The 144,179-nt window shown below is 40.7% G+C and overlaps 2 protein-coding genes across 3 annotated transcripts; both read right to left on the bottom strand.

Annotated features, from left to right (window-relative positions):
- Positions 1-28,343: 28,343 nt before the first annotated feature.
- On the bottom strand, positions 28,344-106,939 carry znf335 (zinc finger protein 335). Of its 2 annotated transcripts, XM_060836287.1 has the most exons (29): positions 103,616-103,684; positions 103,380-103,481; positions 99,758-99,979; positions 97,812-98,085; positions 97,333-97,410; positions 96,680-96,931; positions 94,553-94,699; positions 89,892-90,044; positions 87,305-87,569; positions 86,261-86,441; positions 83,232-83,344; positions 81,074-81,092; positions 75,367-75,483; positions 74,772-74,848; positions 70,847-71,007; positions 69,339-69,568; positions 60,958-61,039; positions 59,699-59,793; positions 58,307-58,584; positions 55,219-55,342; positions 53,030-53,227; positions 52,383-52,525; positions 48,576-48,691; positions 44,665-44,762; positions 44,423-44,497; positions 42,649-42,732; positions 35,523-35,597; positions 31,815-31,917; positions 28,344-30,080 (listed from the first exon to the last, which is right to left on the bottom strand). In XM_060836287.1, exons 3-29 carry the CDS (start codon positions 99,968-99,970, stop codon positions 29,941-29,943), a joined length of 3,891 nt encoding a protein of 1,296 aa, XP_060692270.1. In that variant the 5' UTR covers positions 99,971-99,979; positions 103,380-103,481; positions 103,616-103,684; the 3' UTR covers positions 28,344-29,940. The 2 variants fall into 2 exon arrangements, with proteins under 2 accessions (XP_060692270.1, XP_060692269.1); XM_060836286.1 differs by lacking the exons at positions 103,380-103,481; positions 103,616-103,684 and adding an exon at positions 106,758-106,939.
- Positions 106,940-128,957: 22,018 nt separating this feature from the next.
- On the bottom strand, positions 128,958-142,898 carry mmp9 (matrix metallopeptidase 9). The gene is made up of 13 exons (XM_060836288.1): positions 142,707-142,898; positions 140,105-140,334; positions 139,724-139,872; positions 138,737-138,877; positions 138,289-138,462; positions 136,762-136,935; positions 135,605-135,778; positions 134,648-134,803; positions 134,370-134,538; positions 133,663-133,799; positions 132,576-132,732; positions 131,981-132,078; positions 128,958-130,451 (listed from the first exon to the last, which is right to left on the bottom strand). Exons 1-13 carry the CDS (start codon positions 142,830-142,832, stop codon positions 130,345-130,347), a joined length of 1,992 nt encoding a protein of 663 aa, XP_060692271.1. The 5' UTR covers positions 142,833-142,898; the 3' UTR covers positions 128,958-130,344.
- Positions 142,899-144,179: the final 1,281 nt, after the last annotated feature.

Raw genomic sequence — 144,179 nt, 5'->3', positions numbered from 1 at the left:
AAGCTGCGGAAAGTCTAGAATAAGACATTTTAAATTTGCAACTGGGTCAAGTCAAGGTACTTTGTCAAATGAAGGATAATAGAATTCTGAACTGACCTCTCTAAAAGATAATCTCACTGAATCTTGACATTTACAACATGCCATAGATAGAGCCTTATTTGATAAGGATAGAAATATGGAATGCAGGTAAAAATCGGGCATTAACAGCCATATTCCAATTGAGTGGTGAAACAGACTTGAAATATTCTGAATTATCTGTCCCAATGTGAATGACTTTACACTTCCCTACAATGCTATCCATCTGCCTTGATTTTGTTAATTCACTGAGTCTACCTATATCCATTCATCCATCCTGACTTTACATAATCAGGAAACTTGAGAATGTAACACTCTGGGTGGAATCTTCCCAGCCCTGAATAATATGGGTCAGGGCAAGAAAGTTGGGAAAAATCGGGTGAGATATCCAGCAAGGAACCCTGTAACATTGAGAGCAATAAGTCCAATTTTCCAATATCCCTCCAAACTCTTCCTATTCATATACCCATCCAAATGCTTCTTAAATGGTACAATTGTACCAGCCTCCACCACTTCCTCTGGCAGCTCATTCCATACATGTATACTCTCTGTGTGAAAAAGGTGCCCTGTAGGTCACTTTTATATCTTTCCCCTCTCACCCTAAACCTATGCCCTCTAGTTCTGGACTCCCCCACCCCAGGGAAAAGACTTTGCCTAGTTACCCTATCCATGCCCCTCATCCTTTTGTAAACCTTTCAGCCTCTGATGCTCCAGAGAGCCTGTTCAGCCTCTCCCTATAATTCAAATCCTCCAACCATGGCAACATCCTTCTAAATCTTTTCTGAACCCTTTCAAGTTTCACAACATCTTTCCGATAGGAAGGAGACCAGAATTGCATGCAATATTCCAACAGTGGCCTAACCAATGTCCTGTACAGCCGCAACCCCTGTACTCAATACTCTGACCAATAAAGGAAAGCATACCAAACACCTTCTTCACATCACCGGATACTGGCAGGTAGGACTAGATTAGGATGGGATATCTGGTCGGCATGGACTGGTTGGACCGAAGGGTCTGTTTCCATGTTGTACAGCTCTATGACTCTATAACTGTAAATGTTGAACTGTAAGATGAGATTCTCACGAGTGAGCAGTGCATTAATATCTCATTATTACTTAATCTCATTTTATTAACATTCTCCCAACATGTGCATTAACATGAAGGCTTCAACTCACTGCTTTCTTCTCCAGACTTCCATCCTGAATATCTGGCACTGACATCTCAGGGCACATTCCATGGACAGAGATGTGCACACCCCACATTAATGGGCATTGGCATCCGTCATGTTCCACCCTCACCACACCCTCCAATCAATTTACAGTATGGATCTGCAATCCAATGTTGCACTTTGGGGCACATTGGCATCTTTTATTGCTATGTTGCTGCAAGGGTATGTTGTGCACAGAGATGGGCACCCATCTTATGGAACAGACTATATGTCAGGAAAGCTTGCTTTCTTAACACTGAGTCATTTTATGAATACTTCAGTGCTCACAATGCCTTGTCTTTTTGTGCTTTGCTTATTCAGACAGAACTTAAAGGATCACAGTACTTCAGCAGCCAGCTAGTTATGGTGGCCAGCAGTTTTTAGTTGAAGAGAGTAGACATGTTGCTGGACAGCACTATGCCTCACGAATATTACATTGGCACAATGTGCCAAACATTCTGAATGTTTTTCATCCAATTTTTTAAGACAAAGTGAAAATGGAAAAAGTCCATTTCAGATCACAGGGATCACCAGATGCCATATCTTGGCAATCTGATGAAGATCCAAAGTTTTGTGGGCAAGGGTGAGTTTTGAGTTGGGGAACAGGCTCTCTCTATTAAAAGCTCCTGCCAGTTAATATGTTCTCGGGTGTCAGGGTCTGAAGACAGGCTCAAAGTGGCAACAAAGCTGGGTAAATGGCCACCTGCTGCCATTTACTAGGAACTAGTCTATTTTCAATTATGAATATCAGGCTATGAATTATCCCCCAAGCTCACCACCAATCCTCATTTGCCCATGTTCCACATATTTCCTTGCCATTTTCATGTCCCCTCACATTACTCATGCCACCCCCATGCTCCCCTCTATTGTCCATATCCCCTCATATCTGTATTTTTTCATGTCTCTTATGTCTCCTCCATAGTCAGTATCTAGCATCCGCTATGGCTAAACAAACACTAGGACGTTTTTGAAATGGTTTAAAAAAAATTCCAACAAACGAGTCTCATTCAAATACACCACACTGAGAAAATCTCTCCCTTAGAAAGTCACTTAAAAATCCACTTACAAGTGTTCATTCTTGTCATAAAACAAGCATTTTACTCATGAAAAAGAGTTAATCCTTTAATAACCTATTAAAGCTGTTAATCATTAAATGTCTGCAGAACTCCCAGCTGAGGTAAGTATTCAGGACCTTTTGAAAGTTAACCACAATGGGCTCAGCTGTCATAGCAACCAGTCCCAGCTTATTGAATTTGCAATAACAGTGGGGTTTATTTTACTGAGCTACACCAGATGGCCTTTCCAAAAATGTAATGTATTCATCAGGCCCCTCTTGTTGAAGGGCTTTTGCCCAAAACATCGAGTTTCCTGCTCCTCAGATGATACCTGACCTGCTGTGCTTTTCCAGGACTGTTTGAGCTGCTGAATAGTTATAGTCAACAATTAAAAGAAGCAGTATGAATCAATACAAGAGACTAATTTGGAATGTTTACATGTTATTGAGCCTATACATTCATCAATATAATCTCTTATCTATACATTTAGATTAAAAGTTAGTCTGATATCCAATATTGAATAAGTAGGAATTTCTTCTCAATGATATGTTAGAAAGAGTAATGTCACTGCATTTGGTCCCTCATTTATTTCCTATTCACTGATTCCATACCTCTCCCTGGATAACTGTATGCTGCTGAACAAGACTGTTCTTTAACTGAGTGTCATATGGGATCATGAGATGAATCTCGAATATCATTGACACTCCATTCCAATATCACCTAATTCCATCTCTAAAAATTCCACATCTGCCTTTGATCAGCTGCTGCTGCTGAAACCCTCATCCACAACTTTCTGACATCTCGATTTGAGTCGAGAGTGTGGTGCTGGAAAAGCACAGCAGGTCAGGCAGCATCTGAGGAGCAGGGATATCGATGTTTCAGATATTTGACTATCCATTGCACTTCTTTCTATCTTTTGTCATCCTCCTATGTAAACTTTTGAACTCACTCAAACCATGGTTGCACATATCCTGTCTTCAACAATGTGTCTTTCACTCAGCATGATCTGCACACTGACCTCTTATGGCACCCATGTAGCAATACCTCCAATTTAAAATTCTCATCCTTAACTTTGGATCCCTCCATGGCCTGAGCCCTCTGTAACTTCCCCCAGTCCTATATGCCTTAGCAACCTCTGTACTCCTCAAATCTAGCATGTTGCACATCATTTCAGCTACCCAGTCCCAAATTCTCTCCTTAAGCCTCTTAACTTTCTGAAAGACACTCCTTAAAACCTACCTTTCTGACCAAATTTATTGGTCAACTATCCTAAAACCTTCTCACTGTCAAATTTTGTTGATTAAAACTCCTGTGAAATATAGAGGACATCTAATTGAAAGGCAGAGTTGTTCAGCCTGGAAACAGACCCTTTGATCCAATTTGTTCATTCCGATCAGATTTTCTAAATTAATCTAGTCCCATCGGCCAGCATTTGCCATATCCCTCCGAACTCTTCCTATTCATGTGCCCATCCAGATGTCTTTTAAATGTTGTACCGTCGTCTACCATTTCCTTTAGCAGCTCATTCCATACGCGCAGTACCTCTGCATGAAAAGGTTGCCCAATACACGCCTTTTATTTCTTCCCCCTCTCACCTTAAATCTCTAGCTCTGGACTCACCCACTCTGGCTATTCACCCTATCTTTGCTCCTCATGATTTCATAAACCTTTTTAAGGTCATTCCTGAGCCTCCAATGCTCCAGAGAAAGTAGCCTCAGCCTGTTTGGCTTTTCCCTATAGCTAAAAAACTATAAGTTGTTTTATAAACAGAAAAGGGCAGAAATACACAGCAGGCCAGTCTGCATCACTAAAATGAAAAACAGAGTGGGTTGTTCAGGAGGGTATATTGTCATTGGAACTAGAAAAGTGAGAAATGCAACATGTTTAACACAAAGACAGAGGCAGGGAAAGTTGACAGGGTGGAAAAGAACAAAGGGGGAATCTATGATGCTGGAAGGCAGGAGAGAGAAGATGAAATCAGAAATGATGGTGCACAGCAACAGAATAATGCTATGGAAAAAATAAGAAACTTTATCTGGAGTAAACTTGCAGTACCAGTCACACCTACTCAGGTAATTCATATTATGTAAAAATATCAATTTTAGTTCACCTGCCTTGCCAGAAGTAAGCACTGGGTAAGTTTTGGAAGGATGGTTGTTGGAGCAGGGATGGGAGAGGAGGTTGTGACGACTGTGGAGGCAGCGGGTGGCTCCACTTAAGGCTTTTTTTAAAAAAAACAACTAAGGTTGGTGCCTGGAGGGACTAGTGAGTAATCTCAAGGAAAGGATGATGCATGACTCACTCATCAACAATGAGTCTTAATTACACAGGAAAAATAAAAGCCCTCCTTTAGCCTAGTTGTCTGCATGCAGTCACATCGAAGTTATTCAGTCAATCATGCAATCCAGGCTTCACTCTGTCTATGGAGGTCTGGCCAGAAGCATACATCCATGCCCATTATTACAAATGGAGATGTATTCAGCAGTACGATTTAGATTTACAAAGTAGACTGGAGGATCAAATTCTTAAATACTCAAACTTTAGAATGTTCATATCTAAATTCCAAATTATAATGTAATTGAACAGTTTGCTGGTGCTTGTTTTGTTAAACTGTTTTGTTGCAATTTGGTGACATTGGGGTTTTAGAATTCATGTCTCCATCTTAAATGGGGTGCAATGTTGCATCATACCTTAACAGTATTCCTTTGTTACAAGCGTTGATTATTAGTTTTTAGTGAGTTCAATTATTGCCAGTTGAATGTGTGACTTTGCCATTGTTGACTATGTTGCTATACATCAGTAAACTTAAGCACATAGCAGAAGTTAAGCAATTTCTCAATTGCTTTCTATTCTGCATCAGTTTATTTTTTGAAGTAAATTAGATTTGTATTTTTAGCCCAAGCAATGAAGGCAAACAGTATGAGCAAAACCACAAGAGATCAACAGGCAGTCACTAATAGATACAATGTTATCGGGTTGGAGATTTTTTTGGAAGGTGTTAAAATCTTTCTGACTGAATTGCAATGATGGAGGTCTGGAGCTCAGTTGCAAGAGAACCATTTTTTTTGCAAGATATCCTGCAGTGTCTTCACATAGTAAAGACAGCTGAGTTGGAGGTGTTTAACTGCATCAGCTATTTAAACTTCGAAGGTCTCTTGCCAGCAATAAAAATTAATTATATTTACATGTTAAGTGCCATTGTTTTCAATCTTTCATAAAAACAAAAATTAAAGAGTATTTAATTGATTGCTGTACAAGGAACTAAGAAAGTTCAGATAAAACAAATTGAACTCTCTGCAAACTCGGGCCTAACAAGGAAATATGGCTCTGTTCTCTGCAATAGAATTAGAAATAGAATTTATGGAATAAATTCATGGAATGTGTGGAATAAATTCACCACAAAGCAGATCATTTCCGCTGGTTAAGTCCAAATAATTTAGTTTTACCTATCAAACACTTTGAATATTTACTTGAAACATATCACCTGCAGAAATGAACCGCACCTCTTGGGTACTGCAAAGCTTAGTGTCTGTCAGCATGTGCAACACATGCTTAAACTGACTCAATACTGATTCTTACATAATGGGACTGAAAATTAAACTTGAGAATCAAAGCATCTCTCCATTCTCAGCTGTGGATAAAACAGACTTGTGATCATTCAGTTTCTGACACAATTGGCTATACATCCTTTAAATCCTTTCAGGCAAGCACTTGCTGTTACTTCAAGTCAGCTTGAAACTTGTGAAGAAACTGGTTATACTACTCCCAGCATAGTGCTTAAGTTGGTCTTATTGCAGCAGTTACCTTATACTACGCAAGGATATTATTGAAAGAACTTGAGATAAAATTTGGAGTCCCTAATTTTGGAATTCCCACATCCCAAGCTTTCTTACAATCAGTATCGGTACTTTGTAACAGTAAACCCAAATGACAGCATTGGGTCGCACTAAGCGTTCAGCATAGAAACCTGACCAAGGCCCCATCAAAGACTTTCTTGGTATGTTTTATCCCTTAAACTTTTGAAATGACCCCTTTTATAAAGGGACGAGGGCTACGTCAGTTTTCTACGAGGCAGCCGTTTGTTTTCCCAGATTTTCTCGAATGGGGAGGTTATATGTAGTGAAGGATGGCAACGGCCCAGCTGTATCCCAGCCCAATACCGCCAAATAAATTGCGAGACATTGCCTGCTCCCCTTAGGTTTGTCACTGATTTGCGCATTTGAATCTTTAGGATTAAGTGGAGTAAACATTCATTCTCAGGGGATTTATTTGTTTCCTTTCTGTGTTTTGTGAAGGCTATGTATGTTGGGTTTAACTCCATGAATGCTGGAAGCAATAGGGTACCTCGAATGCACACTTTATTGCAAAGATTTTCCTGAGAAGTACATATACTCTCTGGCCTCATTAGTGTGTGTGTGTGTGTGTGTGTGTGTGTGTGTGGGGGGGGGGGCGTGGGGGGGGTGGGGGGTGGGGCAAGCTCCTGCATAAACACCAATGTTCCACAGGGGAAAACATGCTTTGATCCTCTCTGCAGCATTGTTTATGGACTGGCTAACTCACAGATACTTTTGATACAATGACGAGAATTGCAATAATACCCATATCTGACAGCTTTAGAAAATAATCTGAAATTTATTACTGCAGATTTGGATTATTGAATAAAGAGTACACTGGATGAGAGAATACAAATTTTCACATTGCTATAGTAAAAATTGATTCTAATCCACATTCATGCTGCTCCTTACATTATATTTGTTTTAATTTTCTAACACCTCAATACTCACAGAGCAACTCAGGAACAAGTTGCCATTAACTTAAAAAAAATGCCAATCCAAATGAGTTCTGAGAGTACCGTTGGGTTGTCTGGGGCTCTGCATCTCACTTAGCAGTCCTCCTGAGTGGAATATTTTTATGATGGGGCACAAGGAGAGAGCCAGGTGTAGGTTGAGTGGAAGAGAAAGTACAATCAATTAGTTTGAATACAGCAGAAGATTCAAAATGAAAATGGGAGTTCTTAATTCTTAGGCTTTACCTGAAGATAAGTTTACCTGACAAAGCTGGTAATGCGTCGCCTGCATGTGTTAACTACAGTGTTGGGACAGAGCCTCTGTGGGTTAATAAAGTAATGGCACTTGCAGGCCAGTGTGTTGCTAACATAGCATAAATGAGATATCTGCTTCAATTCTTCAAACCTCAACAAACATCTTATAAAAATTCATTGACCTGTGAAAATGGGGTATTTGAACGGATTAATGAAATCCCACAGTTGATATATGCAAACAAGGTCGGTAAAGAAGAGAAAACGTGGCTTTGACCATGCTCCATTCCCAGGGTCCAGGGCTGTGGGTTTTGCGCCTTTTTTTGTCAAAGCTAGAGAAAGCTAAACCACAGTCCTTTTCTCCTTGCCTCTAATCACTTTAATAAAAAGCCTGTATGCTCTTTTATTGGAGTGATATCTTATGAATTCAATACTATGCAACAGCTTTGTTTCCAACCTGTCTCATATGCACATTAAAACACAGCCTCTCTTTATCCTGCCCATCAGTGTTGACATTTCTGCTACAGTTTCCATGGACAAGGCCAAAGTTCATAAAAACACTGAGGAAATGCCAAAAAGGAGACATAAAGACTCTTTTTTTTGTCGATAAATCTGTGTAAAGGTTATTTATTGCAGAGTAAATGTTGTTTAGACTTTAGTTTCTGGCATAGGGAGGATTAAAAATGAAAGAAGCTAGTTTAAGCTGATTTTTGAAAGTCTTTGCATGGGAACGCTATCCAGCCCATCTGCACATTAGTAATGCCCTTGTCTGTCATGTTTTTTTCTCACCAGTACATGCTAAATACATTGTCACACAATCTGTACTCAGTCACAGCTAGCATGAGTGATTACTGGAGTTTCTGACAGTTTATAATGGCTGTTTACCACAATAATGCCTGCTGCTTAATGAGCCTACATCATTTTTATGTCCTGTAACTAGTCCCTTCAGCTTTGCAAACAGCAAGTTTGGAAATAGTCTGTTTGGCAAGTTTCGATTGCTGAATGCTCCAAACTTAAATTCTCCTCAGCTAACCTCTGCCTGACTCCACCTCCACCACTTCCCCCCCAAGTCAAATCCAGATTTTTTTCTAACCCAGCACAAGTCAGGCTGTTTGGGAGGATTGTTTGAAAAATATTGATTCACCTCCTGTTATTCACTTGTATAATCATTCAAGTATGTGAACATTGAATGTTGACAGGTTACTCCACTGTGGAGCCAATCTATTGTCTAATATCCTCAATCATCATTATGCCAGTCATTAAAAATGTGCAGTCATAAAGTCCTTGAAATGTTGAATGCTTCACAACTTAGGTGGTTGTTTTTGACTGGCATGAAACTTTTTCCAGTATAGATCTCTCTGGCAACTAATTAATTACTTTTTGAAATGTAATTGCTGATTTAAATCAATAAAGGAAAGGCTGGGATGTATTCTAGGATACTGAGCCAAGAGAAAGTGAGGACTGGCACTGCTCCTAATTGTGCAGTCTTTCTTAGACTCAGATTGCTGGGTCAAAATCCTGGAATTGCCTCTGACAGACTTATGGTATGCAGTAGTCCAGAAGCCAGTCAACCACCACCTTATTGAGGGTAACAATAAATGCTGGCCAAGCCAGCAATGCCCACATCCTATGAATAAATAAATAAATAAAGTTACAATGACGGAGGACTGGAGGATATCAAATGCTATGACATTGTCCAAAAAAAGACTAAGATAAGCCCAGTGACTACATACCAGTCAGTTTAATCTGTGATGGGAGGCTTCCAGAATTGACAATTTGAGATGGAATTAATGTCTGGCAAATGCAGGTTAAGAAAGGAAAGTGAGCACAGATCTGTTGAATCAAGATTAGTGGTGCTGGAAAAGCACAGCAGGTCAGGCAGCATCAGAGGAGCAGGACAATCGACATTTCCAGCAAGAGCCATTCATCAGGAATCCTGATGAAGAGTTTTGCATGAAACGTCAATTTTCCTGCTCCTTGGATGCTGCGTGACCTGCTGTGCTTTTCCAGCACCACTCTAATCTTGATTCCGATCTCCAGCATCTGCAGTCCTCACTTTTGCCTACAGATTTGTTGAGGACAGCTCATGTTTAGCTAATTTGCTGGAGGTTTTTTGATGAGGTAATGGAGAAGCTTGAGGAGGGTAATGCTGTTGATGTGGTGTAGATGGACTTCCAGAAAGCATTTGACAAAGTGCCATGCAACAGGCTTGCAGGTAATATTAAAGCTCATGGAATAAAAGGGTTGGTAGCAATATTAAAACAAAATTGGCTGAGAGGCAGAAAGCAGAGTGAGTAGACGCTTTCTCGGATTGGAGGGAGATTTACCATGGAATTTTCCAAAGGGCTGGTGTTGGGACCCTTAGTATTCTTATGATAGAATTACAGAATGATTACAGCACAGAATGGCTATTCAGATCACAGTATCTGTCTCTACCAGAAGAGCTCACAGCACTTCACGCCCCACATTTTTGCCATAGCTCAGCATATTTTGGATAACTATCCAATTTCTTTTGTTGAAATCTTCAACTGGTTCTGCTTACACCACAAAGCCTCAGGCAGCACATTCTAGATCCTAACCACGAGCTGCATAATGCCCATTTTCCTCCTGTTACCTTTGGTCATTTTGCTAATCACCTTGGGTTGGTGTCTTCTCGCTCTCAATCCTACTGCAGCATCTCGATGTAGATCCCTTATTGGTTAATTGTTCACACCCTTTTCCTTACATTAAACAACAATGCAGATTCAACAGGGATAGTTTAAGCAATGGAGACTTCAAATTAAATTGAAGATGCAAACTAACCTTTGGCCAGTAGGTGGCACAGACCACACTGCTTCTTGCTGAAGAAAGCACACTTAACAACTCCCACGGCAGCACGGTGGTTAGCACTACTGCCTCACACTGCCAGAGACCCGGATTCAATTCCCACCTCAGGCAACTGTCTGTGTGGAGTATTCACATTCTCCCAGTGTCTGCATGGGGTTCCTCCCACAGTCCAAACAAAATGCGTAGGCTAGGTGAATTGGCTATGCTAAATTGTCCATAGTGTTAAGTGTAGGAGAATGGGTCTGGGTGGGTTGCTCTTTGGATGGTCAGTGTGGATTTGTTGGGCTGAAGGGCCTGTTTCCACACTAAGTAATCTATAAGTTAAAACATTTAAAAAAATTATTGTTCATGACCCACCCCCTGCTGTACAAGGCACAATTTGAACTTAAAGCATTGTGCATTTTGAAGAGGATGGTATCGAAGTTCGACAGCAGACCTCTCGGCTTGGTGGAATGGGTGAACAATTGGCAAATAAAAGATACAATCCTAAAGGCTGTGCTGTAGCAAAAGCATCTGGGCGTATATGTGCATAAATCATCGACTAGGACAGATTGAGATAGTAGTTAATAAAGCATATAGCATCCTTTGCTTTATTATTGGAGCTCTGAGTAGAGAAGTAAGGCTATTATGTTGTGGATGAAAATAAAACTGGCTGAATTGGAGTAATGCAAACAGCTCCTCTTTGAACTCTATCACCACGTCTTTAACAGCAAATGAACAAGCAGGTGGATCTTATACCCCATTGCAAGATGGCATCTCTAACAATGCATGGTTTCACCAGCACTCATTCCATCTACTTGGCACGTGGCTGGTTATCATTGCAAATGCTTCATCCTGAGTTTTATATTCGTGGTACTAGCCTTTGCTATCATTGTAAATGGGAATGTTTTTGGAGCCTTCTCTTTGCATTTATGTCCATTGCAATTCATGACTGAATAGAGCAGGACTGTAGAGCTTCTGCTATTAGTGTGCATGTGGTCACATGGTTTAGCTTTGCTAGGTTGGCATTGCATTTTCAACTATATGTGGTGCTAGCTCCTGGCATGTTCTTTAACACTCCTTGGAGAATTAGGACTGGTCTCCAATTTGAAGATAGCAGACTTAGGAATATACCAATTGCAGCTTATGGTGAAGTACAATTCTGATGCAAGCAGACAATATGAGATCAATGCTGAGTTTTAAGCTGCTGGATCTATTTACAATCCATCCCAATTACCATGGCAGTAAGGTGAAGATGAAACTGTGTGTCCTACATATTCTTTTATTGTAACTTGGAAGACAAAACTATAGATGGTTTGCAAGTACTTGAGGTTGACACTGGACATGAAATAGGAAAGGTTTCTCAGCACCAATAGCTCTCGATTTGAGTTCAGAACTATTTGAGTGTACGGTAAAGGAAGACTTAAGACAGTCAAATGATAATTGAAGAGAGAAAATAGGACAGAAATAGGATGAGCCAGAACTCAGAAGTTGCACTTTTAGAGAACTAGTTTAGATTTGATAAGTGAACAGCCTCCTGTGCCATGAGCATTCTGTAATTCTATCGCTGAGTTTTGTAATTCAATAGATTCAGAGTAAGATTTGTATTCTACTTATTCTGTGAAATTTAACATTCTGCAGCTCCTAAAGGTTAAAATAAAGATAGGCTGAAAGGGCTCAGAATAAACAGAGATGGTTGCAATTAATATCATAATTATTATGAAAGAAAAGGGAAAGATTCATTAGCAATATAGTGGTGGATTAGAAATAGTTCAATACATTTCCCCATTCATAAAATTAGGAATAGGACAATCTCAAAAAAGTGTTTTGAACATGAAATTCCCTAGCTTAAACCAATATCAAATCAAAAGCTATTCTTAAATTTTGAGAAAAAGTGTTTAAAGTGAATAAAACAAGAGGATAGGGACTGATTCAATATCTTATGTGGAGAAAAACATAAGTAAAGACTGTACAGATTGCCCAGAATTGATTAGATAACTGAATGTTTGGCAGGGTAGGTTTTAGGGGTCTTTTTGGAGTCATTGCTCAACATACACAGTTATTGAAACCAACACCAACGACAAACAATGTGAATTAAATCCCAAACAATACAGGCAAAAATAATTAAACAAATCATAGGAAGGTATATTGTAACAGTACAGCATGCTAGTCACATTCCATTTTGTGGCATGCGGTTGTGTTCATCAAAGGAAGACAAATATACTTACTGTCGTGAAAGTTGTATAATCCATAAATGTTTTTTTTGGTAAGGTGGAGTTCAAAAAAATAGAGGCAGATGAATGTTGGTACGCTGTGAAGGGATTCTCTTAAAAAAAGTCAGAGTTTTTTCCAGAACAATGACCCAAATTCAATATTTGTCAAAAACTAGGTGACTATAGACCCCTCTGACATTAAAGAAAATGTTTCTATTGTTAGGTTTACAAAAGGTAGAATAAATATTCAAGGTCATCAACTTTGTTTTCCATACAGAAGAATCTAGGATTGAACAAGTTTATAATTCAGAGAATTTCGAGATTGTGTTCTGAAGTAAGTTTAGTCTCTCTCCTCGGAAGTTTAGGACAGGTAAAGGAACCAGCCACCCCAGTACAAGAGTTTAAGTTTGTGAAGCTTTAAAACCAGGAAAGAATTGTTAGAAATCTAGTGTTGTTAGATCTGGGAAGGTTGAGGCTCGCAGATTTATGGAAATTTCATGTCAGCAGATTTTGAAGTGACTCAAATTATATTCACGTAGCATGGCAAAGTAACAGTAAGGTGTCAGTTAAATAGAAAGTTAAGACTGGGGTGTAACTTCGCTGCACCTGAGTGTTTAACAAACAGTGTCAGAACACAGGTTGAACCTTTGCATTGCTTTGTTTTTAAGATAATTATATCTTTTATATTTAGAGACCTTGGTTTGTTTTTTTTGTGTAATAAACTTCTGTTCAAAAAATAATCTGCAGCATCATGTGAAAATATTTTTGTGAATATGATTTTAGTGACTAACCACCACATGAAATAAAATTAAACTAAAAAATAAAGCCAGGTTCTATTCTGGGATTTGACTTGTCCAGTCTAACCATCAGCTAGAATCATAACATTACATAATGACAGTCTCTAAATTTAAAGGTAATTGTTATTGTTTGTAAAGCACTAGTCAAACAAGATCAATTTTCCTTTGTGAATTTTCATTTCTGGGGATTGACTGGCTGATGTAGGAGTTGGACAATGACTATGCAGGAAACCTAGTTGAAGTTTTTAAACAACTCTTGTTTAAAAGAGTTGGTTGGCAAGAGCTGTTTAAGTTGGTGGAGGTACATCAATGGGAGAGAGATACTTTCCAAATCAGGGCTGCAAGACAATGGCTACAAAGATCAAAGATTTGATTTGACTGCAGCCAGCAAACATGGTACCATAGTTTTCTCCCACTTCTAGACATTATTCGAGGTTGGTTTAAGGATGTGTTACAAACTGGTGCAAGCATTTGGAGGTGGCGGAAATAAGCTAAATGCCAAAGACTCACCATTTAAATTGCTGTCAATGTTGTGAAAACCAACCATGTATTGAAAAAGGCAGAGAGACTCCCCTCTCTCATATACACACATTGCTAGTGATTAAATTCAATTCTTTGTTGATTGAATATGAGCAGCCAGGCTAAAGTCTTTTGAAAAAAATGAAATCTGCCACGATAGCAATGTAATGGGTCCGTTGAGAGTGAACAGACTCTTAATCAATCATTTTTGTTATTCTTGTTAGTATAATTTACTTGGGCATGGGGACTTATAACACTTCTATTCTCCACTCAGTTAACAGAACAACGTCTGCAAATGCTCTACAAGTAGATATTTAATTGACATCTATTGATCTACATATTCTCTAACTTCTGTAACATAAGAAATAGGTACAGGAATAGATCCCTCAGCCCCTTATACCTGACCACTGTTCGAAAAGATATAGCTGACTTTCTATCTCACCTTCATCTTCCTAAACTATTCCCACATCCCTCAATACCTTCAGCATCCAAACGTCAATTAAATTTCTGTCTTGAATATACTCTATGATTGAGCGTCCATGGCTGGCTGTGGAATCAGGAATTCCCAGGCTTCACATCTGCTTTGGTGAAGAAACTTCTCTCAAATTGACCAATCCTTTATTCTGAGAATGTGATCCTTAGTCATAGATTCCCCAGCCAAGGGGTAACATCCTCCCAGCTTCTACCCTGTTGAATTAAGAATTGCATGTTTCAATTAAATCACCATTCATTCTTCCAAACTTTAGGGAATGTTCTGGGGGAGAGACTGAGTCGAGTTTTCTCACTCCAGGAATCAGAGTAATGAACCTTTCTTGCACTCCACCTCTGGCCATAAGTAAGTAAAGGGCAAAACTCGACACAAGAATCCAGATTTGCTCTCAGCAACACCCTTTTCAGTAACAGTAAGATTTCCTGAACATTCTAAGAATTAAACAGGGTAAAAACAATGACTGCAGATGGTGGAAACCAGGTTCTGGATCAGTGGTGCTGGAAGAGCACAGCAGTTCAGGCAGCATCCAAAGTGCAGCAAAATCGACGTTTCGGGCAAAAGCCCTTCATCAGGAATAAAGGCAGTGAGCCTGAAGCGTGGAGAGATAAGCTAGAGGAAGGGTGGTGTGGGGAGAAAGTAGCATAGAGTACAATGGGTGAGGGGGGGGGGGGGGGGGGGGGGGAGGGGGGGGATGAAGGTGATAGGTCAGGGAGGAGAGGGTGGAGTGAATAGGTGGAAAAGGAGCTAGGCAGGTAGGACAAGTCTGGACAAGTCATGGGACTAGTGCTGAGCTGGAAGTTTGGAAAGAGGGGGAGGTGGGGGAAGGGGAAATGAGGAAACTGTTGATGTCCACATTGATGCCCTGGGCTTAAAGTGTTCCGAGGCGAAAGATGAGGCATTCTTCCTCCAGGCATCTGGTGGTGAAGGAGCGGCGGTAAAGGAGGCCCAGGACCTCCATGTCCTCGGCAGAGTGGGAGGGGGAGTCGAAACATTGGGCTACGGGGCGGTATGGTTGATTGGTGCGGGTGTCCCAGAGATGTTCCCTAAACCGCTCTGCTAGGAGGCGTCCAGTCTCCCCAATGTAGAGGAGACTGCCTCGGGAGCAACGGATACAATAAATGATATTGGTGGATGTGCAGGTAAAACTTTGAAAGATGTGGAAGGCTCCTTTAGGGCCTTGGATAGAGGCGAGGTAGGTGGGGTTGCCACAGGTTTTACAGTTCCTGTGGTGGCAGGGGAAGGTGCCAGGATGGGAGGGTGGGTTGTAGGGAGGTGTGGACCTGACCAGGTAGTCACAGAGGGAACGGTCTTTACGGAAGACGGAAAGGAGTGGGGAGGGAAATATATCCCTGGTGGTGGGGTCTTTTTGGAGGTGGTGGAAATGTCGGCAGATGATTTGGTTTATGCGAAGGTTTGTAGGGTGGAAGGTGAGCACCAGGAGTGATCTGTCCTTGTTACGGTTAGAGGGGTGGGGTCTGAGGGTGGAGGTGCAGGATGTGGACGAGATGCGTTGGAGGGTATCTTTAACCACGTGGGAAAGGAAATTGTGGTCTCTAAAGAAGGAGGCCATCTGGTGTGTTCTATGGTGGAACTAGTCCTCCTGGGAGCAGATATGGCGGAGGTGGAGGAATTGGGAATATGGGATGGCATTTTTGCAAGAGGTAGGGTGGGAAGAGGTGTAATCCAGGTACCTGTGGGAGTCGGTGGGTTTGTAAAAAATGTCAGTGTCAAGTCGGTCATCATTAATGGAGATGGAGAGGTCCAGGAAGTGGAGGCAGGTGTCAGAGATGGTTCAGGTAAATTTAAGGTCAGGGTGGAATGTGTTGGTGAAGTTGATGAATTACTCAACTTCCTCGCGGGAGCACGAGGTGGCGCCAATGCAGTTATCAATGTAGCGGAGGAAGAGGTGGGGAGTGGTGCCGGTGTAATTACGGAAGATCAACTGTTCTACGTAGCCAACAAAGAAACAGGCATAGCTGGGGCCCATACGTGTGCCCATGGCTACCCCTTTGGTCTGGAGGAAGTGGGAGGATTCAAAGGAGAAATTGTTAAGGGTGAGGACCAGTTCGGCCAAACGAATGAGAGTATCTGTGAAGGGTACTGTTGGGGACGTCTGGAGAGGAAAAAATGGAGGGCTTGGAGGCCCTGATCATGGCGGATGGAAGTGTAGAGGGATTGGATATCCATGGTGAAGATGAAGCGTTGGGGGCCAGGGAAACGGAAGTCTTGGAGGAGGTGGAGGGCGTGTGTGGTGTCTCGAATGTATGTGGGGAGTTCCTGGACTAGGGGGGATTGGACAGTGTTGAGGTAGGTAGAGGTGAGTTCAGTGGGGCAGGAGCATGCTGAGACAATGGGTCGGCCATAGTGGTCAGGCTTGTGGATCTTGGGAAGGAGGTAGAACCGGGCAGTGCAGGGTTCCCGGACTATGAGGTTGGAAGCTGTGCTTCGCATAAAGCAAATCATCCTCCGACATTTCCGCCACCTCCAAAAAGACCCCACCATCAGGGATATATTTCCCTCCCCACCCCTTTCAGCCTTCCGCAAAGACCATTCCCTCCGACTTGACTAATGAGAATCAATTTGCCCTTTCCCACACAGCATAAATCGCTGCTGGATTTGAAATGTGGTATTCTTGTATCTGTCCTGATGAGTCCAAGAGCTCCAGATTTGTTTCCCTCCCCCACCCCACCACCAGCAGCAGTACATCTTCACTGTTCTACCCCAAACCCTTTGGAGAAAAGCTACCATGTCATTCATTTTTCAAAAGGCTCGGTGTACATGCACGCTAATTTTCTGTGCTTCATGTACATTAAAACAACTTTTTGTTTGTTAGAAATAGGAACTAATTTCATGCAGTTTTGTTTCAATCTACAATGTTCAAATTGTAACTATCTATAAGTAACGTTTTGCATACAGTGTACTTTTCCTCGAAGGGTTGTGTTAGAGAAATGGAGGTCAGTATATTAGAGCATAAGCAAATGTTGTTCAGAGAACTGAGTGGAGAATGATGTTTAAGTTCCTGGGCCCATGTGAATTATACCAAGGTAACTTTGAATGACAGCAATGACTAATTAAAAGTCTGTTCACATAAGTAAGTGGTTTCTTTTGGCTTCTGCAACAGGCACTTGAAGTGTTACATTGCTGTCAGGAGTCTTGAGAGTTCCTGAAGCCAAAACATTCAAGATCATATTTTAACCATTACTCAGACTTGCCCTGAACAAAGGCATAGAGGTTGGTTAGTACTAAAATGTATTAAAAATCTTATGTATACCCTGTACTATCACATTCTCCTGGAAACCTTCTCATTATGCTATTTCCACCATGCTTTAAAATTTAGCTGTTCAGTATGCTGCTCCTCCAGTGAGTCCAAATCATGTAGTACTTGTCTTAACCTTACCAATATCTGATGAACCATTTGATGTTTAGAACTCCAGTATCTCCACCTCTTCCTCTACCATCAAGTCCTGGTCTCTCCTGATCCAGCATTATAACTAAGTCATTAAAAGGTGGCTTTCAAACCACCATTGGCCCCAACCAAACCCCAAAGGCATCACGCTGCAGGACAAATAGTAAATTTCTCACAACTACCAGGAACTAATTTATTGCTTTTTGAGTTTCAACTATCTCACAATCAAATAACAGAAAATACTTAAATAACTTAAACACAATTCCCAGATCCTGACGTGAATGGTGCTTTTGAATGCTAATGGTGGGGAATTTCTAAAGAACATGAATGGAGCCCTACTCTCACCAACGTAGAAAGACCCTGGCTCCCATTCCAAAACGCCCCCATTGCATAATCCTCAACATACCTCCGATTTATTAAAGCATATGACAAGACACTTACTGCTTCCGCACATCTCCTGGAATTACAATCTTTCTTGGTAATCTTATGATCATCTCCTGTACCATGGGCTTTGAAAAATGCATAAAACCAATTACAGAGCTTAACAATCATACAAATAAACATTAAAGTCATGAAAAAGGTGGGTACAGATAGAACATAAAAATACTGGTAACTCCAAGATACTCTGTACACTGTACACCAGTATGGCCTATACTGTCCATATTGGTAAACACCAGGGGGGGGCGGGGGGGGGGGGGGGGGGAGAAGAGGGGGAATACCACAGGAAATCCACTGGTGACTTCTAATGGCTTTCACTTTAGGAAAGGATACCACTGAAGTATCAAGATAGCTCAAGTTAAAATAAATCTAATAAAATGTTGCATTGTCATAGGCCAGACAGCCCCTTACCTTTAAGGTCATTACATCAATACTTGACATCCCAGTAAAAATGATACCTCAACTTCAGTCACTCGCTGTAATGATATCACTAATGTGTTCAGTCAGCTATGTTAGTTTCAGTAACGTCAGTAAATAACCCAGTCTGTGTTTACAAGTCTATTTGCATGACTTGTAACATAATGTTGTAAATACAGTTCAAGATATCTTTCTCAAACTAACTCAGTCACATATGCTACCTAGACAAACATACAAAAAAAAACATAGAATTTGCAATGTAGTAAACATGATCAATTGAGTGGATTTTCTTTCAATATGCAGTTTAAATGGAAAACATTTTAACCTGGAGTAGATCACAGCATGACACACTTATCGGCAACAACCTGGGCACCAATGTTCATTTCAATATTATAAACTTAAAATAGTCAGCGATCCATCAAATGTGAAATTGATCAAGTAAATACAAATCAGAATTCACAGCAGGAATGGACCATTGTGTTTGATAATGATTGAGTTCATGATGCAAGGTTTAAGTGTTCACTCTACCCAATCTCACCAAGTTGGATACAATAGGAAGCTAAAATAACATTTCTGTATTTATTAATAAAAGGATCATCAAAGCCACTGGTTTTTAGTTCTCATGTAAAATCATACAGAATCCAAAGGGATAATCCAGGAAGAACTCTGGAATTCCATGTTTCAACAACAGTGGCTTATTCACTTGCTACAAGTCAGTGTTCCCGATCATACAGTATCTCTGATAAGCAATGTCACAAAGTGTTCTAAAGTAGTTTATTTTCTTAAAAAGACGTGGTCACTGGTGTAATTAGGAAATGCAGCAGACAATTTATGCACAGCAAGCTCTACAATCAGCAATGTGATAATGACCGGCTCATCTGTTTTATTATGAAGACTGATAAATTCAAAGTTGATCAGGACACCAGGCATAACTGCTCTGTTCTGCTTCCAAACTGTACCATGGGATCATTTGCTTTCGCCTGAAGAGGCAGATGTGTCTGTTTAAGACATCATGGAAAATATAGCTTCTGTCCAGTACTGAACGAGCCAACCTTGAATTTTATGCTCACGTCTGAAGTGAGCCTGCAACCATCTGTCTGAGGTTAAAATACTACCAACTGAGCCACAATTAGTGATCATTACAAAGAAAGAAACATTTGGGAAAAGTCTAAATTTATTTTTCTTCTAAGTTATTTCATGTGACAAATGAAGGCAAGTTTCTTTTTTCAGCAAGTGAACTATGTAGAAGTACCGATGGGTGGGGGAGCATCTGAATCTGCAGAAAATAATCCGTGAAATGCAAACGCCATTCAGATTAGAGTGTTAAAACTGATTAAAACATCTTCTATGCAGATGTGCTGATCCGATGGGCTGGCTAAACATGGATTTTCTCAGAAGCAGTAATACTTCCTCTCAGAGTACACACATGCGGATGTGCTGTAATACACTGATTATGTTACAATTATATGTAAACATGGCATCGAAGCTCTCCAATGAGGATAGATTTAATTTTAGTTCAGCACTGAAAACAGAAGCTTACATCAGTGTTTGTGACTGAGACACACATCATTAAGCCTACTTAATGGTTCTACAGACTAAACGCATGGCTTAACAAAATCAGTGTGTATGATAAGAAGAATAATCTCCAAACGACAGAAACAGTGAAGGATATAACAGATTGCATTCTTTATCCCCACATCATAGATTGCATCGAAATAAATTGCACTCCCAAAAAAAGGCTTAATTTTTCTTCATAACACTATCTACTAAGACAATCTCAAGCAATGGCTGGTCTTCAGTGAATGGGTCTGACGATAAACAGGAGTCTGGGACATCAAGTGAGAGTTTTCCTCCACTCAACACCTTGATCTGATAATAGATATTTTCTAATCAGTGATGTTATTACACACCTCAGGCTAAATCTTAACCAGGGCCTCCTGGCTCAAAGGTAGGGATACTACTGTGACACAAGAACATTTTTTTATATATTTGTACAGGGACCTTATTACACAAATTTGGAAAATGTGGGAATTGAACCCAGGCCTCCTGGGCTCAGAGTGGGGACACTACCATCACAATACAACTCCCCTTTTGTTTTGAAAACAAAGATCACTTGGTTTGGAATCAAGGCTTTAACTTTGCCTAATCGTCTTGATTTTTTAAATTGAATGGTAGTGGAATTAATTGTCATTACTTCAGCTGAGCAAGCATCTGCTTACTGACTAGGTATCAAGGTAGGCTGACCACACTGGCCTTTGTTAATTACAAAATGGAGTGTATTGTTAGACACTTCACCCCAAACTATACAATTTCTTATTACCATGGACAATTGAACGCCATCAAAATTTTCAACTTTGTTTTTCTTTCCACTTCCTCCAATTCTCATTTCTCTAAGAGAAAAATAGTGTGAACTTTCTGCAGTGCAATTCCACAAGAATTAGCCTCTGAGTTTAAGGCGGCTACTCAACTTTGGGGATATCGCAAATGCCCAGTAGAGTGTTTCTGGATACTAATTAGAAATGCAAAGCATGGTTGATTTTCTTCCTCCACACCATCCCCACCCCTCCCAACTCAATCTAGAGGCACTGAGGCTACCTTGTGGCATCATTGTTGTTGACCCGAACTCAACAGGGACAGAACTCGACATCGAACTTGAGGCTTGATTGTACAAATCAAATCCCTGTCATAACCATTTGATCTACTAAAGGAAACAAGTTTTCTATTTCTGGTGCCCAGTCCTATGCATCATGAATAGATTTGGTGAATCACTCTGATGCCCCAATAATGAATTTCAGTACATTGCACATTCAGCCACTTTGTTGCCTACAGCAACCTTATGATTTCAGAGTGAAATTAAATCAATTTAGCATGAAATGTTTTTACAAGTTTGTGTAGATTATGCTTTATACAGGTTGAGTCAGCCCAATGTCCTCTTAAAAAAAGAGATCCTTATCGTCAGAGACATTTCAGTAAGAATTTCACCATTTTAATGTTGAGGGGTATGGAAGGGCTGGGGTCGGGGGATGCTTTGCTGTTACAACAGCCGGGAGCCATGTGCATACAATTCCTTCTGAGCAGTCTGCCCCAAGGGAAGTTTCCCAGTTGCACGCTGCATCATAGCGTGGCCACCAAGTTGAAGCCAGATATGTACAGCATGGAAACAGACCCTTTGGTCCTACTTGTCCTTGCCAGCCAGATACCCTAAATCAATCTAGTCCTATTTGCCAGCATTTGGCCCATATTTCTCTAAACACTTCCCATTCACCCATCTGGATGTTGTGATTCTACCAGCTCATTCTATACACGCACCACCTCGGAGTGAAAAAGCTGCCCGTGAGGTCCCTTTCAAATCTTTCCCCTTTCATCTGAAACCTATTCCCTCTAGCTTTAGACTCCCCTATCCCATGGAAAAGGCTTTGTCTATTTACCCTATTCATGCCCCTCATGATTTTATAAACATCTATAAGGTCATTCCTCAGCCTCCAATGCTCCAGGAAAAACAGTCCCAATCTATTCAGCCTGTCCCTGTAGCTCAAATCCTCCAACCCTGGCAACATCCTTGTGTTTCTTGCGAATTGATACATTTAGAAGGCCATTTTACAGGTTTGCTGGCCTTTTACTAAGATGACCTGCTCCCTCTCCCCATTGAATAGAAAGATCATGAATGCTGTGCTGCGGGGTGAGGGGAGGGCAATTAGTACCAGAGACTTTATAACCCAAAAATAGCCATGGCAGATTGGCAGCAAAGACAGGCCTGTAACCCCAAGGATCACCCTGATGGGAGGTTCCCCTCCTACTCTGGAAGCACTGGCATTAAGACATGGAGGTGCCCAGGAGCTCAAACCTGCATGGGCTATGTCCACCTGTGCCAGTAGCATCCCTGACCTCCGATTGAGCCAATAGCATCAGGAGCCTATTTACCATATGCAATGGGGCACTGGGTCCATTAGTGACCAGTTAGGAGGCAGCATATCATAAAAGTAACTGAGTGAGTTCTGCTGCCAATAATTGTGGGCTCAGCACTGGTTTCTCATCCCAAAGACCACAGTAAAAATTCAACCTTAGACTTGGATGAACAGATGGCCTGAATCTTCTGATCTAAGTCCCAATCCCTATTTCCAACAGCGGTCAGACCGAACATTGTCCCCACCTACTTTCTGGAGGATATTTCCAAATGGTGCAGGACCCATCACAACAGACCCTTGGTCTACCAAAACGTGCTGGAACTGAAAAGGATTGCTGGGAAAACCATTCGCTCCTTTTGCAGAGATAGTTGCCACATCACAATAATTGAACACACTTTAAAAAGGCCCCAAAGCCTCTCACGGCCACAGAAAGAAGGTAAGTGGATGGGAGTAGGGTGCCAGGTGGATGATGGGAACGGGTTGCAGGCAAGTACAAGATAGGGTAGGGGGAAGTTATGTGTCAGGGGTATGTGTGGTGTGCTTTGGGGATAGGGGTAGGTGATAGGTTGAATATTAGGAGGAGTTAGGATGTTGGGCATTCATTGGTCCAGAGGGTTTGTCAGAGTGAGTGACTGGGGTGCCAGCTTACTAATTAGCCATGAAATAATAGGTTTTAATATCTCAAATCTTTCCTGGCTAAAGATTAAAATAATCCCGAACTGAAGTCTCAGGCTCTTAACTCAGAGTTGGGGTCTTTTTTTTGGAGGGTTTCAAACCAGGTAGTTGCCAATTGCATGGGATGTAAAACCTGCAATCATATATAGTCAGAGTGTTGGGATTTCAGAGGCCTAGGTGGGGGTCTCCAGTCTTGTATAATCTTGAAATTGGAAGATTGGACTGTAATGTGATCTATTGCGCCACCCAGTGGTGTCAGAAACAGTACATTAACAGCACGATAACACCATAACCAAACCCTTCTCAAATACCTTGATAGCACCTTCTATTACCTCAGTATATCCCAAGGCACTACAAAGTTAATGAAACGTAAGAAATGTAGTCACTGTTGAAAAAATGAAGAATTTTGAGCGCTATCATGTCAAGGAAGCTGAAACTATAAAAAACGGTGAAAGTCACAGCTGAATAAACGACTTTGTATAAGCAAAATATTTAACTGAAGTCATAGAATAAAGCCATTATAAATACAATTTAACATGATATTCTCTAAAATAATCTACAAGCTTCAGAGCTTATAGTTTATATCTTCTTCAAAGTCCTTGAATTTTGAAGATCAGGAAGAGAGGTACAGAAGGGAGATTTTGTACTTGAGACACCTGGGACTTGTTAAGCATGTATAGAATTTAATGGTAGGGTCACATGCATCCAGTATCCTCTTCAAAATGTTTTAACCTAAGTGTCCTCCCATAATAAGTTTAAGCATACATGAAACAAAAATCGTATTTAACAATTTACCTTGGCTGATTGCATTTCCAAACCTCCTGCAGATGGTCTCAAGACTTGGATCTTATTTAAGACCGAAATAACAATACACTTTTGTATAAATACACAAAATGTAGATTAAGAATGTAAGTGGCAATAGAATTGCACTTCGATCAGCTAAATTGCTGGAAGAGACATGTCTAGGCTCTGAGCATGTACATGATGGAAAGTACTTCAGATATGCATATTAGATGGAACAGTGGCACAACAATTACACTGGTCAAATGCAAGAGGTTTAATTTCTACTATGAAAGGGCAGATAAAATATCAAAGGTCCAGGAAATTGCTCACAAAAGAGAGTTCATCTGTTTGAAGAGGTTTAAATGGTAGGTACAATTGACTGTATTCAATTGTGGTCCTAATTGAAGGTCAATAAAAGCATTGAATGTTTCCAGTGAACAAAGCATCTTCTGCTATTAAACAAATCATTATTGGTCACTAAAGACCAAAACAGTTGCCTCATGAACCTGTAGAACGCTGTGTTTAATGAATTCTAAATGAATAGAGATGCATTTTCAGCATTATAGGTTGCAATAATAGCTCAATATTTTCTATTTTGTATGATGAATACCCATTGGTAGGTGCCCTGCAGAGCAGCCTTCCTAGTTATTCCACTCTTTACTGGACATTGGAAAATGTAGCTCTCCCAGCAGGCATAATTGGTGAAAGAGAGAGAAATGGGCATCCTGGTTAATATTCTTGACTGTTGCTGACTCCAGTCCTGCCTGTCATCCCAAATTAACTTCGCAGTACAGACTGTTTGTCAAAATCTTTGATCAACTTTAACCAGCTTACTCACCTCCAAAGTGCCCAGTCTAAAAATGATACAAAAAGAGCAAAAAAACTCAACCAATATACCCAATAATTAATGATGTTTTCTGGTCACTTTGCTTGAGGAGGAAAGGAATCAAGGGCAGGGTTGTTGAGGTGAGGGACAACGATAAAGTACAACCTCTACAACATCAGCTCCACTTTGGGAAAGATGACCAACAAACAATATTGTGGGAGTAGGGTTGAGAGAATAGGGAGTGGGTTTTATGACTAGATAAACTCCAAGGATATGAGGAAGATAGGAGGAGAAGAAGAAGAAGAATTAGGCAGTGAGGAGATTCAGAAACAATATGGCTTGGAGGACTGGGAAAAGGAGTGAAGCAGCAGACAAGGTTAACACAAGAGAGTCTTAATCATAGAGAGATACTGAATATGGAGTTATACAGCACAGAAACAGGCCCTTCAGTCCAGAATGATCATAATCTGAAACTAAACCCGTCCCACCTGTCTGCACTTCGCCAATATTCCTTTCTTTTCATGCGCTTATCTAAATGTTTTATAAACATTGTAACTGTATCCACATCCACTAATTCCTCTGGAAGTTCCACACATGAACCACACTGTAAAAAAAAAATGCCCCTCATGTCTTTAAATCCTTTCTCCTCTCACCTTAAAAATGTGCATCCTAGTCTCGAAATCACCCATCTTAGGGAAAAGGTACCTGCCATTCACCTTATCTATACCTTCATAAAGATCTAGAAGATCACCTCTCAAACCTAAGAGAGATTAGATATCCTACAAAATGGAAACAGGCCCTTCTGCCCAACAAGTCTACACCAACCCTCCAAAGAGCAACCCACCCAGACCCATGCCCCCACCTTATATTTACCCGACTAATACACCTAATACCATATCACCTGGCCTGCACATCTTTTGATTATGGGAAGAGACCGGAGCACCCGGAGGAAACCCATGTAGATGCAGGGAGAATGCTCAAAATTCACACAGACAGTTGCCCAAGGCAGGAATCGAACCAGAGTGCCTGGCACTGTGAGGCAACAGTGCTAACAACGGAACCACCACGCCACCCACTTCCTGCTACGTCTCTGTGAGCTCCAGTGAAAAAAAAACAGCCTATCAAGCCTCTCCTTATCAACTCAAACCCTCCATTCCTGCCAACATCCTTGTAAATCTCTTCTGAACCCTCTCCAGCTTAATAATATCCTTCCCCTAACAGGGAGACCAGAGTTGGACACAGTATTCTAGAAGAGGCTTCATCAACATCCAGTACAACCTCAACATAATGCAAATTGCACAAATTGAAGGCAAGGGTGAAAGGAGGCAGGGAAAGAAGTTTGAAATATTAATTTTGAAAAGGACAAGGAAATTATTTGCATTCCAGATGAACTTGGGATAGGGAATAGTTGGGCAGACAAGAGCAGAACAGGATACTACTTTAGGTCATCCCACCAGATCTGACAGTGAATGGTGCAACTTTCAGGTCCAAGTCTTGGACTTAAAATGAGGTCAATACATCATGAGGCAACTCCATCCTGAAGTCAGCATGTCAAACATCTTTGAACCGCTTGCAAAACAAACATATTCCTCAAGTAAGGAGACCAAATAATGGGCATAACTACTCCAAGTGCAGGCTCATCCTGTAAAGTTACAGCAAGACGTGCTTACTGTTATATTCTATTCCTCTTTCAATAAAAGGCAGGATTGTTTTCTTAATTACTTGCTGTATCTACATTACATTTTTTGAGAGTCAGATCCAAGGACACAGATTCTTCTGTATTTATGTTTTTCTATTCTTCCTGCCTCTTACTTTTGCACATTAGAAACCAGTTGCCCCGTTCACTTAACCTGTCTATATTCTTTTGCAAACTGTGTCTTTGTCACAATTTGTACTCCTGTATATTTTTGTATCGTCAGTAAATGTGTCTACAATACACAGTCAATCCTTGTGTCCAAATCACTAATATAGATTATGAGAAAGTGCTGGACTGTCAGAGTCAAAATATGTGGCAGAATCAGAGTCAAGAAAGCTCAGGAGGTCAGGCAGCATCCAAAGAGCAGGAGAGTTGACATTCCTGACGAAGGGCTTATGCCTGAAACGTCGACACTCCTGCTCCTTGGATGCTGCCTGACCTGCTTTCATTTCCAGCACCACACTTTTTGACTCATTAATACAGATTATAAATAGTTGAAGACCCAGCGCTGATTCCTGCGGCGCTTCATTAGTGTAATGATCCACTGATCTTGACTATGTCCTATTATTTAGCGAATTTTCTATCCATGCTAATAGATTGCCCCATTACAGACTTCACAAATTTTTCAGTGACCTAGAATTTTCTGTACTGATGTCTTTTGGAAATACATTGGCTCAATTTACGTCATTACATCTTTGCAAGAACTCCAATATGTCCATGACAATTTCATTTTCACAAACCATGCCTACTCTGCTGAGTTGTATTATGATTTCCTAAATTTTTTTTAGCACTTTGCAATGATGAAAGGTAGACTGACTCACTGGCATTGTTTTCTGACTTCTGTTCACCGTCCTGACTATTTAGCTTAAAGCCCTGTCTACAATCTCAGTTATACTATTTGTCAGTACACTCTCTCTAGTACAAAGGATGGTAATCGCTCACGCTTTTCCTAGTGCTTGTACTAGTGCCCCATGAACCAAAACCTATTTCTTCACCACCAATCTTTGGGCCACACGTCTCAACTCTGACCTCATTTAGTCCATGCCAATTTGTTCATGAGTCAGATGATGATCTTGAGGTTACCATCTTTTGCGATTCTGTATTATATTTGTTACTAGCTGCTCTAACTCCCTCAGCACATTTTTTCCTTAGCTCTGTTTATTTCAGTGGTACCCACATGGACCAATTATCAAAGTAATTCTAATTGTTTTAAAGTCATGTCTCAAATAGTAGACTTCATTTATTGCTATGTTTAGTTAGTTAGCACAAAATGTATTTAGTCATTGTAAGGGATAATGGCAGATGTAGACAGTGAATTTCACAATAAACCAAGTGAAATGAATTTAGTTTGCTCACCCAACCATTTTGTCTAGTGATTAAATAATTAGATTTGTCATCTAGAAGCAACATAGAAACTCAAGAATGAGGGTAGGAAGAATAGCAAATTCTACAGATATTGAATGGAGCTTGGATTTAGACCATTTCTAGCTGAGTTCATCTTTGACACAGCCCCAGTAGTGCTACCACAAAATAGCAGTACTCTGCTGTACAATCAGTCAATTCTCAAGCTTTGGAAGATGGGCCGATCACAACAATATATAATTGGGAAGTCCTCAGTAGGTCCAACAGAACGGAGCACGTTTTTTTAAAGTGAGAGTTTGTCCTAGACTGGAGATGCACTACCTCAAATGGGAAGCCCATATGGTGTTCAGGCTATCAGGAATGGTATTACATCTCCTCACTTCACCATGCTTACAACGAGATTTGTAACCATTACTGTTGTATGCTTTCATAGCAATACTTTTAAAAGTGCTTCACAACCATGCATAAGCATTAGTATGATGACAGTGAAAATGTACAAGTAGAAACACATCCTAGAAAAATAAAGTGAGAATGTATGATTACAAAATGAATGCAATGTATTGAAGAGAATAAAGGTCTCAGTAAACAAACAGTAACCACAATTGACATAGACAGTAAAAGTAGAATCCATTGTAGTCGAGGTAATAAGAGTCAACTGTAATCATTTTATGCCATTTGGTAAGCAAAATATCTCATCCTATGTAATAAATTATTCTATGTACAATACTGTATGTACAGCTTAATTTTGCAAGATTAGCAGGATGCATTCATGGGAAAATGCAAAAACTGACCAGTGGCAGGTTGTAGTGATGGATTTTTGATTCCAGCATTATGAAAGAAACCATATGGATAATCGAACAAAGAAAGTTGCATGCGGTAAGCATTACTGAACTTGACTGGCTCTTTATGTAACCCAGGAACTATTAAATAGATAAACCTGGAGACATCAGCTTCCAATTCAGCTTTGATTCCCTGATATGGTACAAACTAGGCCTTTGTTTCAACAAATGAAAAGTCTTTAAAAGTCAGTCCAGGAGAAAATAAACAGTACTGTTATGAAGATGTAACCCTATTACAGATAAGCTTCCTGGTCTTTTTCTCAATAGGGCTATATCTAGATATTTATAATGGGTGAAAAGGCTCCCAATAAACTGTTTTCCTGTCAAAAGTTTCGAAGTAAGTTTCATTACTGGTGCTAAGTTAATCACTACAATAGGGACCAGAATTAATGACTCAATTGATGGAGAGCTGAAATCAGCCAGCTTAACGGTGAGTTGGGTTTAAGCCGAACATTTCCTGGTTCTTACAGTTGAATTTCCTCCTAGTCAGTACCATTACACACCTATTTATTAGGGGATAAGGTGGAAGAGGGAGAATTCCTTCAAACATTTTAAACTTGATTTCAATACGCACCAAACATAAAATTTTTCAAAAAGGGTGTTTTGCTCCCCAGAAAAGTTATTACACATCCTATCACGTGATCCAATACAATTTCAGATTTCTGACATATAAAAACAGAAGGAAAGACAAAATAACAAGAACATTTTGTCCTTTCACCTGGAAAACAAAATTCTACATCACAGGCTAGATTACTGTAATGTTATTTTTTTTTTGAAATTCAATATCTGCTATATATTAAAATGGAAAACAAGAGGCAATGATCTAGCAACTAAATTCCTCAACTTAGGTCACTGCCTTATAATTCACCTGTAGGAATTTAATAATCTATACATAATATTTTTGTATATATTCTATATACATAAACATAAATATAAGTCATGTATAGATCTGTTTACATAACATTTGTCAAAATCAGGAACCTTACATTTTTTTTCTACACATTGGCTCCTCAGCTGTTAAACATTGTGCTGAACCTTTTAATAACTATCAAAAGAAGGGGATTTGAAAATGGGGGCCATTTCTGAGGATTCATTAGCAAGTGATTTTCAAAGTAGTTAATAGTTGGACTGAAGTCCTGTTTACAAGTTGGGGATATGGGTGGATAGACAAAGTGAAAGAGGGGGAATTAAAAAGTACAAATGTGCTATTTTTCATTTCAGTTCATTTCATGCAAGTATTCAGGATAATCTAAGAAGCAAACCAAAAGTATTACAAGGCAGGAAAAGGAGATCAGTCATTTTGCCTGTCTCTCATCCTCAATGCATCCCTCTCTTACTAAAATGTTTTTTTAAAAGTGCTCAAGTCATCTTCTGCTGCTGCCACTTGCATTGTTTTAGTCTTCAGAGTATGCAATGACCTCAGCTTGAGCCATCTCATATTGGATTGCTTGTTGCTGAAGTTGCTGTATTTGTTCTTCTGTAGCCTCAGTTGCGTAGATCCCTTGGACCTGAGCAATGGCAGCATCTGCTACAGCTATGGAGAAAGACAAATTATTAGCTGACAATTCAAAAAAAAAAATCAATCTTTAGTACGGTTGATAAACCTTCAAAAAGATAGAATTCAGAGCTGATCTTAAAGTGGCACACAAAGCTGTCATTTTCTTTCAACTAAATATACAGGCTGCAAGTCTGCCCTTCCTTTTATTGTTTTAAAAGCAAGTGAAGAGAAGCCAACTCCTTTCTATTACAAAGGGGAAGAAAAACTTAATATAATTTGAACTGGAGTTCTGTCTCTTTTTAATAAAAGTGATCCATTAGTAATTAGTTAGAACTTTTTTGTAAAAGAGTACATGTTCAGTTTCAGAAATTATGTTAGTTTATACATCCTTGGCTTAGAGGTGGTGTCGATCAATTGATGGATTTCAATAATTGAAGCCTAGATGTAATTCATCAAATTTTACATTTACCTGAGGAGACACCGGACACCTCTATTTAACAACAATTCTGAAATATAATATCTTCAACAATGCAGCACCTTCATAGGAATTCAAAGACGGAACTGCCTAGTTAGGTGGATTAAGCACTTAATATATTGGGCCCAGCAATGAAAAATATAGACTGTCCCAGACTTTGATTTTATACACATAGTACATCTATTCCACAGTCAGACTCAATGCGGTCTCAGTCATCGGCTGGAGGACCCACAAGACATCTGTGTTGCCTCTACCTGGAAACGTTCATTTGTGTTATGTGCCAATCAAGCAGTTGCAAGAGACTATTGCCAGGTTTTCCACAGGATCAGAACATTGAACGTGGAACACCCAACCTGCCAGAGGCCAAGTCATTTGCTGAGCAATGCCACTGGGTGGCAGTGGTTATTGTAGGAAACACAGCCACCCAAAGCCCAGATAAGTGATCCCTGGAGATATGCGAGAATAATAACACAAGGGGATTTGGATGACCTTTGTAGGGGAGGAGAGATGAGATGAGATGTTTCAGTTTCTATTGGCACTTGCACCTGCCCTTCTGAAGCCAGTCACAGTGCCTTTGAATGAGGGGCACTTCAACGAGCAGTAGCGACACCTACCTACCTGCAACCACTTTGCCACAATCCTTCTGCCCCTCTGGACCCCTATCAATTGATTTGCCTAATTGCTGCACCAAAATAAAAAGATGTGGCAATTAATTATGCACTAATTGCCCAATAAAGGGCCTGAATTATTGGAGGGCTGAGCAAGCCATGTACAGATCTTCCCATCACTTAATCAGAGTGGAGAGGCAAACTGGCAACACTCCTGGACTAAATACGTTCCCCACCTCCAAACTAAGTAACTAAATAATTAAAAGAACTAGTAAGAATAGAACATTTCTCAGGTTTTAAAAATAAACAACTTATTAATCAAATAAATTATCCTCTGAATCTATTTTGCTGAGAAGGTTTGAGGCATGTCAAAGAGCTTTTTGAAGGAAAAGGGAATTGAGAAATATCCAGAAGCTACCTATCAAGATGAAGACACTAGTTTTAAAAATGCTCTTAAGAAATATAGATTATCAATAATACTCAGGCATCAATTGTTAAAAAGCAGAAATATATTGATAACACAAGAGCGTGCATTGTATTAAGCAACTGATCTTGTTACTGAAATTGCAACACCATCATCTGAGTGAATCTATTCTTGTGTGAACCTACACGATGACCAGGTCCACAGTTTTGAATAGCACCAAATATTATTGCCTCTCACCAGGACCAATTATGGTAGCTGTTTACCTGTCACAGCAGAGTGTGCAGCAGCTTCGAGCTCAGCTTGTGTCACTATTTGCTGGTCAGTGATTGGCACGTATTGGATCTGTCCATCATGACTTACTGCGATCTTAGTAAAATAAAACAATATCAATAGATTGACAGCAATAAGCGTGTGCTAAAGCACACTGCAGAGGTCATATCTGAAAAGCAGGATTATTACCATATTGCAACATAATAAAAATACACCATGGAGATGGAAATATCAGCAACTTTACATAAACTGATGAAGAGTCATTGAACCATAAAAAAAAACTTTCTTCTCGTGATACCTGACCTGAGTCTTTCCAGCATAATTTTCCAAACCTACAAAATGTAAAACTCCAAATTTTAAAAATAAAATTGTTAACCATAAAATATAGCCCAGATGATAAAATGTGTACTCTATATTTTCACCAAATTTTAAAGCAGCTTTTTTTTTTAAAAGAGGTGGTTTATCAAGGTTTCTGGGCTTGGTTAAGCAAGAATAGACAAGAATTATTTTTAAAATGAATCAAAGCACAGTATTAATCAAACAATCGAGCCACCTTCCTCCACAAACGGAGAACTGTTTATATAATATAATGAAATCAGTTTACTTTAATGTCGTGAATGACGACAAATAACTCACTTAACTAATATCTATAGGCTGCCAAGATTCTGTTTGCAAGTATTTTGTCCCATCAGCAAGATTTACAAGTATCAGCTCCTACCTATACTCATGGTTGGTTATTTAGTGACAGACTGCACACATTGCACCATGCTCACTGTCAGTCTTCATGCATTTGGGGAGTTCAAACATGTGAACTTGAAGTCCATTACATAATTCAAAGTCTAGGTTAGCAGTACAGTCAATTCTGCTTTACTGTGGTAGTTCCATTCTCGTGTAATCCCGTGTTCTAAGAAAATCATGTAATAGCAGCATCACTTAAACTAATGGGGCTGGAGTCGCGTAACAACCATTACACGCTTTAAAACTTGGTGCTTCAGAAAGTGTCCCGAATTCACTAATCGCATTATAGCAAATTTATGTTAACGAAATATGCATTATATATCAGAACAACCTGTAGTTGATCTGTTATGATTGGGAGATGCTGGTGTTGGACTGGGGTGTACAAAGTTAAAAATCACAACACCAGGTTATAGTCCAACAGGTTTAATTGGAAGCACACTAGCTTTCGGAGCGACGCTCCTTCATCAGGTGATTGTGGAGGGCTCGATCGTAACACAGAATTTATAACAAAAATTTGCAGTGTGATGTTAACTAAAATTATACATTGAAAAACTGATTGTCTGTTAAGCCTTTCATCTGTTAGAATACAGTGATAGTTTCACTTCTTTGATGTGTAAATCACAAACCCTTTTTAAAAAAAAGTTGCATTCTCGGGTTAGCTAGACAATATGTTGACTGAGTTAGCCCCCTGTGTTCGCTGTCTATGACCTGATGTTTAGATTGATTCTAATCTAAAAAGTGAGATAACAGAGTTTTACATAAATTCATGCAGTTTTTGAGCTCAGAGGTCTACATGAATGTATGCAGTTTTTCAGCAAAGTGCAATATAACTCTGCAAGTACAAATTCACCACACAAAATATATGTGTGCGTGTGGGTCTTTGTCTGTCTGTCTGGGGTGGGGGTTGTTGTGTGCGTGTGTGCGTGTGCATGTGCATGTGTGCGCACGTGCATGCAGAGTGTCTGAAGTCTGTGAGGGGGTGTATGTGTGTGTGTACGAGTGTGTGTACGAGTGTGTGTACATAGGAATGAGTGAGAGAGAGTGAGAGAGAGTGAGAGAGAGTGAGAGAGAGTGAGAGAGAGTGAGAGAGAGTGAGAGAGAGTGAGAGAGAGTGAGAGAGAGTGAGAGAGAGTGAGAGAGAGTGAGAAGTGCAATGGTGATCACCTGTAATGTGACATGAACCCAAGGTCCTGGTTGAGGCCCTCCCTATGGGTACCGAACTTAGCTATCAGCTTCTGCTTGGCCACTTTTCTCTGCTGCCTGTCCCGAAGCCCAACTTGGAGGATGGTCACCCGAAGGTCAGAGGCCGAGTGTCCTGGACCACTGAGGTGTTCCCCAACTGGGAGGGAACCCTCCTATCTGTTGATTGTTGTGCAGTGCTACGACAACAGATGAATGGGCACCGCACAACAATCAACAGACAAGAGGGTTTCCTCCCAGTTGGGGAATACTTCAGTACTAAACACATACACACGGACACAGATACACACAGACATGCACATAGACACCCCCACACACCCTTATAGACACACATTCCCACATGCACCCCCTAACAGACTTAAGACACTCTGCGCGCACACACACACACAACCCCCACCCCAGACAGACAGAGACCCACAAACACACATTTTGTGGGGTGAATTTGTACTTGCAGAGTTACATTGCACTTTGCTGAAAAACTGCATACATTCATGTAGACCTCTGAGCTCAAAAACTGCATGAATTTATGTAAAACTCTGTTATCTCACTTTTTAGATTAGAATCAATCTAAACATCAGGTCATAGACAGAGACACAGGGGGCTAACACAGTCAACATATTGTCTAGCTATCACCATTGTTAGCAGCTAACCAGAGAATGCCACTTTAAAAAAAAAGGGGTTTTATGATTTACTCATGAAAGAAATGAAACTATCACTGTATTCTAACAGATGAAAGGCTTAACAATCACTTTTTCAATGTATAATTTCAGTTACATCACACTGCAAATTTTTGCGATAAATTCTGTGTTATGATCGAGCCCTCCACAATCACCTGATGAAGGAGCATCGCTCCGAAAGCTAGTGTGCTTCCAATTAAACCTGTTGGACTATAACCTGGTGTTGTGTGATTTTTAACTTTGAACTGTTATAACCTTGGCTAGGAAGGGAGAATTACAGGATTCTCATTCCTGAACACTCGACAACAGGGGTGTCAATTAATCTCTGTCATTTTCTGATATGAAACTTGGGATCATACTATGGCTTCAAGAGGTGTATTTTTTTTTCTTAAAACAGAAGGACAAGAGAGGTTGAGACAGAAGAGACAAGCAATTTGCTGCAAAGCCCATAAAGTAAAACAGCTTGTGAGGCCTTTGGTTTTCCTCCTGAAATTGGAACAATAGAAGCAGCCTGAATGGGTGGGGTCAAGCTCCCACAGAAACAGGACTTTTAGTTTTTTTTAGTAGCAGTTGCTGGAGTCTTGAAACTGGGTTTGGAAGCTGCAGAACATCTCTCCCTGCTCCCCTCTCTTTCTGTTTTTTCTTGATTTTCCTCGTGGACTGGAAAACTGCATCTGAGATATATATTTCACTGAATTTGCCTAAGGTGTGTTTATGGGATGTTACCATATTGGAACGTTATTGTTTAGTAGCCAAATAATGGGTTATTTAACTAAGTTTTCCAATAGTTCCTACTGTTATTCCAATTTCAGCTTTCTTTTATTTCATTTTAACAGTGCATGAATAAAGTGTTTTCCTTCAATATATAAAAAAAGACAAAATACATCTCAAAGCCATAATTGCTTGAAGCATTATTTAAAGAACCAGAATATTCTGTTCTGTAATAACAGCAAAAAAAAAGCATTTTCCTGTTGCCATTATTGACTAGTTGAGACAAATTCATGAGTTAATTCCATATATTGATCTATTCGGTTTTAGAAACTCTATTTCTAAATGCAAATACATTTCACTAGGAAAAATCTATACCTGTTGTCCCTCTAAGACCTGGTGTAGTTGTGGATCTGATTCATATTGTATGTGGTGGATTTGACCATCTTGTACCTGTGGAGCGCATCAGCAAATTAACAAGGTACAAGATCAGTTGAAACAATAAAGCAACACTAACTCAGCACAGAATTCCAAGGCACGTCACGTCAAAGTTAGTTTAATAATGCTGTGGAGACACTACGTCAAGCGTTCAAAATATTGGTTAAACAAAGGTTTTCAGAAACATCATAAAGGAGACAGAAGTATAGGCAGGCTGAGGGGTTTATGAATGGAATTTTGACTTGGCTGGGTAGGTAGGTGAAGGCATAGTTGCCGATGGTGATATAGTTAAAATCAGGGATGTGTATAAAAACAGAATTTAAAGACTGCACAATCTCAGTGAGGTACAGACACAAGGTAGGATTCTGGGTGAATTCAAAAATACAAGCAGGATTTCGTTCAGTTACAAGTAGAGTTGTTTAATTTTTAAAAAGCTGCATTTTAAATGGTTGAGTTATTTGTGCTCACACCGATAGCACAATCTCCTCTGCCTTCATGTTATAAAGGATTATACATGAAATGAGTTCAGACAGACTCAAGTTAATTCTTAGCAGATGTAGGGGCACAGTACAAAAACGGCTGCAATTTACAGCAACATTCAGACAGCCAAAAGGAGAAGGGTGCCCTGTTCATGATGTAGTGACATCCCTCTGGGGTTAGAATGGAGGATCATTGTTAGGACTGAACAAAAGCAGGGCTATTCTGCATTCTGGAGTAAAATTCTAATACTTAAGGGCTCAACATTGAAAATTATACTCACCAGCACCTGTATCCCTCAGACTCACAGAGCAAAATACAAATATAGTTATTCTGAAAAATATTTCTGGAGTGTCACTACCCAGTTTTACAGAATATCTGTACACAATTCTCCATCTGACAAGTTACCAATCTTGATTGAGTGATCAGGCAAGGATGGCAAGCAGATTTGACATGGAAAGTGGAAAATCGGAAACTTGAGCAAGCCCACATCACACTCAGGCCACTCCTGCATTTCCAGACAACTGGCTCAAGATACCAGAGACAATACCTTCTCCCAAAACCAACAGTCTGCAATCCTGGAGCATGTCTTGGCCATTGAAAGAGGTGTCATCAAGTCTTATAGGAGGTTGGTAGGAAAGAGGAATACAGGGAGCTTTACAAAGGAGGGAGAATTTGGTGTAGGTGTATATGGCTAAATGAACAACTGTGGTGGTGCAATGGGTGCATCAAGGAGCAGGCTGGTGACACACACAGAATTTATGTTTTATCTCCTGCCCATGATCAGCATTTTATGAAAGATATGCTTTTTTTCTCTTATCCTCACAGCCACTGTCACAATTAAATTATTCGAGCAGTAAGCTTTGAGCTTTTTAAACCAAAAGAAAGGTATTTACGATCACACTTAACCAAGATTTAAAAACACAATGTCTTACCCATGCAACTCAGACAAAGATTAGATACAGATGGGAGATTTTAAAAATGGATACACCTGATAACTATCAGTCTCTTTCTTGGCAGACCAATACTTTCTTAGATGGAACTGACACGTTAAAGTTGAAGTGAAAGTCTTGTAATGCGAAGTTTTCTCAGTAAGCCATGAGAATTCATTTTGTTGAATTTCCAGAAGATTGTTTCAACTTCCAAATTCACCTGAGAACCATTCTCTTGATTAGGGTCACCTATCTTCACAGTATTGCTGTGTATAAGTTCAGTTGCTTGCAGCCAGTTTGATGGCTTTCCAGTGAATTCACTGCTGTGTGGAAGGAGCTTTTGCTGATTTAAAGGCAGACAGCAAAATGGCTCACCATGCAACTTTCACATGCTCAGAATCATTTTGTCCAAAGTAATGGTGACTGATTGGATTTCCATTTACATCTATCCTGAGAGTGTCCAGGGAAAAGTGAATCAGTTTGAAGGAGGGAGTGATGACAATTTGGGAGATAAGAAAAGCCAAAGCTGTAGTGTTACATTACAATTATGGTAAGTGGAACGAGGAAGGAGAGTGAAAAGAGCAGGCAGAACACTCCTATGATACTTGAACACCAACAGCTATTAGTCACCAGCACACAATACCCCCACCTCCCATCCCAAACATGGTAACCAGGGCTATTCTGGTGTATGTAGCTGCATATTCCCTACAGGGGGTAAAAAGGAAGTACAGATTGATAAGATTTAGGAGAGACAATAGCAGAGTTGCAATATCACTGGACTAGTAATCTAGAGCTTCAGACTACTGTCTTGGAGACATGGGTTTGAATGCTACCATGGTAGATCATGAAATTTGAATTCAGCAACAATAACCTTGAATAAAAAGCTGGTCTAATGGTGACCATAAAGCCACTGTTGATTATCATTAAAATCCGCCTGGCTTACAAATGTACATTGGTGAAGGAAATCCTTACCTCGTTTGGACTACATTTGATTCCAGGCTCTTAATGTGGTCGACTCTGAACTGGCCTCTGGGCAATAAATGCTGGTCTAGTCAGTGACCCCCACGTGATTGAATAAAAACAGAAGTCTAAAATTTCAAAGTAGTATACAAGACCATACCTGATTAATGAAACTTTGAGTAATACTTTTAAACATCTACCACTTTTTCCTTAACCGTTTTTGTTGCTAAACTCCTTTCCCAGTTCGCCCACCTAGCTCTGCCCTGATACTGTGGTAATTACTCTTATTTGTAGCTGTACAGGAACACCTTGGTAGCATGCAGCTGCTTCTGGAACACAAGTCTTCAGCCATTCCTTGCTCTTAAGTAGAGTGTATCAAATTTGTTGAAGACTGACATCTATGACGCTGGGCATGTCAGGAGGAGGCTAAGATAGGTCAACAACCAGAAGTGCCAAGTGGAAGATAGATAAAATACTTTGGCTTTGTCTTTTCTGTCTATGTGCTGGGCTTTTTTGTCCCTGATGAGAACATTTGTGGAATGCCTTCTTCCTGTTAGTTGTCTAACTCTTCACAACCATTCATAATGGTAGAGCTCTGGGTAGTATTATAGAACAGAGACCGAGACTTCAATTTGCATCACTGATAGACAGGGTGGTTAAGAAGGTATTTAGTATCCTTGCCTTTATTGTTGGGATGTCACGTTGTGTTCTACAGGACATTGGTCAGGCCTCTTCTGGAGTTTCATACGCAGTTCTTGTTGCCCTGTTATAGGAAGGGTATTACTAAATTGGAGAGGATTCAGAAAAGATTTACCAGGATGTTGCCAGGAATGCAGGGTTTGCATTAGAAGGAGATTCTCGGACATTTTCACTGGAACATAGGAGGTTGAGCAGTGACCTTATAGAGGTTTATAAAATCATGACGGGTATAGGTAAAGCGAATAGCAAAGGTCTTTTCCCCAGTGTCGGTTCAAAACTATGTGGCATAATTTTACATTGAGAGGACAAAGATTTGAATAGGACACGAGGGACAATTTTTTTTTCATATACACAGAGTGTTAGTGTGTGGGATGAACTACCAGAGGGAGTGGTAGATGCAAGAACAGTTACAACATTGAAAAGACATTTGGATAAGTATACAAACAGGAAATGGAGGGTAATGGGCCAGGAGCAGGGACTATTTTAGTTTGGGAACAGTCAGCATGGACTAGCTGGATCGATGGATCGGTTTCCATGCTGCATTATTCTATGACAGGCTGTGGGAGGACTGCAGAACTTGGTTCTGATCCAGTTGTTGTAGGACTGCTTAGTATGCTGCTTTCACTGTTTGGCACAAAAATAACCTCAAGTTATAGACCAGATTGATAACAATATTAACAACAATGATTATGAGCTGAAAATGTGTTGCTGGAAAAGCGCAGCAGGTCAGGCAGCATCCAAGGAACAGGAAATTCGACGTTTCGGGCATAAGCCCTTCATCAGGAATGAGGAGAGTGTGTCCAGCAGGCTAAGATAAAAGGTAGGGAGGAGGGACTTGGGGGAGGGGCAATGGAGATGTGATAGGTGGAAGGAGGTCAAGGTGAGGGTGATAGGCCGGAGTGGGGAGGGGGCGGAGAGGTCAGGAAGAAAAGATTACAGGTTAGGAGGGCGGTGCTGAGTTCGAGGGAATCGACAGACATGGTGGGGGGAGGGGAAATGAGGAAACTGGAGAAATCTGAGTTCATCCCTTGTGGTTGGAGGGTTCCTAGGCAGAAGATGAGGCGCCATTCCTCCAACCGTCGTGTTGTTATGGTCTGGCGATGGAGGAGTCCAAGGACCTGCATGTCCTTGGTAGAGTGGGAGGGGGAGGTGAAGTGTTGAGCCACGGGGTGGTTGGGTTGGTTGGTCCAGGCGTCCCAGAGGTGTTCTCTGAAGCGTTCCGCAAGTAAGCGGCCCGTCTCCCCAATATAGAGGAGGCCACATCGGGTGCAGCAGATGCAATAGATGATGTGTGTGGAGGTGCAGGTGAATTTGTGGCGGATATGGAAGGATCCCTTGGGGCCTTGGAGAGAAGGGAGGGAGGTGGTGTGGGCACAAGTTTTGCATTTATTGCGGTTGCAGGGGAAGGTGCCGGGAGTGGAGGTTGGGTTGGTGGGGGGTGTGGACCTGACGAGGGAGTCACGGAGGGAGTGGTCTTTTCGGAACGCTGATAGAGGAGGGGAGGGAAATATATCCCTGGTGGTGGGGTCCGTTTGGAGGTGGAGGAAATGACGGTGGATGATACGCTGTATACGGAGGTTGGTGGGGTGGTAAGTGAGAACCAGTGGGGTTCTGTCCTGGTGGCGGTTGGAGGGGCGGGGCTCAAGGGCGGAGAAGCGGGAAGTGGAGGAGATGTGGTGGAGGGCATCGTCGATCACGTCTGGGGGAATCTGCAGTCCTTGAAGAAGGAGGCCATCTGGGCTGTACGGTATTGGAACTGGTCCTCCTGGGAGCAGATGCGGCAGAAACGAAGGAATTGGGAATATGGGATGGCGTTTTTACAGGGGGCAGGATGGGATGTGTAGTCTAGGTAGCTCCTAACCTGCAATCTTCTTCCTGATCTCTCCGCCCCCACCCCACTCCAGCCTATCACCCTCACCTTGACCCCCTTCCACCTATCACATCTCCATCGCCCCTCCCCAAGTCCCTCCTCCCTACCTTTTATCTGAGCCTGCTGGACACACTTTCCTCATTCCTGATAAAGGACTTATGCCCGAAACGTCGAATTTCCTGTTCCTTGGATGCTGCCTGACCTGCTGCGCTTTTCCAGCAACACATTTTCACCTCTGATCTCCAGCAGCTGCAGACCTCACTTTCTCCTCTTCAGCGTGAAGGCCCAAGCACTGCCAAATCCAACATGGGACGGTCAGTTGCTGATAGTGAAAGATGTCATGTGGGCACTGGGAGCTCACTTCGAAGTTGGGTCTGCCTGATGTGCTTACAGTCTTGGATATTTCCCCCTATTACTAATCAGCATGGAAGAGAGGCCCAATGGCCTCTCATTGTCCCTTGCCTGTCATCAATCATCCATCTATTCCAGTCCCATTTTTCAGCACTTATCATAGATTTTTTTCTACATGAACCAATTCGGAGATGTTATCATCTGGAGCAGATCGGCCTTAGAGAGATTTTTACATCAGTCAGGGAATGAAGGGCAATACAGAAAAGACAGGGAAGTGAAATGGAGGATTATCAGGTCAGCCATGATCTCAATGAATGGTGAAGCAGACTCAATGGGCTGAATGGCCTACTTCTGCTTCTACAGCTTATGTTCTTATGGACACCTCATATTTTAAGTATGCCTGGCTTTGCTCCTGGCATGCCCTTCTGCACTCTTCATTGAATCAGGGATGGATGGATGGCCTTCCAGCTTGGTGGTAATAGTAGAAAGGAGGAGATGTGAGGTATTGAGGTTACAGGTCATAGACAGATGTATTTCTGCTGTTGTGGCCCACAGTGCCTCATGTATGTCCAGCTCTGGATCTGTATGAAATATGTCCCATTTAATACAGCAGTAATGTTTTACAATATGATGGAGTGTATCCCTAATGTGAATGTGGGGACCTCATCACGATTACTCATACTGATATTGACATGGATGATGCAGCTACAACAGATAGGTTGGCAAGAACAATATAAAATTTGTTTCTCCTACTTGTTGGTTCCTTAACTACCTGCTGCAGATCCATTCTAACAGGTATGTCCACCAGCACCTGACTAACTTTGGTAATAGTGCTGTTGCCAAACACACATTTGTTATGGATACTAAGGTTCCCCCCCAACCTTGGATACTTTCTGTGCCAATGTCACCCTCATTGCTTTCTCCAAGTGGTGTTTAACATGAGTGATTCATCAGCAGCAGTGGCATGGTAAATGATAACCAGCAAGTAGTTTCGGTGCCCATGCTTGCCCTGACGCCATGAGACTTCACAGGGTCCGAGGTGAATGTTGAAGGCTATGCAATAATTTTCTCCCAACAAGATTATTACACCACCACTGGTTTCTGCCAATGGAATGGGACATACCCATGATGGTAGCGTCAAGGACTTAGACTTATTTACAGAATCATACCAACGAACAATGTCAGGCTGTTGTCGGAGTTTGTGGGATATCTTGCCCAATTTTGGCACAAACCCCTAGATACTGGTCAGGAGAACTTTGCAGGCTTACTGGACTGTCTTTGCTATTGTTGTTTCCACACCATAGTGGATCTGCACAGTTTCAGTTCTTTGTTTAACTTCATAGTGGTTTGATAAAACAGAGTAGCTTGCGAGATCATTTGAGGGCAGTTGACCACATTGCTGAAGTCTGGAGTCACATAATCCAGATCAGGTGAAAACAGCTGATTTCCTTCTGTAAAGCAGATTAATGACCTAGGTGGGTTTTTACATCAAACAATGGTTATGTAACCACACTAGGTGAGCTTTTAATTCTATTGAATTTAAATTTCACCATCTGCCATGGTAGGATTTGAACACATTTACCCAGAATAGTAGCCTGGGGCTCTGGATTACTAGCCCAGTGACATTATCACTAATGTAATAGCCTCCCAGACTGGAGCATGTTTAGGATGAGTAAAGTATATTCTTGTCCCAATGATTCATGGCATTGAGCAATTTATTTAAGCCTGCCTGTTGTTAAAGAGCTTCTAGTATGTATCACAGAGAACTGGCACTTACCTGAATGTGGTGACCTTCAGGGACAACTACATACTCCTGTGGAACAAGATGTTGTACACCTTCCTGTGAAATTATGTATTGTACCTTTAGAGAAGAGAAGAGGAGATTGTTGTAAGGTTTATGGAAGAACAGTGATCAGTTGGAATTGAAGAACACAATACTGCCAGTTATTTCTGGGAAATGCAACATCGTCCTGATTCATTACTTAATAACACTCTACATTAAAGTCAATTTTTAAACTGAATTTATACACAATATGAAAACATCTACTGTATGAGGTTACATACAGTATGGTTCCAGGTAGAATAGAAAATTCGAATTCAGAGAATGCCAAGCAGCAAGGCAAATTTCTAGGTAATTTAGTCAGGTGGGATTCCAGTGCATGGGAGTACAAAGAAAGGAAACGTCAATCTGTTGTAAAAGCTTGGGCCAGAAAGCCCTCTGACTTTCAGCTGACTGGGAGCTTGGATAAGCATTGTCCTCTACTGAACTGCGTACTAAAGCAATAGCAAAGATAAAAAAAAAGAAAGGTGTTGCATTAATTATGTTAGCTAAATGGCTGCCTGTTTAATAAACAAAAACATTATACGTGAGGAACATACAATAACATAATACAATAATAGACAATAGTGAAGTAATGGTAAACCAATCAGGTTGGCCAAGATGAAGTTTTATCCTATTTGAAGTAAGTTACATAATATGGCACAAAGCTAATTCTGGTCAAGGTAAGAATCTTGTGGCCCTCAATACAACAACCAAGAGAGAGAATATAGTCTGTGGTGAACAAGGACAAAACACCCCAACCAACTTGAGAGTCAGGAACTGGTGATCTTGTAAAGATTGTGACTACAGCCCGAGTACCATTTTGTTGTGTTACTTGTGGTTCTACTTCAGAATCTTGTTACTGCTTATACCAAATGCGTGTACGGAGGGTGTTCAGTAACTAGCTTGAGGTCCCAAACATGGACCTAAACCTACATGTTGCTGAATGGAAGCAATTCCCCATACCTTCATGGAGAATCTCAAAGTAGTGAAAATCCATTGTAAATGAGCAATACTTCAAAACTAACATTGAATGGCAACAGGGCATGATTGGCACAAAACATAACAACACTCAAAGGAACAGTCAAGGTCACAAAGCAATTAAAAGACATGACAATATGCAGTTGACATTCGCAACCACTGATTAAAGCCGAAGATAAGGCGCTCTTCCTCCAGGCATTAGGTGGCTAGAGTTTAGCCATGGAGGCGGCCCAGGACTTGCATGTCCTTGGTCAAATGGGAGAGGGAGTTAAAATGTTCAGCCACAGGGCGGTGGGGTTGTTTAGTGGACGTGTCCCAGAGATGTTTTCTGAAACGTTTTGCAAGTCGGTATCTTGTCTCCCCAATATAGAGGAGACCACTTCTAGAGCAATGGACATAGTAGACGGTGTGTGTGGAAGTGCAGGCAAATCTGTTGGATGTGGAAGAATTCTTTGGGGCCTTGCAGAGAGGTGACGGAGTGGTGCGGGCCCAGGTTTTGCACTTCTTGCGGTGGCAGGGGAAGGTGCCGGGAGTAGAGGGTAGGTTGGTAGGGGGCATGGACCTAAAGAGGGAGCCATGGAGGGAACGGTCTCTACGAAATGCGGATAGGGTTGGGGAAGAGAAAAATATCCCTGGTGGTGGAATCTGTTTGTAGGTGGCAAAAATGCTACCTACAATTGAATTGAACAACCTGCTACACTAAGGAGGTGAAAAAAATATAAGGCAAGAAATAGCGATATTCAGATGTTACCTGGTTATCTGCTGTAACTAGGTGTTGAACAGTCTGTCCATCAGACGTTATGTGTTGAATGTACGTTGTCTCATCCTGGTGGGGAGAGAGTGGAGAAGATTGGGTACAAAGGAGAAGCAAATTATGTCAAACTTGTTTGAAAAAAAAAAGCAGAGCAATTGAAAAGCAGTTTAAAAGAGATGAGAATTTATTTCCACCAACTCAGTTAAGTTTCAGGATAGTAAACTGAACATGCTACCGACCTGGTCGGAAATAGACTGCTCCTGGGCTACAATGATGTGGTCCGGGGCCAACGTCTGAAATCTATCTGGTGAAATAACTGTTTCATCTGTTTGCAGAGCTGCACAGTGGATACAAAACGTTTTCTTCAGTCAGCACAGAACTCAGAATCAGCTTTAATCCTTTTAAAAATCTCAGCTTCCAAAATTTAAAGAAATTTGAGACAAACATCCAGAAAGCAGCATGCAAGATTCAGGACATTTACGCAATAAATAGCTGTGTCAAATAATACAACAAAATAGCGCATTCGGTTTTGATCTCAGTCACAATTCAACCAGTAATTTTAAAAGATGGTCTCAATATCCCTAGATTAGGAATACCTCCAGGTTACCAAAAAATAAAGTCTTCGCAGTGTCTTGAAAAATGATTCTGTAAGGTAATTGGGCAGCACAGTGGTTAGCACTGCTGCCTCACAGCGCCAGAGACCTGGGTTTAATTCCCGCCTCAGGCAACTGTCTGCGTGGAGTTTGCACATTCTCCCAGTGTCTGCGTGGGTTTCCTCCGGGTGCTCCGGTTTTCTCCCACAGTCGAAAAATGTGCAAGTTAGGTGAATTGGCCATGGCAAATTGCCTGTAGTGTTAGGTGGATTAGCCATGAGTAAATGTAGGGGAATGGGTCTGGGTTGCTCTTCGGAGGGTCAGTGTGAACTTGTTGGGCCGAAGGGCCTGTTTCTACACTAAGTAATCTAATCTAATTACAGAACTGTGTTCTGTTGTGAAACCAACCAATCAAACAGAGGTTCGCTTGTATGGGATGATTACACCTATGGAAACAAATCCCAAACAATGACATTCTGGGAACAGGATATGACTGGAAACTGGTTACCTCAGACTACAAAAGGATTTTGATCAGACTGGCCATTGAGCTGAAGAGTGGCAGATGGAGTTTAATTTGGATAAATGCAAAGTGCTGCATTTTGGGAAAGCAAATCTTACCATTAAGTGTATGCATCCTGCTAAGGTCTTAGGGAGTGTTGCTGAATAAAGAGACCTTGGAGTGCAGGTTCATAGCTCCATGAAAGTAGAGTTTCAAGTAGACAGGATAGTGAAGGTGGTGTTTGGTATGCTTTTCTTTATTGGTCAGAGCATTGAGTATAGGAGTTGGGAGGTCATGTTGTGGATGTGCAGGACATTGCAAAAGTGGCCTAATCAATATTGCATGTAATTCTGGTGTCCTTTCTATTGGAAATTTAAAAAGGGCTCAGAAAAGATTTACAAGGATGCTGCAAGGGTTGGAGGATTTGAGCTATGGGGGAAGCTGAATAGGCTGGGGCTGTTTTCCCCGGAGCGCGAAGGCTGAGGGGTGACGTTAGAGGTTTATAAAATCATGGAGTAGTATATATAGGATAAATAGACAGTCTTTTCCCTGGGGTGGGGAAGTCCAGAACTAGAGGGCATAGGTTTAGGGTGAGAGGGGAAAAATATAAAAGGGACCTAAGGGGCAACCTTTTCATGCAGAGGGTGGTGCATGTATGGAATGAGCTGCCAGTGGAAGTGGCGGAGGCTGGTACAGTTGCAACATTTAAAAGGCATCAGGATGGGTATACGAATAGGAAGGGTTTAAGAGAGGGATATGGGCCAGGTGCTGGCAAACGGGACTCGATTGGGTTGGGATATTTGGTCGGCATGGACGAGTTGGACCGAAGGGTTTGTTTCCGTGCTGTACATCTATGACTCTATGGTATCTGCTGTTGTGACATTATAGTATCCAGTCTGAACCAGACATTTCTTTTCAACTCAACCCTCCAGATTTTCTCCAGTAGAAAACCAAGGAGGAGGTTAGCATCAAACTATACTGTTTCAGATTTACTGAAGATGCAGAGAAGAACTATTTTACAATGTTGTACAGAATGCTCACTGAAAGTTTAAATGTTGATGTACCAAACTTACTTACATTTGCAAGAATAGGGCATGAAAAAGACATAAAAGTTCTATTTTCAGGCACAATCTCTCATTGAAAATGTAGCTTCGCACATAAATAATTATTTGAAAATATTACGATTGCTTTATTGCAAACAACTCTCCTAGTAGCATTGACATGACTGACTGGAAGAAGCTTGTTAGCCTTCAGAATGATGCTGACGTGTCCATCATGCTTCAAGTTAAAAGCCTAAATGATGAGACACAGCAGCAGCAGGGAAAGTAAGCAAAAAGTAAATTTCTAATCTGGCTACCTCATGGGACATTTTGTTCCGACTGCATGAAGATACATTGGTTCAGAATCAGCCCATTCAGCTACAGAGTCCCGCGGTAAAAATCCATGATCCAAGTACATCAACCCATGAAACAATAGGCAGCTGTCACCCACCCATTTTCAGGTGTGCACTTGTTTTTATTGTTAAAAGTCACACAACACCAGCTTATAGTCCAACAGGTTTATTTGGAAGTACGAGCCTTTGGAGCACAGCTCCTTCGTTGGGTAGCTATTGGACTATAACCTGGTGCTGTGTCTGCCCTAGTCCACATCATGACTTTGTTCTTATTGGTCCATCACCCGACCCAGAATGGGTTTCAACTTCTTAAAAGAATTTCAGCATAAAGTGTATTACTACTGTATATCTTTCACCTTGCAATGGTGAAGTGTAATTTTTTTTTAAAAATGTTGTCTTAAATCAAACAATATTCATCATGAAAATAGAGAAAGAAAAAAAAAGTGCCGAAATATCGATGCAAAATCCATTGATTTCATTTTAAAATATTAGGCAAAATGAAGGAATAAAATGCATACTTCTCATGTTAATTCATGACTTGAGTCGGTGACTCTTGAAAAATAGCCCAAAGGGGCTAGGAGCAAAAATTGCCAAAATTAGATTTTGGCTGAAAAGTAAAATAAATTTTATTTTGCAGTCAGTAACAGGCAGCTTTTTCATTTCAATCAGGCAGTATAACTTAGGAAAATGTGAACATGTCAGGAACAATAGAACAACAGCATTTTATTTAATTGAAGAGAGATTGAAGAACTGAGGTGCAGAGGGATCTAGGCATCCTGACAATATAAATCACAAAAATAAACACAAGTTACTTGGAAGACAAATGGAATGTTATTTATTACATGGAGTGTGTCATGTAAAAGCAGATAGGGTTTGCTGCATGTGTACGTGACACTGGCAAGAACACATCTAGATTACTGCATATAGCTTTGGTCTCTTTAGCACAATCTTACTGGAAGATATGAAGATCCTGAGGGAACCTGACAGAATGGAGGCCAAAAGGATGTTTCCTCTTGTGGAAGAGACTAGAACTATGGGACTGTTTAAAAAGTGATGGCGAGAATGTTTTTCTTTCAGAAGGTTTAGATCTGTGGAATTCTCTTCCCTAGAAAGCAGTGAGGTAGGGTCACTGAATATTTTTAAGGCTAAATTAGATATATTCTTACAATTAAGGGAATCAAAGGATATCAGTAAAGAGGAAAGTGGAAGCAACGATCAGGGTTAGCCATTACCATATTAAATGGAATAGCAGGCCCAAAAGGCTGAATGGCCTACTCTTGCTCCAATTTGTATGTTTGAGAGTGTGACAGCACCACCACTAGTATCAAGATGGTGAAGACTCACTGTTGAGCTTAACAGCTAGTCACAAAGGATAAGATGACTTGGACTTAAATACCAGGCTCAATAACTTCAGGGCATGCCAAATCATTTTGTAGCCAAACAAGAACATTTGTAGTACAGCTGCTTTTGTAATCTAAGGAGCACAGTAGCCAATTTGCACAAAACAAGGTTCCACAAATGATAATGTGACAATGATGAAATGTTTCTTTTATGTCGATGCTTCAGGCACATCTTTGGACATTTAATATGCAAGCAAAAATATTCAACCGTTCTGTGTGCTCATCTCTGGGAAAGAGAAAGTTTGCACTGAACTGGTGAACTTACCAATCGCTTCATCATCACTATTCAGAATGACGTGCTGCTGTCGAGGCTGCTTCTGCTGAGAGTCAGAGCTGTGCAGTCGTTCGATGTGAAACTTCAGGTGGCCATTTCGATTAAACCTTTATTGTTTTTAAAAGAATGGAAATTTTTGAAAGATTGTTTCACTGGATATTGCTAAATTGAAAACATATTTTTGACAGTTATACAGTATCAATTTAACCAGATGTTTCCTATTGTACAAGCTAGATTTGATTACTTTAGTCAGCTTTGCCTTGTAAAAGGACAGATTCCAATTTAAGGAGATTGGCAAATCATTGCTTTTCCAAAAATAAAGAAAATCCTTGTGGTTTAATAATCAACTCCTACTGTTTTGATTTAGAAGACACAGATCAAATAGATTGTTATTTTGGTGCAGTATCACAAGTTACATTCCTAACCAGTAACTGTAGGTGTTATCGGTCAAATGGGGGAAAGTGCTTGGTGATATAGACGAGCAGAGGGATTTCAAGTTTAGTATCTTTTTGCCTTTGTGCTATGAAGAAGGATATCGCTAGACAAGAGTGGGGAAATCTCCAGGAAACATAGGAAGAACAGCCAAGAGTCAAGTTCATAGAGATATCAGTTTCAGGTCTTGCAGAATGAATTTAAAACATTGGATCACCGTCAATAAAACAAGAACATCAGATTGGTAATTGTCAGATTTCTTCCAATGTCACACACAGGGGAAGGTAAGGAGAGGACAACCAGGAAGGCTGATGCAGAACTGAACAGGTGGTATTCTTGGGACAAAGAAAACTTCCCTCACCACCGCAGCCCACCCCCCGCCCCCCCCCCACCCCATTTATTCTTCAAAAGGATATAGATGCTGCTAGCAAAGTAAGCATTCCTAATTCTTTCCTAAGTACACTTCAAAAGAGTGATTTGTTGGGCTATTTCAGAGGGTATTTATTGTCAACCATATTGCCTTGGGTCTGGAATCACATGTCAGCCACACAAGATATGGATAGAAGTTTTCCTTCCCTAAAAAGGAAGTGATTGAACAATATGGTATTTTAATGAATATTAATGATATTTTGAAACAAGGATATACCTGGAGTTGTCTCACTGCAACATACTTTCGGAAGACAAGACCATAGGATAAAGGAGCACAATTTGGCTTTTAGCCTACAGAGGCTGCTCCACCATTCGATCATAGCTGACATGTTTGTTATCTACATTCATCTGTCTGCTCTCCATAACCCTCGATACCTTTACTAATCAAAAACCTATCTCGGTCTTAAATACACTCTATGACTTGGTTTCCACAACCTGCTGTATCCTCCCAACTCATAAAGTGTCATCCCTTCTCTCGGAGGCTGTGCCTCAAGTTCTAGTGTCTCCTGCTAGCGGAAACATCTTCTCCACGTGCACTCTATCCAGGTCTCTCAGTATTCTGTAAGTTTCAATGAGATACACCCCCCTTATCCTTCCAAGGACAGAACCCCCCTGTTCCTCACCTTCTACCCCACCAAGCACCGGATACATTGCATCATCCTCCACACCTGCAAACAGACCCCATCATCCCTACCAGTGTTTTGGAGAGACCATTCCCTCCACAACTCTCTTGTCAAAACTCCTCCACCACCACCACCAGCCCACCCCGCACTCCCTGCCACTGCAAGAAGTGCAAAACCTGCACCCACAACTCTCCCCTCACCTCCGTCCAAAGCCCCAAAGGATCCTTCCATACCCAACAAAAATTTACCTGTACTTCCACAAGTCATCTACTGTATCCGTTGCACCCTACATGGTCTCCTCTACATCGGGGAGACAAGACGCCAACTTGCAGAACGTTTCAGACAACATCTCTGGGACATCTGCACCAACCAACCCCACCGCCCCGTGGCTGAACACTTCAACTCCCCCTCCCACTCCACCAAGGACACGCAAGTCCTGGGCCTCCTCCATCACCAAACCCTAACCACCCGATGCCTGGAGGAAGAATGCCTCATCTTCCACGTTGAGACGCTGCAATCACATGAAATCAATGCAGATTTCACCAGTTTCCTCATTTCCCCATCTTTATCCCAGTCCCAAGCTTCCAACTTGGCACGGTCCATCTTCCCTCCCAACTCCACCCTCCTCTCCGACTTATCACTTTCACATGCACCTTCATCTACCTATTACATTCCCAGCCATCTCCCCCCACTTTCCCCAGCCTCATCCCTTCCCATTTATCTCTCAGCCCCCGGCCCACAAGCCTCATTCCAGATGAGCAGCTTATGCCCAAAATGTTGATTCTCCTGCTCCTTGAATGCTGCCTGATCTGCTGTGTTCTCTCGACTCTGATCTCCAGCATCTGCAGTCATCACTTTCTCCTTCTAAACTCTAGTGAATACATTGCAGGTACAGAACTTGGAGGATTTCAAGTAATATTGTAAGAAGATGTAGTGAAAAAGGTCTAAATTGGAGTAGAGAGACAGCAGGATACATGAAGTTGTTGCAACAGAAATGCAAGTAATACCGTAAATAATGAGATAGTTGATGTTATGGAAGGAGACTCAAGGAGGTAAATGTTACAGTGAATTTGTAGAAAACACGAGCAAGATCACAATCTGAGTACTGTGCAGCTTGGGCTCCACATGATAGGAAAGATGTTAAAACAATAAAAGTAGACATCACATTCATGAGCATGCTACTCTGTACGAAGGAATGACAAAAAGAAAAAAAAAATCTTATCCAGGTACATTAGAACACATGGAAATTAAATAATAATGTTATATTTTAATCGTTTAAAATTATGAAGCGGTGAGGACAGAAGTTTCAAGTCAAACAGAAGTGACAGAAGATCTAGAAATCTGGGAGAAAAAGATTACAGAACTTACAGCATAGAAACAGGCCATTTAGTCCATTCAAGTGTTCATTCTCTTAAAGAGCATGAAAAATGTCTTAAAAACAGTAACACTGTACAATGGACTGCAATAGGCATTGACTGAAGTTAGAATGAGTCAACAGGGATTGGCAGTTAAAGGAAAGGCAAATAAAGCATTTTGGAAACAAAACAATCTTAGATTAGATTACTAAGATACCCCCACAGCGTGAAAACAGGCTCTTTGGCCCAACAGGTCCACACCGACCCTTCGAACAGAACCCACCCAGACCCATTCCCCTACATTTACCCCTTCACCTAACACTACGGACAATTTAGCATGGCCAATTCACCTCATCTGCACACTTTTCAACTGTGGGAGGAAACCGGAGCACCTGGAGGAAACCCACGCAGACACAGGGAGAATGTGCAAACTCCACACAGAGTTGCCTGAGAGGCAGCAGTGCTAACCACTGTGCCACCGTGCCACCCGTAATCTTGGACTAGAACAACTGCAGATGTGGAGAATGATCACAAATACAGCCAGGTTCCAAACTGTAATGCCTATGTAGTTTGAATGTATGTGGTACAATATGTTAAATATGCCTTAGTCTTGTAAACCAATAAGTCAACCTCTGTTCTCAATACAACCTAGCCACACTGCTTAACATAACACCCAATATTTAGGCTTTTTGAATTTTGGACAACAAATGATAGCAATGCAACAGCTTTTCAAAAAAGCCCACCATTTTTCCAAAAAGCTGAGCAAAGTGCATGTTGATATAAAAGTTGCTTACCTTCACTAGAGTCTCAACTAAAAATTATAAATCTGGTACAAGTTTGAGGCAGCTACACACATTCTTTGATCCCTGGTCACTATAGAATGGGAAAGCAGGAGAGGGAAGGAAGGGAGAAAGGTTTCAGCATAAGCAAATTGAAAGCCCAATGGATGAAAGATTTACCTCTGTCCACAAATATCACAAGAAAAAGGCTTCTCATTTGTGTGTGTCAGTAGGTGCCGCCGAAGATCTTTCTTGTTCTTAGATGCAAAACTACACTGGTTACACTTGTGAGGTCGCAAGTTAGAATGTTGAAGCATATGACTCTGAAGGCAAGACAGATTTCCACATTAGCAAAGAACATGATCAGAGTAAAATCAGTTAATGCTATTATAGAAGCACATCCCAAATTTATCCAAGAAGATACAGTAGTTTCGTTAAGTCACAAAACGTGTAGAATGGGTGTTAACTGGAGGGAGCAAAAGATAATAAGTGTGTATGAAAAACACAGGGTCTGCCTTACATCTTGTTGCATGCATTGGTGCACCAGTACACAGTATTATCATTTTACGTCATGAAGCCCAACGAATTCAAAGAGAAGACATTTACAGTGAGGGATATGCTGAACATGCTAAGGCACAATTCTAAGTTCACATGACATTGAAAGGGGTCAAAATTTGAATGTGAAAATCTGAGGAACTTGCAAATCAAAAAGAAAGCGAAAGTAGCTAAATGCTGATCAGTTTTCAGCTGACTGTTGAATGGATTCAACCTTGATACATGGCTACTGAAAATGATCTGGAAAGAATGAATCGGAAAATAATACTTACTCTGACTTCTGGCCAGGTACTGGCTGCAAAATTACAATCAAGACACTTGAAGCCCTGCTCCCCTGCATGTGCTCTCTTATGACTCTCCATCTCTGCTCGGCCATGGAACGAGGCAGTACATATTTTACAGGAAAACTTCTTCATTGACGATGATTGCAGGTTTGAATCGACTTGTGGAGCTGTGATGTCACCATTAAACTGGGAATTTGAAAAACAAAGTGCAAGTCTTTAACTTTTCTCTCAAAGGGGGAACAGACTTCAGGTTGGGTGGTTCTGGATTACCTCCCAGGCTAGTCTGAAGCCTTGATATAACAAACTCGCCCCCAAGATACAAGCAGCATGTCTGCAAGGGTGAATCACCAGAACAACAATGCCACAGATCTCTGCTGTCGCAAAATAAAACTGATGTTTTTATGAACATGTCCAGAATTATTTTTCTAAATAAGATACAAATAAAATACTCCCTTCAAGTTCAGTCGCATTTAATAGGTTATCTTCATGTTTTCCAGAAACAACAGGTTCGAGTTGGTTATTTGCTCAGGATCATCACACTAGAGCTACTCATTAGCCAAGTAACCTTAGCTTCATGATAATATTGGAGATTTGAACTTGAACTACAAAAAAAACGATATCTCAACAGATAATTCACAGGCCTTTTTGTGATTGCAGGCAGGTGTAGAGCAAAAAGGATCAAAGATGGTTTAACCCGATCCAGATTTGCAAAGTTGTATGGAGTTCTCTTTCAAACTTCAAAGTAAAAGTTTTTGCAATTACATAGCACATAAGAAGTAACACTGCACTCTGCCAGAGTCTATTGATGACAACGCATGGCATGATACTGACAGCTAGACTGTAACAGGGATAAAATATAGAATTCTGTTAATTATTGTCCCTCTGAACAATGTTATGCATCCTTCAAACCAACATTTTATCATGATGGAATAACTTGTCCTTTGGTGACACAATATTTGTATGGAAAGGATAGTAACGGATATCTCTGATGGAGCCGCTCATGCTAAGTTAAAAGATACGTTGTTTTTTTACTGACAATATGTTATAACATTAGCTCAAAATGGAGGAAACTCCCATGAGCCCCTTTCCAATGGTGAAAGTGCCTTTCTCAAAAGAAAACCTGCCCTTTGAGAACACAGAACCATTTTCATTCTGTTCTATCTTTCAGTGCACAAAGTGCAGCCCATTGGGATTAAGGAGGAACCTTTGAGGTAAGTGAATAGTTAATTTCTGTTGGTGAAGGAAGTTTCCTTAAACTGGCAGTTACTTATAAATGTTAGCTCTTCTTGGAGAAACCAGTGAGAAACGACTAATTTCTTGCTCTACACTATTTGCTTTTACATTGCTCAGTTGTATCTTGTGACTTCCGTGTACAGATGTTTTGAGTTTCAGTTGTGAGCAAGTTGAGTTTTTTGTACAATATTTCTAAGACCGGAATACAAGGAATATGGTGGATGCATGATTTTTGTTCATTCTGTCAAATACAAGTCATACAGAGAAAAGATGATTTTACCTTAATACGAAGTACTTCAGTGTTCTGCACCTAACTTAAAAGATGATTTTAGCAACTGTGGGCTCAAATGTGCACTCATTGACAGGGTAAATTAGAGACAACCATAATTGGCATGTCAATATTGGGGAACTGATTGTGATCCTTTGCTATCTGATACCTTCATCTCCTTTGCTATCTGATAACGGCACTCTTGTAGATGAAGGTATCTAAAGGTTGAAAGGGAGGTTGGATAACAGTCAGTGTAACATGCCTTTCGTGGCATTTTCAAAGCATCATACTGGGGATGTGGCACTGCTAAAATGGTGGGAATTTTTCCTGAACCACTAATTCAGGTGATATTCTTTGTTCAGATTTAACATAATTAAATGCTCGTTACACTTCAAAAGTTCAAGTGCATTTGTGGCCTGAGAGAGTCAGCAGCATTCTTTCCCTTAAAGGACATGAATAAAATAGCTAACTTTTTGAATGAAATTCAATAGCTTCAAGGTAAATTTTACTGATATCAATTTATTTCTAGCTTATTTTTAATTTAACTAAATTCATATTCTCAAAACATTTTCTGGGTTTGTAGTGTAGTAACATTTCCCTGCTACAATTACCTGGTAACAAACTTTAAGACAGTGTTGAGAAAACTAAATGGAATAGAGAATGCTAGATCACATACCTCAATCTGTTGAAATTGATTCCCCTGCACGTTGGTTGTCATTATGAAGTGACCATGGTGCTGTTTTAACTCATCGCCACTGACTACCACAGTGTGAGCAACATCCCCACTGCCATCAGAGCCACTGGGGAAGCAAAACAGAGGTAAACATAGGCAGAGAAACAGGTTTACACTGTTGTGTGCAGCAAATGCCACCACTATCATATTGTTGAGATTTGATATTTTACACTAACCGACTTTTAATGCAGTATTTACTGTGATGAGAAGAAAATAATTGGCAGATTCGAGCAATTGCTTATTATTTGATCTATAACATTTAAAATATATGAGAAGATGTGTGGGTCAGGTTGAGGTTTTGGATGTAGGCTTGCTCGCTGAGCTGGAAGATTCATTTCTAGATGTTTCGTTACCCTACTAGGTAACATCTTCAGTGGGCCTCAAGCAAAGCAATGCTGAAAATTCCTGCTTTCTACTTATATGTTTGGGTTTTTTTGGTTGGTGATGTCATTTCCTGTGGTGAAAAAAATACCGTGCAAGGACTGTAACAAACACTGCATTGGACAAACAGGCAGAAAACTAGCCACCAGGATACATGAACACCAACTAGCCACAAAAAGACATTACTCTCTCTCACTAGTACCCGCACATACAGATGAGGAAGGACATCACGTCGACAAGGACAACACATCCATCCTAGGACGAGCCAAACAAAGACATGCGTGAGAATTCCTAGAAGCATAGAGTTCCGGTTGGAATGCCATCAGCAAACACATCAAGTTAGACACCATCTACCACCCCCTGAGAAAAGGAACAGGAAGTGACTTCACCACAGGAAATGTCATCACCAACCCAAAGAAACCAAAACATAAATAGAAAGCAGGAATTTTCAGCATTTCTTTGCCTGAGGCCCACTGAAGATGTTACCTAGTAGGGTAACAAAACTTCTGGAAATGAACCTTCTAGCTCAGTGAGCAAACCTACATCCAAAATTTAAAATATGTACAGAACCTTGATTATCTGAATGACATGGGTGAGGGATATTTTCTTCTGATAACTGATTGTACAGTTAAATGACTGTTTAAATAATGGATAACGTTTTTACAGGACTTTGAGATCTTGTTCGGGTAATCCAAAATTCGTAATTGTTGTTCGGACAATTGAGATTGTTCTGTGTACAGATGGGCAGGGACTATATCATTCAGATAACAGAGTTTGGATAACGGCTGTTCGGAAAAGTGGATAATGTTTTTAATGGGATCTTGAGGTCTTGTTCGGATAATCGAAGTTGTTCTGTGTAATATATATACAAAAAATGACAAATTTTGCCACAGGATCCCCATGTAGCCATGCACTCAGTGCAAGTAATGAAAAATAAAAGGCACACTTGTCATTCAAGCAATGTTTCTGAGCTCCTGGTTGGATTTGGAAGCTCAGTTATTTAGTTAACAATTGAAAATGCAACAACAATAAATGATATGGTTTCTCAATGAAACCCTCAATAATTAAAGTGAAATGGCAACATTCAAAGAAAGAAAACTCTGAGTAGACTTGAAGAGTCCATTTACCAACTAGTCCCCAGGATACTTGAACATCAACTAGCTACAAAAGGACATGACCCACTCTCACTAGTATCATTACATACAGATAAGGAAGGACACCACTTTGACTGGGACAACACATTCACCCTAGGACAAGCCAAACAGAGACACACACAAGAATTTCTAGAAGCATGGCATTCCAAGTGGAACTCTATCTATACGCACTGACATGGATCCCATTTATCACCACCTCAGAAAAAGAACAGGAAATGGCATCACAGGAAATGACACCATCAATCCAAGGAAACCAAAACACATGAATAGGAAACGGGCCATACCACCAGTGCTTCATCTGGAGGCTCACTGATGAGGTTACCTAGGATGGTGAGGAAATGCCTGAAAACGAATCTTCCAGCTCAGCGAGCAAACCTACATCCAGAAGCTCAACCTGAGCTACAAATCTTCTCAACTCAGTAACACAAAACATGTTGGCTCTGGAAGTTTTGACCATAAAACCATTAGAAATTGGAGCAGAAGCAGGTCAGTCAGTTCATTGAGTCTGTTACACCATTCAATGAGATCATGGCTGATCTGATAATTTTTAACTTCCCTACCCTTTTCCATTACCTTTGATTACCTCATTAATTAAAAGTTTGTTCATCTCAGCATTGAATATACTTAACGATTCAGCCCTAGCAGCCTTCTGTAGTAAAGAATTCCACAAATTCACTACCCTCAGAAAATAAATCCTCTCATCCTTGTCCAAACTCAGCAACCCCTGACTCAGATTAAAGACTGGAAATAAATAATTATAAAATGAACTAATCAAGATGGTTTAGTCCAGTATCTTGTACTGGTGACTACCTATTTCAGCTAAATTGGTTCAACTTTTTAAATAAGGTAATGAAGTGGAGTAGGCAAGTACTGAAGATGTGGTACATATGGACTTCCGTAAGGCATTTGGTAAAGTACTACTGAATGGACTTGAAGCAAAGTTGAAGTCCACAGAATGAGACACACATCGGCAGCGTGGACACAAAATTGGTTGAGTATTAAGGAACAGAGTGAAGAACTGTATTTCAGAGTTGGGGATGTTTTATAGCAGGGGACCCAAGAGTCTCTATTAAGACCATCATCTCACTTGATCCATATCAAGGATTTGGGTGTGCAGGGCATCATTTTAAAATCTGCAGATGACAAAACGGGGAGGCACTAGGAACCTTGAGGAAAATCATGACAGATTACAGAAGGACATAAACAGGTTGGCGTAGTTGACAGATTTGTAGCAGATCAAATTTATTGGAGAACAGTGAAATGTGGTATGTTTGGTCAAAAGAAAATGGAGAGGCAAGACAAACTAAAGGAAATTATACATGGGGTGCAAATGTCGAGAGACTTGCAAAGATACCCAAAGAATGCTAAACATGACACGGCAAGCTGAGAAAGTGATTTTAAAAAGTATCCAGAGCACTGAAAGCTCTAGCTCCACAAAACAATAGTTACTGTTAGAAAAAAGGTCAGGAGATTAGCACTATTTACTCTTATGTTACCTGTAAACTGTGGTAGCATGTTGCATTTCCTCACTTCCTGGTGTGACAATATTGTATTCTGTCCCACTGGTGTAGGGGTTGATGGTAACCTGTGGAATTCCAGAGTTCTCTAGGGTTGCAGTTTCGTACATTTCCTGGACCACGGTCTCACCATGTTCGCCCACGTGCAATGTGACAATTTTGTGTTGGGGTGACATGGTCAATTGCTCTTCCTCACGGTTTTGAGATTCCTGAGAGATCTGATCTTGGGCTGTACTGTCTGATTTCAGTACAGCCACCTGAATAGGGCACAAACATGTGACAACCAAAAATTACCACAATCTCTACTCAAATTTTGCCTCATCTTTTATCCTTTCGCAAGTGCTTCAGTTCAGCAGTCCAATACTTTGGATCCAATATTAATCATGTTTCTTTTCTATTTAAATGCAAACAGCAAGTGATAACATACTATAACATAAGGGTGGTCTCTGGACATTCATTATAAAGATACTCCCCATACTCTGCTGAAATTATTTTGCAGAACGTTGTATAGATCTCATTGTGGAAAAAAATATTTACACCAGGAACACATTCTTTACAAAAAGGGCTCAAATCTGACCGTTCCTGATATACCTGGTATTTGTCGAGAGACTCATCATCGACAGAACATAGGAAGTGTCAGTATTCCAGAATTAGATTTTCCACGAATAACAGGATGGTGATGAAGTAGATAAAGGTTAATTTCAAATTAAGAAATTACACTGTAAATTAGACACCATGCAGCCAAGGAACACATCTACAAGTAGTCAGAATAGGCCTTCAATTTCTAACCAAGCTGATTCCTTGAAGCTTTGAGCATGTGCTGCTCTGTCCTTCTATTGTGACAATTGTCTGTAGCCTCATAGCCATTTCTAGAATCTTCACACTTGTACATAAAATTCTAACTTCTCGGATAAGGTTAACAACTCTAAGTTGTCAGGATAGGATCGTATTATCCAGAGACCACACAACTGGAAGTGTAGATCAGTTCAAGTTGTAAAGAATATGCAAGAACAAAAACAAAACACCGTAAAAGAAAAAAAGTGCATAGACTGAAGTAAAAGCAGCTGGAAAGTGCCAAGGAAGAACATCCATAACATGTCACGTCACGTTATATACCCTATATAACAAACCTCTGCAGAATGTTACACTGTTCGCGATGGGCAAATTTTCAGCTGGGAGGCATGCCAATAAAATCCTTTAGGTGCTTTTCCTACAGGCCACCCAGTCATTATTTAATGTGAATGACTGCATAATCACTCAGTAACTCAACTGGGGAAAATATGCACTTAAAGAGTCATAGAGATGAACAGCACAGCTTCTCCAAGATACAGGTTTTGTTGTAAGTTTGAAGCTTATTTCAAAGTGCCGTACCTGTAATGAGTTTGTTACCAGTTCTCTTGGCGTACTCATATTCAGCAGAAGATCTAGAGCACTTTGTGCAGTGATCTCAGAAGATTCGCTTGTACCTGTGAGCAGAAGATTGCATGTTTACTCATCATACTGAAAACAGTCTCAATACATCTTATTTCCCCCAAATGGAAAGAAAGAGAGAGATTTGACGTTTATCAGATATTGGATTAGAGGCTGAAACCTACAGTCTGTTCTGATATAATGCAATAGTTTCCTTTCTGTGTGGTCCCATGTTGTTAAAAAAAAAATGTAATAGCAGCACAATTTAAACCAATGGGACCAGAATCACATTACAGCCAATGCAGGTAAGAAAAGTTCATGTTCCAAAAATAATCATCTAAATTCTTCAATCACTTTATAGCCAATTCATGTTGAAGAATGTTAGTCATTGCAGAACCGAGTTTTTGTGCCACGTGATATGACAATGGATTTTCATGTAGATTCAGAAGGATCAAGAATTACAACTGCTAACTGTGGTTAATTCCTAGTTTTTTAACTGGTTGAGATTTCCAACATCACATCAGAGGTAGACAGCAATTTGCAAAAGTGAAGGCTTAACAAATGTATTTACACGTCAAGTTGCTGTCTGCTTGTGGAATTTTGTTTTTATTTTTGAGAAAATGCTCTCCTGGTCAGCCTACCATTTATACCCTCCATTAACTGGACCTCATGCAAAACACATGATATTATTTTTCTAACTTGCATTGAACATCCTCAGACTTATCTCAGTGATGCAGTCTCGGCATTAGATCGCCAACATCTGCAGATTAAAATTCTCATCTTTGGATCTGACTGCATCAATGACCTCACCCCTTCCCATCTCGATATACTTTTAAGAATTCAATATTCGTCCAGCTTTAGTCTTCTATACCCCAACCCTATGAAAAACCCAAATCCTCATCAGCACCATCCTTCATTCTATTATTCATAGATATGTCTTTAGTCATCACGGCCTGAAGTTCTGAGATTCACTCCCTACTTCAGTCTCTTCTCTTTGAGGCCTTCCTTAAAACCCATTTTCTTCTTTGGCCTGGTGACAATTTTTGTCAGGTTGCATGGCAGAGAGACTTGTTGTCACATTTTGCTATGCAGGAAGTTACATAAATCCAAATTCTATGTATATTTTAGGGACAGTTGGTCATATTGGAAGGATCACAGTAAGAAAATAAAAATCGATTAGTTTCTACAGTTTAAAAAAAGTGCAACATGAAGTCACATACCCTGCTCATAAATGATTGTAGCAGTTCCCAAAGAATCTTGGTTGACCATCGATGTTGGAACAGTCTGGTAGGTCAGGGGTATCTAACAATATAAAAATGCAGATTTTTAGACAGATTACAGAAAGTTCATTGGAGAAAAAATCATTTCTAGCAAGGGAACTGAATCTAATCATCAACTGCTTAGGTTTTTTGGAATGAGAGAGTCTCGAGATTTGGAAGAGGTAAAGATGATTGGCTCATGTGATATTCAAACACTAGCAATTTTGCATACAATTTAACCGTAACATTGATTTACTTTGACCCCAAAGCTCACAGTAAATTGCCAGATGAATATTTCACTATTTGTGGAAACTAAACAGATGCTATTTGTGAAAACAGACCAATTTCTTCATAAAACCACTTATTTTAGAATGGATTCTACCACTAACATACAGAGGAAGAGTAGAAGAAAAAAAAATTCGTATAACGATAGGCTATTGGGACATTCCCAAATTCCCACGTTACTGAAGGCAATGGAAGCAAGACATTTAATATTATGAAGGCTAAGGCAGACAGATTCCTTTGCCAAGCAAGAACTTAAAGATTGTCAGTGGCAAATGGGAATGTGCTATTCAAAACATAGAGCTTGATCTATTTATTGGTTGAGTAGGCTAGAGGGACCAAATGGTGTACGTCTGCTCTTAGTTTGCATGGTTTTTTGAGAGCAGTAGATTTGTTTCCATGTATCGTTGTTGTTTATGGGTTTGCAACTGAAAAGAAAAACAGTGAATAGTAAACATCATTACGAAGTATCACTGCAAACCAATCAAAACATGACATGTCATGACAAGACAGTACTCTTTGGAGATGGGGTGCAAAAAAAAAGGGAGAGGGGAGGTGAAGAGGAAAAGGAAATATTTAGTTGCAAAAACGAAGACCAAGAATAATCAGTTTAGTTATCCAGTGAAATCCTCGATATTAAAACAAAACAAATTAAATCAGAGAAGTACCATTTCGGAATGCACTGGCTTCATAAAGTAGATGCAAGCTTGCAAGGTCAATCCACAAAGCAACAATTTGAATTTGAAAGGCATCTTTTCTAGAGATTGCTAGGCAAGTTCGACATTACAATGTAAATACATGCTGAGGGTTATACTTTTCTCTCTGACAGGCTGTTGACAAGAGATAACATTCAGTCTTAAGAATAATGCTGTGTGTGCCATATCACATTTTTTTTCCAGTCATCTGCTGGGTCATGCTGCCTTTCATACAATTATTGTATTGTGTTCACAATGTATCAAGTCAAAAAAAATGAAGGTTAGATTCTAAACTATTCGCAATGAATTTGATGCAGAAATTCAATCGCATTTTCTGTCTTCCTTTCATAAACTACAATTGACTGAGTTACTGCATTAGAACGGTGATAGCTTTCCTTGTCATTCAAACATAGATGCAATTCATGGGATTAAAATCATGTTGTTGTGTGAAAAAAAAACAAGTGGAATTAGGAATCAAGTGGAGAATTTAAGAATTATTCAGCAATGTACTATTATATATCAGACTGGCAAAAAAAAACATCAAAAATAAACTTATAGGAGTAACAAGTTAGCTGAAAAGATGAAGAATTTGCAACAGCATTCACATGTAAATTTATAGATAGCTCAGAAGACATTAAATTGGTGAAAGGAAACAACAAGCTAGTTAGAAGCCGAAATAGAAAAGTAAACGAAATGGAGAGGAATCTAAGACAATGGAGAAACTTAAAGCATTAACAATAATGAAAACAACAGGCATCTGACAACACCCAGCAAAGTTAAGGAACACTAGCAACAGTAGACAATTCAGCCCTTTCAGCCTGTTCCTCAACTAAAATAATCATGGCTAATCAAACACCTCAATGTCTTCTACCCTACATATCTTAATGTCATTGTTATGTATAAATCTGTTAATTTCTACTTTGAACACACTCAAAGGCTGAGCTTCCACAGTTCTCTGCTGAAGGGAATTTCAAAGATCACAGAGTTAGAAAAAGTAATTTACATCGGGGAGCTAAGTGGCTTCTCCATGGTTTTGAATGTGTCCTCTGGTCCCAGACTTCCTAGTCATGGGAAATATCTTACCTGCAAACTAACCTGACTATTCCTTTGTGTTTTGTAGGTATCATCTCTCTTTATTCAAAACTCTAGAGAATGCAAGTCCAGTTTGCCCAATCTTTCTTTACAGGATGTTCCTAGGTTTGTAGGAATAAGTCTGGTGAACCTTTGCTCCTCTATGCCAACAGTTTCATTTCAAAGGTAAGATGACCAAAACTGCAACGTACTCTAGATGCTGTCTAACCAAGGTCCTGTGCAATAGAAGACTTCACTGCTCTTGTATTCAAGTTCTCTTGCAACAAAGGCCAGCATACCATTAACCTTCCCAATTGCTTGCGGTAGCTACAAGCCAGTCTTCCAAGGTTGATGACACCCAGGACTCTTTGCACATCTACATTTTCTAATCTCTTACCATTCATTCAAGAAATACTTTACACATCTAACCCTCCCACCAAGACAGATAAACTGAGATTATAAATACATTGCATTCAAGTTTTTACTTTAAGCTTGTCCAAATCATCATCTTCATAAAGCTAGGTGGGAATATCCATCATGTCATAAATGGACAAGCAATGGTCACAGTAGATGAAGTGGGTGGATGTGTGCAAGAAAATCTCTGCTAGGTATGAAAAGATCCTTTAGGACTTGGGACAGAGGTGAGACTTTCCTCATTCCTGATGAAGGGCTTATGCCCAAAACGTCGAATTTCCTGTTCCTTGGATGCTGCTTGACCTGCTGCGCTTTTCCAGCAACACATTTTCAGCTCTGATCTCCAGCATCTGCAGACCTCACTTTCTCCTCCACAGAGGTGAGGGGGGAGGTGTAGGAGCAGGTTTTACACAGCCTGCAGTGGCAAGGGAAAGTGCCGGGTGTGGAGGGTGGATTGGTAGGGGGTATAGATCCAAAAGGGAATAGTCTCTGCGGAACGCCTCATCTACTGCGAGAGATTTTCCTGTATGTTCATCCACCTCAACTACTGCGATTGTTGCTCTTTATGTGGTGTCCTCTACATCAGGGAGACAAGATGCCAACTCATGAAACGTTTCAGGAAACATCTCTGGGACACACACACACTAAACAACCCCACTGCCCCATGGCTAACCATTTCAACCCCTTCCCACTCTCCCAAGGACATGCAAGCCCTAGGCCTCCTTCACCACCAAATCAAATCTCCTCACCACCTGGAATAAGAATACTTTATCTTCTGCCTTGAGACCCTTCAACCACAAGGCGTCAACATTGACTTCACTAATTTCAAAATCTCCCCTCTCCAACTTCATCCTAGAACCAACCTTCCAACTTGGCACTGCTCTCTTGACCTGGTCCATCTTCCTTCCCACCTATCTGCTCCACCCTCCCCACTGACCTAACACAATTATCCTTCACCTGCATCCACCTATCACCTTCCCACATTTCTTCACTCCCAAACCTCTATTTCTTTCTCAGCCCCCTTCCCCCACCATATTCCTGAAGGGCTTATGCCCGAAACGTCGACTCTCCTGCTCCTTAGATGTTAGGCAGATGTGGATACTGCAGATGCTGGAGATCAGAGTCAAGATTAGCGTGATGCTGGAAAAGCACAGGTCAGGCAGCATCCAAAGAGCAGGAAAATTGATGTTATGGGCAAAAGCCCTTAGATGAGGCCCAACCTCCTGTGCTTTTCCAGCACCAACTTTTCAACTCTGACTCTTCAGCCTCTGCAGTCCTCACTTTCTCCTATTCACGTATCTATCAAAATGTCTTTTAAATGTTATAATTGTACCCATATCCACCACCTCCTCAGGAAGTGCATTTCACATGCAAACCACTCCCTAAAAACTTTGCCCCTCATGTCTTCTTTACATCTAACTCCTCTTATCTTCAAAATGTGCTCATTCATCTTGAAATACCCCATTCTAAGGAAAAGACAACTATCTATACCTCTCATTATTTTATAAACTTCTACTAGGTTGCCTCTCAGCATCCTACGCTCCAGTGAAAAAAATCTCAGCCTTTCTTTATAACTCAAACTATCCATATCTGGCAACATCCTGGTAAACCTCACCTGAATATCTCTCCTATAACTGGGTGACCAGAACTGACATAGTATTCCAGGAGAGGCCTTATCAATGTCATTTACAACCTCAATATGACTTCCCAATCATACTTAAAGGCAAGTGTGCCAAATGCCTTTTTAATCATCCTGTCTATACATGATGCAAACTTCAAATAATTACCCACCTGAACCTGGAGATCCCTCTTTTCTACAGGACTATCCAAGACCCTTCCATTAATTGTATAAGCCCTGCCCTTGTTTGTTGTACCTAAATGCAATACATTTATCAATATTAAACTCCATCTACTATTTCTCAGCCCATTGACCTAATTGATCAAGATGCCTTTGTGATCTTACAAAACATTCTACTTGGCCACCAATTTTGTTGTTCTGCAAACTTATTAGCCATGCCTCCTATATTCACATCCACATCATTCATATAAATGAGAACCCAGAACAGATCTTTGTAGAATACCGCTGGTGACAAGCCTCCAGACTGAAAAGCAACCCTCCACCATCGTCACTGCCTTTAAGCCAATTATGTATCCAATTGGCAAACTTACTATGAATCCCATGTGACCCAACTTTATGAATTAGTCTACTATCCCAAATCTCAAAGGCTTTACTAAAGTCCAAGTAAACAACGTCTACTACTCTGCTCTAATCTTTTTGGTAACTTCCTCAAAAAAACTCAATCAAGTTTGAGAGAAGTGATTTTCTTTGTGCAAAACCATGCTATCCCTCATCAATTATTGCCTCTCCAAACATCAGTCAATGCCATCTTATATAATCACCTCCAATAAATTACTGAGTAAAAAGTGAGGTCTGCAGATGCTGAAGATCACAGCTGAAAATGTGTTGCTGGTTAAAGCACAGCAGGTCAGGCAGCATCCAAGGAACAGGAAATTCGACATTTCAGGCCAGAGCCCTTCATCAGGAATGAGAAGAGGGTGCCAGGCAGGCTAAGATAAAAGGTAGGGAGGAGGGACTTGGGGGAGGGGCGATGGAGATGTGATAGGTGGAAGGAGGTCAAGCATCCAGTCCCTGTACACCTCCATCCCCCATCACGAAGGACTCAAAGCCCTCCGCTTCTTCCTGTCCCGCCGCACCAACCAGTACCCTTCCACTGACACCCTCCTTTGACTGACTGAACTGGACCTCACCCTGAATAACTTCTCTTTCCAATCCTCCCACTTCCTCCAAACTAAAGGAGTTGCCATGGGCACCCGCATGGGCCCCAGCTATGCCTGTCTCTTTGTAGGTTATGTGGAACAGTCCATCTTCCGCAACTACACTGGCGCCACCCTCCACCTTTTCCTCCGCTACATCGATGGCTGTATCGGCGCTGCCTCGTGCTCCCACGAGGAGATCGAACAGTTCATCAACTTTACCAACACCTTCCATCCCGACCTCAAATTCACCTGGACTGTCTCAGACTCCTCCCTCCCCTTCCTAGACATTTCCATTTCTATCTCGGGCGACCGACTCAACACAGACATCTACTATAAACCGACCGACTCCCACAGCTACCTGGACTACACCTCCTCCCACCCTGCCCCCTGTAAAAACTCCATCCCATATTCCCAATTCCTTCGTCTCCGCCGCATCTGCTCCCAGGAGGACCAGTTCCAATACCATACAGCCCAGATGGCCTCCTTCTGCAAGGACCGCAGACTCCCCCCAGACGTGATCGACGATGCCCTCCACCGCATCTCCTCCACTTCTCCGCCCTTGAGCCACGCCCCTCCAACCGCCACCAAGACAGAACCCCACTGGTTCTCACCTACCACCCCACCAACCTCCGTATACAGTGTATCATCCGCCGTCATTTCCGCCAACTCCAAACGGACCCCACCACCAGGGATATATTTCCCTCCCCTCCCCTATCAGCGTTCTGCAAAGACCACTCCCTTCGTGACTCCCTCGGCAGGTCCACACACACACCCCCCCCCCCCCCCCCCCCCAACCTCCACTCCCGGCACCTTCCCCTGCAACCGCTGGCAATGGAAAACTTGCGCCCACACCTCCTCCCTTACCTCTCTCCAAGGCCCCAAGGGATCCTTCCATATCCACCACAAATTCACCTGCACCTCCACACACACCATCTATTGCATCCGCTGCACGTGATGTGGCCTCCTCTATATTGGGGAGACAGGCCGCCTACTTGCGGAACGCTTCAGGGAACACCTCTGGGACGCCCGGACCAACCAACCCAACTACCCCGTGGCTCAACACTTCAACTCCCCCTCCCACTCCACCGAAGACATGCAGGTCCTTGCACTCCTCCATCGCCAGAACATAACAACACGACGGTTGGAGGAAGAGCGCCTCATCTTCCGCCTGGGAACCCTCCAACCACAAGGGATGAACTCAGATTTCTCCAATTTCCTCATTTCCCCTCCCCCCACCTTGTCTCAGTTGATTCCCTTGAACTCAGCACCACCCTCCTAACCTGCAATCTTCTTCTTGACCTCTCCGCCCCCACCCCACTCCGGTCTATCACCCTCACCTTGACCTCCTTCCACCTATCACATCTCCATCGCCCCTCCCCCAAGTCCCTCCTCCCTACCTTTTATCTTATCCTGCCTGGCACCCTCTCCTCATTCCTGATGAAGGGCTCTGGCCCGAAACGTCGAATTTTCTGTTCCTTGGATGCTGTCTGACCTGCTGTGCTTTAACCAGCAACCCATTTTCAGCTCCAATAAATTACCCACAACTTAGGTCAGACTCACAGGTCTATAGTTCCTTGGTTTTTCATTACAGCCTTTCTCAAAGAAGGGTACAACATGAGGCAGCCTCCAATCATCAGACACCTCACCCGTAGTCATAGATGACGCAAGGGTTTCTGCAAGGCGTCTTGCAATTTCTTCCCTTATACATGGGTGGATTGTAGATTGTCAGATGTCTGTAACGCTTTTGACTATAAAGTATAAATGGAGAACTGGAAATGAGATGTGTGACCTCCAGGACAATTTTTTTTTACAATTGAGTAATGGAGGAATATCTTATTGAACAAAATTCTAACTGATATAAACTAAACTCAAACTATGCACAACATTTTGTTAAAGTCTAACTGGCACCGCTAACACAAAGTATTACAGTAAGTAGGAAGTTTAAATTTGATTACTTCAGAGACTAGTGAACATATAGTAAAAAGAAGCAAATATTGCCACTAAATTCAAGATGGAAGTGTACACATCTTTGCAATATTATTCCCTAAAGAAAGGGGCACTCTTTTGTAAACTGCATTCACAGAAACACTGATGGAGATATTTTATCTACTTTGTTGCCTATGGGGTTGGGGAGGGTGAACATAACCAAACAAATATTAAGGATTTCAGAGGTGCCCATTATGAAGGAAGAGTTATTGCAACCATGTTGAAACATAAGTTTGAGATGGGAGGGGAGGATATAATTTCTTTCATCTTTATTATATGGTAAAGATTATTTTTCAGCAAAGTGAATCTACTCAAGTTTTTAAGTAGATGGGGACTTCTGGAAAAATTTGCATGGGTCATATAGTTTTGAACTAGGAGACTAGAAGTAATGTTACACTTGTATTATAGAACATAACAGCTCAGTACAGGCCCTTCGGCCCTCGATGTTACGCCATTCTGTCATACTAATCTGAAGCCCATCCCACCTACACTATTCCATGTACGTCCTTATGCCTGTCCAATGATGACTTAAATGCACTTAAACTTGGCGAATCTACTACCAATGCAGGCAAAGCATTCCATACCCTTACTACTTTGAGTAAAGAAACTACCTCTGACATCTGTCTTATACCTATCTCCCCTCACTTTAAAAGTTGCGTCCCCTCGTGTTTGCTGCTCCCACCCTATCTAACCTCCTGATTATTTTGTATGTCTCTATTAAGTCACCTCTCGACCACCTCCTCTCTAATGAGGACAGCCTCAAGGCCCTCAGCCTTTCCTCGTAAAACATTCCTTCCATCCCAGGCAACATCCTAGTAAATCTCCTCTGCACCCTTTCCAAAGCTTCCACATCCTTCTTATAATGCGGTGACCAGAACTGTGCACAATACTCCAAGTGTGGCTGTACCAGAACTTTGTGCAGCTGCAGAATAACCTCCTGGTTCCGGAACTCAATCCCTCTATTAATAAAGGCCAAAACGCTGTCTGCCTTCTTAACAAACCTTTCAATCTGGGTTCAGGGTTAAAGCAGAGAAAATATAGGCAAAGAAGAGAAGCACAAATCTAGAAAATTCCACAAAGACATTATTAGAAACAATCCCAAACCAATGCACTCACAATGGTATCTCTCACGCTTTCCTGTGTAGACTGCATCTGCTCATGCTGTTGTTTTAACTCTTCGATCTGCTGCAGAGTGAAGAATGGCCGGCGTCTGCGTGGTGGCTCTTCGGGATGGATCTTTGCCCAGTCTTCATAATACTCCTGATGGCGGCACTGAACATGCAGTCGCAAGTTCTTCTTGTGTTTGGTATTGAAATGGCAGAGGTCACAGGAGAACGGCTTCTCACCTATGAGATCATGTAATTAATACTTGTAATTCTTTCCCAAAGACAAAATTATTCACGCTGTTAAACCAACTCTTATTTCAAATGGTAGAAATATACTGGTCAAAATACTATTCAGGAATGTGGCTCATTGATAAGACTATAATTCCATTAATATTAAACTGCAAATCCCATTAAGCTACTACAGGGCTCAAAGGATTATTATGGCATGGTCTTTTCATCTTAGAAACTTGGGTTCAAGTGCACAATTTATAGTTTATTGTTAATCTTATACCAATCAACCATTTTGGCCAATCTGTATATAAAACAGAAAAACTTCACATCACCTTCTCTGACGCCATCTGGCCTCCATTACTGCTATACCATATCAAAATGGTCCTTCAAATTTTCAAATATTTGCTCGATAACGAGTGTTATTTTTAATCATTTGTCATTACGGTCACCAACTTTCCCATTTTCATATCAGGTAAATCTTTTACAATTAAATCATGTGGAACTACTTTTCATAACTGTTATTGTTAATTATAAAATCAGTGCCCACATAGTAATTCCCTTAATTTTCCCAAAATGGTTGATCAGCAACCAGTTAAGGTGCAACACTGTATATTTAAATTTTCATATCACAGTGTGCACTATTCAACATTGACCAGTTAAACTACTTAGCAAATACATACATCTGTCAGCTGCAATAATCTTATAGACTTAATCATTTCTAAGTGGAAAATAATTTATCAAAACACAGACTTGCCATAAAATATGAAAGTTTATTTTTTAAAACTGCAGTGGCAATTTGTCTTATTTATTGCTTATGCAAAGAATGTCTAATTTGATAAATTGTCCAAAGCAAAAACACACAAAGCAGTTGGGGACTGTATTATAATATTAACACATTTCAGATATCACTAAATAGAATATTGTTCAGACAGGTAGCTCTTGCCTGTGTGATTTAAATAAAATACTAGCAACATCTTATCAGGTAAGCACACTCTGTCTCACACACAGCATTTAGACCATGCAGTTCCCTTCAAACCACACTACAGTTTATATTTCCCAATATTTTGCAATGGAAGATGTTATATTTTATTCTGCCAAAGCCTTCGAGGATGATGGAATAAAATGTACACAACTCCAGTAGAGCTGTGTACTACCCCTGCATGATTAAAAAAAGTGCATTTTATGCGACCTATGGCAATGAAACATTTAAAGCTCTTCAATGGAATTCTGTGATTGAAGGTGACAAATATCTAAAAGCCAACCGACGAACCATCCTTCACACCTCACCTGTATGTTTAATGGCAACATGAGAAACCAGGAAATCTTCTTTGATGGTGGAATATTTGCAAAAATCACATTTAAATGGTTTATCTGTAGTATGCGATAGCTGGTGGTTAAGAAGGAGCTTCTTGTTTTCACAGACATAGTCACAGAATTCACATTTAAATCTAGAAAGCAAAATAAAAAGTTAAATACAGGACAGCACAGATCATGGTCTCATCAGACTACTAGTACTGAGCTGAACATTTTAAAAAATGTACGTTCAAGGCATTGCTAGCTGGGTCAACATTTATTACCCATCCCTGATTGCCTGGAGAAGGCAGTGGTGAGCTGCCTTATTAAATTGCAGTATTTGAAGTGTAAGGATACCCACAATGCTGTCCTGGAAAAAACTCCAGGACTCGGACCCAGTGATATCGAAGGAAAGGCAATATAGTTCCAAGGCAGGATGGGGAGTAGCTTGGAGAGAAATGCAGGTGTTGGTATTCCCATGCATCTGCTGCCCTTGCCATTCTAGGCAGTAGGAGGTCTGAGCTGGCCATTTTGGCCAGTTAATGCACTTAATTAGGATGGAATACAGTACTGTCAATATGCTCAGATGGTGAAGACAATGCAGTTGGAATACCAAATGCCAATCAAGTGGGCTACTTTGTCCTGGATAATATCAAGATTCTTAAGTGTTGTATGAGCTGCATCCTTTCTGATAGCTGAAACAAAAAAACTTCTGAAAGACAAACTCACTGATGAATAGATTTCTATCATTCAGACTTGACATGTTGGAGTCATTATTCAGGTGCCTGTGAAGGATAGTGCAAATGTTTATGTGGTTGACAAGGAGGGAGACCTCCAGCCCTAGTCTGGAGTGCAAGAAGACATCCATTTACTGATCAGGTAGCCAGAAAAATGGTAAATGGAATTCAGATTAGAGAAGTACAAGATAATGGATTTGAGAAGCTCAAACTAGGCTAGAAAACAGACAATAAATGGTACAAACAGAGGGACATTGTTGTTGGCAAATCCAGAAAAATTAGTTCAATGTAAAAGGTACTTCAGGCAGCATGTAGGTTACTGTGCTTAAATTAGCTGAGGCACTGAACACTAGAATAATGACATTATTCAAGAACTACCTAAAGTACTAGTAACCTACAGCTGGAGTAGCTTGTACAGATTTGGTCAGCATAATTAAAGGAAGGATATGATCACTAGGAGGAGGAGATTTAGGAAGGCATTTCCATGAATTGAGAATCTCAGTTACAAAAATCAAAAATGAAATGGCTAGGAAAGACCTATTTCCCATGGAGAAAGGTGTAAAATCAAGGGATACAGATCTAAAATAAATGATTGATGGATTATAGCAAAGTAGAGTGTTTTTTAAATCTGGAAGTTGTAAGAGTCTACAGCTCACTACCTGAAAAGAGGTGGCAGAGGTAGAAACTATCATTGTATTTAAAATGTATTTGAACATATACTTTGAAGTATTGTTACCTACAGGGCTATGGACCAAGAGCTGACAGTAAGAATAGGTGAAATAGTTCATTTTAAAATTGGAAAGGATACAATGTACTAAAGAGCCTCCTTCTGTGCCATAAACTTCTATTTTTTCAATGTGCAGTTTCTCACTCTCATAAATTTAATCCTTTTGCAAAGTAACAATTGTTAACATTATTTGGTACTTAAATTAAACATTGCAATGCTTTCCAGCAAATGAATTTAAACAAAAGTCTCAGACAATGGTGTCAAGCAATGAGATCAACTTCAATCTATAAGGAACCAACAGGGGGAGACAACTCAGATTTTAGCAGGTGAGTTCAGAGCAAAGCTGTCTCCAATTCAGCAGTAAATTGGCAAAGCGACTCAGTTCATTGATAATCGTGAAGCGAGGCCCCTTACAATCATGGCTAATCAAGGGTTGCATCCTCGTTGTTCTAGTTTTCTGCTTCCCTGCTGGAGGGTCTAGAGGATGTCTTGTGGTTGGAGTGAGATACAATATTAGGACAGATGATAAAAGCATTAATCCACATCTTTCCCAGCTTTTCACTCAGGTCTAGTTGCCATCTCTACTATTTCTGCACCAGTTCAGGAAGCGAAAAAGGGAAGATGGAGCTGGTGGATCCACAAGAGAAGCATCTTTTCCACCATTTCTTGCAGATCACAAACAAGTCTGCCCACCACTCCCTCCGGCTCTTCAAGCAAGCTTTGAACCTCCTTCTTCCCGCCACATCACTTTCCCTGGAACCTCATTATCTGCTCTTTCCACATTCCATGGTTATTTCCACCTACTGGGACAATTTGCAAGGTTACTCAGGTGTGACTTCCAACAGCAGGTAAGACAGGCTAAATAGCCTCCTTCTGTATATGTAACATTTTTCTGATTCATTCCATGGCATCCTTTCCTTCTCATTGGCCAGGCAGCCAACTTGACCAGATAGTCAGAAAACATACTTAAATAAAAATATGATCCTGTTGTTATGTTTTGCAGGATCTCCAGACCCAGACCCTGCTAGGTTCTACAGCTGGTTCCCACTTCACAACATCTCTTGCTCAACAAGAAAGGAATGAGCAAGGAAGGATAAGATGTCAATCCAGTCAGTTCAGCAATCCAAAGAGTTTTAAAGCAAAGAGTTACATTTGCTTAGGTAACCATTTTGTAAACAGTAGACCACAGTGAATTCCAATAAATGAAGTACATATTTCAATGAGCAAGAACAATGATACAGAAGCATGGGGAACAAAATTTAAGAAGTGCAGTCACTCCATCTACTGGCAGAAATATTAGCTTACACTGGCATTATTACCTTAGCAGAAGATGTTCAAAATTTCCTTCATTCTCATTTCTTCTGCCACGTCTTGTTTCCTGTTTATCTTTTTAATTCACTCAAACCTTTCTTTACAATTCTGACTTTAATGTTTAGCACCTAATGCTTCTTACATTCGCACTCACCCTCTCATGCTTCTAGACTTTAGAGGCAAAGTCAAAGTGCGCTCTAAAGCTTCAATAGCTCCCTACATGCTATATACTGCGGTAATAATCCCTAATGCTCTTCTCTACTTTTGCTATTCCCCCTTTGCTCATTTAGTTTGCTTTTGCTTATTTATTTTTGGCTGTCTTTTGCTCACACAGCACTTTCCCCTCTATTTCTTGAAGTTGAGAGGAAACCGCAAGAAGTGGCTGTTCGGGACAGCAGGAGGAATTGACCAAAGTTAAGACCACCCACTGCGTAGGGAAGGAGCAGGCTAGGGCCACTGATCGAGATCAGAGAACATGCTCCAATAGCTTTACTACCTATGTCTAGATGGAGAAAACAAAAAGCAATGTAGTGTTCCCACCCCTAACCCAATGAACATGGAAATCTCATTTTTGGATATTGGGCAAGTCCTGGATGATTCTTTGCTGTACTACACACCAGTGGCTTAGCATCACGTGAAAACTCTCAACTTAGACAAGCAAATTTCACTGGGAACTACATAAAATATAGTAGGTTACAACATTACATCTCAACAGCTCAAGCCATGTCAGACTCTGCTCCTGAATTGAAGCCATTTCCTCAAATGTACCATAAAGTACCTTTTAAATGCAACTATAGAAGTTGAACTCAGATTTCTCCAGTTTCCTCATTTCCCCTCCCCCCACCTTGTCTCAGTCCCAACCCTCGAACCCAGCACCATCTTCCTAACCTGCAATCTTCTTCCTGACCTCCCCACCCCCACCCCTGCCTATCACCCTCACCTTGACCTCCTTCCACCTATCGCATTTCCAACGCCCCTCCCCAAGTCCCTCCTCCCTACCTTTTATCTTAGCCTGCTTGAAACACTTTCCTCATTCCGGAAGAAGGGCTCATGCCCGAAATGTCGATTCTCTTGCTCCTTGAATGCTGCCTGACCTGCTGCACTTTTCCAGCAACACATTTTCAACTACAGAAGTCAGACCTACCTGCTGTTTCCGAGAGCCTGAATGTGGGTTAGTAGATGCATTTTGAATGTGTACCTCTTCTTAAAAGATTTCCCACACTGAAAAAAAAACAAATTAAATTATGAGAACTGGTGGCAGAAAATATGTTTGCACATCCTTGGTACTGGTGGGTAGGGAGTGCAGAACAAGGATGTACTTTTCTCAAATCAACCTGAACACAAGTGATGTTAGATAGCTGTACTTTCTGTATCCACAGTGGACAGATAATTAAAACTAGATTGATTGGTTTTTTTAGACAAAAATATTCAGGGTTAGAGACCAGACCAGAAAACAAAATGCAGATCAATCACAATCTCACAGAATGATGGAACAGGGCCAATAGGTTGAATGGCTTACTTCTATCCCGATAATAAAATGCAAAGCTTTAATGAAAAGTCAACTACCAATCAAGTTACCATGTCAAAGAAATGAAATATCAGAACTGCCTTTTGTCCATTGGATGGTATAGCGACTCTTTGTATTGTACTTGGGAGAAAGTTGAGAATAAAGTTTTATCTTTTAATATGTTAAAAATCTGCATGTACAGTGATCCACAAGAGTAAGAAAATGTCCTAACCTTATCACACATGTGAGGCTTTTCAGCACTGTGTGTCTTTAAGTGCTGTGTGAGCCTTTTCTGCATGGGATAGACTCGATAGCACACAGGACAGGGATAGGAGTTCACTTTGGGCACCTGTGGGGCAATAATCAAGACAAGCATTCAAGTTAATAAAATCAGAAAGAAAGAAAGTTTGTTAACAATTGATTTTACCATCTTCATCATAAAACAATTAAGAAGTCTGCAACTCATCGTAAAAGTACTGGAAGAATGTATTGGATCATTCTGTACCTGTAAATTATTAAAAAGATTAGTTTTTTTTAAAAAGGCATGATCTGTGGTATACAAAGACCAAATCTTTTCTCTTTAGAAACGCTAATGGACCCACTGCTTACTGCCAACAATGTTTGGATTTTGTTAATTCCTTAAAAGGCAGACAAAACTGCTTTTGGTAACTCAAACAGATGTACAGGTACAACATGGGTGGTTGATTAGTTATTCTACAGGAGATCACATTGTAGTCTCCAGATTTGATCTGCAAACAGCAGGAACAACAACTCTTTTTGAAATAAAAACAGGAAGTGTGAAATAAACAGCTGTGTTGTATGGATGAGAAAGGCATTCATCCATTTTAGTTTAGCTGCCCGAAGAGATTTAATAGCCTCCAACCTACCAACCCTACTGCAGCTTCCAATTAAAAACAGTGTTCACAGGGTTTTCACTTTACTCAGTAACCCATTCCACGTTACAATCATTGTGTAAAAAACTGGATTTGTTTATTATCAGTTTGACTGTTTTCCTCTTAGCCAATGCAAGAACTATCTTCTGTTATTGTGTGCTATCTTGTGTATATCTGTGCAATCATCCCCTCAGAGACTTACTGCTATTATTTTAATCAACCATATCAGACAGGTTTTGACACACCCCTGGGACAGGTGGAACTTGAACCCAAACCTTCTAGCTCAAAAAAGGTGGGACACTACCCTTGCACCACACAATCCTTATCATATTTAAATTCTAACAGCTGCCATAGTGGCATCTGATCTTATGTCCTCAGGATATTAGTCTGGGCCTCTAAAGATCTAGCCCAATGACATTACCACTATGCCACCATCACCCTAGCTTAGTTAAAAGGAGGATGAAAGAATGAATACAGTAGACTTTCAGCCAGTGTATTGGCAGCACAATCTTGAAACAGTCACTTCAATTGCTTTCAACTCTATAGAATGGTTTGAGCCTCAAATCTTAACCTTTAATAGGAAAAGGTCCATCATCCAATGAAAGTGTTCTTATCTTTCCAATAAGGTTATAAATTAGAATGGTCAAAAATATTTCACTTAGCCATCCCAATATAACATTTGCCCATGCAAACAGAATCACAACAACTGACTGGGAATTATCTTGCCATATTACTGACTAAAAGAGGGTTACAGCCAATAAATTGAGGGCTTGTTCTTTCACACAGTGAATACATAAACAGTTACAGAATTAGAGGCATTTTCACCTTGGTACTTTGCAAATTTCCATAACAAGATAAGGGTTTGAGTTTATTTGGGACAAAATCCTTTATTGAAAATTAGATATGCCGAGTTCTGGGAATTTGTATATTTCTTCCATTTGCAGCCAATACCTGGACATTCTAATACCAAACAAACTGCACCGTGTAATTGATCTCTATTTCCAAATCCAGTTATTAGGATTACAGTGTTTGCTTGTACAGAATCAAGAGGTTGTGTCGTGTACTCGCATTCACTTGAAGAGATCAAGATTGTCTAAACATAGCCCAACTGGATTGGATCCACTGCCAAAGCTAAAAGGACTAAAGTTATAAACCCTCAATGACATCCAACCCATCCTTTTTTTATTCTTGGATTTCCTACACTAAATACCCACAGTCAGTAAGTGGATAACAAACATTCCAGCCTTTACTCATGTCTGCGAATCAGCTAGCAGTATGCACAAGTGCAACCCAGGAGACAAATTTAGCGATAGCTCTAAATTGAGAGCATAACAAATCGTGACACGTGCCATGGACCAGACCCGACTTCCTCAAAATATTTTAAGAAGGTAGCAAAGACCATAACTTTTTCTTATTTTAAAGTTAGATGTGAAGTGCCATGTTCCAGATGTGATGACACTGGTCAAACTACTCAATATTAAGCAAAACACTAACATTAAAATATAGACAAAAGGAAGGGGAATTTAGAGTAACCTAACTATTGGAAAACTTAACAGAGTAATAGATATAGTGTGAATTACTAACTAACTGTTCCAATATAGTAATGTCCCATAAACAGCCAGTGGCGAAAAAGCCAAATTCAGACACACATTCTTACATGTAGTTCTCCAATCCAGAAGGAAAAAAAAAATCAAGAGAAGGCTCAGAAAAAAACAGCAGCTAGGAATCATTCACAAATTTCCATTTCTTTTGAGACCCCAATGGCTACTGAATAAAGAAACCAAAAGCCAGAAATCTGGATCTGAGAGAACTGGCCACACACACTCAAGCTGCTTCGATTGTTCCAACTTTAAAAAAAAAGCCCAAGACCTCACAAGTTGTTTACTTAAGTCACCTTCAGTAGCCAGTTTGTCATCTCTGCCTTACAACTTCCTTCAAAAAGCAACCAGGACAAAATAATCTTTGAAAGTGACCGCATCACCACACAAGGACAATGGAAGACTTCAAAATGTTGAGTGGAATGGGCAGAAAATAGAACTTGAAGGGAAATGTGACAATACATTTTGGAAGGATAGCACAGTAAAGTACATTTTAGATCGTAAAAGTCTAATTCACAGGTTAAAGTGAGTAATAGGTCAGAAGGAAGAATGTTGAATGCAAGTTTTGAATCTGGAAAGTTGGAATATAAAAGAGTAGCATTAGATCACTGTTGGAAGCCTCATTTTAGGAAGAATATAGAACAATACAGATTTATTTGGTTGTTGAAGGGCTTTGTGGGGGGGGGGGGGGGGGGGGGGCAGTTACACTGGTGCAAAAGACTAGAGTTATCTTGCCTCCGACTCCAGCTGTAATTGAGACATCTGAGGGGAGATGCAAAGGCATTTAAAGCTTGTAATAACATGAATTCACTGACTGGCAACGTGCGAATAAGAACACAACTTTGAGATGTTCACAAGAAAGCAAGGTAATTAAATATTTAAAGAATGTAGAACTTTCCCCCGAAGTATACTTAAAGAAAAACTTAAAATAGTATAGAAAACAAGATCAGATAAAAAGGTGATGCAGTTGGAGGGAAAAGCCAATATAGACTTATGGTTCAAATGGCCTGCTTCTACACTGCAGCACTTCACTTTTCTGCTGGAGGGGTGAGGAGAACTGGTTTCCTCATGCATTCTTTCAGAAGGATCTCTTAGTGGTAAAATCAAGGTTATGGTCCAACAGGTTTATTTGAAATCACAAGCTTTCGAGCATTGCTCCTTCATCAGGTGCTCCAAATCCCTGAAGGAAGAGCAGTGCTCTGAAAGCTTGTGATTTCAAATAAACCTGTTGGACTATAACCTGGCGTTGTGTGACTTCTGACTTCCTAAAAACTTGACAGACCTAGTAATCAATGTTGAGAGGATTTGGATATCCTTGTACAGGAGATGTGAAGTTAACTTACAGGCAATAATTAGAAAGGCAAATGGTAAGTTCGCCTTTATTACAAAAGAAAATGGAAAATAAGGATAAAGGAAGTTACACAGATAAGATATGGAGCTTTGATGAGACCAGACCTACAAACAGACTTGGCGAGTTAACATGGAGAAAGATATGCCATACTTTGAAAGGAATGCGAAATAGACTAGGTTGATTTCTGAGATTCAGAATGGTGCCTATATGCTATTGAGTTTAGAATAAAGGAGGACTCTCATATCAAAACACAGAACACTTTACAGGCTTGACATTTAACTACCGAAAGGTCTTTTACCTAACTGAGGAGTCTAGAACTCGGGACTACATCAGCCTTTTTGAATAAGGCTAGAGACAAAAAAGAAAACTATAGATGCTGGAACTCAAAGTAGACAGGCAGGAGGCTGGAAGAACACAACAAGCCAGGCAGCACCAGGAGGTAGAGAAGTCAACATTTCGTATGTAATGCTGGCATTTGGGCATCATGAATGGGCATGATGAGAAAAATGGCTTCCATGTACGCTAAATCATTCTATGATAATCTACAATTACCCAGGTATCAGGGCAATTGTTTTGCTTTTGGAAGGGACCCCACAACTCAAAAATGTAGGAAGTCAAAAGTTAGTAACTTTTTAATATGCAATAACCATTAAAAAATTAAAATCCCTTTTTTTAAAAACATCTAGCTTTGAGCTGTCCTATTTAAGTATGAACAAGTCAAGGAAATCAGTTGCATGTCACAATTTGCTTATCACAGTGGTTAAAAGAAATCTGAAACATCAACTATAATATTTAAAATTGTAAACTTATGATGAACAGAACTTGGGCCAGAATTTATGATTGACAACCGCATTTTGCCAAACCTTGGTATCAGTCATAATAAAACGTTTCTTCTTTATCTTCCTTAGCTTATGGAAGTATGCTGGAAATATTACAACTACTCCCATATTAGATTTTAAAAAGCAGAGATATTGGAGTGCAAGCCTGTACAATATTTTTAAATCATCATCTGAAACTGCTTCGTGTGAACAACACCTACACATTAGGTAAAACTGCATGGTTTCACCCTAGTGTAATACAGTGCATTCCCTAAAGTTACATGTTTTTAGGACAAAAATAAATTGCTGTTTGATTATTCATTTTTGCAGTGTTTAAGTGGGCATTTGTAGTGGTTTGATCATCTTTGTGAACTACTGCAATCTGTGTGGCATTCTTTATAATGATTTATACAGCTGGTTAGACCACACCAGGGTACAGTTAAGAGTTAACCATTTTGGTGTAGGTATAGGTCCGGAGACAGATTAGACTGGGTAAGGAAATAGCAATTTTATTTCTTTCAATGGAATGTCAACTGAAGGCTTCAGAATTCAAATTCTTAATTTTCCATTTCAGGATCTTAACATTCAGTCTCCCTCCGGGCCTTTGGATTACTAGTCAGGCAATCGACCTATATTACTCCTATACAAATCAACAATCTAAAATTTCACATTCTCATTACATTTTCTTGGGGATTTCCTTCTAAATTTTGAGCAAGACCAGCCAATTGTTAAGTGACTTGTTCATTAAAGTGGGACAGGAGTTTGTCAGAGAAGTCATGGTAAGCCACGAGAAACCACTTTATTCAGAGGATATGAGTAGTTAAAACAAACAGTATTGAAACATTTCAAAGACAACTAGATAAATATAAATGAGGTAAAAGAATAGATATGCTGACAGGGTCAAAGAGTGAGAGGAGACTTGTGTGCAGCATAAACACTGGCATGAATTCTTTAGGGCTGAAAGAATGTACAGCAGAGTTACAGGCCAACGTTTTGAGATGTGAACCCAAGATCCATTTTGTTTAAGCTATTTAAGTCTCAATAGCCACATTTATAATTCAATGCATTGCTAACAAAGCAAACATCAAAACTAAAGCCACAACCAAATACTCTGCTTCACCCAGTCGGATTTGATAAGTGGTAACACTGTAGTAACTGGTAATAATAAGAAAGGCAAAAACTCCAAAGTAATAAATTCATTCACTTGTTTCTTTTTAAGCACCTAATTAGTGAACTTAATGTTCTATGAAAGTCTGGTCAATATTTCATGAAGACTCACCAGATCCGCTTTCTTCTTCCTGGAAAAAAGAAGAATGGTCACACAAATAAAATATTCTAAAAGGGCAAGTTTAAACACATTTTTACATTCAAAATGTTCTAATAGATTCAAAATGCTTGATACTGAGCATACCAGTAGACGAAATTGAATAGATGACACAAATTTGTCTCCTCTACACAACATTTTGTACAGTTGATATTTGATCATTACTGCACTCAAATACAAGCCGTCCATAATCTTAAAAGTAGCCAGTGGCAGCTGTTTAAAGGTAAGCTTATTGAAAAGCCTATTCTGAATTTTATTAGAATAGTGTGCAACACTGTTTTCCCTCATGTTTCTCTGACCATCAAGACTGTAGGTGAGGAGCAAAAAAAAAACCCAAAAGCTTATCCATCAAGGGAATAGTTCCTTAAACGAACTTCAAGTGAAAGTCAATCATCTCAAATTCCCAGACCCACTTATGGCACCAGCTGCTTCATCAATGATTTTCTATTCACCAGGAGAAATGACTGCATAATGTGCAGCACTATTCAGAACTCTTCAGATACTGGAGTAGTTCATGTTCATCTGTAATAAGATGTAAACAATATACAGGCTTGGACTGAGAAGTGGCACATGATATTCATGCCCAGACAAGGGCAAGAGAGAATCTACCCATCACCCCATGACATTCAATGGTATTATCATTGCTGAATCCCCACTATCAAATCCTGGGGGTTAACTGACCAGAAACTAAACTGAAGTACCATGCAAATACCATGGCTACAAGGGCAGGTGTGTGACTAGAAATCCTGTCTCCCCAGAACCTGCCCATCATATACAAGGCACAATTCAAGATTATATTGGAAGACTCCACTTCCCTGGAAAAGCACAGTTCTAACAATATTTAAGCAGCTTGATCCCACCCAGAACAAAAAAAACTTGCTTGACTGGCACCCAATCCACTACCTTCAAACTTCACTCCCTTCATCGCTTACATAGTGGTGGCAGCATGCATTGTCTACAAGATGCATTGCAATAACTCACCAAGATTACTTCGTGATTGTGTGACTTCTACCATCAAGAAGGACAAGAGCAACAAATGAATGGGAAAACGTCGACCTGCAAGTTTCCCTCCAAGCCACACATACCTGGCTGTAACAATATCACTTTTTAAACTATCACAAGGTCAAAATCCTGGAATTTCCTCTCTAATAGCACGGTGCGTGTAAATCTAAGGGTTACAAGTTCAAAGCGGCATTGCAACATCACCTTCTCCAGGGTATTAGGGATTGGGGTATAGATACTGGCCCACACAGTGATGTCCACATCCTGTCAACGAATTAAAATCAGGCAAGGGACGAGTAAAGCCACCAAACACACAGTCTTACCCTAGGAATTAACATGCTGTGGCAAGAACTGCCAGCCACATCAGAAGCCTACAATGCCTCAACTCAGCAGTCTTGGAAGAGTTCTGGTTGTTGCAGGAATGATTGACACATCAACCACCCTTGTTTGGTGTCTTGGACTGGTGTGTGTGTGGGGCGGGGGGGGGTAACAGGGAGAGAAAAGAAAGGAACTGGTTCCAAATGGGCATCCCTTTGTGTAAAATTCAGTTCCTTGACCACCTACAGGTCACTCTAATTGAGGGATTAATTGGTGGAAATACAGGAGATCGATCAAGGATTAACACTGGAGGTGGAAAAGCAAGAGGTTTGGATATGATTCCTATCCTGTCCAAGTCTCTTCCCATTTCAGTCAGCAGAAAATTCTGCTTAGAAAGAAAGACCAGTTAATAAAAAAAAGAGATAGAAACAATAAAACCTACAGTGGTTTGTTTCACTTCCAAATCCTTTCCAGCATCACTCTTTTGCATATCATTTATTATATTACAATGATTTTTTTCACTGATGATTTGTATTAATTAGTTTTAGTCAGTGTTATTTATGACCTGCAACTAATTTCAACTTCTTTTCCATACCAAACTGAACTCTATTCAAACTGAGTTGATGAACAGTCAGAATTAAAATAATTTAATTTGTATTTCATGGTAACACCTTTAAATATTTACTCATTCTTTTGCTGAAATTTAAAGTTTGAAGATTACAATAGGAAAACAAATTCTCAAAACACACTGCTACCGGATCGAGGTGAGGCACAGATTTCTGGTTTTGCTTACCTCTCCTTAGTGTGAATAGAGGAGTGCCTGAGGACATCTTTCTTGTACACACTTGTATAATCACATTCCTCACATTTGTATGGTTTTGTTCCCACATGATTAAACATGTGCTCCTGTTTGACAAGGAGTGAGGTCATTATAATTAATGAATGCACCAGAAAAATAAATTGCATCTTATACTCCCTCCCAATTGACTTACTAACATGCCTGATAAAGGGCTTTTGCCCAAAATGTTGATTCTCCTGCTCCTCTAATGCTGCCTGACCAACTCTGCTTTTCCAGCAACACACTCTTGACTCTAATCTCCAGCATTTGCAGTCCTCACCTTCGTCTCATTATGATGCAGTCCAGCTGTGAATTCATGTTTATTAATGGTGTCCTTTATCCCAAAAAAAATACTCAGGATAAAAATGTATGTTGATCTTTCAAGCTAAAGATACCGATTATCCGTTGTCTGGGGTGTGCAACCACATTTCAGTGGGTATGTAGTTGAGTGCCAAGGCTGAGCTGCACCCAGGTCTACGACAAACATGAAGTTGGATACTGCAGATGATGGCATCATGGATGTGTTGCTGGAAAAGGATTTGTTCTCCTTGCATTTACTACTAGCTTGGAGATGCATTTACTTTTGAAGGAAGCTGCATCCTTTAGTATTTTGTTGCACCAGGTAAAGTGATCCTGGGCAAAATGCCTCCCAGGATTCAGGGTGGATATCAATGTGTCTAAGCAAAGCCTTTTGAGTATTCTGACATCCATGACAGCACATCCTAGACTTGAATTTTCCACTGAAGAATTACTTTGATAAGCAACTGTCAGCCATTTTGGCTACCAGACTAGTTCAACTCAGTTCCAACTGTCATCACAGTGTGGATGCTGGGAATATTAGTCTTTCATCCTGTCAGCTCACTTGGGCTTATGCCCAAAACATCGATTCTCCTGCTCCTCGGATGCTGCCTGACTTGTGCTTTTTCCAACACCATACTTTTCAAATCAGACCTTCAGAAGCCAAGATAAAGTCCTCAGTTGCAGCAAGCAACTCTTGAGTCTTGGTTAAGGGCCGATTTCCTCTATATAAAGGCAGACTTGATTTCTGTGCTACAAATGGCTGTCAGAAATTACGTGGTAAGGTGGCCCCATCAGTCAAGGGCTATCAAGGACAGTCAAGGGACTTGGCCATGGTCAGTCATCCACAGGAGGTCATCACTGACAGAGGATAAGTCAGACTGCAATCTGGGAGTGAATCAAGGTCCAGCCTACAGGACATTTGCAATCAATCAGCCAGGCAACTGCAAGGAAAGTGGTCAGGAGTCTGGTCAGCACCAGTCAATCAAGTTGGTCTATATGCTGGTGGGGAGGGTTAGTAGGAGGCTCGGGTGGATATACTGGTGTGGTGGGAGGTGGGGGTGGTAGAGGGAATGGAGTGAAGCCAGAAGAACAGTTTGAGTTGTGAAAAGGTTGGTACTGGGGGTGGGGAGGTGGTAGTGGATGTATAAGGTGGGGTTTGGGGTGTAAAGCAGTACAGAATGACAGGGCATGGAAGGTGATGGGCAGGGGATTATTTGCAGTGAAGACCACCTTGGCCTTGGGAGAAGAGGAATGTACAGGGCTACAGTAGGCATTCAGGTGGCAAGGAGCGAAGTATGAGGCAGAATTCTATATGGTGGGACAAAATAGCTGAAAGTTGTTGTCCAGTTGGATCAAATTAAAAGTGTAATGTAGACCAAAAAATGTCAACTTAAAATGCATGCAATCTACAGATATTAAACCAAAATAAATCTGAGACCATAGGAAGAATGTATGAACTATGTCAGTTAATCATGTCACATCAGGGGCAACATTAGAAGGTATGCAAATATTTTCCGCAATGTTTACTGACCAAATGTTGTCCAATACCTCTTCAAGGTAGAACTGAAGAGATAATGCAATAATAGAACAGCTAGCAAATGACATATTTTGGTGGTCACATTTTAATATTTTGTTTGACAGTCTTAATGACTCAGATGGGAGAAAGCTAGGACTGCAGATCCTGGAGAGTCAGAGTTGAAAAGTATGGCACTTGAAAAGCACAGCAGGTCAGGCAACATCTGAGGAGGACAGTGGACATTTTGGGCAGAAGCCCTTCATCAGCAGTTACAGGGAGAGGGCGCTGAAAGATTAAAAAAAAAGGTGGGGGGGGGGTTACTGGGAAGGTGATAGGTGAATGCAGGTAGGAGGTGATTGTGGGATGGTGGAGCAGATAGTAGGGATGGACAGGTGGGATAGGTCAGGAAAGCGGTGCTGAGTTGGAGGGTTAGATCTGGGATGAAGTTGAGACGGGGAGGTAGAGATTTGGAAACTCGGTGAAGCCGACATTGATGCCATGTGGTTGAAGGGTCCCAAGGTTGAAGAAGGCATTCTTCCTCCAGTCGTCAGGTTGCTTGGATTTGGCAGTGGAGGTGGCCCAGGGCAACTGGAGGAAGAATGCCTCATCTTCCACCTTGGATCCTTCGAGCACAAGACATCAATGTCGACTTCACTAGTTTTCAGATCTCCCCTCCTCCCACCTAATCCCAGATTCAACCCTCCAACTTGGCACCGCGTTCTTGAACTGCCCACGTATATGCTCCATTCCCCACCGCCCCCCCCCCCCCCCCCCCCCCCCCCAACCTATCGCTTTGCAGCTACCTTCTCCCTAGCCCTAGACCCACACCCTTATTTCTTTCTCAAGCCCCAACCTCCCATGCAACCACATTCCTGAAGAAGGGCTTATGCCCAAAACGTCAACTCTCCTGCTCCTCGGATACTACCTGACCGGCTGTGCTTTTCCAGTGCCACACTTTTCAACTTAAAGACTTGGCTGCCAAATGGATAGAAGAGGAAAAACAAGTCACAGAAAAACATTCAGAAATAAAGCACCAAAGGATTTAAATGGAAAAACTCTGGGGAGAAAGGGAGATACAGAAGCACCAAATTTTGGTTCTCAAGTTCTGACTTTCTGTTTTAAACCTTAACAGAAGTTGCGATGTTTAAGTTAAAGGGGTATCACTGACCTTCAGAGATGACCATCGCTTGCAGCGATAGCTGCACTGCATGCACTTGAAGCGTTCTGGATCATTCCCCTCATGCGAATCAATATGAAATCTTAAGTCTTCTTGTGTCAGGAAACGGGAGCCACAGATCCGACAGTGATGAGGCCTCATTAGGGGCTTACTGGATCTATAATAATTGTACCTTTGGATGCACATACCAACTGAGTCAGATTTAAAGAATTTTCTAAAATTTAGATCATAAGCATAAGTGTTCATTTAGTATCAATCGGGAAAAATAAAGTAAGAAAACTTTACAAAATGTTGAATTTTCTATTTTTCAACGTGATCATAGAAGTTAGAATATTGAAATGAGAACTGGAAACAATATATTGAAAGAAACGGTGGTTGAGAGAAGGGAAGCAAACAATGGAATTCTGTCACTCAAAAATACCAGCCTTTGTCAACAATATCATCAGATGGCAGCAGTGTTGAGGAATCTTTTGATAGTGGTCAGAACAGAGTAGCTTCACCCACACTAGTTTCTAAAAGTTTGCTTACGTTGAATGTCAACAAGGGGTAGCTGCCATAAAACATCATAAAGGAGTCGCTAGATGGAAGAAATCTCCAGTTGTGGCTTTTTCAAAGTTCTTCTCTAGTCAGAAGAAAAGGAAATTGGACAATTGCTTGGTAGCACTTCCTTCCCCCAAACGAAAGACATGTCATGCATCTAAGGTGTAACAAGGTGTGACACCAAATTATTACAAGTTTCCGATTTCAACTTCTTTGATTTAACAGTTTTCAGAACATGGGGAGTTGGGCAGGGACTATTGTCATTGAACTCAGACATGCCAGATACAGTACTTGCAGAAATGTGACAATCACTTATCTAGTATTACTGAGCTGCATTCATGTTAGTAGCATGACAGATACTGAAATAGAAGTGCAGGTACTGATATCAAACAGCATCAACAAATTCCACTTCTATGAGTAAGATGCTGTTCAGCAGGCGTATTTTTAAAAAACTTTAAATACTAAGGCAACAATTCGAGCCATCAACTAGTTTACCTGCGCCCCAAATAGCCTCGGTACTTCCTCCTGCCAAACCTCTTGGGTGGGCGACCACGTCGTCTCGAATGCTTGTAAGGTAGCTCATTGGTGTTTGATGATGGGTCTTTGTTCTCAGAATCAGACTGACTGATCCCTGACTCAGCTACCATCTCACTGCCTGCTGATACATCCCCATTCTCTTGTGCAGTTGAACTAGCTGCTTCAGAACTCTGGAGGTCCATCGTGTTCGACTGGGAGGTGACGAGTGCTTCAACCTCTGCTCCTGTTTTGTAATAAGACAATGGGTGGAGACATTAACGATCAAGGCTTAAACAGAAAACAATTAAAATGGTGGATTTTAGGGAGAAAAGCTCGAAATTCTCAGCATCTATATAAAAAAAAGAGGGAAAACCAAAATTAATGTTTCAGATCTACAGCCAAAGTTATAGACCTTGACATGTTAACACTTGCACTCTATCCTCGAATACTTCCAGTGCTTTATTTTTATTTTACCACCTCATTTCTAGCAGCAGTATTTTGATTTTGGTCATTTTGACGAGGGCCTTTAGAATTGGGAAGAGATTCGACAAAAAGGGAAGGTTTAGGAAAAATTGGCATGGTGCAGGGTACAATAGCTGAAGGCTGTGTCACTGACAAAGCAGCTAAGGAAAGGAAATTGAAGCATGGACCAGAGTTGGAAAGTCTGGGACATAACACCAGAGGAGTTTACACAAGGCTGATTAAAAGGACAAACATTTTATCATCATTGTACTTCCAGCCATTGGAGGTTTGTAAAACACAACCATGGGTGGAATAGGCAAGTATAATTGGGCTTATGCCCGAAACATCGAATTTCCTATTCCTTGGATGCTGCCTAACCTGCTGTGCTTTAACCAGCAACACATTTTCAAGTATAATTTACCACAGCATTAAATGCTGGCAACAGTCTTGGATGAGCAAGAGTTTGTATAAGGAATTCATAAGTCTACATAAAGTGCAGTGAATGGATATGCGAGCCAAGGCTCAATAGTAGCACCTCAGTCAGAGGCAAGATGATGGATTCAAACCTCACTTCAAACACTTGAGCTGACACTCCTCGTTTCAGTTCAATCAATCAAGTATCATATAAATTTAGCTGTGGAGAATACTGTAGGCAGACTTGTTATACTATGCAATATAGACCTCATTATTCAGTGATCAGGCATTTTGATTCTTCCCTCTTACAGATGTACCAGATCCTGTGCAAAGAGATAGCGCACATATGCTAATGTGACCTGTCTAATACTTAGCATTGAATCAACATGACTATAACAGTGCAACTGGTCAGGAATATTTCACTGGTTGTGAAGCACTTGGAATGTCATAGAGGTATTATTATAAATGCATATTCAATCTGGCTTTACTAAAGCCAAGCAAAGCTGTAAATGTAGGTTTCAAAGGCAAAAATAAAATCTACTGTAATGGGATCAAATATAGATAGCCTCTGTTACGGATTAGGTGCAGAGCTCGAATCAAAGTAAGAGTCAAACAGAACATTAAGACTGTGCACTACTGAGTTACCAATGAGAACCTACAATGTTGAATGGTAGAAGGTATGGAGTATGAGATGAAGATGTGAAGCCTTTAATAGGAGAAGCTGATCAGGATGGCTCTGCTCTTGCTGCTGCAAGTTGGTTAAATGCCTGGATTCTGCATGATTTGCAACTGCAGCATCCTATTTTAGCCTTACTTTCCTCTCCAAAGAAACTGAACATGTTTGCTCTTCCCAAATTCAGGTTAGTCTTTTCCAACTTCATGTTTGAACCCTCCAACAGGTTTCCAATCCTGAAAGCTTCAATTTGGGCCATTTCAGTGATCTAATAATTACCCTATAATCTTCGAGATGTTAACAACAGTGAACTGACACCCTTCACCTTTTACCGGTCACCAGCCTTTGACATAGTGGTCCATCACCACCAACTTCACTGCACCGTTGTCCAGTTAATTGAGATTCTGTTCATCTCATTCATACTTATTCAGTCCACTTTGAAAGAATTTTTCCTTCCCATTTCTAAAATCTATGCCATCTTTGAGATCTATCTTTAGCTACATGGTTATTTCTCATTTATGTACTGCCCTTTAAAAATCACACCAAAGTTCCAATTGTTTGCTGAAGATACAAAATTCTATTCCTTCACCACTTCTCTCAACATCACAATTGTTTATGCTGACAATCAGTAATGAAACCCCGAAAAATAATTTGAGCAACATATCGGACTCTGAGTTGAACATCCAGCAATATAGACTCTCTAGTCTGTAACAGTCAGTCAGTCACTTACCCTTGCTACTTCCTCAATCTGTTTGCTTCCATGTTTCCAAGTTTTCACGATCCACCTTATACCCTGCATTAATTTGAACTTATTCAAGTTCTGCCATTTGTATCTTCATATCATATATGCACATCACCCCAATCTTCTGTTGCCCTTACTTGGTCTGGCTTACACAACTCCAGATGCACAACAATGTGGCTGACTCTTAACTGTCCTCTGAACAACTGGAGATGAGCAATGAATGCTGGACTAGTGAGTGATGCCAATAATTTTTTTTAAAAAAAGTAAAAATTTACCATCAATCCCAGACATTGCCTCTGTCCGCAAAACTTTGCGAGGTCTCCCAGGACGCCTCCGAGGCCGGTCACTGGTCGAAGTTGTGACGTTGCGATTGTAATTTGGTTGCCTTCCACGTGTCTCATCTTCTGCTGGGTTATAATCACTATCAGCTAAAAGGAACACACAAACATACCAATTAGGAGTAGCAGCAGGTCACCCAGCCTTTTGGACTTGTTCAACAAGGTTATGGCTGACCAGATTACTTAAAATTCCAGCACATCCCTGATGATTTTTCATCCACTTGCTCATTAAGAATCCACTTACCATTGCCTTTCAAATTATTCAATAATTCTGCATCTATCACCTCTTAAGGAAGAAGAGATTTCCAAGTACCCATTATACTCAGTTTCTCATCTGACTTAAGTGGGTAATCTCCCATTTTCAATGAGTGACCTTAGCTCCAGATTCTCCCACAACAGGTAACACACTTTATATATACTCCCTGTCCACTCTGCACGCAATTCACGGGAGATCCTGAATATTACAAACAAGTTATCTTTTACTTTTCTAAACTCCAGCAGATACAAGACGAGCACATACAACCTTTCCTCATTAGACAAACCAACCCATTCCCAGTATTAGTCCAATAAATGTTCTCTGAAGGGATTTTATATTCTTCCTTAAATAAAGACAACTATTAGACACTGTACTGTATGCATGATCTCACCAACAGCCTGTATAACTCGAGCATAACCTTACCTTTGCATTAAATTTCCCTTCAATAATAACATTTCAGTAACTTCCCCACTAACTTTGTGTGGATGCGTACCAGATTTTTGAGATTCATGCTCTAGGACACTCATGCCCCTGCATTACTGAGCTCTGCAATTTCTTATCATTTAACGAATAGCTTTATGGGTGTTCCTGACAAAATTGAAAATTTCATAGTTTTCACGTCATATTCCATTTGCCAGATTTTTGCCAACTCGCTGAACCTTCCCATATTCTTTGCAGCTTCCTTATGTGTTCTTCATGATTGAATTTCTTACCTATCTTTGTGTCATCAGCAAATTTTAACAACCATACATTTGGTCACTTCATTCATGTAATTTGTATAGTCTCCATCATTAAGGATGAGGTTTCTCTAGAATCCATCATTAAGGATGAGGTTTCTAAATTCTTGGAAGAGACGAGAGAGATTAGAACAAGTCAACATGGATTTAGTAAGGGGAGGTCGTGCCTGACAAACCTGTTGGAATTCTTTGAAGAGGTGACAAGTAGGTTAGACCAGGGACACCCAGTGGATGTGGTCTATCTAGACTTCCAAAACCCTTTGATAAGGTGCCACACAGGAGGCTGCTGAGCAAAGTGAGAGCCAATGGTATTCGAGGTGAGCTACTGGTATGGATTGACGATTGGCTGTCTGACAGAAGGCAGAGAGTTGGGATAAAAGGTTGTTTTTCGGAATGGCATCCGGTGACAAGCGGTGTCCCGCAGGTTCAGCGTTGGGGCTGCAGCAGTTCACGTTATATATTAATGATCTGGATGAAGGGACTGGGGGCATTCTAGCGAAGTTTGCAGATGATACAAAGTTAGGTGGACAGGCAGGTAGTACTGAGGAAGTGGGGAGGCTGTAGAAGGATCTAGACAGTTTGGGAGAGTGGTCCAGGAAATGGCTGATGGAATTCAATGTGAGCAAATGCGAGGTCTTGCACTTTGGAAAAAAAGAATACAAGCATAGATTACTTTCTAAACTGTGAGAAAATTTGTAAAACCGAAGTCCAAAGGGATCTGGGAGTGCTAGTTGAGAATTCTCTAAAGGTAAACATGCCGGTTGAGTCAGTGATTAAGAAAGCGAATGCAATGTTGTCTTTTATCTCAAGAGGGTTGGAATATAAAAGCACCGTTGTACTACTGAGACTTTATAAAGCTCTGGTTAGGCCCCATTTGGAGTACTGTGTCCAGTTTTGGTCCCCACACCTCAGGAAGGACATACTGACACTGGAGAGTGTCCAGCGGAGATTCACACGGATGATCCCTGGAATGGTAGGACTAACATACGAGGAATGGCTGAGGATCCTGGGATTGTATTCATTGGGGTTTAGAAAATTAATGGGAGATCTAATAGAAACTTACAAAATAATACATGGTTTGGAAAGGGTGGACGCCAAGAAATTGTTTCCGTTCGGCAAGGAGACTAGGACCCGTGGACACAGTCTGAGAATTAGAGGGGTAAATTCAGAACAGAAATGCGGAGACATTTCTTCAGCCAGAGAGTGGTGGGCCTGTGGAATTCATTGCTGCAGAGTGCAGTGGAGGCCGGGACGCTAAATGTCTTCCAGGCAGAGATTGATAATTCCTTGTGACATCAAGAATTTAAGGGCTACGGGGAGAATGCGGGCAAGTGGAATTGAAATGCCCATCAGCCACGATTGAATGGCGGAGTGGACTCGATGGGCCGAATGGCCTTACTTCCACTCCTATGTTTAATGGTCTGTAAAAGGTGGAGGCACTGGCACTGACCTTGATGGCATAACACTTGTTACAGCCTGCCAATCTAATGAGGCCCTTTGTTAACTCATAACATTCAATTTTCTATTTATGCCATTATGTTACAGCCTACACCATGAGCTTTCAGTGACTTTGATATGGCTCCTTATCAAGTGCCTTCTGGAAATCCCAATACAGTATATTCATTGGTTTTCTTTTACCTATGACACATTACTTCTTCAAAAGTTTAAGATACTGGTTAAGCACGATTTTCCTTTCACAAAACCATGTAGACTGTGCCTGATGGCTTTGAATGTTTCCCCCACATTCTGTACTAAATTTTTTTTTTAATAATAGTTAAGATTTTTTGTATAGAAAATATTCAGCTAACTGGTCTGTAGTTTCTGTAGCCAGAAGGCCTTAACCTCAGGCATGTGACTACATCCTGGAATCAAATCTCCAGACAACTTTTACACTCCACCACCTAGCAGTGTCTGCAGTTAGGTCTCCAGTTCAAAGTTTGAGTTGAAGCTGATCAAACATTATTTGCTCTGGATCACACTTGCATCCAGGAGATCCCACAAGCTGCAGCTGTGACACATCAACATTCGGTCATCCTTGAGGAGTTCTAATTATTTTATTCTGTCAATTGTTTATTTTCCTTTTCTACATATTTTTGTAAATTTTTAACATCAGCTCCTGTCCTATTTTGAACTTTAGCTGTTCATTAAGAATCCAATCACCAGCTAACTTCTCAGTAGATCACCAGTTAACTTCTCTGTAGCAGAGAACTAACTAATTACTAGGAGGTGAAAATTTAGAAAAAACAAATTAAACGAGCATCTCCTTCCCTTCCTCGCCTAACTCTTTTGCTTTTTGAGTGGGCCTTCAAACAGAGTGCGAAGTCACACTCAGAATCTTCTCCTTATTTGCTTGGAAACAGAACAGATAGCTCAGTCCTGGGAATAAAAAGAGTTTGAGCTGGGATTACTTATATAACTACCTTTCCCTGCTTTCAAGCTGAGAGCACTTATGCGTTCCTGATTAAATTCTACATTTCATCCACATTTAATCAGGAAATCATTGACCATTAAAGTGTAAAGTACAAACAAAATTAAACTTTTAGGAAGAGATTAAAAACACACATCCAGTGAACTCTCAGCACTCTGTTCAAAGAAATCATGGTCTAGAATGGAGCAGTCAATCTATCAGCCTGAAGGTGCAAAGCAGCAAAACGTTCTTAAAACTGATCAACTGATGCTTTTGCTTTTCAGACAGTGGATCACAAAAATATAAAATTTTGACATATATTGAAATTTTGATGTACATTTGACATACATTTCTGAATAGGAAATGCTAAGCAGGTCCAGCAGTATCAATAGAAAGACAGTTAACATTAGGGCAGCACGGTGGCGCAGTGGTTAGCACTGCTGCCTCACAGCATCAGAGACCAGGGTTCAATTCCAACCTTGGATGACTTTGTGTGTGGAGTTTGCACATTCTCTCCATGTCTGTATGAGTTGCCCCCGGGTGCTCTGGTTTCCTCCCACAATCCAAAGACATCACTGTGGGACTTCTCTAAATACAACATCAAATATAACTGCAACAATTCACAATCTTGAATAGCTCATCTACATTGATTGCACTGAGATGAGCAGCAGTAAATGAGGTCCATATCAATGGAGATGGATATGTTCTAAAAAAAATAGCTGTTTTGCATCTAAAATAATTGGCAAGAGTTGAAAAAAGCGCTTTAGCCTCAACTCAAAAGGGATTATTACTGTGCAATTAAGTGGAGCTATTTCTGACCTGCAATCATTTGAATAGTGAAACAGTATGAAGAGAGGACACATTACTTTCCAAATTACCTGAATGAGCATGGAATTAGACCCAAACTCAATAAACTAAGAACTTATTTCAGAAAGAAAGGAATCCATACGGACTTTTTAAACTAGTGGGATTAAAATCATCAGCTTGTAATATGGCAATGGGATCACATTCAAACCTGCAAACAGATCAGCATTTTTCTTGCTTCAATTATGCAGGAATTCAGCACATTGACACATAACCAGGTGTCAACTCTTTTTCCTTCTTTCAACTGCTGACTGTTGCACCATCTTCTATTCTTCTTTCTTTCTGAAACAAGCACACTTAAATGTCTGTTCCCAAATTTCTCAGGATACATTACCTTCTCGGTCATCAATGGCTCCAGCGTCCACAATGTCATCATCCTCTTCATCTTGTTCTTGTTCCTGAGCCTTAGTTTCCTCTGGTCTTGGTGATGCACTCTGTTTCCTTGGCCGGCCCCTTCCTCTCTTCTTAGACAGAAAACCACCTAGGAATTTGCAAGGATGTTCAAATAAAAGTTTAGTTTTACCTCCCCATACACCTAGTTCCAATCAACTATATCGGTAACAAATGACAGAAGTATATTAGTTTCGACAACAAAAACACATGCATTCAGAGATTTTAAAATACACGTTTGCATTCAACTAAATAAAGTTAGATTCCTGTATCCTACAAAAGGTACAAAAAGGACTGTTGAGGTAAATTTAAATAATCCAAATCTAAAACAAAAGGAATGCACATTTTTATTTTAAAAAAAAATCTGTACTTCTCTCACATCTTTGATTTACTTGTTGAGACAATACCAGATGACAGAGGATTTGCTTACTGCAGAGTTTGTAGGCTCTTGTTAATCAAGCTTTTTATCTACCAGACTCCAACAAATCACCTGTGTGTGGCAATGAAACCAAGGTTCATGCTTGCAAGTTGAGTGCTCAATTCCAATTGTATCATACACAGAAACTACTGACTGGGAGGATAGGGAATGCAACATAGAAAGGAGATGCAAGATGCAATGAACTAATTATAGCTTTGGTAAACATTTTTTAGGGAGCCTGTTTTTGCCACTCTGTTCAAATGATATCCAGAATGGATGAGCAGAAATTTCCTTTAATTAGCAGGAAGACCAAAGACAATCAAACGTCTCTCCCTAGCCTCTCAGTCTAGACCATCTTCAGCCCAAGGCTAAGCTGTATTACTCACTTTAAGATTTTTCCATCTACCCTAAAGGTGAGCTTTACCACACACTCCCTACAAATCACCACTCTCAATCTTGCTTCAATTTATCGGATGTTGAAATCCTCACCCCTACCATTGATGGAGCCAGTACTCTCCAGATCTCCCATAGAAAAATTAGCTTCTCCAAAACTCCCCCTGCTCATATCCACATTCTCATGAAATGCCATTCACCCAGCATCCATATGCTCTGACTTGCATTGCCTTCAAATCTGCTATTTTACAATTCTCATCTCTGAATTACAAAAAAATTGCTCCACAATCTTTGCCCATTCAATCCAAGATCTCACTACTTCAACTTTTTTTTGCATTCTAGTTTTATTACTCCACCATTGGCTTCAGTACTCCCTCCCTTGATGTTTCTGCCCGTTTTATGTCATTCCTTTAAAAAAAAACTCTCTAACAAAGCTTTACATCATAATATTTATCAGAGTCTTCATTGCCAATTGTCATCTGATATTGCTCCTTTGGGTGTTCTTACTATGCTAAAGACACTATATAAAATCAATGGTGCTCTTCTGGAGATGATGGTATTGTTCCATCACTCACTGGGTTCAGAAGAGTATGGTTTCTCAACTCCGGTGACATTCCACAATCTGGTAGACACTTGGCATAGCAGGATCATGCAGAGGCCAAAGATGAAGAATAGGTGGGCAAACAAAAACTCACGGGAGAGTTTCAGATGCTAATCAGTTGTTTGGAAACAGACTGAAAACAGATTGCTGCTTAAAAGCTTGGCTTGACATCCAAAAACATGGACATAAATCTGCCCTTAGCAAATTGAGGCTAACAGAGTCAAATAATGACAAAATATTGGGAACCTGAAACAAACACAAAGCTGGAGAAACTTAGCCCAGTCTAGTAGAGTCTCTGGAGAGAGAAGCAGAGTTAACATTGAGCCCAGTAGGACCCTTCTTCAAACTTGGTTTCTCTCCCCACATAGGCAGCCAGACCTGCTGAGTTTCTCCAGCATTTTCTATACTAGTTTGCTGACACAGTGTGTTGAGCGACCAGACCGCAGTTCTGTCTTTGTTTAATATCTAACACAAATAGTTGTTGACTGTTCTATGCTCAATAGTACTGTACCTGACATTATCAGAGGTTAGTAAAAAGGGAAAAAAAAAGTTTTTAAATAACTGATTTTAGAGGTAAAAAACTTTGAGGAAATACCAACATTTTCTAAATTTACGCAGTAAATATCAAACATGGGTAATGACATTGGATTGACAATTACCAATGTTGAGATGTCGATCCTTCATATGATTGATGAGATTGTCCTTAGAGATGCTTTTATATGGACACATCTTGCATTTGAACTGCTGCACCACCACCACCTCCATCATGTCTTCCAGATTAGTCAAGTCGTGCTGCTCTAGATGGTCTGCACAAGTGGATGTTGGGCCTTCTCCTAATCCATCACCTGACACATTGGAAAGCCTGGAGCTAGACATCTGAGAGTTGGACATTTGGGAATCAATAGGACCACCTAAAAATACATATTAGATGGTCAAAGTTAGGGGCAGCTGGGCACCAAAAACTGTAGAAATAAATCACCTGGAACGAGGGATCTAATTATGTTTTATTTCCCCACCCAGAGACATGGAGAACAATGGACTGCAAGAAGTCAGATCAATGTTCAGTGTAATTTTGTGGACAATGACAAAAACACTCCAGCAGATGATGATAAATTGAACCATCACTTAATGACTTGCAAGACTACAGCAATTTAAACATCAGTACACCTATTATAAAAAGTGAAGTGTACAGTGTACTGATGAAAATTTAAAATTATCATCCAATACAGAAGAAAAATATTATTATTTTTGTAGGAAAACTGGTGCACTCTTAAATTCATTAAAGAATACTCCAGCAAAGTAAAATTCTCACCATCATCAGGATATGGCAGCACAAGGTACTGCGTAACTTCAGCTCCTTCATCTCCTGCACTTGTAACAGCAATACAACCTTGGCAAAGTACAAATCATCACAGTCAATGACACAGTGCAGCTTATTCATTTAAAATGCAAGAAATCAGATATAAAAGCATGAAAAGATGCAGAAAACATCTTAAATGAGCACTTTTGGTATAATGTTGCAAATTGATGATAGCCAAGACGTTATCCAATAACCAAAACATTAAAGGTGCCTTTTCCTGGTTTTAATAAATCATTTTATTTCCCCATTAAAAGAAAATGAGAATGAATCAAACAATCCATTGATTTGTTTTTACCAGGTATTCCCACTTAATAAGCTCCAATTGTATCAAGACCCCTTTACAGAGTAATATCTAATAAGTGCTATTTTTATTTGAGAGATAAATAATCACCAGGAATGACCTCCATTGAGTGTATTCCAAATGCACTCACTCTGCATAATGTCAGGCCCAATTGTAGATTCTATAATTTTATCAATAGCTGATCCAAGATCGGAGGACGTAGAAGCAGTCGAGTCTGACACGATCATGGTACCATCTGGTGCCACACTGGAATGGACCAGTACTTGGGCAGATTCAGACACCATGATAGACTGTGTAACTGTAGAGACACTGGACACAATGGTGGACTGAGCAACTGAAGAGGAGTCTGGAAGATGTGTGATGGTTCTGACATCTGTACTGGAACTAGTTTCTGGAACTAACTCCTGGAATATCAGAGCAAAAGGAAAGAAGATAATGAGCATATTTTGGGTTCACTGTAATCAAAGATAATTCAGAGCACTACATGGAATCATTGTCCGAAGAATCTTTCCCCCATTTAACTGCATGATGAAAAAAAAGCGAAAAAGAGCATTTGGTGCACTCAGCCTGCTCCATCATTCAATACAATCATGCAGATAGACTATCTTAACACAATAATTTCACTCTCTCTATCCACATACCTTGCAACATCTTTGGTGGTGAAAACTATTTTTTACGTAAATGTATTTAATGACTTGGCCTCTACCATCTTTTGTGGTAGAAAATTCTATAGGGTCACCAACCTGAGTGAAGACTTATTTTTTATCTCAGTTCCTATAACCTTAGATCATGGCTACTACCTTCTCAACTTTCCCAGCTTACATAGCCAGAATTTTGTGTGTCAAAGAGATCCGCTCTCATTCTTCTGAACTCCAGTGAACGCAGACACTTATTAAAACATGGAGTGAAAAATTACAGCTTCTTCCAAAAGACTGCTGTATTCCAATTGATACCAACAATATATAATCACTGTAAAGGAGTTTTGTTCTTCATCCAAACATAAATTACATTTTCGAATTTAAAACAGACATTGATAATTTCTATCTACAAAAAAGGACAGTAATATCAATGTTTGCCCAGTTTCAGTTAACAGTATAATTTAGAGTACTTAGAGTACCAGATTTCCAACAGAGCTAGTGATCACTTTTCCAATTAGTTGCTGCTTTGGTAAGGTCCTCTTTTTGTCTGGTTACCCTTTATGAAGTATTTTGATTTTACTTAACATTATAATGACACAATAGAGATGAGATGCAAAGCTAAAATTAAATATTAGTTAATACACAATCACAAAAAGTGACAAAACAACTTGCGCCCCATTACGAAGAAATGTTTACTTGTTACTAGGCTGTGACATGATTCACTGAAATTGCATGCTTTTTCAAAATTCATTGATGTTGGTGTCACTAGCCAGCATTTATTGTCCTTTCCTGATTGCTCAAAGAGAATTAACAACATTGCTGTGGGTCCGAGTCGAGAGCCAGATGTAGGTCAGTCCAGGTAAGAATGATAAATTTCTTTCCTTAAAAGCGCATTAAGGAACTGAATGCATTTTTACAACAATTAACAGTGATTACATCAAATTGAAATTTCACATCCGATGTAGGATTTAAACCCATGCACCAACATCACTAACTGGATTCTGGATTACTAACCCAATGACACTATGCTACCCATATCACATTCCCCTGATTAAAAGAAATTAGCACTGGACAAATTAGCATTGCTCAAATGCCCAAGTTCAGTAAATTGTTTGGACTCAAAAATTTTCATTTTAAAAGAAGCTAAAAATTAAAATAGCTAAATGAATTACACTGTAGTTGTGAACTACCTCATCATGGACCTGTTAAAGAACTGCAAACCAGTCATTTTGAATGGGAAGAATCAACATTAAACCAATGTACTGAGCTTCCCACCTAGAAATTGACCGATGGGATGCCCAACTCATGCATTTAGACAATTTAACTTTTGCCAAGCTGCTTATCAGATGATTTCAAGTTAGTCTAATGACATATAAAACCACACATTGAATATTTATTAGACTATCTCAATGGTCAAGTTCCAAGTGGGGTGCCATACCACTGATTCTTCAGAGCTCTGACCGACACCAGAATCAACCCCTGAGCCATTGTCTGCCTCGATTGCTACGCCAAGGGTGGTAACTGTGTCACTGCTGTCTGCAGATACTGCCTCAGACGTCTCCACTGCTATGCCACTCTCAGAGGGTTCTTCCTGCCCTGAGGGAGCAGCATCGCTGCTGCTCTGTACTGCATTATCCTCCAGCTCCATCATGTCAGCTATCTGTAAAAAATAAAATATCTGCAATGAAACAGTAGTGACAGGGACGGTCAGAGAGGGCTGTTTATTCGAAATGTTACACTGGTAATGTTCTCAGAAGTTAGAATTTTCAATATAAATAAAATTACACATAAAGTTTAACATACTCAGAGTAGTCAGGGTATGGAATGCTTTGCCTGCAACGGTAGTAGATTTGCCAACTTTAAGTGCATTCAAGTCGTCATTGGACAAACATATGGACATATTTGGAATAGTGTAGGCGAGATGGGCTTCAGATTGGTATGACTGGTCGGCGCAACATCGAGGATGGAAGGGCCTGTACTGCGCTGTAATGTTCTATTTCTTTATGCCCGTATCTTAAACTGCTGGCAGGTTTGAGCAAATTTCCAATGCCAATGTTTTCTTCCAATTAATCTAAAAAACAGGCAGTCTAGATTATGGGAGTTGAACTGGAACTCTCAACCTTCTGACTCCAGAGAAGCGCTTCTGTTAAACACATACAAATCTAAACAAATCTCCCCTTCCCAGTACTGAGAGAGCGGTGCACTATCAAAGGTACCATCTTCCTTTCAACAAAGACTTGTCTATTCTTCAGGGGTGATTATAAAAAGAGAAAGGCAGAGTGCTGGAATTAAAACCTTAGCACAATATTCTGGAAACAGAGCACATTTTGTCACCATCTCATAGAAAACTACATTTGACATGGCAGGGATGTCATCTTTTTGAGTTGAAACTACCAGCTCTGATTAAAATGAAAAACTCAAATCTCTAGGAGTATGCAGAGTAAACTATTAATCTTCAACTATGATCAGAAGTGTTAAACCGATAATGCATGGTTTAGAAGCTGTAGGACTTTCACAGGAAATACTACTTGTTGCCCTCTACCTACCACCTTCAAATCTTCTTTTCCACTTAATCCTTGCAAGGAAAATAAAAAAGGAACTGTAAGAGCAGCAGGCCATACACAGCAGCACCTTCACAAACTGTATGACCAAATGAGCAAGTTAAAGCTAAACAAGAACTGCAATTACCAGCTTGATCCTTTGCATTCAAACAAACAATCAAACCAGTTCCTATGCCAGGTGTTTGACTAATGGTGCTGCATTTGTATATATCCTGGCAAGCACCTGTCAATCAAACATTATAAAGAAATCTGGCAATTACATTGTTGTCTTTACTGTGTTTTAATTGGCTGCCACATTGCCATACTTTGGAAGCAGCTAAAGAAAACAAGGAAAATTGTGCCCAAGACCAATAAGGCAACTGGACCTGATGGGATGCACCCAAGGACACTAAAGGAAGTAGCTACTGAGATATTGGATGCACAGGTGTTACTGTTCCATGAATCCTTAGATTCTGAAAAAGTCCCAAAGGATTGGAAAACTACTCAGTAACATTTTTATTTAAAAATGGAAGGAGACAAAAAGAAGTAACTACAGGCCAGTTAATATCGGTTATTGGGAAAATAGTAGAATCTGTTTAACAAAGAATTCAGGAGTAAAGTGTTTCAACATACGTAGTATAATTAATTGGAATCAGTATGACTTTAAGGGGAAAATCATGCCTGAAAGATTTACCAGAATTCTTTTATGAGGTAACAAGAAGTATAGATAAAGGAGCAGCAAGGGTTGTAATATATTGGAATTGTCAGAAGGCATTTACTTTAGGCTACTTGACAAGAGCCCAAGGTATTAAAGGTAGAATATTAGCATGGATGGTTGATTGACTAGCTAATATAAGACAGAGTTGGGATAAAGAGGGTATTTTCAGGATGGCAAATTTTAACTTGTGGTGTGCTATAGGGATCAAAGCTGGGACCCCAATGTTTACTATATATTATTTGGATGAGGATACTATAGCCAAGTTTGTGAAAGACTCAAAATGTGTTGAGAATGCAAGTAGAATTACAGAATCCCTTGAGTGTGGAAACAGACCATTCGGCCCAAGTCCACACCGACTCTCTGAACAGCATCGCACCCACACTCACCCCTCTACCCTATCCCAATCCCAGTACCCCTACATTTCCCACGGCTAATCCACCTAACCTACAGATGCCTGGACACTGTTGGCAATTTAGCATGTCCAATCCATCTAACCTGCACGTCTTTGGACTGTGGGAGGAAACCAAAGCATCCCGAGGAAACCCACTTAGACACAGGGAGAATGTGTGACCTCCTCACAGGCAGTTGCTTGAGGCTGGAATTGAACCTGGGTCCCCAGTTCTGTGAGGCAGCAGTGTTAACCACAATATACAGAGGAACCTCGCTTATCAGAATATTGGATTATCCAAAGGAGATCTTGAGGTCCTGATAGAAACACTACATCAAAGAGCTGTTTCAACCCTGATCATGTCTTTTGTTTACAGTGACTAAAAACGATCTTGACTCACTGACATGCTGCCGAGAACAGTCCAGGACATCGATGGGAGCCCAAGCACTGCCTCCAAATGACTGACTTCCTGCCCTCTCTCCCCCCATGCTCTCTCTGGAGTTCTACACAGAGGTGTACCCTAAACCCCATCCCCCCCCCAGATAATCACTCCAACATTGTCCTGTACAGGGCAGAGGCAGAAATTGTCAAAACATTGCAGTAAAACGTTGTGAGTGTGTGTATGTATATATGCTGTTTGGAAACTTACCCCACAAAGGCAGCAGCAGTCTTACTGTTGGTGTCCACTCCAGCTGCCCCGGGGGGACATGAAGGGTGGGGGGGGGGGGGGGGGGGGGGGGGGGCAGTGTTGGAGTGGTTCACATCTCCGGTGCTGCTGCTACCTACGGGGAGCAGAAAACTCTGAGCCCCAGAGGGAAGGCATTGAATCGATTAACCAAATAATCAATTATCCCAACGAAATAGTGCCCACCCATCTCGCTTGTATAAAATCGAGGTTTCTCTGTACACAGGGACTGCTGTTCTCTATAATATACTCAGTGATTGCTGTCCTGTATCAGAGACAGGGACTGCCATTCCCTATAATCTGTTTAACAAAGAATTCATGAACAAAGTGTTTAGGCATACATTGTCTAATTAATTGGAATCAGTATGTCTTTGTGAAGGGGAAATCATGCCTGACAAATTTACTAGAATTCTTTTGTGAGGTAACAAGTAGTATAGATAAAGAAGATGCAAGGGCTATAATATATCAAGTCAGAACTTTGTTCTTCTCATACTTTGGAATCAAACTCTTTTGGAAATTGATATTAGGCCATGGACAGCATCTAGAACTCATAATTAAGAACAAGGCAGGACTGGAGGAAATGCTACTGATGGAAATTTCTGTTGGCACAAGATTTTTTTTGGCATTACTAAGTATATAATTCCCTTCTAACCACTAATGTACAACATAGAAACAGCTATACAAGCACACGTTACAACATTGATCCCTATATAATAACCAGAAGCGTACCCTGGATATCTTTTTCCTTTAGACTTGGGATTGTATGAAGTTCTTCTCTTCTGCTGTAGTTGATTCAGTACAGAGCAGTGACTGAACTTACACTTTCTTGATCTGTGTAGGCAGTAAAAATATGGGAATGCTTTCAGCAAACAAGCTACAGCAATCCCCAAAATATATGTTTCCAAGCAAAAACTGATGTGATAACAAGTTTTCCCAGCTTTGGCTGTTACGCTTTATAATAATACCTGCAATATAAGCCGCAAAGGAAACAATCCACACATGATATGGAAAGAAACAAGGATTGTTTGAAAAGCACCATGTAATTGCAATCTTTTTCTTGAATGGTATATTTGATTAAATATCAGTTGAGTCCCATTTTGGCCATTAGGTCTCCAGCATGGAATTTACTCCTGACCCATCATCATCTTCAAGGTTCACCCAAATCCAATATTTGGGAACAACACTTTAATTTCAAGATTCCTGATTTCTTCTCTCCTGGCTTGTTACTCATTGAACACCCCATGCCTTTGAGAGCTGGCATTGGCTATCTTTTACACTTATGGGCACACACAGCAGCTGAATTATTAAAACAGTATCGAAATCATCTGATTCAATGTAAAAACCTGAAGTGTGGGGAAAGGAAAACAATGTTAGCACTTGCTGGTCAGTCACTGGAGGGACTGGCACACCAAATCCAGGCTTTGTGCACAACTTTACAGGTGCAAATGTTAAACTGTACGGTGGGAGGTGGCAGAGAAGGAAATATAGCCATACTCCCATTGAAAAGTTTCAATGTTTAAAAGGAAATCAAATATTTCAGTTGTGACTAATTCCTTATTTTTGCAACTGAAAAAAAACTCACTTATCCACACAGAAATCTTTTGCATGTAGGTGTTTGTACAGTACAATCCTACATCTAATGAAGCATTCACATGCCATCCCACTTGGTTGTTAACTCTGAAACGCTTCAGATGTAATTCCCAATGCCAAAGTAAACTCAATGTGTTCAAGTACATTACTTTGTGGTTTAATACAATGTGCTGCGCACTGTACTTGTAACAAATTTACTTATTTCTGCAGTTGCTGTAGGAGGTGATTACATAATTCTGCAAATTTGATAAAATAACAGGAACAAATGCTTTGCACATCATAGTGCATTTTACCTCCAGAAGTTGATTTGGTGTTTATGCGGCAAGCACTTAAAACAGTAGAAAAAACAAACTATATAACTTTTGTACGTCTCCGGAAGCCCAATCAGTACTGTCATACTTGGTGCAGACCTCAATCAGTGCCACTCTCTTGCTCTTTCCTTTCAGCTAATCATATTTATTCTTTCAATATTTAGCCAATTCTCATTGAAAGAGATTACTGAATTGGCCATGAATGGAGCAATCATAAGTGATACTTAAATATTTAATCACTAACATAAATTCATATCTGACACGCAACTCAACTGAAAATGAACAGTGAAAGCTATTAAGTTGTTGGCCTTATTTCTGTTTTATACACAGTGTTCTCAGCCCTTTTGTGTTAGTAGCATTAATATTGCTCGTAAGAGCAGAATGTATGTTATTGCACTGAAAGTTATTGTTTTTGCTGCCATTCCCACTGAACAAAATTTTTAAACTTTTAAAGTTTAAATGCCATAATTTAATGTAAATTTAGTAAATAATAATTAACACAGGAGTGGTTGCCACCTGTGTTTCAACAGGTTTCCTAAAATTTCTACGCTGTAACCCAGTCATTAAATTTTTAAAATACAACTGAAATGATTCTAGACCACACATGCTGTGACTACACCACCTAGGCAAGATAGTGCAACTGCAGGAGGTACTAAGCTCCAGTTGATATACAAAGCTCTCTGTGATCAACTGCCACAGAAGTGCAGTTTCTGGAAGTTTTACCCATAGGGCGACGTTGCTAGCTGCTTTTACTAGAATATTGCATAAAAGCTATGGGACAAGCAGAACTTTGATTTTTGTTTTGGCCTTGGCACAGATCTACAGACCTGATCAGGAGCACAGTTCAGTTCTGTTAAATTTTCATAAAGTTCATTGAAACAGTGCACTTGCACTTAGTTTGAAAAAAAAAATTGACTTTTGACATATTTTTAAAAAAATTAACAACCATATCAGACTGATCAAGTAGGAGAAAGTGAGGACTGCAGATGCTGGAGATCAGAGTTGAGTGTGGGGTGCTAGAAAAATACAGCAAGTCTGGTAGCATCCGAGGAGCAGGATAATCGATGTTTCGGGCAAGATACCGTCATCCTGCTGAAGGGCGCTTGCCCGAAACATCGATTCTCCTGCTTCTCAGATGCTGCCAGACCTGCTGTGCTTTTCCAGCACCACACTCTCAACTCAAGACTGATCGAGGCCAATCCAACTGTAAATGCTACTGTGGCAAAAACTGGTGGAATTTTGTCAATTCATTGTCAAGAAGTCTTCCACCTCCTCCACCCAAGTACATCCTTTTACATGCTACCTGCCCAATAATGTGCATATTCAGTCCACCCCTGAAGAATTTCTACTAAATAAAAAGCAACTGTCTGTCTGCTGTTTGCTACAATTATGTGCAGATACTATTTATTGACAACTGCTTGTCAATATCATACAGCACAACAGCAATAAAGCAGCTGTTGTCACAATACCAAAAACTGATCAGAATAGCAGCATTCAAATTCAGGGCCATCATATTGCTTTGCTCTGCCAGCCCAACCCCAGCCCTACTGGCAACCTCTCTCTCTCTCTCACAGCTAAGCAGCACTTTCCTAGCTGCCTATCAGTAAGTGACAGCCATCTCCCTTCACACTCAGTCAAATTTTCTGCCCCTCTCTATCCCTGCAGATTCCTGAGCCACTCCCACTTATCCCCCCCAAGAGGACTATTACCCCACTAACCTCCAGATCCTTACACCCAGGATCACCCACTCCACAATCCCTCACCTCAGTCAGTCAGGTCTCCCACCAACATCACCCTCTCCCTTTCTGCCCCCTACCCCAACACCCACTGCCTTCATATTCCCCTCAGCATCCCCTTGATACATACACCCCCTTCCTGCTCGCACACAACCCACCCTCCCATCCCCCTGCTCCTCCCCATCCCTCTCACCCTGATCCTTGCCCACCCCCACCTTGCTGCCTCAGCTCACTGTGTTCCCCCAACACCCCTGACCCTCAACATCAACTGCGGGGTCCTCACCCCTGCGCTGCCCCCCTCACTGCCTGCTCCCTCTCCTTTTCATTTCCATCAGGCACTGAGCCGAGCTCCTATTGAGGGGGGGGGTGGGCGATCTCGGGCCCTCAGGCCCCGCTCGGTCAGGCCGCCTTGGCCTCGCCTCCCGCGCCTCGCCCACAACCTGCCTTCCGAGCAGCCGCCCGTTGCTCACCTTCACTCCGGTGCTGCAGGCGGTGTGTAATTACAGAGTGCCGGCGCGGCGCCGTTGGCCGCCAGCCGCTCAAAAACCTACACAAATAAAGACGGCAATCTAAGAAGACGCCATCTCACCTCCCCGGCCACGACACCCCTTGGGCCTTCTTTTGTATTCATGAGCGCAAGGACCTGCGCGGGCCGTTGGAGACGGGGGAAGCTCAGAGACAAGGGCCGACCACGCAGAAAAATCTTAAAGTAATAGTGGCTCCCAGCCATTTCGGCCTGTATGTGGGATTGGACCGGTGACTGGTGTAATCTGACAGGGAATTGGGCGCACTTGTTCCCGTCATGAGCGGAAGTGGACGGGGGTTTTGTTGGTGAAATGGTCGCGGAGGGGAAAAAAAACACTGACGTTCGCCGCGTCTACGTCACCGCGTCCTGTGCGTCTGACGTCAGAGATTTCCAGGGGTTCTCTGAGTTGTGAAGCTGACCATCCTTTACTTGTTGTGGGAGGGTCTTAATGTCCTCAAATACTCACCATTGTGTTGAGGAGGTCCTCATGTGTTTGTAGTTTTCTGTGGGCCAAGCCAGGTAACACCTGCTGCAAAATGTCAGGGTCATTATTAAGCCCAATATCTGGAAGTTTATCAACAACTAACTCTCTGCAGTAGTGTAACTTCTTAGAGTCAAGAATGCAGTTGGATGGTGAATATTTTTAAGTAAAAAATGAGGTCTGCAGATGCTGGAGATCACAGCTGCAAATGTGTTGCTGGTCAAAGCACAGCAGGTTAGGCAGCATCTCAGGAATAGAGAATTCGACGTTTCGAGCATAAGCCCTTCATCAGGAATAAGAGAGAGAGAGCCAAGCCGGCTGAGATAAAAGGTAGGGAGGAGGGACTAGGGGGAGGGGCGATGGAGGTGGGATAGGTGGAAGGAGGTCAAGGTGAGGGTGATAGGCCGGAGTGGGGTGGGGGCGGAGAGGTCAGGAAGAGGATTGCAGGTTAGGAGGGCGGTGCTGAGTTGAGGGAACCGACTGAGACAAGGTGGGGGGAGGGGAAATGAGGAAGCTGGAGAAATCTGAATTCATACCTTGTGGTTGGAGGGTTCCCAGGCGGAAGATGAGGCGCTCCTCCTCCAGCCGTCGTGTAGTTGTGTTCTGCCGGTGGAGGAGTCCAAGGACCTGCATGTCCTCGGTGGAGTGGGAGGGGGAGTTAAAGTGTTGAGCCACGGGGTGATTGGGTTGGTTGGTTCGGGCGGCCCAGAGGTGTTCTCTGAAGCGTTCCGCAAGTAAGCGGCCTGTCTCACCAATATAGAGGAGGCCACATCGGGTGCAGCGGATGCAATAGATGATGTGTGTGGAGGTACAGGTGAACTTGTGGCGGATATGGAAGGATCCCTTGGGGCCTTGGAGGGAAGTGAGTGTGGAGGTGTGGGCGCAAGTTTTACATTTCCTGCGGTTGCAGGGGAAGGTGCCGGGGGTGGAGGTTGGGTTGGTGGGGGGTGTGGATCTGACAAGGGAGTCACGAAGGGAGTGGTCCTTGCGGAACGCTGATAGGGGAGGGGAGGGAAATATATCCTTGGTGGTGGGGTCCGTTTGGAGGTGGCGGAAATGGCGGCGGATAATACGTTGTATGCGCAGGTTGGTGGGGTGGTAGGTGAGAACCAGTGGGGTTCTGTCTTGGTGGCGGTTGGAGGAGCGGGGCTCAAGGGCGGAGGAGCGGGAAGTGGAGGAGATGCGGTGGAGGGCATCGTCGATCACGTCTGGGGGGAATCTGCGGTCCTTGAAGAAGGAGGCCATCTGGGTTGTGCGGTGTTGGAATTGGTCCTGGGTGGGAATTGTAGCCATTCCAGATGAAGGGCTTATGCCCAAAACATTGACATGCCCGATGAAAAGCTTATGCCCAAAATGACGACATTCCTGATGAAGAGCTTATGGCTGAAACTTCGGCTCTCCTGCAACTCAGATGCTGCCTGACTTGCTATGCTTTTCCAGTGCCATACCTTTTGAATCTGACTCTCTAGCATCTGCAGTCCTCGCTTTATCGTTGAAATTGTAGCTAGGCTATGTAGCTTAGCAGAGGAACATCATCATGGCACCACAAAACCCTCTAACACATATTAAGTTACACATTCTTATCAGGTGTGGACTTCAATCTGTATCTTCTGGCCTAGAGGTAGGGTCAGTACTGTTGCATCATCCTGGCAGAACTTTAAGACTAGGTTGAGATATTGCCCCTCCCCCTAGTCCCTCCTCCCTACCTTTTATCTCAGCCGGCTTGGCTCTCTCTCTCTTATTCCTGATGAAGGGCTTATGCTCGAAACGTCGAATTCTCTATTCCTGAGATGCTGCCTAACCTGCTGTGCTTTGACCAGCAACACATTTGCAGCAGCGGTGAATATTTTTAATCAACCTGTTCAGATGTTATGATGCATGCGTGGTATGGGTGGGAATTGTAGCCATTCCAGATGAAGGGCTTATGCCCAAAACATTGACATGCCCGATGAAAAGCTTATGCCCAAAATGACGACATTCCTGATGAAGAGCTTATGGCTGAAACTTCGGCTCTCCTGCAACTCAGATGCTGCCTGACTTGCTATGCTTTTCCAGTGCCATACCTTTTGAATCTGACTCTCTAGCATCTGCAGTCCTCGCTTTATCGTTGAAATTGTAGCTAGGCTATGTAGCTTAGCAGAGGAACATCATCATGGCACCACAAAACCCTCTAACACATATTAAGTTACACATTCTTATCAGGTGTGGACTTCAATCTGTATCTTCTGGCCTAGAGGTAGGGTCAGTACTGTTGCATCATCCTGGCAGAACTTTAAGACTAGGTTGAGATATTTTCTACTTCAACCTGTTCAGAGATGATTTTACATACCTCTGGTGCACATAGGATAGCACATAAAACAGTACAGCACAGAACAGGCCCTTCAGCCCATGATGTTATGCCAACCATTGATCCTCAAATTTCTATGACCATATGCATGTCCAGTAGTCTCTTAAATGTCCCCAATGACCTTGCTTCCACAACTGCTGCTGGCAACGCATTCCATGCTCTCACAACTCTGTGTAAAGAACCCGCCTCTGACATCCCCTCTATACTTTCCTCCAATCAGCTTAAAACTATGACCCCTCGTGTTAGTCATTTCTGCACTGGGAAATAGTCTCTGGCTAATGTCTCTATCTATGCCTCTCATTATCTTGTATACCTCAATTAGGTCCCCTCTCCTCCTCCTTTTCTCCAATGAAAAAAGTCTGAGCTCAGTCAACCTCTCTTCATAAGATAAGCCCTCCAGTCCAGGCAGCATCCTGGTAAACCTCCTCTGAACCCTCTCCAAAGCAGCCACATCTTTCCTATAATAGGGAGACCAGAACTGGACGCAGTATTCCAAGTGCGGTCTAACCAAAGTTTTATAGAGCTGCGACAAGATCTCACGACTCTTAAACTCAATCCCCCTGTTAATGGAAGCCAAAACACCATATGCTTTCTTAACAACCCTGTCCACTTGGGTGGCCATTTTAAGGGATCTATGTATCTGCACACATAGATCCCTCTGTTCCTCCACACGGCCAAGAATCCTATCCTTAATCCTGTACTCAGCTTTCAAATTCGACCTTCCAAAATGCATCACCTCGCATTTATCCAGGTTGAACTCCATGTGCCACCTCTCAGCCCATCTCTGCATCCTGTCAATGTTCCGCTGCAGTCTACACAGCCCTCTATACTGTCAACGACATCTCCAACCTTTGTGTCGTCTGCAAACTTGTTGACCCATCCTTCAATCCCCTCATCCAAGTCATTAATAAAAATTACAAACAGTAGAGGCCCAAGGACAGAGCCCTGTGGAACACCACTCACCACTGACTTCCAGGCAGAATATTCTCCTTCTACTACCACTCACTGTTTTCTGTTGGCCAGCCCAAGCTCTTGGCTCAGAGGTAGGGGCTGCCTGTACTGCTGTGCTTTAATTTAAATTCTGGCTTCCAGCATCTGCAGTCATTGTTTACTCAGAGGTAGGGGCACTAATACTACTGCAAAAATGCCCCTGGGCCTGGATTATATGCTCATTTAGATTGCGGTTATATTGTATTATGACAGATGCTGACAGAGAATGCCTTATGTCACTTCACAGATCACAACATTTTATTTTTCTAGTAACTAAGATGGCCAATTAAATACTTTACCAGTACCAGAATTTAAAGAAGATCTATCAACCATGTTTCTGAATAAACACAAGTATCAGTTTGTTATCAAAACAAAATTACTTAATAAAGGTTAGCAAGGTTAGATCTCACGGAATAAAGGGAGAACTAGCCATTTGGATACAGAACTGGCTCAAAAGGTAGAAGACAGAGGGTGGTGGCGGAGGGTTGTTTTTCAGACTGGAGGCCTGTGACCAGTGGAGTGCCACAAGGATCGGTGCTGGGTCCTCTACTTTTTGTCATTTATATAAATGATTTGGATGCGAGCATAAGAGGTACAGTTAGTAAGTTTGCAGATGACACCAAAATTGGAGGTGTAGTGGACAGCGAAGAAGGTTACCTCAGGCTACAACAGGATCTTGACCAGATGGGCCAATGTGCTGAGCTTGATAGATGAAGTTTAATTCAGATAAATGCAAGGTGCTGCATTTTGGGAAAGCAGGTGGTACATGTATGGAATGAGCCGCCAGACAAAAGTCGTGGAGGCTGGTACAATTGCAACATTTAAAAGGCATTTGGATGGGTTTATGAATAGGAAGGGTTTGGAGGGATATGGGCCGGTTGCTGGCAAGTGGGACTAGATCAGGTTGGGATATCTGGTCAGCATGAACAGGTTGGACCGTAGGGTCTGTTTCCATGCTGTACATCTCTATGACTCTGTATCAATTGATTAACATACACTGGCAATAATGTGAAAGTATAAGTCTTTCTCTCTGTAAATAGCCTCAAAACACACAAACACTCAGTCTACAGAAAAAATGATTAAAACATGTTTGTCTGCAAAGAGTGGTTTTCAAAAAATCTATTTGTTTAGTGAGTCAGACAAAAGGTTAAAGTGTAGAATGGTCCAGCATCTGTTCCACTGACATGTGTGGTCAAGTGATGAATTATGGTTGTTCCTGAAGTCTTGCAATTGCAGCTTGTAGAGGAAATGCAATCTTCAGAAGTTCTGAGGAAAGACAATTTGAATAGAATCCTTACAGTGTGGAAACACGACCTTCGGCCCAACAAGTCCACACCAACCCTCCAAAGGGTAACCCACCCAGACCCATTCCCCTACGACTCTATATTTACCCCAGAGTAATACACATAACCTGCACATCCCTGAACACTATGGGCAATTTAGCATGGCCAATTCGCCTAATCCACGCAGAGACCCAGGGAGAATATGCAAACTCCACACAGACAGTTGCCTGCGGCTTGAATTAAACCCAGGTCCCTGGCGTTGTGAGGTAACAGTGCTAACCACTAAGCCACCGTGCTGCAATGCTGCCTCTGATTTCTTTCCACAAATGCTGCCAGACCTGCTTAGCTTTTCCAGTAATTTTTGATTTTGTTTCTGATTTACAGCGTATTTGGTTTTTTCTTCAGAATTTCTTTCAATCAATTTTTCAAAAGAACAAACATGTTTCACCCCGAATGTAGCAAGTAGGTTCTCGTTTCAGAAATGATGGAAATCAGAGAAGAAGACAGTCCCAGCAGGGTTTACAACGAAGCAAGTAGATGTCACCAGACATGTGATTTACAGAAAACCTTGTTAAATTTGAACTCCATTGCAGAATAATTACTTCTTTGCTATTGAAAGTTGCAGTTGTGACCAGAAAGAAGGTGTACAGTCAGCAACAAGCAGAATGTGCTCAGGCTGTCTGCTAATGATGATCCTCTTGAGCTGTTGCAGCTGGTAAAAAAAGCTTGCTGAGTTTAGTCTGCTTGGCTATACACCAAAATGAATAAGATCAGTGTACTGACCATCATCAAACTCAAGTTGGATAATATCCATTTGTAAGTCTAGACAGATACATTTGTTCTGAGCAGGATTTAGAAGTCTGCTAGGAGCAGAGATGGTCACCTGTTGTAATTTGAAATATTTTATCAAATTCATACCCATAGATTTTCACAAGTTGTTGTTGTAATTATGGCAGTGCATGTTTGAGAGGTTTTTGATAGTGCTATTCCAATGGTTTATAATGAGTATCAAAAATGAAATGGAAATAATTAATGTAGAATCACTGTGACCTTTTTCCAAGTATATCTCAAATAAGATGGAAAAATGATGATCTGTGCAGTTGTACCAATGTCAAACTTGGCACTTAGCATACAAAAACATATGGAGATCTGATAAACTGTGTAATAAAACAAAGAATTGTGGATGATTGAGATCTGAAACAAACATTAAAATAAATTGATAGAGGAACTTAGTAGGTCTGGCAAATCTGTGGAGTGAAAACAGAATTGAAATGTCAAGCCACGTGTGCCTGGTTTCAATCGCTGGTCTCAAAACATTAATTTGTTTTCTCTCCACAAATGCTGAGTTTCTCCATCAATTTCTGTTTATGTTTGTTTCTGGTAACATCTGTGATTTGTAGAGAGAAAACTGACTTAATAGTTTAAATCTCTTCCTTGGAGCACACACACGTTGTCCATTCCTTTTGGGATATAGCCGTTGAATGGAGGTAAAGGCTTTAGCTTTTCTGACAGTATACGTGTTGTGAGAGCACGTGTACTGTCTAACTAAGCTGTCAAGTTACACATAACTCTTGGATTTTGTTGGCCTGCTTAAGCATTGAGAGTTTGAAAATGTCTTTGAGTTGTTCCTTGATTGGCTGTTCTACATATGCTGCCCTTTAGCTTTCTCCGATCACTTGGAATTTTTGCACATTTTTACCAAAATTCCTCTTTCGGAACGTCACTTATACTTGTCATGAAATGCCATACAAGACGAGACAATCCATGTCTCATACAAGATTGGACTTTTTACTGACCCCAGTTACAGCTCTAGTAATTGTTGTAGAGTCAACCCATAGATGCTGCAGTCCTGATTCAAACTTGTGTCTTTCTTCAAACAGTGCATCAATTAGTGTAACTTCAGTTTTATTCAGAAGTGCCTTTCAGAAAGATTTAACATGTGTCGAGGCAAAGACCAGTTCCATCAGCCTGTCAGCTACGTCAGCTTTGGTGAAGTCACATTCCGTACCATTACATCAACATTTGCCCATGAACTGATTGTTCATTTTAACTGGGTATTTGTAACCTGTGGATTCTGAAGTTGACTCTGACCTTAAGTTAACTTCTAGGACTTGGAAAATCTTGCCGGGATGTTTACAGTCCTCCCAACATTTGAAAAATTGGAGGGCTTATTTCTTCTCAGTTCTTCATTTCCCAAAGTGATTAGAAGTTTGATAATCTTTGTCCATATCTTTTGGTTTCTGAAATAAAGTTTCAATCTTTCTTTAAATATGGAATTCCGAAGAATATCAATGCAGTATGAGTCCGTGTTCAGAAGTTTGCTTTCCATCCTTTCTGCGTTACTTTTTGCTCTTAAAAATTGTCAAGAAGAAAAAGGTGTATGTTTTGAAGGATAATCCTTTATTTTTGTTTTGTGTTGCCTTCTCTCTTTGTTTCTCTCCTTGCTGCCTTAGAAATGCATGCTTTCTTTCCTTTATTACTGTCTTTATGTGTTTGGATTTGTAGCATCTTGAAAAGTAGCAGGCCTGTGCCTGTATGTGGATCTTGCCCCAAAAGAGTGAGTAGTGACATTACATGCTCTAAATTTGCGCCATTTCAGTGAGGTAAGGTGTTGGAATCAACTCACCTCAGAACAATGCAAGACCTTTTTGGTTATTAATGTTTTATTTTTCGCTGTGTTACTCCTGTGTTTTACTATATTTCAATCTAGGAACACTAGCAGATTGGAGTTTTCTCAGAACTTTTCAATGGTCCTATTTTTAAAAAAAAAATCAGATCAGCTACAGCCTCTTTAAAAGGCCTCTTTTACTATAAATTCTCTGTCCTCTGATCCTGCCCCAATCGCTACATGATGAAGGAGCAGCGCTCCAAAAGCTTGTACTTCCAAATAAACCTGTTGGACCATAACCTGGTGTGTGATTTTTAGTGTTTAAAAGACAGAGAATGTACTCACAAACTGTTTCTTCCTCTATTGTAGGAGTAGCATTCAGTCTTGGTCGTTAATTGTAAATTCAGCTCTAAACTCAGGCAGGATTGCGTGGTTCTTCAGAAAATAACTTTTCATGAATGCCTTACAGCCCTTGATAACAACTTGCTGTGCCCACCTTCAAATGTACTCTTATGGTCACCATCTTATAGAACCCGCTTGCTACCACCAAGATGTGCTGCCGCTTTTATGTGTCTAAGCCAACATAACATATACCCAGAAACAGTCAAGTTTACATTGCATCAGCATTTATTAACAATCACCTGTGTCTCAGAATCACAGTCTGGGGTTTCTACTTAATTGTGTTACAGTTATATTATATATACAGTTGACTGCTTGACTAACAGTCTGGCTGGCCTCTGACAGATTGTATATATAAAGTATTATATAGACCTTATATATGAATTGTGATATGATATCTGAAAATGTGTTGCTGGTCAAAGCACAGCAGGCCAGGCAGCATCTCAGGAATAGAGAATTCGACGTTTCGAGCATAAGCCCTTCATCAGGAAAGTCTTAAGGGACTAAGATATGCGCAGTAATAAATAGGAACCCACCTCCTTTTTGTAAGTCTTTTCTTCCCTGACCGTTCAACAAACCTTTGTCAAGGAAATCCTGACAGTGTCAGCTGATTACAGTATTGTATATTGTACATTCCTGAAGAAGGGCTTTATGCCCGAAACATCGATTCTCCTGCTCCTTTGATGCTGCCTGACCTGCTGCGCTTTTCCAGCAACACATTTTTCAGCTACAATATGGTATTTTAATGAGCATCCAGCAGGTCCGTGAATGGCAGGAACAGTGGTCTCATTAGCTAACTAATGAGTTGTATGAATAAAGAAGTGAAGCAATAGCAGAAGAAAATGAAATGAATTTAGCTGTAGATGTATAGAATCATTGAATCGGACAGTATTTTTCAGCCAGAATTCGTACAGGAGAGGCCTTTTGAGTCTGTACCTCCAAAAATACATTACATCGATATAGTTCCACTTTCCTGTGCTTGAATGTTAAGACACTTCAAATACTCATTCAAGTACTTTTAAAAGTTTCTGAGGTTATCCACCTAACTACCTTCCCAGGCAAAGCATTCTAGATGCTGACCGCCTTCTGGGTGAAAATGTTTATCCTCAAATCCCTTTTAAATGTCCTGTCTTTCATTTTAAAAGTACGTCCCTTGGTTATTTGTCTTTCAACAAAATGATAAGCTGTTTTATATCCAACTTGTTCATTACCCTCATAATCTGATATAACAGAGGTCCCAGCACTGTCCCTGTGGAAGATCACAGGTCACAGATTTCCAGGGACACACTTCCACAACTACCCTCTGTCTCCTTTGACCAAGCCAATTTTGTACCCAATTTGCCAACTTACCATGGATCCCACACAACTTAATCTTTTGGACCAGCTTACCATGAGGGACCTTGTCAAATGTTTTAATAAAGTCCACGAAAACAACACCCACTGCTCTACCCGCATCAGTCATCTTGTTCACTTCCTCAGAAATCTCAATCAAATGTGTGAGACAAGACAACCGCCAATAAATCCATGCTGACTATCCCCAATGGGTCCATTCTTTTCTAAATGTGGGTAAATAGTGTTAAATTTTATCTGCCGTTGATCTACCCATCAGACCAATGGTGATTGTGGAGCAGTAATACCGCCATTTTGATTAATATTGCAAAGATGTGAGTTTAAATCTCCACAACAGCAGTTGGTAAAGTTTATAATATAATAAATGTGGAATAAAAGGTCCGTCTCAGTGATGTTGATCATTGTGGTTAAAAGCTCAACTAGTTCACCAATATTCTGCACTGTCCTCCTTCCCAGGCTTACACATGACTTGAGATCCACATCAAAATGGTTAACTCTTAACTGCCACCTGTGCTTGAAAATTGATATGCTTGTGTAGCATATTTTTTGTGATTTGTTGAGTCAGCGTGCAGCACAATTCACGATTGGATATGGCAGGACTACAGATCTTTAATTTGATCACATGGAATGAGATCAATAATAAGCTGTGCACGGTCAGGAAAGAGAGATCACATCCGGAGTGAAACACAGCCTGAGTGAAGACATTGTTCAGGGAATTTGGAAGCAGCATGGGAATTTGGTGCAGAGGAGCTTGTTCCTTTTGCTGGTTTTTTGTGGTTCATTGTTTGTAAGGTCTTTTTACGGGATACGTTGTAGCTCAGAATTGAGGACCCAGAACTAAAGGAAATGTGACATCATGGGAAAACTGTGAAGTCATTGTTTGGTAATAGCCACTAATTTGACTATCTATTATAGGTTACTTTCAAATTGAAGGCAAATAGGGGAAATATTTACAGGTTACATAGTAAAAGTCCCCCAATGTAAATCTTTTTATAATAAAATTAAGGTCTAAGAGAGTAAACTAGAGATGGCAGGCAAAGCGATGTGTTGTAACTGCACAATGTGGGAGCTGTTGGATGCTATTGTGGTTCGTAGTGACTACATCTTCACCAAGTGTCGGTTGCTTGAGGAACTCCGGTTCAGAGTTGATGAGCTGGAGTCTGAGTTTCAAGTACGATACATCAGTGACACAGAAAGTTACCTGGACGCTGTGTATCAGGAGGTAGTTATAGTCCCTTACATTAACTAACTTGAATTTGGTCAGGGGTCAGGGACAGGACGGTGAAGATAATGCTGAAGGAACCTCAGCTCTTGAGCTTATCAAACAGGTTTGAATTCTTTCTGCTTGTGCGGATGAGTGTGAGGGCTATAGGGGAGAATGAACTAACTGACCATTGCAGCACGGTACAAAGAGCCATTCAAGAGGTGGGGGTTGGAGGAAAGAGAAATGTGGTTGTAATTGAGGATAGTGTAGCCATGGGAATAGAATTGAGAATCCCAAAGGCCGTGTTGCCTGTCTGGTGCCAAGGTTCAGGAAGTCTTATCTGAGCTGCAGAGGAACTTAGAGTGGAAGGGGGAAGATCTAGTCTTGTGGTCCATGTGGATACCAATGATATATATAGAAAGAGGAAGGAGGTTGTGCTTAGGGATTTTGAGCAGCTAGGGGCTAAATTAAAAAGCAGAAACAAAAAAGATAATAATCTCTGAATTGCTACCTCAGTTATAAGTTAATTGGCACAAGGGCCCCACGGTGGCTCAGTGGTTAGCACTGTTGCCTCACAGCACCAGGGACCCTTGTTTGATTCCAGCCTCAGGTGACTATCTGTGTTGAGTTTGCACATTCTCCCCGTGTCTGTGTGGATTTCCTCTCAGAGTCCAAAGATGTGCAGATTAGGTGAATTGGCCATACTAAATTGCCCATGGTGTTCAGGGATGTGTAGGGTAGATGCTTTAGTCAGGGGAAATGTAGAGTATTAAGGTAAGGGAATGAGTCTAGGTGGGATATTCTTTGGAGGGTTGGTGTGGATTTGTTGGGCCAAAGGGCCTGTTTCCACATTGTAGAGATTCCATGTTTCAAAGATTAAAAGAGGTAAATGTGTGGCTCAAAGATTGGTGTGGGCAAAATGGATTCAAATTCATAGGACATTGGCATAATAGAGATGTACACCACTGAAACAGACCCTTCGGTACAACATGTCCATGCCAACCAGATATCCTAAACTAATCTAGTCTCATTTGCCAGCATTTGGCCCATTTCCTGCTAAATCCAACTGATCCATATATCCGTCCAGATGACTTTTAATTGTTGTAATTGTACCAGCTCCACTAATTCCTCTGGCATGAAAAAGTTGCCCCTTAGGTCCTTTTTAAATTCTTCCCCTCTCACCCTAAATCTATGCCATCTAGTTCTGGACTTCCCCAACCCATGTCTATTTACCCTATCCATACCCCTCATAAATTTATAAATCTCTATAAGGCCATCCCTCAGCCTCAGACGCTGGGGAAGGAGCTGTTCAAATGGAATGGTTTCCACCTGACTCATGCTGGGACTAGTGCATATTTAGGGCTGTGATTACGACTTTATCCTAAACAATGAGGGGGTGGGTTTCGTTGCATGGAAAGAATGAAAGGGCAGGGTTTGGGGGGCGGAAAGGATCCACAGAGGTTATTAAAGTTTTCAGAACAAATAATAGGACAAAGAGTATGGAAATGCTCAGGAATCTAACTTCAGGCACATGAGATAGAATAGAATATCTTTTATCGTCACGTGTACTCAAGTACAGAAGTACAGGAGTACAGTGAAAAGTTTACTCTGCTACCTCACATGGTGCTATCTTAGGTACAAAGTACCTAGCTATAGATTGTAGATACAAAATAGAGAAATAAAGTATAAAGAAGGTTAAAGAAAGTTACATTACTTACAGTTATTCATAGTATAGGTTAGAAAGAAAGTTAAAAAAAAAACCTGACAGGACCTCATAAGGCCCGGCAGCAGATCAGCGCAGGGGGTTTCCATGTGGCCTGACCAGTGTCACAAGCTGATGTCTGCCCACACCATTCCCCAGTTCAACAAACGTTCCTGCTCTGCTCCGTGCCTACAGCCCACTGGCCCTCTCTGTCCCGCTCCGTACCTCCAGCCCACGGGCCCTCCCTGTCCCGCTCCATACCTCCAGCCCACTGGCCCTCTCTGTCCCACTTTGTGCCTCCAGCCCACTGGCCCTCCCTGTCCTGCTCCATACCTCCAGCCCACTGGCCCTCTCTATCCTGCTCTGTGTCTCCAGCCCACTGGCACTCCCTGCCCCGCTCTGTGTCTCCAGCCCACTGGCCCTCTCTGTCCCGCTCCGTACCTCCAGCCCACTGGCCCTCTCTGTCCAGTTCTGTGCCTCCATTCCTTTGTGCCCTCTCTATCCCGCTCTGTGCCTCCAGCCCACTGGCCCCCCAGTCCCGCTCCATACTTCCATCCTGCAGGCCCTCCCTGCTCCGCTCTGTTCCTCCAGCTCACTGGCCCTCCCTGTCCCGCTCCGTACCTCCATCCCGCAGGCCCTTGCCACTCCGCTCTGTACCTCCAGCCCACTGGCCCTCACTGCCCCGTTCTGTGCCTCCAGCCCATTGGCCCTCTCTGTCCCACTCTGTGCCTCCAGCCCATTGGCCCTCCCTGACCCCCTCCATACCTCCAGCCCATTGGCCCTCCCTGCCCCCCTCCATACCTCCAGCCCACTGGCCCTCCCTGCCCCACTCCATACCTCCAGCCGCTTTCCATCGGGGAAACATCAAAAAGTTGGAAAAAGAAGGAACGAGGAATAAACAGAAGGTGTGGAAGAGCCCCGTTTGGAGTATCCTACTCCACTGCCATCTTGACCAGAAGGCATGAAGATAAAGGGACAATGCAGGACTGAAAGTGTTATGCATAAATGCTTTGGTATTTAAAACAAGGCAAATAAACCCGTATGAGCAGATTGAAATGAGTGGATATAATGTTGTGGGTATCACAGTGATGTGGCTGTAAGAGGATTAGGGCTGGAAACTAAATATTCAACGATATTTGAAGGACAGACAAATGGGCAAACAGGGAAGAGTTGCCTTTTTAGTAAGGAACAAAACTAAAATCGATAGCCAGAACTGATTATAGAGACTACTCCTGGCTTCAAAACAGCAGGCGAGCCCAATGTGGACAGAGAAAGTGCTTCAGGAATACTCTCAAAGCCACTGGTGAAGTGTGGCATTGCCACAGACACCTGGGAATCAGTGGGCCAAGACTGCCCAAAGTTGAGGAGGAGCATCCCAGAAGGCGTCAGGCACCTCAAGACTTGCCTTCGGGAAAAAGCAGAAGCCAAATGAAAACAGCAAAAAGAGCACACTGGCACATTAATGTCCCACTCACCCCTTCCCATGACCACCTTCTGCCCCAAGTGTAACATAACCTGCAGTAGTTACATTGGAATGTGAGAAACAAAACTCATATCAATAAATTTCAGTCTGAGTCAAATTCTGAAGAAGTGAATTTTATTGATACATGCTTGCAAGAATGGGTGTCTAATGAGTAGGCACCGCGATCTGAGGGTTACATTCTGATTTATGCAGTTCAGCTGCATCTCTCGGTCCTCCCCTTTCACCTCATTGGTTACTTTTACTGTAGCGCGTAGCCTATCACGAGCTCTGGCTTCACTCAGTCTTTGTCTAGCTTCTCTCTGCCTCTGTTTACTTCTCCCATTACTCTAAGCCTGTCGCCCCTTACTCTTATTTATTTCATTCCTTATATGTGACTATCCTGCCATAGTTTGCTGTCTTCATGCTATCATCCTGCCAAACTAAATTCCATCCATTGGCCACATCCCTCCTGAGACTGGCACACTATTCTTCTGTTACTGTACATCCTGCTCCACAGTTGCTCTGCCCTATTAGTCATAGATAATTCTGCCTGTTTTCGCTTTTCCTATTCTCCTATGTCTGGTACATCCTGCTCCACAATTGCTCTGCCTTATTAGTCATAGATAATTCTACCTGTTTTCACTTCTCACTGTTTAGTATTTGCATGTGCAGCCTAATTTTATAATGCATGCTTTTGCAGAAGCAACACCTATTCCCTTATTCTGCACAATTTTAACCCTATACCTTGCAGGAAGAAGATGAAAGCTAGGTAGTAATATAAAAGAAGATTGCAAGGGTATAATTAGATATATAAACGTTAATAGAGAGGCAAGAGTGGATATTGGAGTGCTGGAAATGAGGCTGGGCAAGTAGGGATAGGTAACAAAGAAATGGCAGAGGAACTGAAGTGGTACTTTCCATCAGTCTTCATGGTGGAAGACTCTAATAGCAAAGTAGAATTTCAAGACAGTCAAGGGTGCAGAGGTGAGTGTGATGATCATCACTAAGCAGAAGGCGCTAAGACACTGATATATTTTTGATGAGTAAGGGATCAAGAGTTACAGGGAAAAGACAGGGGAATGGTATTAAGAACGTAGCAGCCGTTATCAAATGGTGGTCCAGATTTGATCAGCCGAATCGGCCTAATTCTGTCACTCTATCTTAGGGTCTTTTAATATGGTGTCAACAATATGATACTTCCACTTTTTATTATGCATATACCCTGTGTGGTAGGTTCACACAATTGGCTCCTCAGTTATAAGACAGATTTCAGTACCAATCAGATCTCCTCAGATACCGAAAAATTCCAAACATGCATGCAGCAAGACGTGAACAACAGTCAGGCTGGTATGTGATGTGGCAGACAGAATGGAGATCCTAGGACCCTTACCCATTTCTCTAACTTTCTACTGATGCAACAGGATGAGTTCTAAAATGCCACTGAGTACTGTGCTGCTCAATAATAGATACAAAGACAAAATTTTTAATAAGTCTGTTTGGCAAAGAGTAAATGTTTATTTTTCAAAATCCAGAATGTATTCACAACACCACCCACTCAGATGCTTGTGCAAGACACACATACAAAAGAAGGAAAATTATTGCAAAAGAGGTGCATTATGCAAGCTGGAAACTGCCCTGTCTTTTTGATACCGCTGTTGCCAGCATGTGGTTTGGGTAGGTGACTCCCACCAATCCTCCTTTCTCTCTGCTGAGTCTAGGACCTGTCTAATTATCAGTGATGGAGAATAGACCACTGGTGTGTCTAAACCTGTCTTACATAGATGGTTACACATTATCCTGCGACTGTAACGTCTGAGAAAATCAGCCATTGAAGCTTTAGAACCAGCACAAATCTGTTTTCAGATATCACAGTTCTTTATAGTTTTGTCTAACTAGTTAGTTGTTTTCAGCTCTCTCAGATTATTATATGTTTCAATGATAATATTCTTTGATATATGACAAAAATGTGGAGTAAAATAGCAGGACTCTTTAAGAACATTGACATATCGAGGCATCTTGGGGCACATGTCAATAGCTCCCTGAAAGTGGGAACTTAAGTGAATAAGATTGTACAGAAGGCATAAAATATGTCTACCTTCATCAGTCTATGAATTGAACATAAAGGTTGGCAAGTCATGTTGCAGCTACGTTAAAGTTTAGTGAGGCCACGTTTGGAGTATTGTATGCAGTTTTGGTCACCACATTAAGGAAGGGTGTGAAGGCTTTGGAGAGGGTACAAAAGAGGTTTACCAGGATGCTACCTGGATTGGCTACAAGGAGAGGTTGGACAAACTTACATTGTTTTCCCGAAAGCATTGGAGCTGAGGGGCGACCTGACAGAAGTATATAAAAGTAAGAGAGGCATGGAAAGGGTGGATAGTTGGAGACATTTTCCCAGGTTGAAAATGTTAAATACTAGGGAGTATCGGTAAATAAGTAAGTAAGTCACAAGTGAAAACGGTAAATGCTATTCTGTAGTGATTTACGGCTTTTAAAGTTTTAAGTTCTCTTGCAGTATTGCCGTAAAACTCTGTACATTTCAGTTTTATGTCTTTTTACTGAATAAAACATTTCCACTTTTTGCAGCCAAGTTAGAGTTTTGCTATTTCTTCACAGCTCAAAGCAAAGTGCACTTTCTTCCATACATATTTTTAAATAAATTTCTCTGACTGTGACCTTTTATTAATGCACATACAAAAACAGTTTAATTACTCAAATCTCATCCTTTCACATTTCTTCTGACTATTCTCCCTCTAGACTCTTTCTCCAATTTTTTCTAAACTTGCTCTTTCGCATCTTAGATTCAGAAATCTTCCCAGGACTAGCCTGTCACCATCTCTTGACTTGTGTCTGCTGGAGCCTACTAGCAAAGGCAATCATGCTCATTTTTAACAGGTAAAATTTTTCTTTTTTATTTTCCTTGCCTTCCTTTCTGGTCTTTACACAGATTTTGTAAAGTTCTTCCTTCTTACCCTTAGAGATATCTACCTTTATTTCTGGAGCTTTCCTGCAGATCCTCCTTTGCCCTTTTCTCAGTATGTGCCCTTTGCTCATTCTCTAGCCCCTATTGTTCACCCAGAGCCTCTTACCAGCTTCTTGATGAAATTTTCTCTTTAGAGTGCTGAGCCTAACCTGTTGCTGTTCCCACGACTGCTTTTGAGTTTGAGCTGCTGACTGTGTCTTCTTTAAGCAATATGCTCTTAAAATGGTACACTTACTTTTTCACCCCACCCCTCCCCAAAAATGTTTCTTCTTTCCTCTAGGTCAAGTTGATTCTGACTGCTCACCGCTGTTCATCATATCATATTTTCAGATACTACCATGGCCACTTCTGGCATTCTGGTTTGGGTAGTTTACAGGCATCAATCCTTGTTTCTCTATGCTGAGTCTAGGGCTTGTGTAACCAACATTGGAGGAAGAGGATAGACCTTTGATGAGTCAAATGGGAAGGGGCACTTGTCATAAATAAGAAGGCAGTTCGTTATACAAGAGCAATAGGTACATTTTCAATTATTAGTCAGGCTGAATTACTAAGGGTTTTCAGGTTATGTTCAGGAGACAATTGTTCTCTCAACTAATCATGCAGAACTCAGGTATCTCCATCTAGAGAACTGTTAAATTTCCAACCAATTAGATGGAACTCAATGTAATGTGTACATTAACTACTTCAGTTCCATTACCTTATAAACTGAACAATTGCAGGGATGAATTTCTTTTGACTCACTGAGGAAATGTGTTTTGCAAGTTTTTGATGGCAACTTTGTCAGGGTTTACTCCCTGTAACAGCAGATCTCTGGCTTTGATCCAATTGAGGTGCAGTTCCAGCCCCTCTAGTGAACATTTGACTTGGTTCTTCAAATCAATCAGTAACCGACTCATGGTTAGTGGATTCTAGACTGGGTTTTTGTTTTGCTGGGTATGATCTCTCCAGTCTGTGGTCTCATTGTGACCCATCCTGACTGAGAACTATGGTTGCTTTCCCAAAAGTTCTTAACAAATGTTTATCATCAATACTTGCTTTCTGTGAAAATTCTGTTGTTCTGATTTCTTTTGACAGTGACAAAATTCCAGCATTCAGAGTGAGAAGAAAAAGCTTGGTTGGTTGATTGTTCACAAAGCCTACACAACATTCTACTGCTTACACTAAGATGTTCAACCAATAACAAGTCCAGGTTTGTTGCAGTAACTTTCTAATCCTGTCTAATCCCATTCCTGGAGGGTAAAACCGATACGTCTGCAAAAAGTGGCTTTCTACTTAGATGGAGGGATAGTCAACCATACTTGATAGCTCTACTTGTTAAGTCTCTCCCTGTTTGAAACACATAACAAGTGGGATCTTCACACAGGACTTTGCCAGACAGTCATTGAATATACATCTACAATTTGTTTATTCTCAACAGCAGCCCTATTTGGAAAACAAAACAAGATGTAATTTGGAATTAAAAGTAACAAGTATCTACAAATACATTGGAATTCTGATCCATCATCACAAAATAGGATCCAAAGAATATAATTTCAACTTCCACTCTAGTGGTTGAGCATTTTTTTTTATTGCTAGTGAGGTCAGCATTTGCTGCCTTCTCTTAATTGCACTTGAACTAAGTGACTTGCCAAGCTATTTCTGAGGGCTGTGGCTCTGGAATCATGTGTAGGCCAGTCCAGAGGAAGATGGCAGATTAATTTCCTTGATTGGTATTAGTGAAGCTAATGGGTTTTTCCTTACCACGGTGATACTTTCATGTCACCACTACCTTCAATTCCAGATTTATTAATTGAACTCCAATTCTGCTGGTTCCTCTGTTGTGATTGGAATCCCTACCTCAGAATATGGACCTGAGCTTCTGGGTTACCAGTGCAGTAATACTACCATTCCACCACTATGTCGCCACATGGTATATCCTGTGGTATGCTATAATGCCAGAGCACAGATGCCCAAATACTATTTGAAGAAGAGCAGGGATGTTGGATGGAATCTTATAGGGACCTGATTGATATGGAGTCTGGTGAAATTTGTGGCAGAATCGATCAAGCAGGCCAGCAACTCCCCTTTCAATTCTCGGGAGCAACCTTTTGCATCTTTTATGCTTTCGTAGGAGGCTTAGTGTTTTTCTCACTGGGCATTGGCAAGTAGCCAATTAAGGGGAATTATAACTTGTTAAACATTCTATTAACTACTCAACTTCCCTCACTAATGTTCATCATCCTATCTTACAAAACACACTGAACAAGCTTGACATTGAGAATTCCTGACATGGAATTCAAAGGGAGTACCTGGCCCCTTCTTGAGTATTGTGTCCAGTTCTGATCACCCTGTTATAGGAAGGATATTATTAAACTGGAGAGAGTTCAGAATTGATTTACCAGAATGTTACCAGGAATGGACCGTTTGAGATATGAAAATAGACTGGAAAGGCTGGGACATTTTTCACTGGAGTGCAGGAGGTTGAGGGGTGACCTTATTGAGGTTTATAAAATCATCAGGGTTATAGATAAGATGGATGACAAAGGTCTTTTCCCTAGGCTGGGATAGTTCAAAGCTAGGGGGCATATTTTTAAGGTGAGAGGAGAAAAATTTAAAAAGTACATGAGGGCTGACAGTTTTAAGCAGAGTGGTTCATGTGTGAAATGAACTGCCATAGAAATTGGCGGATGCAGGTACAGTTACAATGTTTAAAAGACATTTGGATAATTTCATGAAGGAAAGGTTTGGAGGTATATGGGCCAAACTAAGACAGGTGTGACTAGTTTAGTTTGGTTGGTATGGACTAGTTGGACTGAAAGGTCTGTTTCCATGCTGTATGATTCAATGAATATGACTTTAGCTTGCCACTGCAAGGAGCCTCTGTGTTGATCAACAACAAACAGCATGGGGCACTGCTACACCACCATTTTGATGAGGCAGGTGCTGGAAGTTGTAGCCAGGAAGAAAAGTTTCAATCAGGTGAAATTTGTCATTATGATATGGTCTGACTTCAGTTAAGGGCATGTTAAGAATACAATCATTCACAACAACTTAATTTGTTAAAGTAATATGGTGTTCATTGTGAGATATAGGTGTCTGTGGCAAGGACAGCATTTGTTGACCATCACAAATTGTCCTTGAACTGAATTGTTTGCAGGACCATTCCAGAGGACAGATGAGAGTCAAACAATTTGTTGAGGATCTGGAGCTGTAGGCCAGAGTGATCGGGATGGCAGATTTCCTTCCCTAAATGGGATTGACGAACCATAAAGATTTTGATGTATCAATCAATGTTAGTTTCACAATCACCATTATTGAGACTGGCTTTTTAATTTTTGGATTCTAATGATTCAATTTAAAATCCACCATTACAGAATTTGAACTGCCATCCCCTAAGCCCCTCTGGAGTATTGGTCTAATGGTATTAAAAAGTTCACAAGTGAACAAACATTCTGTATGAGGGATGGTGAAATAGATCTGTCAGGTCATCAGTGAGACGAAGGAGTTGGATGTGAAGATAAATGGTAAGATTATTCTCCAATGTGTTCACAGGAAAGGAACTTTGACATGTAAATTGAATGGGGCATTTGGAATGTTGCTCATAATGAACCAGTGCCTTCATGAGACTTTTGGAGAACACCAAGAGACACACAGGTGATAGCTCTAGCCTGGAGCGTGGAAAAACAAAAAGACAATTGAGAAGTCATGGAAGGTTCGGATGTGAACTGGGAGGGCTGGTTTCCTGATATTGATGAAGTGAAAGGAGGATTGACAATGGAAGAGGTGAGTGGTAGGGAGGTAAAGAGGGAAAAAGAGCGAAAGTGAAAATCAAGTGATGCGTTTGGGTTTGGAGCAGCAGTCAAAATGTACACTCATATTCACTGAGACGGAACTCAAGTTATAGACCTGCTTACATAAATGTTGATACATTAAAAAATATTATAGTATGCAGAAAATATGATATAGTTGGTATTGGGAAAGAAGATTGAATGAGCTTCCAGTCTAGAAACCTGATCACTCCCATTTCTCTGTTCTACTGCCATAGCTTTATAAATTTGTGGCCCCAAGGTCCCATCTAATTTCTTTCTAAAAGCATTGATTGGCTCTGTTTGCACCATCCCTATAGACAGCAAGTTCCATTGCATCACCACTCACTGAATGAAACATTTTACCTGTATTCATTCCACTTTAGAAGAATAAGAGGCGATCTTATCGAAACCTATAAGATTTTTCAGGTACTTGACAAGATACATGCAAAGAGATTATTTTGCTGAAAATGTGTTGCTGGAAAAGCACAGCAGGTCAGGCAGCATCCAAGGAGCAGGAGAATCGACGTTTCGGGCATGAGCCCTTCTTCAGGAAACGTTGATTCTCCTGCTCTTTGGATGCTGCCTGACCTGCTGCGCTTTTCCAGCAACACGTTTTCAGCTCTGATCTCCAGCATCTGCAGTTCTCACTTTCTCCTAAAAGAGATTATTTTGCCTTGTTGGGGAATTGAGGACCACAGAGCGTAATCTCAGAGTAAGGGGTCACCCAATTTAAGCCAGAGATGAGGAGGAATTTCTTTTCTCAGAGGATAGTAAATTTGTGGAATTTGTTACTGCAGAAGACAATGGAGATTTGATCATTAAGTATATTCAAGGCTGAGCTAGACATATTTTTAATCAGTAAGGGAATCAAGGGTTATAGGGTAAAGACAGGAAAGTGGATCTGAGGATTATTTGATCAGCTATGATCTCACTGTATGGTGGAGCAGCCATGGTGAATGGCCAACTCTTGTTCCTACATCTTTTGATCTTATGGTCTTACATTGTCCCCCAGTCCACCTCACCACAACTGCATCTCTGGCATTAAATGGGTGTCTCATTGCCCTTGTATCTCCAGCTAATGAGAACAATCTTTCTTTGTCTATTTCATTTAAATCTGTTCATCCTGCGAATCGTGTTCATCTGTATCAAATCTTCCCTCCGTCTCCTGTGATCCATGGAGAACAACCCCAGCATCTTTGAATTAATCTTGAAGCTAAACCTTATCTTTCTCAGATCCATTCTGATAATTCTGCTCTGCATCCTCTCGAGGCCCCTCACATCCTTCCTAAAATGGGGTGAATATTACACCTGGGATTTTCTGCTGGAGGTGAAGACAAGTTTCAAACAAATCTATCTAAATAACAATCTTTAAAGATCTGACATCTGACCTGTTTCCTTCCATTGGCACTTTTGCAGTCTTATTAGCCAGGAAGGCTGATGTACTAATGATATTTAATGTGGCTAAGGTAGGAGGGTCTGTTTTGCAGGAAAGCACTAATGTGACCAATATGCACCACAGTTCACACACAATCATCAAGAAAACCACATTATGAGATGCAACAAGCAGTTTATTAGAAGTTTAGCATTCAAACTGAAAATAATTTATATCAATTACAATGTTTAAACTTTAAATTAATTAATATAAAAATGCATTGGAAATGTTGTGTGGAAATTCTTTTGCGTACCAAGGGGTGTTATACTCAGTATGGCAAGAGAAACTCCAAACAAACTATGCATAAAATATCAGCACCATTTGAATATAATAACTAAATCATCTCAATGGACATATGGGTATTTTAATAACACTATTGTGGTAAAGCAAAGCTACATTAGTAACTCCAGAAACAATAAATGAAAAGTCTTATTTTGTAATGTCCTGACTATTGTGTGCTGAGATGGTAATCAGTGATGAGAGACCAATATCAAAGTGTTCACATTTTCCAATCTAATAGTCAATGCAATTTGTACAAAGGCCTCTTCTCAAGTTCACTGCAATCATGGCAAAGCAGTGATTGTCAAGCTATTTTGATAGCCGATGTTACAATGTGTTTGCCTGCTATTTGGTAGCATAATCAGCAGGAGTGACAATGGTTGTTAACACACCAATGAAGCATCAGTGAGATACACAAACAACATGATCGACAGCATGCAACTGTCCATTATACCGATCAACGGCTGGACTCTACATCACTAAACATCCTAGGAAAATCTATCCAAAAACTGTTCCCAAGTAGAAAAAATAAACATAGAAATTAGAATAAATAATTAATCTTGTATATGATATAAACATTATCTGTACTCGCAGTAAACAATACAAATAACAGTTGTGATTGGGACACTGCCTTTCGCACGATCTTTAAAAAAAGACACATTTGAGTCTTCTTCACTCTGTTGTGGTCAATCTTATTACAGCTGATAGTGGAATAAGCAAATGTGTTCCAGTGACAAGTGGAGCACACACTCCTTTATGTCTTCTATGGATTTGCATCTGCTTCACATTTATGCCTTACTCGGAATGTCACAATAACGTGCTTTAACATTAGTTGCAAGTAGAATGAATATAAAAAATCAAGTTCCAGACTTAGATTGTGCAGCAGGCATTTTGACTCAGCCTGAGTGAAAATTCATGCAATCAAAGCTGTTAATATATTTATCTCTTACAAGTGATGAATTTAAAAAAATACTGTTGGTTGTTGTCTTATCCTTTAATCAGTTGCAGAGTGAAGGTAACTGGGTTTTATAATTTCACCCTTTCTCCTTGGCAAAATATTTTGCACAGATGTTTTATCCTTCAAGAACAAACCCAGTAACATGGAAAGCAAATGTAAACTGAAGGATTACACTGTGATTCTAGAATGTGACAGAATAATGTAAACACAATATATTAAACAACAATTCTTCCTCGAGATAATGCTGCTCCTGAGGTTGAAAGTTTTATTCTTTACAATTCAGAATGTTACTTTTGATGAAGCCGACAAAAGTGACCCGATAATGCATGTCCATTTTCCAGAAGTATTTATCTCGCAGGAAGTAGATGTTCACTGAAGAGAATGGATTGGAAAGTTGATAAATTATCTCACAAAAACAAAGATTACATTGTGTGTGTCTATGATTTGCTGTTAACTGTCTCCACATGAATGAATTCCATGATCAGAAATTGGGCAGGGCCTTTAATGTTAATTCTTTGACTAGCTCTCCACTTCGACTAAGCTCAAAAAGTACAGCAGCAGTGAATTTATCAAATAACCTAATGACTGTAGAGACCTATACATGTAATTGATTCATGATGTACTATGTCAAGGCACAATCATTCATAATATTATAAGATTTGTCTCTACATAGCTAACAGCCTGTGCTGTACAGCAGCAATGGATAGGAGTGACATCAGAGGGTAGTATTATGTGGAGCAAGGAGTAGCCTTAGAATTGCCCGTGAAAGGTTAGCAAGGTTTTAGATACAGAGAGAAGGTTTACCAGGATTACATCAGCACTGAGAGACTTCATTTCCTGAGGTGCTCAAATTTAGGTGGTCTTTCAATAGTGTAAATAAAGAGAACTTGGTCCCTTTTGGGGAAGGGTCAGTAACAAGACAACACAGATGTAAGATAATTGCAAAGTGGGAGAGGAGATTAGGACACAATTTAATATGTAGCAAATCTTGATTTGCAGTGTCTGCCAGAAAGAGCATTTGAAACAGATTTAATAGTAAATTTGAAAAGGAATTGGATATATATTTCAACAAAGAAAAGACAAAGTACAGTGTTTTTGGGAAAGAGTTTGGGAATGGGTCTAATTGGATGTATCATTTAAAGAGATAGCGCAGGCACAATGGAGAGAATGGTCTCCTTATGTGCTGCAAGATTTGAAAATAATGTCACTTGAAAATGAATATGATTACTTTTCATTACATCTTAGCTATTCTTCTAAGTCAAATTGCACATTAGAGCAAGCATTTGTTGAGGGAGCTCAGGAGCTTTTTGCCTTTCAGCTGGGCAGCATAGACAGTTAATATGGATATTCCCATATTTACAGTAACATCAAATTTCCAATCTCAGTGCTTTGAGTTGGAATTTATCCATCAGTGAGAGAGGAGCAATAAGGTAGCCTTTGCTAATCCCCCTGATCTCTTGCATCCAGGCAACAGAGGCCAAAATGAATAACCAACACAACTGAAACTGACTTATCTTAAAATTCATGGGCAGGATTGCAAGGGTCTATATGGCTCGCAGATTAACTTGGACACAAGATAATCAGTTGCTCAAAATAGAAACCTACTCTGGACCTTCATGATGCAGTCGTAGTTATTTATTTATTGTTAAAACAAGGACACCCAGAACTAAGATCAAAAAGATTTATAGCAATTCCAAAAATTCCTACAACAGATGCTGTAACATGTCTGTGGAGAACACATTCAATTGGTACTATGCTGTCACTAATGTCTACAGTGTTTGAGTACAAAATGACACATTAAACTGCACATCTTTTGTGATTGACAAATTCAGCCAAATAAAAGGGTTAGACTGAACAATGCTATTTGGCATTCAAAACTGTAACAAATCTGATTAACTTACTTTTGTGCATGAAGACAATATTAGCATCAACAGGAACGTGCCGGAATCTGTCATAAATTTGACTGATCTTATCAACTTTCTGTGTTGCCATATCGAGCCTGGATGGCAAATCAAAAACACTCCAATAAGTTCATTGCACATGTAACAGTTCCATTTATATGTGGCATAAATTTTAAGTACAATTTGCAATTTACTAGAAACAAAATTATGCAGAAATAATACATTAGACTCATGTCCTCCAGAATTGAAACCACACATTCCTAGTTGTCAACGACAACAGCTTTTCTGCTGCTCTTGCAAATCTCTTATGTTAGTTGCAAGTTGCAAATATCTTTACATCTAAATTAATTCAGAACATTCCATTGTTTACAATATTTGCCTTTTCTCACATTGAACAAAGTGGTAAGGACTACGTCCAATGAGTAAATCATAAAAGATAAAGAGATAGGAAGTGGTAAAGAGATTGTTATATAGTTTACAATAGTACAATATTAATTACAGCATCTTGCAATTGTTTAGTACCACTAATAAAGAAAAAGAATTATACTTGGTTGAAGTTTGCCTAAATTCATAATTCTAATCACATTCTGCTCACCTCCAAACTTTCTGTCCACCAAGTAGTTGTACTTTGTTTGGACCCTTCCCAACTGCACCAACTATCCGTTCAACATTGGTATCAATACCCAGTTTGCTGATGTCCTTGGGATAGCCTGGTTCAAGACTAGTGCCAGAAAATACCCAATATGATCTCCCTGTGGGCATAAGTAAAAATGAATATTTTAGTTTCTGTTGATTACATTATTTAGGAACAGTTTAAAGTTATTTAGCCTAGAAATGACTATCAACAATGAATGAAGAAAAGCAACATTTGCATAACATTCCTCGATCTGCTTCTTAAGTGCGGTATCAAACCATTTAAAATAAACAAACAAATCTCTGCATTAGAAGTGTAAACGGAGACATCAATTATTCATTTGGTAACATTGCAAACAGCAAGATTTAGACAAATATGTTTCACTGAAAAAATGAATTTCTTGCAAGCAAATTGAATGAGCAGTGATTGCTAAGTGAACAAGAATTGAGATAACACTTAAGCAGAGATTCAGTATGGCATGGGGATGTAGCCATTTTTCATTGATAAGTAGTGATTTTTAAAAAAGTGGTGGTCAGTGCATGAAACTGCCATCCTTACATGATCTGGCCTACGTATGACTCCAGCTTCACAGCATTGTGGTTGTCTCTCACTGCCCTCAGGGCAATTAAGAATAGGCAAAAATGCTGGCCTGGCCAGCAATGCTCACATCCCATGCATTTATAAAACAACAGCTCATACTCAAATCTTGGAAGGAATACTGTAGATTTCATATATGTCTATATATGTGAGGTAACCTTAAAAACCGAAATGTTGTTGTTACTGAACTAATCAGACACTGGCTTTGTTTTGGAACATTCGCTGGTCAATGGTTACCAAGGGTTCTATTTTTCTGCCATATTCAATGTGAAATCTATTCACACTTATTTATGAAAAACTAAGGTCTTGCACCAAGTTTTTAAAAACTAAATAAAAGAATGGTTCATCTGCACTCTTGATCCTTTACACGAAGCTTGCCTCAGAATTTGTTAATAGTATAGCCAAAATAGTATAGCCTGAGAACTATACTTAGTCAATAATTCAGACAAACCTGAGAAAATGTAGACATTATTTGTCCTTTTATCTTCAAAGGCAGCATCAATTTTGGAAGGAGCTTTTGGCCACAGCTTTGCAATTGGAATTGGTCCCTTGATGACTTTCTTTGCTAATGCAAATTTCCAGACATATCTAGAGAATATAAAAATAAGATCAGATGGAATAAAACCCAACAGATACCCAGGTATTTCCCATTGTATCTTGGGAGAGGGCATTTTGGACTTGGAAGGAATGCATTGGCACTTCACCACAATGTTGCTAGAGTTCCGAGGGTTAATTTATGGAGCCTATAAAGTATTTCCTTGAATAGGGAAAACTATTTGAAGTTTTTAGAATTTTGGAAGAATTACTTGGAAAGTAGGAGATACTTGGTAAAGAGTCTAGGATAAGAATTATAATATTACACAAAAAACAGTGAAGTTTGAAATCCACCTATAAAATCACACACTAGCTCAGTTCATGATATCGCTGATGACAGATTTTTGTAAGCAGGGGGCTAAGATATGTAGAGTGAAAGTGGGCGAATGAAGTTACAATATAGATAAAATTGTCATATTTTCATTGAAGGGAAGAATAGACTGAAAGGCCTCTTTTTGTTCCTTTGTTCCATGACCTCTCTCTGAGATCCATGTCACATAAAAATGCATGTTCTTTCTGCTTCCATAAATTTGAAAGTGATGGATTGAAGTTACCATTACTCACCCATTTTTGAAAAAATGAAATGTCTTCTTTATGCTTGCAACTGCATCATAAGTATCCACTTTGCAGACATCGGCACCTGGCCTGATTGTGATGGTAGTGGTTGTGGCAGTGGTGGTGGTAGTAGGCACCTTTGATGTTGGGATGGTTGATGTTGGGCCAGATTTTCGTCCTGTATTCAGAACAAGGTCATGTGAGCATGTTTGTTTACTACCTGCAATATCTTCACTAAAAGGCCTTGAGCAACTATCTTTTAAGATGAAACAATAAACTGGTCGTACCATAGAGATGCTGAATTCCTGCAACATCATCACTGGATAGCCTGAAGTTTTCTTTGTATTTGTACATTGGGTACATCAGAGCATCTTCGACACTGGAATGATCTAGTCCCAGGGCATGACCAAACTCATGAGCTGCCACTAAAAAGATGCTGTACCCTACATAAGAACAAACATCAATTGGTCATTCATCTAAATATGACTTTGTCATGTGACTCTCATTCTGAAAAAAAACTCAACTGACAGAAACATGAACATATAAACATCAAGAAATTCATGACCAAAACTGACCACTGGGTTCAACCTGACTGGTTCCAATGTAACTAACACGTGTTGATTCTATAATTCCAAGGATGATACCATTGCTTGATCACATTATCTGAGTGGCCATTTTGCATTCGGTGACCCTTACCAGTGATTGGTGTCAGACCTTTTAGATATAGGTAAGACAAACACACCTAAAACCAATCTACTTAATGTCATAGAGATGTAGAGCATGGAATCAGATCCTTTGGTCCAACTTATCCATGTCAACCAGATATCCTAAATTAATCTAGTCCCATTTGCCAGCATTTGATCTATATCCCTCCTAATCCTTTCTATTCATATACCCATCCAGGTGCATTTTAATTGTTAGTTATACCGAGTCTTGTCATCTAAAATCAACATAAAAGCATATTTCAGCAAGAAGTACTGGATGACGACCAGAGGCTGAACCTGGCTCATTTGTTCTCTGGCTCATTCAAAGAGTCACTGGTTTCGAAACCTTAACTCTGCTTTCTTGCACAGATGCTGCAAGAGCCATTGAGTTTTACCAGTGATTTTTCTTTAAGACAGTTACAGTTGGGAATCAACAGTTCAGCTACTTGAATCAGAAATGATATGTTTGCTTTGAGTACCTATGAACAATGATGCAAAAATAGACAAATATTGGCAAAAGATGGAAAAGTTGACAGTTACCAGCATTTGGGCAGAAACCCCACTTTTTGTCTTCATTAAAGTTACTGGTGGTTGCACACCAGAGCTGCCCATCTGATCTGCCTTCAGTGGTGCAAGCATCATATGTTTTTCCATAGAAGGTGAAAGGGAATGAACACAAATCTCCATCAGAATTTCCAGCAATCACAGCATTAACTGTAAGAAAAACATTTTGCACCATGAGAGAAAGTAAGTACTAATCCATAATAATACAGGTACCTCAAAAAAGCACTAGGTCAGTAATCAAAAATGTGAACAAATGAAAAGGATTTAAATCACATTGCAGCAAAAAACAAATTGCCCGGGTACACATGAATATTTGGAATGATCTTCCAGACAGATAATGGAGCCAAAGAGTTAAAAAAAACAAAAATCCAGTGGACATTAGGGTAGACAAGATGAAATAGTGTATGGGCAGCACTGATGGGCTAGAAAACAACTTCTTAGCCCTGAACTTTATTTCTAATGTCTTTGCTCCTCAGAGATTTCATTGCAAGAAAAATAAAATTTTGGACTCATTTCAGAATCAGAGGACACCAATTTAAGTGGAAAATGACACTTTTAGGTAGCGAGTGGCTAGGATCTGGATTGCACTGACTGTGTGTGCAGTGGAGGCAATTTCATTCATAAGTTTCAAAAGGGAATTGGATAAGCAACTGAAGGGCAAAACATAACTGCAGGCCACCAGGAGAAGGTGGACGAGTGAAATCAGCTAAGTTGCAATTGTGGAGAGCTGGCAGTGACACGAGCATTGGAAGGGCTTCTCTCCATGCTAAAACCATGCTAAATAATTCTATCACAGTCTGTATCATTTGTTAAAGTTCTCTCCAATTTTCTCTCCATCTCCTGGTAGACGCTGACCCCACACTGAAGAGACATTCCAAAGGAATCTGCACTTTCTAGTGCCTAAATCAAGTGACACTTCCTTATGTATAATGCTAGACAATGAATGCCACTCGTTATTTGACCATTGCAGCAGCACAAACTACTGACTCACTCAGTCTCTAGAAAAAAAAACTCATTTCCAAAGCAAATCTGCTATTTTGTTCGTTTCTCGGTTAAATTAAAACCCCAAGCTCTGTATACCATTCTATCGGACTATTGACTATTGACAAAGTTTTCCAACTATGAATAAATACCTGGACTGGGGCAGAAACCGTATTTCTTATCCACGTCAAAATTGCTGGTAGTGGCACACCATTTGTAGCGATCATCACGGCCATCAGTTGTGCACTGGTCATAACTCTTTCCATTAAATATAAAAGGGAACACGCATGGTGAATTGTCACTGTTACCACTAAACGTGTATAACCCTGGGACAAAAATTAAGAGAAAACAGAAATTTAAGTAAAATGGCAATGAACAAAGTGTAATTCTGATACTATTAAGCTTTATGAAGCTCTGCAATGAAAAAGAACAGTAGCTTTGGAATCCTACAAGTAATAAGGGCAATATCATTTTGGTTAAATAATGATGCAAATTTTGTGTTGGTCCAGGAGTTCAAGATTCACTTCACCTTCCGAGTTTCCTTTTGAAGTCCCTTCTACTGGTATCAATGATCTCTGATGCATCCAACCACATGCATGGACTCTATAGCAGATGGAAAAAAGTGTGGTGCTGGAAAAGCACAGCTGATCAGGCAGCATCCAAGGAGCAGGAGAATCCATGTTTCGAGCCCCAACTCTTCCTGATGAAGAGCTTATGCTCAAAATGTCGACTCTCCTGCTCCTCAGATGCTGCCTGACTGGCCATGCTTTTCCAGCATTACACGTTTCAACTCTGATCGCCAGCATCTACAGTCCTCACTTCTACAGCAGATGGCTCAGTGCAGTGATCAGAAATGGTTCTTCAGTTAGTGTTATTCCTCCAGCCTATATAATTCCTCTGAAATTATTGATTAGCTCCTTGGCAGTCTCCTGGGTGAGATCAGGTTTTCAGCAATGAATTAGGGATATCAGAGATTAAAAGATTTACTGAAACCTGAAAGCCTTAGGTACTTACCTTCTCTGTAACAGCTCAATAGATTTTATTTGGCTGTTTCAAATATTCAACCACATCTTACAATGGTCAGTGGTTTATTTCTGCCTGTTGTTTAAGGGAGTAAGGGTATGAAAAGGATAATACAGAGTAGCGCCTTAAACATCACATCCCAAAATGATGTCATGTACCTTAGGACCTTGGACAAGTAAGGCAGAACATCCAGTCCACCATGTAGTCTCTGTAGCACTGTCTAATGTAGCTGGTGGCTTCTTGTTCAATACAAGAGCTTCTTTTAGTTAGACCAGTAAATTGTTTTCCTTTACTGCACAAAACTAAAAGGCTTTGTAGTTTCCTGCACTTAAAGAGGATGAGGACAGCAAAACTACACCATGGTGAGATGCAGGCCTGGGTTCACCCGCAAATTCAACACGGTGAGCACGACAGCCTATATAATACTGCTGCTGGTGCATGTAAATTCCTGGAGCTGAAAATGAGTTTTTAATTTTTCAACACTGTGTAGTATTCTTAACATTTCAACAGTTGTAAGTTTGACCTCACACCAGGTGAAACTGCCTTACAACAGATCAGCTTGATAACAATTGGAACAGAAGTTTGAATCAAAAACTGAGGCAGGTAAACTGTTAACTATGCTACACAAAGGAGTCCGCCAGGTCAAAATTACTCACGTCCATTTGGGCAGAACCCATATTTCTGGTCTTTATCAAAGTCTGCAGTTGTGGCACACCAAGTATATCCATCATCTCTCCCATCTGTGGTACAGGTGTTGTATTCCTTCCCATTGAATGTAAACGGAAAGTGGCAGAAAGCTCCATCAGCATTGCCAAAACGGGTTTTAACAACTACAAGGAAGAAGTTTAAAATGTTAGGATAAGAAATGGAGGAGAAAGAGTTCCCAACACTCCCTCAGTATGTGAACATTCCTGATTGCTACAGTGTTAACACACAGGGCAGGAGGTTCATAATATTCAAAAATTTGCATTTGAGAAAAGCAAGAGAAGGTCATTCAGCCCCTCGAGTCTGTTCTGCCAATCTGGATCTTGGATACTTATCTAACTTAACACCATTTTTTTCTGTGCTCTCACCACATTCCTTGGTGTCATTAATGTTTGTTACCTGCGCCATGCCCCAAGGTCCAGAACTCATCCTCATCGAAATGTGCATCACCATGCAGGCTGCCATAGACATTTTTGCCTGGTGGATAGGCATGTGCCAAGAGACCATTGTATCCATCAAATGGATATGCATCTCCGTGCCCTTGAATTGAAACACAAAAAATATAATTGTGAATAGAGATCTAGAAATCCAGAAGTTCCTTAAACAAGCATTGAGTGAGACAGCTGGAAAACAACTTAGCGATATTTCAGCTGGTATTCAAATATCTAATCAATTAAAAACTATTTAGGTTGCTTAACTTGGACTGAGAAAGAAAACATAAACATTTTAGATAATTTGCCTACATTGACATAATTTGATAAGGGCACATGACATCTTGTGCTCCAGACTAGTAATCTTACAGGGAGAAAGTGAGGACTGCAGATGCTGGAGCAGTCGGAGTCAAAAAGGGTGATGCTGGAAAAGAACAGCAGCTCAGGCAGCATCCAAGGAGCAGGAGAGTTTTGGGCATTAGCTCTTCATCAGGAATGTGATTCCCGAAACGTTGACACTCCTGCTCCTCAAAATATGCCTGACATGCTGTGCCTTTCCAGTGCCTTTTCTACCCTTAGTAATCTTATAACCTGGACACAACTGGAGCCATGAACATGAATTCAAATCCTTCTAGGGTAGCAAAGGAACCTAAACGTAATTAAGGGCTATTAAGAATGGTGGCAATTCCAGATGATTTTGAACACTCATCTGGTTCATTAGCTTTTTTGAGGGGGAGGAAGAAAATCTGTTGCTTTACCAAGGCCAAAAAAACTCCCAAGATCCACAGCAAAGTGGGTGATTTTTAACTGCCCTCTGAAATGGCCTAGCAAGGTTAGATTTAGATATTAAATTCTGCCCTTTTCAGTGCTATCCACATTTCATGAATGATTATGTAAAGTCTGATGGAATACTGGAACATTAACTCTTGAGATGCTATTGTATTTGTCTACTTACATTCTCTGCCAAACCGAATCATGATGTCTGCTTCGCCACTATAGATTTGAGTGAATGTCAGTGGAGTGATGTCACTCCACAATTTAAAGGCACGAGCAAATGCGTCATCAACAACAGATTGGTCTAAGTCGGGGGTGTAGAGTGTAACTCTGTTTGGGGAAAATATGACACCATTAAATGAAATGCTAAGTTAGCAGCAAAACAACATAACACATCAAGGGGCATGGGGACAAAGTGGGAATATTTCATTAGATAGAAGGTCAGTCATGATAATATTGAATGGTGAGCAAGTTTTAAGAACCATTTGGCCCAGTCCTGTTTCTAGTTTCCATGTTTTAGTCCAGCTTCTTCAGTTTAAGCGACTCTGTATTCTGTATTTACCTGTAAGTTAAATCAGTGTAGTCCCATTTCTCGTCATCAAATGTTTTGTAGTTCAGCACATCAGGAACACCACATCGAGGCTGCTTCATGGCAGTGAGTGTACTCTTATCCAGTTTTCCTGTTTCAGGCAAGCCCAAGGTTTTCTGCATTTTTAATATGGCTGGTTGGAGACTGATCAATGCATTGCCTGTGTCTTTTAAATTCAGGTACCCAAACCTCTTCAAGTAATCCTGTAAAATAATATGACCCATAAGGTTAAAGTGACTTCAATAGTAGCAATGCTATTGGAGTAAGCATTAATATGGAATGCTACTAACTCTATTGAACATCAAACATTAGAGTCATATCCTGCTTCTTTTTTCATTTACTAGTATTCTTCTTTGCCTCCTTTCTTGAAGGAACAGCTTTTATTGCCACACATGCATGTTCAAGGCATGCACACATTTATGCATACTTTCAAGCAAAATTTTCAACATAATAACCAAGAATTGGAATATTTTTTAATGTCTCTCTTCTTGAGTTTAAGGTTATTGAGTCCAACTGTAGCACTTTTTCCTGCCAGTCTAATTTGAACTTTCTTGATCAGTATATGTCAGCACAACACCTGACAGTCCACATATCAGCTCCACCAACTGGGGAAGTGTGATAGAAATTAAATTACTGTTATCCCATTGAAGATCTGTACCAGTGCTACTGTGTGCTGGTATAATGTCTTTCAGGTGACTGGGCTACACAAAGCTAAGCAGGTGAAACTTCAAGTTACAGTCAATTGTGCACGATTCATGTGGAAGAATCTAATTGTCTCCAGACAAGTCTTAACAATATAATATTATGGGCGGCACGGTGGCACAGTGGTTAGCACTGCTGCCTCACAGCGCCTGTAGACCCGGGTTCAATTCCCGACTCAGGCGACTGACTGTGTGGAGTTTGCACGTTCTCCCCGTGTCTGCGTGGGTTTCCTCCGGGTGCTCCGGTTTCCTCCCACAGTCACAAAGATGTGCGGGTCAGGTGAATTGGCCAAGCTAAATTGCCCATAGTGTTAGGTAAGGGGTAAATGTAGGGGTATGGGTGGGTTGCGCTTCGGCGGGTCGGTGTGGACTTGTTGGGCCGAAGGGCCTGTTTCCACACTGTAAGTCTAATCTAAATCTAAATATAAATAGCGTTATATCTTGTTCACATGACACCTCAGCTGAGGTTTTGAACAATCTCCTGAAATGCACAGCTTTTGCCACTTTAAGAGTGCTTATTATGGTCTAAATAAATCTGAAAATATTTGGCTAAGTAAGAAAAAGGCAATTGATTCTCAGAATTACTGATCAAATTATTAATTTAATTGGGGAAGAAAATTCCTATTCGGAGCTAAAACATTCAATTAACAAATTATGTAATGATGTTGCAATTGCCAAACAGCTGGAATGACTAACTATGATACGATCTGTCACACAGCATAATTCGTGGACTTCACTAAAGAATCTTGTGTGAACCTCTGTTTTTCTACATTAGCCACTAGATTTTTCAGCTTTAATTAATTCATACAATCAAACAGCTGAATATAATCTACCCATAAGCATCCTCCAGAACATTTTTGTTGTTGTTCCTCTCAAGGTGCTATTTCAGCTGAGATTTTAAATAAACATAATGCTCTTATTGAGATTTAGCTTTGGGAGGTGGGGAACAATAACTGAGATCACATCCACATCTGAACCCCTGTACTGGGGCTTTTCCAAAAAGCAAGCTGCCATCAGTAAGAGAAATTTAGCCAGAGTCAGGGCTGCTGAGGCCTATTGTACACTCAACTGCTACTTAGATGAGATTAACTAAGTCAGTAAGGACTGGGGCCAAAGCAGAATTTCATTTTTACTTGACTGGCTGGAGACTGCTGTGACAACTGTATGTTCACATGACTTGACTGCAGAGCTGTCTTTACAATGAACACCCTCACTTTCATTCAGACAATCCTAGATAAAACATTACTGATAGCATCCAATGAACAAGCTCATTGGGAGCATAAATGCTGTCATCAACCCAATCTGTGGAATGGTCATTTGTTGTACTTTACATTCAGTCTAATTCTATGAAATTTACTTTAAAACGTTTCTGATTGCAAGAGAACTAAATAATGATCAGTTCAGTTGATATCAGGAGTTCTTCTGCCTTCCTGGTAGCACAGCAATGTCAACAAATCCAGACACTGACAAACCATTTCCCTGCTTCAAATTGCTTTGTCTCCTCTTCCAGTTTGGAGCAATGCCGGACCCTTCTTTTACTTATCTCGGGCTTTCTGACGTGTCTGGGACAATGGATTTTGCACAACATTTAACACTTTTTCCCAACATTTCAACAACCTTTCATGGGCTATGAAACCCTATCTGTCACTTATCCCTCTTCAGTTATTAAGGTCAGTCTGACAAACGGGTGAGCCTACCCCATGATGGACCTCGGACGAAGTTGCCACAGGGGTCATTTCCTTACCTACTTTTCTGCACATCTTCAGCGTGTCCTGTTTTTTTTACATCTAGAGACCCTGGATTTTCTTCTAACTCCGGCAAAGCCACAGCTCCTAATGATATTAGCTAAAGATTGAATCACGCCGGTATCTTACCATCGCCAACTGGCTGTCGGTGACATTCTGTTCCCCAGGGAATGTCACCAATGGAGGAACCATCGGCGCAGTAAAGGAGCTGTGCGCCAGCAAAGCAACACTCAACGCAACTCTGATCAGCATCATGTTGGGAGTCCAGCAAAGAGCAGTTCGAGATGTCTGACCCTCGGGATGCTTCTGTTCTCCGGTGCCGAAGAACGGATTATTTATACACACACAGAGCTACTGACATCAGAGCCATGACTCAGATCAAATCAAAACAGAATGATTAATGGGTTTCCTTGGTGATGAAACCGGGCTCTGCGCCAAGGGAATGAACGTTCAAAACATTTTTTTTGAACATCCTTGCAACATTTGAATTAATTATTTATAACACCCCCCCCCCCCGCAATGATTAAAAAGAGCCACCTCTTGCCGCAGCCAAAGGTAACATTTTGCATTTGCATTAACAGCAGCTGTAAAATGTTCAATTACAGCAACTTCATTCATTCATTCATTCATTCATTCATTTCATGGATACATGTTAATACATATTCATATATGCCGTTCCAGGGAAGAACGGATGAAAATTTTAGACTTTGTTTTCTCAAAAACGTTGACATTCATCAACATGGACTCAATCGTCAGTAACTGAAAGTTCATGTGAGCTGATTAAGTATTTCACTGTCTTTTAAAATGTGGTCCTGTACTTTGCTCTGACCGCAGCCAGGATGAGGATCTAGATTGCAGACATTAACTCCGTTGATCTTTGTACAGAGGCTGCCAGAGCCGCTGAGTTTCTCCAGCACTCTGGCTTTGTGTCTGAATTCAGGATGGTGCTGTGGAGGTCAGGGCGCCTCGCCGGATGTTCAGACCTCCACCTCTCTGCTCCCCACCGACGCCCCCCCCCCCCCCAACCCCCGACCAAAAACACAGCCTGTTTATTCAGATGGCGCTTCACGTACCTGCCAGTGCTGTGTACATTCCTGGTTTGCAGATGCCGCTGTTGGACTGGGGTGCACAAAGCTAAAAATCACACAACACCAGATTATAGTCCAACAGTTTTATTCGGAAGCACTAGCTTTCAGAGCGCTGCCCCTTCATCAGGTGGTTCACAAAAAGCTAGGGCTCCCATATAAACCTGTTTGGACTATAACCTGGTGTTGTGTGATTTTTTAACTTGTCCACTCCTGAACAGCAAGTCCACATGGCCACTGTTGGTAAATGACAGCTAGCCTGTACTCTCCTGAGCTTCTCACACAGGTGGGAGCATTGCTCTGATACAGGGGAACAGATGAGATCTACAGCATTGTCTTTCTGAGATCGCGCCTGTTTATGAACACAATATGACAAGATTATCTTACAGTACAAAATAATCTTACAAAATACTCTATCATCTTAATGTTCCATCCAAAGCAAAGTTTGCCATTCCCCCTCCCCCACCCCCGGAATCTGATATGTTGTTAATTGCAATCACAGCTACACATTTGCTCA

This window comes from Hemiscyllium ocellatum, chromosome 15 (assembly GCF_020745735.1).
Source record: "Hemiscyllium ocellatum isolate sHemOce1 chromosome 15, sHemOce1.pat.X.cur, whole genome shotgun sequence".
NCBI lineage: Eukaryota > Metazoa > Chordata > Chondrichthyes > Orectolobiformes > Hemiscylliidae > Hemiscyllium > Hemiscyllium ocellatum.
This window is presented reverse-complemented; position numbering and strand designations above follow the sequence as displayed.

Coding starts and splice junctions, on each gene's coding strand:
- znf335 (XM_060836286.1), bottom strand. CDS start 99,970: ATGATGGAGCTGGAGGATAATGCAGTACAGAGCAGCAGCGATGCTGCT. Junction 94,700..96,679: donor GGATCGACATCTCAACATTG/GTAATTGTCAAT, acceptor GCAAATTCCTAG/GTGGTTTTCTGTCTAAGAAG. Junction 61,040..69,338: donor AAAGCGTGAGAGATACCATT/GTGAGTGCATTG, acceptor TTATATTGTTAG/ATACCCCTGACCTACCAGAC.
- mmp9 (XM_060836288.1), bottom strand. CDS start 142,832: ATGATGCTGATCAGAGTTGCGTTGAGTGTTGCTTTGCTGGCGCACAGC. Junction 136,936..138,288: donor TGGGTTCTGCCCAAATGGAC/GTGAGTAATTTT, acceptor TTTTTGTCCCAG/GGTTATACACGTTTAGTGGT. Junction 134,539..134,647: donor AGGAATTCAGCATCTCTATG/GTACGACCAGTT, acceptor TTCTGAATACAG/GACGAAAATCTGGCCCAACA.